Genomic DNA, 144179 nt, shown 5'->3' on the forward strand with positions numbered 1-144179 from the left:
CAACTGATACCTGACAAATGTCAGAGTTTAAACATAGTAATGGAATATGTAGTTTGCCAAGTAATATTACTTTACCTTGGTGAATATTGTTGCTATAAATGACTTCTCTGATAAGACTTAGGAGAAAGCATTTGGCCACCTGCAGTTGTTAAATATCCCCTTGGCACTTTTTCTAAGAGTTGAAGTATTACCCCGAGTTTTGGCTACATTCCAGTTTGAGCTAATGGCATTCGTCCTTTCGAGGTTTCCTTTGCAGTTTTAATTGGGTCTGACCCTTTTCTTCACTCTAAGGAGCCTTTCCCCCTAAACATTCCCATTCTGGCAGAAAGAGAGGAGACAGACATCCCTTCTTTTGCTAAATTTCTGGAGAGTATTACAATGTTCTGTACATTATCGAAGTAGGAAGAGTGAGTTTCAACACTGTGCAGGTATAAATATTAGAGGGCTTTAGCATTTATAAATTCTAAGTATTATTTGGTGCATGCATAGAATCTTTCTTCAAAAGATTTTACTTTTAGGATACTTTAAGGGATAATGTAAAGCAATTATTTTAACTTCAGTGTTTCAACAGCTTATTTTCTGTGTGGTAGAAATCAAGAATGCCTTATGATAATAATTTATACATATTTAAAGATTATTATTACCAAGATAAGAATCACATTTTGGGGGGCTAACTTTCCTTTCTATGTTAAAAGTCGAAGTCCTTTCTCAAAGAGCTCTGTGGGTCAGCTAATATGTGTTTGAAGCTGTTCCAATTTTAATATCTCTAACTATTGCTACATCTACTGAATTAAAAGCAGAATTAAGTTTAGAGGACATATCAGTCAAATGGTTTTTAAGGTTCCGTTAGCTTATACATTTAAATTTGAGAGGCAGTCACTTTTGAGATTATTTCTATTTCTGGTTTCTCACCTTCCCCTATCACTTCTGGTTGGATCTGCTGCCAACGTCAACTTCCTGTCTTGTTAGGATTACCAATATTTTGGTGGATAGCTGTCCAAGGAAAAGAGATGGAATAAAAATAGAGGAGTGGCCTTAAAATCATGGAATTTCAGAGCTCCCATTCAGTCCCCTTATTTTGATCAACTTGAAGTTTTTTTATTTCAAATTACACAAGTAATAAGTGACCTTAAAAATACATGTTATATAAAGTAAAAGAATTCACTGTCCCGCCTCCCATATCCTGCTCCCTCTCAATCCCAGAACCTTCCCAGTGGTGGTAATTACTGATGTTACTGTGGTGTTGGGCCTTCTGGACACAAACGCATTTTTTGTACATAATTCTGTTTTGTGTGATTTATTTCAAACATAAAAGGAATCGTACCATCCCTCTTTTGTAATCTGCTTTACTTTCTCCTTGTAATATTACTTAAAGAGCTTTCCATATTAGTACATATAGATATACCTAATTCTTTTTAGTTGGGGCTTGTAAATCCATACTATTAAGCATCTCCCAAAGGTGGAATGTTTCATTACTATAACTATGTCCTTTGCCCCTCTTTATGCACATGTGGGATTCTTGGTCTAGAACAAATACCTGTGGAGTGTGCTGCAACCATCTTATTTTATAATTGAGGCGCCCAAGGTCCACAGAGATAAAGAGATATGTCTAAGAATGCAGTCTTTGCAAAGCCAGGACCAAACCCCAGATCTCCTGATTTTTAATTTACTGACCTTTCTGTGATACCATATATAGTGGCTACTCTGGTGCTCTGTCTAGATCCTCTCTTCATGGTAAATGCTCTCCTCCTCAGAGGCTGGGTTGTCAGCTTTGACAGCTCACAGCTGCATCCCTCACTGAGAATTGCCCTTGGCTACAGGAAACTGATTTGGCCAAGATTATGCCCCCTCCCAGAGAGTGTCTCGTGGTTAATGATTGGCTGATTCAGGAATACAAAGACCTGACTCCCTTATTTCAATTTAGGACAACTCTGAAGAGCCACCTCAGCTCCAGAGCACCTTGTAGGGTGGGCTGAGGCCTCAGTTTCAACTGCATTCAGGGTCAGCTTCTCACTCCGCCCAATCTGGACTTCATTGCAGGAGTATCTCACTGAAGCACTCACCAATAAATCTTCTGCATGCAATTCTCTGGCTCAGAGTCTGTTTCCAGGGAGCTCAATCCAAGACACCATATGGCGTCCCATTATCTTCCCCAAAGGTGAAGCTGAAGGTTCAGAGGCAGGACAAGAAATGATGTTCACAACTAGGGAATGTCAGCAGGATCAGTAATTCCTGTAGGCTTTAAGACTAAGTCTAAGCACGTAAAGATAAGCGTTGCATATAACCACCACTAGGAGAAAAGGTACAAAAAGGGAAGAAGAAGGAAGAGGGACATATAGAGATGAGGGGAGCTGCTTCAAATCGTTATTGAGAAGGGAGAAGATAAACATCAGGGTAAATAATGAATAGATGTATTAAGATGGAGAAATTTTATTCATCAGAATTCCTTTTAGGTATAGGACCATCTTTTAGGGATAATGCAATGATAAGTGTGATGCTTTCCTATTTCCCAGACTCTCCTCCCTCCCCACACTCAACCCCAACATGCAGACAGATGCTGGCACCAACAGCACAGAGGATAGAGGAAAAGGAATCTAAAGTCCTCAGGAAAATCAAGAAGTAAAAAGAAGCCAGGGTAGCTGGTGCTGCCTTGAAGAAAGAGACAAAAGGGAGAGACCTGGGTAGAAAGAAGGCTGAAACATAACTTTGGAAGGACAAGACAGTCTAAAGGGAGATTTGTCAAGTTGTTCCCCATGGACTATGCGACTTAAGCCATCTTCCCCTCACCCTTTTTCAGATAAGTGTCCTGCCCTAACAAAGACTCAGTCTGTAACCCTGCCCCCCAGCTCCAGTTGGTTAGACCTGGAATGGACCCCTGACCCAAACGGAGCTAGTCAGATTCTCCCAGTCAGTAATTTGGAGTTGGAGTTCAGAGACAGAGAATTCATCTCTGCATGCAACTGGAATTTCAGTCATATAAGCCTTGGAGCTGAGGCATGGCTGTCTTCTAGGATGGGACAAGGAAGTAGAGAATACCAGGCTAAAGAGAAAGAGTGGAGTAAGTTGCATGCTTAGAGAAAAACAAATATGAGAGACAGAGTACTCTCTGGTTTCCTCATGGATTTCTCTTGCATAAAGTCCCTGTGAGGCTTAGCTCCATTCTTGTCCTTTGGTTCTATAGGACACTCCTGTATCCTAGTAACAAATTACTAAGTCTAGTTCAAGTTACACTCTACTACTTTAATCAGGAGTTCTAAGTGAGGATATTGTTACAAGAAGTTGGGTTGAAAGAATAGCCCTTTAGAGAACGTGTAGAGTTGGCTCAGTTGAAGTGATAGAAAATGGGGTGAATAATGAAGATTTCTCTGGAGTGGGACAGGAAAGTAGCTTGATTTTGTTACTTGCAGCCATACAAATTTGACTAATCATGATTGGAGTGGGAAGAAGAAAAATGCCAAGGGAAAACCATTTAACAAAATCCCATAGAAACCAACAGAGAAAAGAGCTGGACATGGAAGGGAATTATTCCAGTGTCTATCAGGTAAAAGTTTCAGGAAACGAGTCAATAACAATACTTATGTCTTCAGATAAAGAAGATTTTAGGAAGAAGTAAAGCAAATTACATTTAAATATGATGAAATATGAGCACATATAAATGAAAAAAGCAAAATGTGGAATGGTGTATACAGCATTTGTGTGAAAAAATGGAGGGATTGTGTATTAGTTTCCCAGGGCTGCTCAAACAAAGTACCACAAACTGAGTGGCTTAAAACAACAGAGATATGAGCCAGCCCTGATGGCCTAGTGGTTAAAGTTTGGTGCTCATTGCTTCAGTGGTCTGGGTTTGCTCCCCAGTCGTGGAACCACACCACCCATCTATCGGTTGCCATGCTGTGACAGTGGCTCACATAGAAGAACTAGAATGACCTACAACTAGGATATTCAACTATGTACTGAGGCTTTGGGGAGAAAAAAAAAAAAGAGGAAGATTGGCAAAATATGTTAACTCAGGGTGAATCTTTCCCTGCAAACAAACAAACCCCCAAACTCCAGAAAACAACAGAGATTTATTCTCTCATGGTTCTGGAGGTGAGAAATCCAAAATCATGGTGTCCCCCTGCACCATGCACCCTCTGAAGGCTCTAGCCGAGAATCTTTCCTTGCCTCTTCCAGATTCTGATGGCTCTAGGCATTCTTTGGCTTATGGCAGCATCACTCTAATCTCTGCCTCCATCTTTACATGGCCTTCTCTTCTCTGTGTCTTCACATGGCATTCCCCTCTCTGTGTTTCTCTCCTCTTCTCATAAGGGCACCAGTTATATTGGATAAAGGCCCACCCCAGTGACCTCACCTTAAGTTGATTATATCTGAGAGACTCTATTTCCAAATAAGGTCACATCCACAGGTGCTGGGGGTTAGAATTTCAACATATCTCTTTTAGGGGTACAATTCAACCCAAAACAGATTGTGTGTATATGTGTGTTTCATTATTCAGTAGACAAATATTTTTCAAACTGTGGATATGGATCATATCTTCCAAAGAGGGTTACAACAGTGTCTCCCATCCCAGCTACTCTACTGCACTGTGTCCCTGCCGCTTTCCCATTGATAGATGGAGTATAACTTTCCTCCCCTGGAATCCAGGCCAACCTTAGTGACTTGCTGTATCCAATAGAATGCAGCAGTAGTGACATCACATAACTTCTGAGGCTCTGTCAGAAGAAGCTTTTCAACTTCTGCCTAGGTCTTCGGGAATGCATTCTTTCTGGTCACACCTCCTCAGGATGCTCCCTCTGAGAACACAGCCATTACGCTGTGAGAAGCCCAAGACACATTGAGAAGCTACTTGTAGATGCTCCCATCGACAGTCCCAGCTGAGCCAGGTCTTCAAGTTATCCTAGCACAGGATCCAGACATTGAATGAAGAAGCCTCCAGATTACTCTAAACCCATGGCATTTGTGTCATTCCCAGTCATTCGTCTCCCCATCTGTAGCCCAGACATTGAAAAACAGAGATAAGCCAGCCCTGCTGTGCTCTGCCTAAATTTCTGACCTACAGAATCCCTGAACGTAATGAAACTGTGGTTGTTTTATGCCATTAGGTTGTGGTGATTCATTACGCAGCAACAGTAATTGGAATAGTGGATCACAACTCAATGGGTCATAAAATGAATTTAGTGGGTCACTAAAAATTAAACTAAAAATTAAAAATTTTGTTTCTGTGTCTTGAGATCTTACATAAAAAGTATAAATAAGATAAATTTGCTATTAAAAGTGATCACCCTCTGTCACTGCAGTTTGGAAGGTTGTGTTTGAAAGATATAATGATTCAAATGAAATAGCCAGTAGGAAAAGGTGTGCAGGGAAATCCGCAAACTCAAGGACAAATGTGTGAAAGAGAACTTTTGACAACGGAAAATAAGAGAAAGGAAAATAAGCATTTGTTATGGGAACAGACTCCAGTTTGCTTGGCCAGCTGGATGATAAGCTGAATGCTTTCTTGATAGACTTCATATGAATACTGGCAAAAGCAGACAGTTTAGCATAGTGATTAAGAAGGATTCTGTAGGTAGACTGGGCTTGGTTTGAATCTTTGCTCCATTATTTACATTTGGGTAACCCTAGAAAAATTATATCATAAATCTAAAATTCAGTGTTTTCATCTATAAACTTGGGATAATAGTACATATTTCATAGAGTTGTTAAGAAATTAAATAAGGTAATGTGCATCACCTAGTAAAGGTTCTAGTTCATAGATAAACAAAAAGTAGAAATCTCAATACTCTAGCTTAATTCTAAACAATTCGAGAAAATTAATTGTTGTGGTAGGCAGAATTCTAAGATGGCCTCCAGGGTGTACGTGCCCTTGATGTGACTATGATGGGATAGTCACTACCATGACTAGCTTAGGTTATGTGGCATAGTTGTGGCACAGTTTGAGAACAGGAGATCATTCTGGATAAGCCCGACCTAATCAGGTGGACATTTAAAAGGCACTGGGCTCTTCCTAATGAAAGAGATTCAAAGCACAGAGAGATTCAATGCAAGGGAGATTCTTGGTCGCTGGCTTTGAATATGGAGGGAGCCACAGGATAAGGAATGCAGATGGCCTCTGGGAGTTAATTGTTTATTGTTCTGATGGATTTTCAATTTACACAATTATATCAATTTCAGAAAATGACAGTTTCGTTTCTTCATTTCTGATCATTATAATTGCTTCTTTTTCTTAAGTTATGGTGCTAGCTAGGAATGTCAGTACATCAATGAATATTATCAGTGATAGTGGGAATCCTCTTCCCAACCTCAAATGGAAAACTTCCAACATTTTAACATTGTGTATAATATTTGCTGCAGGCTTTTCAAAAATTCCTTTATCAGAAAAATCTCTTTTTATTTCTAACTTGTTAAAAGGATATTTTTAATCATGAAAGGATGTTCTATTAAGTTGTATAATCTTTTTCTCCATCTATTGAGATGGTCATAATTTTTTTTATTGCGATAACGTTGGTTTATAACCTTATATAAATTTCATGTGTAAATCATTATATATTTCAATTTCTGTGTAGATTACAACATGTTCACCACTCAAAGACTAATTACAATCCATCACCACACACATGTGCCTAGTAATCCCTTTTGCTCTCCTCCCTCCGAACTTCCCCACCACTAACCCAATCTCTGTTTCTGTGTTTGTTTGTCGTTGTTTCTATCTTCTACCTACGAGTGAGATCATATGGTATTTGATTTTCTCCCTCTGACTTATTTCACTTATCATAATACCCTCAAGGTCCATCCATGTTGTCACAAATGACCAGATTTCATCCTTTCTTATCGCTGAGTAGTATTCTATTGTGCATATGTACCACATCTTCTTTATCCATTCATCCCTTGATAGGCACCTAGGTTGCTTCCAAGTCTTGGCTATTGTGAATAATGCTGCAACGAACATAGGAGTGCATGTATCTTTATGCATTCATGTTTTCATGTTCTTTGTATAAATACCCAGCAGTGGAATAGCTAGATCATATGACAGATCTATTTTTAATTTTTTGAGGAATCTCCATACTCTTTTCCATAGTGGCTGCACCAGATTGAACTCCCACCAGCAGTGTATGAGAGTTCCCTTCTCTCCACATCCTCTCCAACACTTATTGTTTCCTGTCTTAATTGTAGCCATTTTGATGGGAGTGAGGTAATATCTCATTGTAGTTTTGATTTGCATTTCCCTGATAGTTAATGATGTTGAACATCTTTTCATGTGCCGATTGGCCATCTCTACATCTACTTTGGAGAAATGTGTGTTCAGATCTTTTGCTAATTTTTTAATTGGCTTGTTAGTTTTTTTGTTGTTGAGATGTATGAGTTCTTTATATATTTTTGCTATTAACCCCTTATCATTATATATGGTTTGCAAATGTCTTCTCCCAGTTGTTAGATTGTCCTTTTGTTTTGTTGATGGTTTCCTTTGCTGTGCAGAAGACTTTTACTTTGATGTAGTCAATGTGTTTATTTTTTCTATTGTTTCCCTTGCCTGGTCAGACATGGTACTTGAAAATATGTGCTAAGACTGATGTCGAAGAGTTTACTGCCTATGTTTTCTTCTAGAAGTTTCATGGTTTTAGGTGTTACATTGAAGTCTTTAATCCATTTTGAGTTAATTTTTGTGCATGGTAGAAGATAATGGTTTACTTTCATTCCTTGCATGTGGCTGTCCAGTTCTCCCAAGACCATTTATTGAAGAGACTTTCCTTTCTCCGTTGTATGTTCTTGGCTCCCTTGTCAAAAATTAACTGTCCATAGATCTGTGGTTTTATTTTCAGAATCTCAATTCTGTTCCATCGATCCGTGTGTCTGTTTTTGTGCCAGTACCATGCTGTTTTGATTACTATAGCTTTGTACTATATTTTGAAATCAGAGAGTGTGATACCCTTGGCTTTGTTCTTTTTTCTCAAGAATGCTGTGGCTATTTGGGGTCTTTTGTTGTTCCACTAAGTTTTAGGATTCTTTGTTCTATTTCTGTCAAAAATGTTGTTGGAACTTTGACAGCGATTACATTGAATTTGTAGATTGCTTTAGGGAGTATGGACATTATAACTATGTTAATTCTTCCAGTCCAAGAGGATGGAATATCTTTCCATTTCTTTGTATCTTCTTCAATTTCTTTCAGCAATGTCTATAGTTTTCACTGTTCAGATCTTTCACCTCTTTGGTTAAATTTCTTCCTAGATGTTTTATTCTTTTTTGTTGCAATTGTTAGTGGAATTGTGTTCTTAATTTCTCTTTCTGTTACTTCATTTTTAGTGTATAGAAAAGCAACTGATTTTTGTATGTTGATTTTGTATTCTGCTACATGACCTATTCATTTATTATTTCTAAGAGATTTTTAGTAGATTCTTTAGGGTTTTCTATACATAAAATCATGTCATCTACAAAAAGTGACAGTTTCACGTCTTCCTTTCCAGTATGGTCCCTTTTATTTCTTTTTCTTGCCTGATTGCTCTGGCTAGGACTTCCAATACTAGGTTAAATAAGAGTGGTGAAAGTAGGCATCCTTTTCTGTTTTCTATTCATAGAAGGATAGCTTTCAGTTTTTCTCCATTGAGAATAATATTAGCTGTGGGCTTGTCATATATGACCTTTATTATGTTGAAGTACTGTCCTTCTATACCCATTTTATTCAGAGTTTTTATCATAAATGGATGCTATATCTTATCAAATGCTTTCTCTGCATCTATTGAGATGATCATGTGATTTTTATTCTTCATTTTGTTAATGTGGTGTATCAAACTGATTGATTTGGGGATCTTGAAGCATCCCTGGAATAAATCCCACTTGATAATGGTGTATGATCTTTTCAATGTATTGTTGTTTTCAACTTACTAGTATTTCATTGAGGATTTTTGCATTGATGTTCATTGGTGATATTGGCCTGTAATTTTCTTTTTTTCTCTTGTCCTTGTCTGGTTTTGGTTTCAAGGTGGTGTTGGCTTTGTACAATAAGTTAGGAAGCTTCCCCTCTTCTTCAGTTTTTTGACAGAGTTTGAGAAGGATAGGTATTAAGTCTTCTTTGAATGTTTGGTATAATTCACCAGGGAAGCCCTCTGTTCCTGGACTTTTATTTTTGGGGAGGTTTTTGATTACTGTTTCAATCTCCTTACTGGTGATTGGTCTATTCAAATTCTCTATTTCTTCTTGATTCAGTTTGGGAAGGTTGTATGATTCTAAGAATTTATCCATTTCTTCTAGATTATCCAATTTGTTGGCATATAGCTTTTCGTAGTATTCTCTTATAATCATTTGTATTTTTGGAGGTGCCTATTGTAATTACTCTCCTTTCATTTATGATTTTATTTATTTGAGGTTTTCTATTTTTTTCTTGGTGAGTCTAGCTAAAAGTTTGTCAATTTTGTTTGTCTTTTCAAAGAATTAGCTCTTGGTTTCATTGATTTTTTCCTATTGGTTTTTAAGTCTCTATTTCATTTATTTATTTCTGCTATGATTTTTATTATTTACTTCCTTCTACTGATTTTGGGCTTTGTTCTTTTTTCCAGTTCCTTTAAGTATACTGTTAGATTGTTTATTTGGGATTTTTCTTGTTTTTTGACATAAGCCTGTATTGCTATAAACTTCCCTCTTAGAACTGCTTTTGCTGTACCCCATAGATTTTGGCATGTTATATTTTCATTTTCATTTGTCTTCAGGTATTTTTTTATTTCTCCTTTGATTTACTCATTGACCCAGTTGTTCCATAGCATTATGTTTAATCTCTACCTATTTGTGGCTTTTCTGATTTTCTTTCTGTAGTTGATTTCTAGTTTCATATCTTTTTGTTCAGAAAAGATGGTTGGTATTATTTCAATCTTCTTAAATTTATTGAGACTTATTTTTTGGCCTAATATGTGATCAATCCTGGAGAATGTTCCATGTGCATTTGAAAAGAATGTGTATTCTGCGGCTTTTGGATGGAATGTTGTATGAATATATCCACTAAGTCCATCTGGTCTAATGTGTTGTTTAAGGCCAATGTGTCCTTATTGATCTTCTGTTTGGATCTATCCATTGGTGTAAGTGGAGTGTTAAAGTCCCCTACTATTATTGTGTTACTGTCTATTTTTCCATTTACGTCTGTTAATAATTGTCTTATATATTTAGGTGCTCCTGTATTGGGTGCATAGATATTTAAAAATGTTATATCTCCTTGTTGGATTGTTCCCTTTATCATTATGTAGTGCCCTTCTTTGTCTCTTGTTACAGTTTTTGTTTTAAAGCCTGTCCCCCTAGCTGCCTGGCTGTAATGCTCAGTTGCATGTGGCTGCTATGGACACTTCAGTCAGTTTTTCAGGTTTGAGGAGCCCCAGCACTATTGTCTGCAAAGTCTAAAAGCACATTCCTGTTGTGGTGATTCTGTTAAGTGGGTAGGCCCCCAGCATGGCTGGTTGCTAGGCTCAGGGGCTTCCAATTGCTGTAGGCCTTTGGCCTGCAAGGCTGCTGTCAATTCTCTCAGGATTGCAGCTAAGTGGGGCTGGCCCCAGGCACTGGAGTCCCTAATTGTTTCAGGCTTTGTAAAGTGGGGGCCAGTTTCCTATGCAGCTGTTTGAGAAGCACAGGTCTTCTGTCTCTGACAAGTCCCAATGTCCACAGGTCCACATTCACGGCCAACAACATGTCCTGTGCACATGTCCTGACCCTCCAGAGCAGACACAGTCGCCCCACTGCAAAGGCCCCCCCACACTCCACCAATGCCCCACACACTTCACCCATTCTTCACACCTGCCCTACCCTGCAGAAGCAGACCCACTTGCCCAGCTACAGAGGATCCAGGCACCCAGTCTACACAGGCTGAAAAGTTGCCTGAGGCCTTGCTGTTGGGTGGGCAGTCCCTTTGGCAGGCTGCCTGCCCTGGCTGAGCTGGATTTAATCAGTCTCTAGTGAGTAGGGCAGACCCTGGGCTAATAGGCCAGGGAAAGAATTCCAGTGTTGTCTGCCAGCATCTGTGTCAGCACACCTGCACCAGGTCACAAGAATGGCTGCTGCCAATGTCCTAGCCCCTGGAGACATCCCACCTCCCACCAACATGCACCCAGAGCCTATCAGGTGAGTCTCTTTTCACCAAAGGACTTTGTACCTTTCTTTCTGGCGATTTTAGGTTGCTTTCTGAAATTGGTGAGTTTATGCATGGGCCCTTTAAGAGCTGGCTTTTTTCTGCTTATGTCCAATAGCTTTCCTAGGGGTATTCTCTGTTGTAGTTAATAGCCAGCAAAGCCAGGTATTATAACACTCATCTCAGTTGTGCTGAGTCCAAAGGAGGCTCATAGTGGTAATGTTCTCCCGTTCAGGTCCCCTGCTCCTCCAGGGAAGGCTGCGTACCTTAGGGATGTTCCTGACCAGCTGTGAAGCTCTGCAGCTTAGGAAGGTGGATTTTTCTCTCTAGACAGGAATTTCTGCCTCTTCCACCTCAGTCAGGACTGTCCCTTGTTGTGGGGATTCTTTTTATCCAGTTTTCAGTTTTCACTCAGGGGTAATTTTTCCAAAAATATTTGTAACTTGGTTGTGCTTGTGAGAGGAGGTGAGTTCAGAGTCTGCCTATGCTGCCATCGTGACCTCTGCTGAGACGGTAATAATTTTTAAATAAAGTATATTACATTATCTAATTTTGTAAAGTCAAATCAACGTTGCATTTCTGGTGTAAGCCCTATTCATCATGATTTTAAACCATTTTACTCCATTTACATCTTTCTCTGACTTATATGTTATTATTGTCATGCATTTTAATTCTACTCTTTTAAATGTCACAAGATATAATTATTATTATCTTATATATTCAGTGTCATTTGTTTATCCACATATTTATCACTTGCTTTGCTATTCTTACATGTCAGTCCATATGGGATCATTTTTCCTGCCTAAATTGTATTCTTTAAAATTTTCTTTAGCATGACTCTAATGATGCTAAATCATTTTCATTAGCCTAATACCAATCTTTATTTTACCTCCTTTCTTATATAGTATTTTCTCTGTATATGGAAATCTCGCATGGCAGTTATTTTCTCCTAGAACATCAAAGATCCCATTCCTTACTCTTGTGACTACCACTATGGCTGTTGAGAACCCAAGGGTCAATATGCTACTCTTCTGATGATAACCTAACTTTAAGACACTCTCTTTGTCTTTGAAGTTCTGCATTTTCAAGAATGCATCTGGGTGTAAAATTATTTTTATTTAACTTGTTTGAGATTCATTGTGATTCTTGAATCAGTGGATGAATGTTTTTCATCAGTTTTTGGAAAACTCTCACCTCCTGTCATTATAAATATTGCAGCTGCCCTGTTTTCTCTGCCATTCATTTCTCTTTCTCTTTGTGAACTGCCCATTTTCTTAATTGTGAGGATTATTTGTGGCATAGGGTAAAGGTGCCTTCCTCTACAGATTTGTTTTTGTTTCTTTTGTGTGCCTAGGGGTCAAAGATCTTTATCATTCTTATTGCAGGAGATTCCAAGGGGTTTGGGAGTTCTGTGCCAGCAAGACCAAATATATATTTCTTATTATAAATCACAATATTACAACATAGTAGAAGAAATTGCCTCAAATCAAAAGCTTGCAGAACTATTTTAACTAGAAGGTTGATTGATAGGTATAGTGGGTTGAATGGTGGCCCCTAAAAAGATTTGTTCATGTCCTAACCTCTGAAACCTGTGAATGTAACCTTATTTGAAAACGTGTCTTTGCAGATGTAATTAAGGATCTCAAGTTGAGATCCTTGTAGATTATCTGTGTGACCCCTAAATCCAATGACCAGTGGTTATTCTAAGAGACACACAGAGGAGGAAGATACAGGGAGAAGGAGGAGAAAGCCATGTGGAGATGGAGGCAGGGATTGGAATCACGCAGCCACAAGCCAAGGAATGCCTAGAGCCACCGAAAACTGGAAGAGACAGGGAAAGATCGATTGCTAGAGTCTTCAGAGGGAGTGCAGCTGTAGAGACAACTTGATTTTGGACTTCTGGCCTCCAGAACTGTGAAACAATTTTCTGTTGGGGTGATTTGTTATGACAGCCCTAGAAAACTAGTACAGTAGGAATTACGCATTTATTCTGGTTTTAATTCTTTTTCTATTTTATAAGTTGCAAACCTCTTCTATGAGCCTGTCTCTTATCTTGTAAGTGAATATGGGTGATCATTATCTCTCTTCACACAATAAGAGTCCCATTGTCTTCTAAAATGTCTGGGAGTTTTTTTCCAGAAAGATCAACAGCTTTTTTTCCCTGAAATTAAGGTAAAGTTGGAGTCAAAGTAGTCTCATGGAAAGGTATGTTTCTTATTAGAGGCACTTATAGCAGGGAAGTTAACAGTATCTTTTGGCAAAAACACAAATCAAATTCATAATTGACATAGCATTATTGACAGGACCAAATGATGAAGGACTGCACTTTCACAAGGAACATGAAGACAGTGTTTTTATTATCCTAGAAAAATCAGAAATGGAAACTAAATCTAAAAGAATTATGGAAAAGTCACTAAAATTTGTACATTCAATATATGCTTAGGTGAAGAATTCTCTGTGCGTTTGCCTGTGTGTGTTTTAAAGTTCATTGTTTATAGCATTTAAGATGTAGCCTTTTCTAATTTCCTTATATTATTTTTCTTCATTTGAGATATATAACTTTGTATTTATAAATATTTCCCTTTAGGATGACTTTACCTGCAAAATCTCAAACAGATAATATGATGACACTAAGTATTAATAGATGATTATTCAGTAGCTCAGAAATTAAAGTGCATTATCTAAATAGAAAATTATTTTTAAGATTTCTAGGATGGATATTAAATTGCCATTACTCTCTGAAAGCACAGGTCTTCCCTCCCTCGGATCACCAGCAGAGGACCTTCACACACAGTCATATCAATCAGTAAGCATTTTTTCTCATTGATTAACACGAAAATTGATATTTTTGGTGAGGACGTCGGAGGGGGGAAGCAGGAGTCTCTTACTTGAGCATATCATACAATGGAGCTCAGAGACAGGTATTTTCCCCTCAAGTACTTCAGCTGTGACCTGAACTACTGGAGTTCAGCTTCAACATAATTGCAGCACAGCAAGGAGTCCCTTCTGGAAACCAGCTGCTTGATCAGGGATTCATTTATCAGGAGGATTATGACTCCAAACATTTTTCTAGACTGTTGTGGCCATTTAAAGGGGGAAAAAAAAGAGAGGAGTCTGGGGAACTAATTAGGAAGGAGTGGCTCCCCTCCGAGTCTTGACCTCAACCCCACTGAGAAAGTATGGGATTTACTTTACCTAAGTAAGGAAGGAACATAAATAGTTGCAAAAATGCTTTGTGGTGTGAGTTCCAGCAAGTAATGAATTGACCTGATACAGAGAGAGAGAGAAAGAAAGAGAGAGAGAGAGAAACAAAATGCAAGAAAACTCAAAATGCTTTAAAAATAACTGTTAACTATATCACAATGAAATGTTATTGTTTTGCATTTTCCTGATTACAATAAAACAAATTAATTTGAATCTATGATTAGCAAATACAGAAAATAACATGAAGAAACATATTTTTTTGGTCTTTAACAGGTTATGAAGTGTTACCATGGTGAGTCTAGGTGTCATTTTCTATTAATCGACTTAGTGTATTGTGTTTTCTCTGTATTTTAACGCCTTTCGTTAGTTTTGGAAAATCCTCAGGCTTTATCTTTTAGAATGTCGCTTCTTCTGCATCTTCTCTCTCCTCTCTTTCTCCAACTCTATTTGTATGTTACACCTTCTTGTCTTATTCTCCATGTTTCTTAGTCCTTCTCATTTTTAAAAATCTTTTGATTTATTTGTGTTACATTCTGGGTAATTTCATTATATGTATCTTCCAGTTACTGAGCTGTTCCAAAAGTACTTCTTAATCCAGTCACAAAGATTTTAACTTCAATGATTATCATTTTCATTTCTAAAAGTTCTATTTTTTAAAAAAACCCAGAGGGTTAGTTTTTGAAAGTCTTTAATTTTACGTAGGAGGACTTTATAAAATATAGTTTGCAAAATGGCTAGAAGCAGAAATTTAACCTTTTTAAAAGTCTCTCTCTGCTATAATAAGTAAACTGTAGTACAAAAGAAAACATAATCACTAGGAAGCTCAAATTAACAAAAACAAGTACTTGCACATCCTTGTATAATTTATAGAGTTCTTCAAAATACTGATACTTAATTTGATCTTCATAGTATTCTTGTGAGGTTCTTACTCTTATTTCCATTGTATGGGTAACAAAACTGAGGCTATGAGACTTACCAAAGGCCTCCAAGCTAGTAATAAGTAGAGCTGAAATTAAACCCATGTTTTATGACTCTCATCATATTCCATACTTTTCCCCAGTATCTATCATTAAATAATATTTGTGTTTAGGTCATGGTGTAGTGGAGGGTTGAGTAATTAGTGAAAGGTGTGCTTTATTCCACTATATCAAAGTTAAACTTTCTTTGGAAAAAGTTAATTAGGCTCATCTTGAGATAACTCAGAATATTTCCTGAGTAAATGACAATGGATTTTCAGAGTAATTTCTTTTCCCTACTTAAGTTGTTCATTTCCGCATTTTCTTATTTCCAGTTTTGTTTTTTGTATTGTTCTACCCCTCTGATTTAGGATCTTATGGTCTGTAAAACAATTTATAAATTGCAATTTATAATAATTTCAGATCTACTACTTTTTAATTTGTTGGACCATTATGAGAATGAAATTATATAATGTATATACAGTTGCTCATAAAGTGTCTGGTTCATAATGGGCACTCAAAAAAAGAGGAATTGGTAAATTCTTTTATTTGCAAAGGTAGCATAAATACTAATCCAGTGAAGTCATAATTCTTCATATCTCTCACAGCATGTATCAGCCGGGGTTCTCCCAGAAACAAAACCACTAACGTGTGTGTGTGTGTGGAGAGAGAGAGAGACAGAGAGACAGAGATTGATTTTGTAGAACTGGCTCATGTGACTGTGGGAGACTGGCTTGTCTAAAATTTGTAGGGTAGGTCAGCAGGCTGGAAACTTAGGCAGGATTTCTATGTTGCCGTCTTGAGGTAGAATTTATTCTTGTCCAGGAAGCCTTAGTTTTTGAAAATTAACCATCACACAGCATGTAGTATTCATCCACAGCTTTAAATATACAGGGCCTATATCAAATGTTTTTATTGAATTCAGTTATATTTTTTAGGAAAGTTTTTCTCATGTATCATACCAAACTTTAATTTATCCATACGTAGTCAGAAAGCTTGCTCTCCCTCCCTTCACCCACCTTCCAAAAAAGATACCTGAAATATATTAGCATCACTGGCTTAACTGTATAACTTGCCATGGTGACCTCCTCATAGGCAAAATTCACTTGAATATTTATATTCTAGTGTGCTTACTTGATATTAAAATAAGACTTTAATAGTAGGCTCTAACATGGATTTGGTGTTGTACCAAGCACTGTGTATGCATTATTGATAAACTTCAGAACAACCCTATGAAGTATATTACTATAATCTCTATTTTATAGATGAGGAAACCGAAACTCATAGAATTTAAATTACCTGTCCAACAAATGTGACTACATCTATCTGAATCTAGGCCACGGCTCTAACTACTATGCTTGAGTAGCTCTTCATATTCTTATGATAATAATTTATTTTGGTAATAATGACAAAGGTGCTGAGAAAGCTTTAAATACCTTCTGAATCAAAACATTTGTATGTTGTAAGATTTAACTCTCTATATATGTAAGGAGAAACTGAGGCCTTTTGCATATGAATCTTTCTATAATGAAGATTTGAGTATTAGAAATCAGCTTCTTTCCTTTTAAGGCTTCTTTCTGTTCTGGAATGTTTTAGTTTTATAGTGGGGTTTCTGAAATAGTGTTTTATGCAACATTAGTTCTATACGATATCCATAAATATTACTTTGGTCAAATAAGTTTGGGAAATTTTGGGTTAAAAAAATCCAAAGAGATTTTTTTATCGTAGTATTTCTCAGAGTATGATATGCTCAATTGCACTGTCACTTTCCAAAAGTACGGTAACTACAGCTGTTTCCAAACTTTATTTGAACAGTAATTCATGAGTCTAGTGTCCTAAAGAATTCGCTTCTGGGAAATGCTTATCCCAAGGTTAAGATAACATTTTATAATAGCATCTCCCTTGTCTGAATGTCTTAAACCTAATTTTAACAACATACATAAACTAGATATCCAGATGACATATACTCATACAGCAGCTACGCTAGAGAGCAGAGCTGTGCAAAACAAGGTTTCAGAAGGGATCAAAGTAGAGGACATTAGGTCTTAGGGAATATTTGTACCTCTGCCAGTCCATGGAATCTGGAAATGCAGAGTTTCCTTAGAATCACTGAGTTTTTTCTATGCCGGTTCTTGATGGTCAGGGAAATTCATGTCCCAAGTGTTCCCACAATCAAGTTTCAAATAATATTTTGCATTTGTACCATAATTTCTAGTTTTCCGAAACATTTCCACACATATTACCTTATTTAACCATGCCAGATTCACTGGTAAGTTGTGATAGGTTTGGTTTTCACAGCTGTAGAGGGGATTTGAGAACTCTCCTGCTTTACAAATTTTTGGTTTTGTCTGGAGCTATGCTTTGGGAATCAATGAAGCACATCCCCAAGCAATGAGGCAGAACTGTGGACAGCTGGGAAATCGCAGCTCACACACCAGCCTGGGGTTCTGTTACAAGCAAGATTCTTTTTTCTTTTCAAACAAAGGCTCAAAGATGATTATGAGACTAGCAGGTTTTCTATTTTAGTGGAATCTACTTGTCACACCACGAATTTCTCATCTGCCCACTCTGAGAAGGACTTTGGGTAACTATTTAGTCTTTTGCTATTATTGATGTACTTTTTCTTTTTCTGATTACAACACACATTCATGCACACTGTAAAAAATTCCTACAATAGAGAAATATATAACATCGAAAGTGATAGTTCCTGAAATCTTGCTACTGTTAATGGCTATTAATAACTTGATTTGTATTCTTCTAGATTTAGTTTTACTATGAGTTTACTATTGACCATATATGTATATATTCATAATTTTAATTTAAGAGTAACATACTTACAGAAAATTGCACTAATCTTAAGACTTTACCTTAGTGAATTATAAGAAACTGGACTTACCCATACAACAACCACCCAAGAAAGAAAAATACAATACCAGTACTCTGAAAGGTTCTCTTGTAATCTGTCTTCATTACTACATCCGCCTTTTTCCCAGAGTAACCATTATTTCGACTTCTAATACCAGAGTTCTTTTTTTCCCCAAACTTTATATAAATGGAATCACAGAGGATGTACTCATTTGTTTCTGGCTTCTTTCATTCCACATGATGTTGATGAGATTCTTCTGTGTTGTAACATGTAGCAATTTATTCATTTTCATTGCTGCATAATATCCCATGGCGGCAATATACCACAATTCAACTGTTGATGGACATTTGCATTGGTTCCAGTTTTGGGATATTATGAATAATGCTGCTATGAATATTCTTGTGCTCATCTTTGAATGCATCTTGGTTGGATAGATACTGAGAAATGAGGTTGTTGGACTACAGGGCGTGTATCTAGCTCTGGTAGATGATGCCAAACAGTTTGCTGAAGTGGCTGAAGAAATTTATGCTCCTATCAGCAGTTCATGGAATGCTTAATGGCTCCACCTTTGCAACACTTGGCAATGTCAGTCTTTGTAGTTTTAGCCATTCTGGTGGGAGTGCGGTGGTAGCTCATTATAGTTTTCCTCTGCATTTACTTGATTACCAAAGAAATTAAAAACTTTTTGATGTTACTGGCTATTTCATGAAATGTCTACTCAAGCCTCATATCCAATGTTCTTTTGGGTTATTTGTGTCTGTTTCTTATTGGAATAGGTATACTTTCACAAGTCCCTTGTGAGTAATCTGTATTGAAAATATCTTCTTCAATTATGGAGTTTTCACTTTTCCCTTTCTTTTTTTTTTCCGAGGAAGACTGGCCCTGAGCTAACATCTGTGCTCATCTTCCTCTACTTTATATGTGGGATGCCTACCACAGCTTGGCTTCCCACGCAGTGCCATGTCTGCACCTGGGATCCAAACCGGTGAGCCCCAGGCTGCTGAAGCTGAATGTGTGCACTTAACCGCTGTGCCACTGGGCTGTCCCCACTTTTCACTTTCTTAAAGATGGCTTTTGATGAGCAGAATTTTAAAATTTTAATGTAACTCATTTAATCAACTTTTCCATAAAGGTTGGTTTCTTTTGCATCTTCTTGAAGAAATCTTTCCCAACCACAAGATCATGAAAATATTTTCCTATGTTATCTTTCGAAAACTTTCTTACTCTTAGATTTAGCTTTACAAAATGCCTGGAATTGACTTTTGAATATGATGTAAGGTAGGAGACAAAATTCATTTTTGTTCTATATGAATACCAATTGATCTAGGACTATTTATTGAAAAGAGAGTCCTTTTCTCACTGCTCTGGAGTGCCACCTTCATGATGAATCAAGAAAAAAAAGTATATCTCTTGGAACTCCAATTATACATTTTGACAGTATTCCATATGTCTCTTACCATCTTTTCTGTATTTTCTATCCCAGTGTCTTCAGTCTAGATACTGTCTTCTGACTTATCTTCTGCCTTATTATTTCTCTCTCCAACTGTGTCTAACCTGCTATTAAACATACTTATTGGGCTAATTTCAGTTGTTGTATTTTTTATTGCTAATTTACGTTTGTTTCTTTTTTATATTTTCAACTTCCCTGACAAAATTCTCAATCTTGTCATACAAACTCTTACACATATCAGCTATTTTCAGTCCATGTTTTATAGCTCCATTATCTGGATCTCTGTGGTGTACTTCTATTGTTTGCAATTTCTCTTGATTTTTAGTCACAAAGTCTTGCTCATTATACACCAAGTTTTTGATTGAGTGCCAGATATTGATCAAGGAAAATTGTGGAGATAATTTGATGCTCCTTCAGGTAGAATATAACTTGCTTCTGGTTGTTCACTGAGGGGCATAGCAACCCCAGATCATCTTAGTTCAAATAGGGATTGAGATAACACAAAAACTGGCTTCAATTTCTGTGGAGGTGATCTATTTCTGGTTCACCCACCCTTACTCCCAAGATGTAGCTTTTCAGGGTCTTAGTCCAAAGAATTGGGGGCTGGTTTATGAAGGGTCCTCCTCCATGGTGTGCCCTGAATGCCAACGTTTGACCCTTCTCCTTCCAGCTCTGTGAGACTATTAAAAGCCCTACTTTTCCTCTCTGTTTCCCAACTCTACTGTTGAATCAGCAGATACCTTCTGGGGAGAGTGGCTCTGAATGCTGACTTCCAATCTTTGGGCTTTCTTCCTCTTAGCCCCATAATTCCTCATATCATGACTTGGTAACTCTCTGATAACTTCAGACAGATTTAAAAAATGTTATAAATAGCTTTTATAAAAAGGTAAATAGTTTTTCTAGTTTTTCTCAGTGAGAATGTTGGTTCTAATCATCTGTTTTATATTTGGTAGAAGCTTATATGATCCTATTGGTGCCTTTTGCCACATGAATGTTTAAAATTTTATGTACCCAAATTATCAATATTTAATTTTTTGACTGAGATTAATGCCATGCTACATGAGCTATTTCCAGCTTATAAATATTTACCCATTTTTTTCTAGTTTATTACAGCTTCATCAAAAAATATACTTTAATTTCATGTGGAATTCATTTTGAAGTAAGAAATGAGGTAGACATTTAGTTTCAAAAATTAACACCCAAACACCATGTTTTCCCCCCTTATTAGAAATACCACCTTTACTATGCATTTAATTTGTTCATGTATTGGGACCTTTCTTTTTCTTTTGGTGAGGAAGATTGGCCGTGGGCTAACATCTGTTGCCAATCTTCCTCTTTTTTTTTTTTTTCTTCCCAAAGCCCCAGTACATAGTTGTATATCCTAGTGGTAAGTCATTCTAGTTCTTCTATGTGAGATACTGCCACAGCATGGCCCAATGAGTGGTGCTAGGTCCACGCCCAGGATCTGAACTGGCGAACACGGGGCCACTGAAATAGAGCGCATGAACTCAACCACTCAGCTATGGGGCCAGCTCCCTATTGGGACCATTTTTCTTTTATAACTTTTTATTGAGATTATGATAGTTTACAACCTTGTGAAATTTCAGTTGTACATTATTGTTTGCCAGTCGTGTTGTAGGTGCACCACTTCACCCTTTGTGCCCACCCCCCACCCCACCTTTCCCCTGGTAGCCACTGATCTGTTCTCTTTGTCTACACGTTTAACTTCCACATATGAGTGGAGTCATATGGAGATTGTTCTTCTCTGTCTGGCTTATTTCACTTAACATAATACTCTCAAGGTCCATCCATGTTGTTGTGAATGGGACGATTTTATCCTTTTTTATGGCTGAGTAGCTATTGGGACCTCTTTAAACTTTTCTGTTGAAAGAATTCAGCTATCTATTTCAGTGTCTATTTCACATAGCTTTAATTATCATGGTTTAATAATACTTACAAAAACCCTGGAAGTTCTAATCTCTTTTCAATACTTAAAAACATTAGGCAAGTACCACTTATGTTTCATGTAGATATTGCTATGGACTGAATTGTGCCCCAAATCTGTTTAGTCAGTTTGGGCTGCCACAACAAATATTGTAGATTGGGTAGCTTAAACAACAGAAATTTATTTTCTCACAATTTTGGAGGCTAGAAGTCCCAGATGAAGGTTTGGCAGGGTCAGTCTCTGGTGAGGGCTCGCTTCCTGGCTTGCAGCTGGCTGCCTTCTCACCGTGTCCTCTGCATGTGTGGGCGTACAGATCTCTCTCTCTTTCTCTCTTTTCTTCTTATAAGGCCACCAATCCTGTAGGATTACAACTCCACCCTTATGACCTCATTTAACCTTTTTTTTTTTTGAGGAAGATTAGCCCTGAGCTAACATCTGCTGCCAAGCCTCCTCTTTTTGCTGAGGATCATTTAACCTTAATTACCTCCTAAAATCCCTATCCAAATACAGTCATATTGGGGGTTAGGATTTAAACATATGAATTTTGAGGTGTGTGTGTGTCTGTGTGTGTACGGGAGAGACACACACACAATTTGTATGTTGAAGATCTAATCCCCAAGGTGACTGTTGCTCTCCTGTCTCATCCACCTTCTTCTTCCCATGTTAAGGTTATCACTAACTAGAATTTTATGTTTATGATTATCTTTTGGACAATTTTTTATCATATATGTATACACATAGATGTATATACATTTAGTTTTGAGCTCTTGTTTTAGAGTTTTATAAATATGGTATTATACTGTATGTAATCTTTTGGGATTAGCTTTTTTCATTCAATATTATGTTTCTAAGATTAATCCACATAGCTATAGTTCATTCATTTTTCTCTGCTACGTAATATTTCCTTATGTGAATATGCCAAAATCTTTTTGCTGTTGAAGAACCTTTGGATTCTTTCTTTTTTTTTGAGGAAGATTAGCCCTGAGCTAACATCAGCCACCAATCCTCTTTTTTGCCGAGGAAGACTGGCCCTGAGCTAACACCTGTGCCCACCTTCCTCTAGTTCATATGTGGGACGCCTGCCACAGCATGGCTTGCCAAGCGGTGCATATGTCCACACCCACGATCTCAACTGGCAAACCCCAGGCTGCTGAAGCGGAGCATGTGAACTTAACTGCTGAGCCACTGGGCTGGCCCTGGATTATTTCTTGAAGGAAAATGAGCCTATAAAACTGGCACATTTCTCCTGGTGCATTTATGCATAGGATTTTCCAGGATATATGCCTAGGAATGGCATTGCTGGGTCACAGAGTATACAAATCTTTAACTTTACAAAATAATGACAAGTTGTTTTCTAAAGTGGTTCCATGTACTCTCTACAAGAAATGTATGAGTTCTTGGTGACCCACATCCTTCTCAACAACTGGCATTGTACTGGTTGTAAAGGTCTTTAAGCTCCAAGCCTATCTGCTGTACCGACTGAGTGTGATGGGTCTAGTACTCTCCAAACTGTATTGCTCATTTGCTTCCTTTTAGCTTCTGCCAATGTCAAGAGGCACTAGAGGGAGTTCAGAAGGTACAAGAAGGCCGAAGGGGCTTCCTTTCCTGTTAGTGTGGTATTCCTATCAATGTTCTCCCAATAATGGCATTTCACCTCAGCAGCAGCAGCTGGTTATAGATGTGGTTATTTCCAGTCTCTTTCTGCACTCCCAGAATCAGCCTCATTGTGCTCATTGTGAGGAAACAGTGGGACAGTTTTCTTTCCTCAGAGCTGAGTTCCAGCTCTGTGGGGCTCCTCTACTGATCTTTCGATGTGCGGCCAATAGCAGCCAGGGGAACTCCCTCCTTAGAATTCTGACTATCAGCTCCTTGGGTCCTTCCTCTCTGTTCCTGAAGAAGAGCAGCGGTGAGACAAAAGTCTGGATGCCACTTCCTCAGACTTTCTCCTTCAAGCTTCGATGTCATGACTATCCTTGACCACTTCCCTTTGTTTTCCTCATCTTAGGGGTAGTAACTGCTTCCTCTAGTAAATAACTTTGTGTTTCCTCAGTGTTCTCGTTTTGTTTTTTCTCAGCCCTTCAATACTATTTAACCAATTCCCTATGTTAAATTCTTTTTGATAACATAACTATGTGGTTTCTATTTTCTTGACTGATAAAGATATTGTTGGGCTTCTTAATCTTTGTTAATGTACTGGATATGAAATAGTATCTCATTAAGCTCGTTTCTTTGTGTTTCTCTGGTTATATTAAGGAGGTTGAATTTTTTTTTTTTTGAGGAAAATTAGCCCTCAGCTAACATCCGCCACCAATTCTCTTTTCGCTGAGGAACACTGGCCCTGAGCTAACATGCGTGCCCATCTTCCTCTACTTTATATGTGGGATGCCTGCCACAGCATGGCTTGATAAGCAGTGCGTAGGTCCACAGCCGGGGATCCGAACTGGCAAATCCCAGGCCGCTGAAGCGAAGCGTGCAAACTTAACCACTGTGCCACCAGCCAGCCCCAAGGAGGTTGAACATTTTTGAATAAGTTTATTGATAATACATGTTTAATTTTCTCTGAAATACCTTTTCATGTAATTTGTTCATTTTTTTACTGGATTTTTCTTCTTATTGATTTGTAGTTCTTTCTAGATTCTGGATAACAGTTGGTTGTAAGTTTTATGTGTTGAAAATATCTTCTCCCAGTTTGCGACTTAACACTTTCACTTTCTTTATGGTATCTTTTGATGGAGTAATTTTTTTTTCTTTTTAAAGGCTGGCACCCGAGCAAACATCTGTTGCCAATCTTCAATCTTTTTTTTTTTCTTCTTCTTCTTCCCAAAGTCCCCCAGTACATAGGTGTATTTTCCAGTTGTAGGTCCTTCTGGTGGTGTGCTACGTGGGATGCCACCTCAGCATGGCTTGATGAGTGGAGATAGGTCTGACCCTGGGATCCAAACCGGCGAAACCCTGGGCCACCAAAGCAGAGTGCGCAAAATTAACCACTCAGCCATGGGGCTGACCTCAGTAGTTTTCAATTTTAATGCAATTTTCTTTATATTATCCTTTATGATTAACTCTTTGTGTTACCTCAAGAAGTATTTTTCTATCCCAAGATAAGAAAGTCACCCCAGATTATTTAAATTTTGATTTTCATATTTATATTCTTTTAAACAATTATTTTATTGAGGTCATATTGGTTTATAACATTTTGTAAATTTCAGGTGTGTATCATTGTATTTCAGCTTCTATATAGACTGCATCGTGTTTACCAACAATAGTCTAGTTTTTATCTGTCACCAAACATATGCCCCTTTACCCCTTTCACCCTCCCCCACCCTCTTCCCCTCGGGTAACACTAATGCATCCTCCTTATCTATGTGTTTGTTTATCTTCCACATATGAGTGAAATCATGTGGTATTGGTATTTGACTTTCTCTGTCTGACTTATTTCACTTAGCATAATACCCTCAAGCTCCATCCATGTTCCAAATGGCATGATTTTTTTTTTTTTTTTTATGACTGAGTAGTATTTCATTGTACATGTATATCACATCTTCTTTATCCATTCATCTGTTCATGGGCACATGAATTGCTTCCAAGTCTTGGCTATTGTGAGTAATGCTGTGATGAACATATGGTATTTCTATTTTTAATTTTTTGAGAAATCTCCATACTGTTTTCCAAAGTGGCTGCACCAGTGTGCATTTGCACCAGCAGTGGATGAGGGTTCCCTTTTCTCCACATCCTCTCCAACTCTTGTTATTTCTTGACTTTTCTTTGTTGAGGAAGATTGGCCCTGAGCTAACATTTGTTGCCAATCTTCCTCTTTTTGCTTGAGGAAGACTGTCCCTGAGCTAACATCTGTGCCAATCTCCCTCTATTTTGTGTGTGGGTTGCTGCCACAGCATGGCTTGATGAGTGGTGTAGGTCTACACCCAGGATCCAAACCTGTGAACCTTAACCACTACGCCACCAGGCTGCTGAACTGGGCTGCTGAAACAGAGGGCAAGAACTTAACCACTACACCACCGGGCCAGCCCTTTGACTTTTTAATAATAGCCATTCTGACAGTTGTGAGGTGATATCTCATTGTAGTTTTGACTCGAATTTCCCTAATAATTAGTGGTGTTGAACATCTTTTCATGTGCCTGTTGGCCATCTGTGTATCTTCTTTGGAAAAATGTCTGTTCATATCCTTTGCCCATTTTTTGATTGGGTTGTTCATTTTGTTGTTGTTGTTGAGTTGCCTGAGTTGTATATATATTTTGGAAATTAACTCCTTGTTGGATATATGATTTGCAAATATTTTCTCCAGTTGATGGGCTGTCTTCTTATTTTCTTGATGGTTTCCTTTGCTCTGCAGAAGATTTTTAGTCTTATGTAGTTCCAAATGTTTATTTTTTCTTTTGTTTCCCTTGCCTGGTGAGACATGGTATTCAAAAAGATAGTGCTAAGACAAATGAGAAAGAGCATACTGCTTGGGTTTTATTCTAGGACTTTTATGGTTTCAGGTCTTACATTCAAGACTTTAATCCATTTTGGGTTAACTTTTATGTACGGTGTAAGATAATGGTTTACTTTCATTCTTTTGCATGTGGCTGTCCAGTTTTCCCAGCACCATCTATTGAAGAGACTTTCCTTTCTCCATTGTATGTTCTTGGCTCCTTTGTCAAAGATTAGCAGTCCGTAGATGTGTGGTTTTATTTCTGGGCTCTCAATTCTGTTCCATTGATCTGTGTGTCTATCTTCAGGCCAGTACCAGGCTGTTTTGATTACTATAGCTTTGTAGTATATTTCGAGATCAGGGAGTGTGATACCTCTAGCTTTGTTCTTTTTTCTCAGGAATGCTTTCACTATTTGGGGGTCTTTTGTTGTTCTACAAAAATTTTAGGATTCTTTGTTCTATTTCAGTGCAAAATGTCACTGGGATTCTGATTGGGATTGCATTGAATGTGTATATTGCTTTAGGTATTTGGATTCTTAATTCCTCTGGAATTTGTGTGTGTGTGTGTGTGTGTGTGTATGTGTGAACTTATATCAAAGTTCTGCATATTTGGGAGCCTATTTCATGGCTCTCTATTTTGTTATAATGGTCAATTTTTCTATTCCTGAAATGATAAATACATTATATCTTAATTACAACTTTATGTGAAGTCTTGATATCTAGTAAAACAAGTTCTTTGCCCCTCTTTTCCTGGAATAGATTTGCCATTCTTGGATCTTGCCTTCCATATGCATCATTTCAAATTTCATGAAAAATTTTATTAGAATTGCATTGACTCTGTAGGTCATTTGGTAGAATTGATATATTTACAATATTGTGTTTCTATACATGCATGTGGGATATCACTCCATTTATTTAGTTTTATTTAATATCTTGCAATGTTTTGTAATTTTTCCATACATATATTTGTTTTAAGATGCATCCTAAGTATTGCATGATATAATTGCAATTGTAAATAGCGTCTTTTAGAAAAATTATGTTGCCTGTTGATGATCCCTTCATTTCTCTCTCCTTCCCTTAATTTTCCTCATATGTTTATTCTTACAGATGAAGTTTAGCATTGTTCTGTCAATTAAAAAAAGTCAGGGAAGTTTTGACTGAAAGTGAGCTTAATCTGTTTGTGTGTAACAGACATCTTTATAATGCTAAACGAAACACTGTGGAAACTGAAGTTTCAGTGCAGACCACTAGATACAGTAGATGAGACACTCCAAGAGCAAATCAACAAATGTAGATGTTAAAAAGGTATATCCAAGAACCAGTTCCATGATTATTAAAGACTCCAACATTTCAAGATTGTAAAATGTAGATGGAAGAATTTGTGTGTGTGTGTGTGAGGAGAGGGCTATTTGTGGACTGGGATTTCCTTTAGACAAGGGGTGAGGCAGCCTAAAGGGCTAAAGATATTTTTATAACATCCCCTAACTTGAGACAATCTCTATGTCCATCAACAGCAGGGTGGTTAACTAAGTTGTGGCTAATTTACACAACAGAATAGAAGGTAGCAGTGAAACAGAACAACTACTGCTACACATAAGAAGGTGGATGACTCTCACAGATGTAAGATTTAGTGAAAGGAGCCAGATACCGAAGAGTACGTACTCTGTGGAGCCTATTTATAGGAAGCTCAAAAACAGGTAAAACTAATTTATAGTGCTTGAGGTCGGAGAGATGGCACAAGGGAGCCTGCTGAGATTCTGAATTGTTGTATATCTTAATCTAGGTGGTGGTTGCATGCACATACACACACACACACACCACACGTGTGTAAATGGATATAGACATATAACCAAGGGAAAAAAGAATTTCAGGAAGAAAGGCTTATTTATTTATTTTTTGTCCTTTAGAAGCTTTATAAACCAATGAATTCTGGAGATCTTTGTTAATTTTTCTTATGTTTTTAGAGAAATATGGCAATACCAAGTACACAAGCTGGGAGCATGGCTGTTATTTTGCCTTACTCAGCAATATTTTCTCTCTCTTTCCAAATCTATATTCACTTGGACTTTAGTCCTAAGCTCTGCATCTTCAGAATTGTGAAATATTGCAAAAAGAGGAAGGGAAAATGATGGATGACTACAGAATTTCTTAAGATTATGGCAGAGATTGGCGGTTTTTGAAATCACTTTACTCTCTGATTCACTTACTATTTTCTTACCTTCATTAGTGATGACTAAAAATGTTCAGATATTTTTACTCTTTATCCCATCCATCAGCTGTTTTGCTATCTTTTAAAATCTGAATCTGAAATTTTTCTGTTGACTTATAAAATTTCTATTTCTCCTTGTATTAGTTTCCTGTGGTCATTGTAACAAGTTACCACAAACCTGGTGGCTTAAAACAACATAAATTTCATCTCTCACAGTTTTGGAGGCCAGAAGTCCTAAATCAGCATTCATTGCCTGAAGCCAAGGTGTCGACAGGGCTGCACTCTCTTGGAGGCTCCAGGGGTAGAATTTCTTCCTTGCCTCTTCCAGCTTCTGGTGGCTGCCAGAATTTCTTGGCTTGTGGCTGTGTCACTCCAGTCTCTGCCTTTGTGGTCACATTACCTTTTCTTTTTCTGTCTGGGTAAAATTACCCTCTGTCTCTCTCTTATAAGGATACACGTGATTGCATTTCGGGCCCACCCTGATAACCCAGGATAATCTCTCCACCTTAAAAAGTCTTAATTTAATCACACCTGAAAGGTGCTTTTTCCAAATAAAGTGACATTTACAGGTTCCAGAGATTGGGAGTTGATATCTTTGGGGTGGTCATTGTTTAGTCTATTTCAACTCTCCATCAAATTACAAGTTCCCTGGGAACAGAGCCCTGTTATATTTTGGTCACTTGCATGTCCTCATTGTTTAGAGGAGTTGTGAACAAGAATGCCTGGCACACAGTAGGCATTCACTTAATATCTGTCAAATCAATCATTAATTATAATGGATCAATTCGAAGACATTCCTTTAGAATGAGGAAGTTCCGTTTTACTCCAGAAGACATACACAATACCATTAGTTGGAATTTATAGTGAGAGACTTCAGTTCATCTCAGAAAGAATATTCTAATAACTGGGCTTATCTGTCCAGAGTCCAAGTTGCTTCATGAGGGAATAAGTGTTTTGAATCTGGATATATTCCAACAAAGTTTGGATTATCATCTGTTAGGAATTCTAGAAAAGATATTTTGAAGTTAGGTGGAGTGGTGGTTTCACAGAGAGCAGTCAGGGTTATCTTGTGTAACTACTTTTGCTTCTTCCTATCTAAAGAACTCTAATTTCTTGAAATTTCTAGAATTCTTCTCTCAGTATTTTGTTAATTTAATTTATCAGTTTTAAGGCCACTGAAAAAGATTCCCCTAGTTTATAATGCTGTTGTGGGCATTTTACAGAGGCTCCAGAGACTTTTTTCTTTTGTGGATCAGCTCTATTTATCTTTAGAATGAGAGAAGCTTTCAGTGCTAGCTAGCACAGTCCTTCACACAATAAGAATATTTTTTCCTTTTAATTTATGAATATGGCTCCAACTCTTCAAATCTAATTTTCAACCTGGAATATTGCCATAGATGGTAAAATATGGTCACTAAAATAACACAATTGACTTTTTGTTTCATATAGTGACACAATCCTAGGGATGAATCCATATCCAAATAAATTATGTCTCTCCAGCAAAGCAGTTGTCTAGGAAATTGATGATCTGAAAATGCAAAGTTTTCTTCTAGATATCCCTTCATATGAAGATATACATGAAAATCCGTCCTATGCCCTTAGCTAAATCTAGTTTTTGGCCGCAGTAATCATGCCAGTGGGATGTGTTTGTGCAAATAATAGAATACACTTTTGTGCAAGTAATGAAATATATCCCTAAAGTGCCTTAGCATTATCTCCTATAACAAGAAGCCTGGAATGTGGGCTGAAGAAGGCTGTTACAGTTCCAAATATTATGCCTTTATCCAAATAATGACAACAAAGGAAGGGAGGGGGAGATCTTTCCTCCACATCTATCTTTTATTTCTTTCTCTCTTTTCTCTCTCTTTTTTTTTTTTAAATCTGAGAGGAAAATCTTTCCCAGATGTCTCCTAAAGGGCATCCTCTTGTGTCTCATTGGTCGGAACTGGGTCATAGACCATCTCCATTAAGAAAGAGTGTAAAAGCAAATTTCTGCCATATTAGTTCTGCCATTAGTTCCCCTCTTGGACAAGAAGGGGTTAATTCCATCCTCATTAGAAACAGATTCCTCAAAGAAACAGTTACAAAGAATTTTGCAAACCCCTTTCACATATTCTTCTAATTCTCATTAACTCACTGAGTGACGTAGAAAGTCGTCATTGTTGGTAGAGGTGGTGGGGAGTAGAGAAAGAACTGGGAGCTGATACTAGCTACTATTGTGGACCAGCGTTATCTACAGATGAAGAGACTGAGGCTCTACACAACTGGAAAGCAGTGATGCTCCAACATGGACCATATCTAATAATGATGATGAGGGTGATAATTACAGTGGTTAATATTGAGGGCTTACTATATGTTAAGTACTGTGTTACTTTACATTGATTACTTTATTTAATTCTCAAGCCTATGAAGGAGGTATTATCTCTTTTTTATAGACGAGGAAACTGTGGCCCAAGGTCACACAGCTCGTAAGTGCAGGTCTGTGATTAGAACTCCAGCGCTGTCTCCAGGGCCGGGCACTTCTTTTCACTGTGCTGCTTGCCATTTTCCACGGACTACTGCCTCTGAGCTAAGCTTCTTGTGACGTAAGCTTTCTTATCTGTAAACAGGGATAATTCTACCTATTTTACGGAGTTCCCATGAGGAGTGAACCGATAATTTATGTAAAGTAATTCACAATGGGACAAACATAGTAGGCAGGAATTACTATTGTAGAATTTGTTTCCCTATATTGAAATTTTCATTTACATCTTATACCTATCCTACTGGACTGAGATCATCCAGGACAACAGTTCTCAAACTTTTTGGACTCAGGGCCCCTCTACACTCTGAAGAATTATTGTGAACCCTAAAAGGCTTTGTTTATGTGAGTTATAGCTATCATTACTGCATTGAAATTAATAGTGAGAAATGTTTGAAACAGAATAAGAAGCAAATGCTCCTTCAGATGCCAGAGCGATAATGTCATACACATCACGAACGCTCCGGAAAACTTTTCTGTGTACTTTTGAGAGAATGAACGTGGAAAAGGAAAAAAAAAAAAAAGGTGTTTGTATTATGAAAATAGTTTTGACTTCATCAGGATTCCCCCACCCCTACCCTGATGGTTCCCCGGAAGACACTTTGAGCACTACCGCTCTAGGGTGTGCGGTTGATGAATGAATCTACGGATTCTGTGGCTCGTACGAAGAAGCTCCAGACAGGCCAAAACAAGAGGCCGTGACAGAGCTCCACCGCACTCAGGGCGGCCACTGCAGCTTCCCCACCGGCAGCACTGGACTTAGCAACCGCCCCCTCCGCAGCCGCGCGGCCGCTCCTCCCGGGGCGCGACCCCCGGCGCCCAACCCAGCTCCAGGGGCCCCTCCTCTGTGCGCTACGCCCGGCAACCAGCTTGCGGGACGCCCAGAGACAGGCCCCGCCCCGCTGCCTCTCCTCCAACTCCCGGCTTCCATGGCAACCGCGGCGCGCAGCCCAGGCGTCATTCGCCCCAACACACATTGGGCTAAACCATTCGCCTCAGGGATCTTCTCAGGGCGAGAGCGAAGCCAGGGAATTTGACAGAACGTCTGCGAGCCACTCCGCTCCAATTTTTCTAACTAGTGTGAATAATACATTTCCAACTTTCCTCTCGCCACCTGCCCCTCCGAGGATAGCGCCGCGCTTCGCCTGCTCGGCTCGAATGCCTACCCCATCCCAGGCCTGCAAATGGCCTGGCCCGCCGGGGAGACTCGCGGTCAGCGCGGGTTGGCGGAGAGGCGGGGGTGCGCGCCCAGCGTTGCGCGCAGGGGGCGGGGCGTCGCGCAGGGGGAGGGGAGGTGGGCAAGATGGCGCCTGGCAATAGTTTCCCTCTGGATACCTTCAGCGGCCGCTGAGACACTGGGGCTGGGGGTCCTGCCCCCACTGCCGCCCTTCCTCCTCTCCCCCGCCCCCGGAGACCCCTCCTTCCCTTCTTTCCTCTACGTCGGGGGGAGGGGGAGGCGGGCCTGGTTCCCAGGACACCATGTCGGACTCTGAGGAGGAGAGCCAGGACCGGCAACTCAAAATCGTCGTGCTGGGGGACGGCACCTCCGGGAAGGTCAGTCCTCGAGCGGGCCCGCTGTCCCAGGCCTGCAGGAACCCCGGCGCGGCCCTGGCGCCCCCAGCCTCCTCCCCGCCGCCCGGCGTCGCCTCATTACCCCGAGTGCCGGGACCTCTGGGCCCGAGCCCGCCTTGGGCCGGACGCGAAGGAGGCGCTTGGTGAAGGCCGACGAGAGCCGTCCACCTCCTCTTAAATTAAATTAAAAAAAAAAAAGTCACTTCCCAACTCCCTGCCTGGATGGGAACTCCTACTTCTTCTTCAAGACTCGGGTCAGCATCGCCTCCTTGGGAAGCTTTCCAGCTTCTCGTCTCTGAGGACTGGCAAGGATCTGCCAAGGCATCTCACCTCTTTTTACTTTAGTCCGGGTTACACTTTGCCGGCCCCCGGACCCCCCGCTCCCTTTTTACCGTTTGGATGCATTGGGAGCTCCCAAGAGCTTGGCTCTGGAATCAGATTCCCGGGGTGAGAGCTGGGGCTCCATCACTTAACTTGTCGGGTCATTGGAGGGCAAATTGCAAGCCTATTTGTGCTTCATCTGTAAGATGGGTATTGATAGGGGTCGCCTCAAAGGGTTAAGTGTGCAAATACACATTAAATGTGAAAATCCACATAAAGCTTTCAGAACATGGTGTGCACTCAATAAACGTTAGTTGGTGTTTTATGGCATCATACCTGTTCTTGTCTGTTGCCAGCACAGCACCTGTCAGCACAAGCATTCCTTCAACAAATATCTGTTGAGCTCCTGTTAGGGGCTGGTTGCTGAGGGTAGAGCTGCTAGCATGATGGAGAGGATCCTTGCCTTAAGGTCTAGACTCCGGTGATGGTTGGTTGAGTGAATGAGAGTGAGTGCGTGCATGAGAACATCCGGCAGCCCAGTCCCCTTAACTCCTAGGCAGAGGTCTTTAACCCGGGGTTGTGGAGCTCCTGAAATGCAATAAACATTGTCTGGTACTTGCTCTTTGGAGAGGGTCTGTAGGATCTCAAAGGGTCTGTGACACAGACCGCAAATAAAGTGAAGAGCCTCTGCCCGGGGTGCATTCACACCTGTCGATTCTGTCAAAGATGCCAGCACTCTTTCTGGGAATATTGCTAAAGTTTGCCTCCTTTCTTCTTCACTCCTTTTCCCCCAATCAGAGTCTTCAGAAATGTAGCTGATTACAGTTACCAGTTTCCCGATTCCAGCTTCACGTTTCCCTGTTGCTAGTATAGTTTGGACCTTGGTTTCTGTGGTGACGATTGCTCTTTGCCTCTTCCCTGGCCGTTGGCACTGCACAGCTGCTCCTGTGTTTGGTTCTGAGATTGGAGTTCGGAGGGCCTATGGGAAAGATGTCATTCAAATGCAAAATTTGGGGAATTCTAATTTCTTTCTTGCCCTCCCCGATATTCTGTTATTGATTTTTATGGCTGAGGAAAATCAACTTAGTATGTTCTGATTACTTTTAAATATTTTGGAGAAGGAAAGAACTTGGGATCACTTTTCTTTATAAAGTATTAACTGTATGAATTTTTGTACAAGAAAAACAATTTTCTGAATGGATGAATTGTTTTAAATAAATCGCCGTTGTTTCTAACACCCTTATTCAATAAAAATTTTGTTTTATATTTTTATAGTTTTCTCATCATTCATATTTTCTTTTGAATGCCTTCTAATTTTTCATTTCCTAAATCTTTTTATGGTCAACTCATAACTGAATTTATTTCCTGTTTAAAACTATAATAATCTATAGCACTAATACACTTGTAAAAAGACACAAAAATTGCCCATCATTCTGCATTCTATTGCAATTCTTTAAACTTTTGTTTTTTTTCTCCTAGTAGTTGTTACAGTATATGTATTAGTTGAAATTTGTTCATAATTTTGTATCTAGGTTTTTTATTTAGGCTGTCATACATTTTCTTCGTGTTGCTAATTTACTGTGAATAATTATGGCTTTTTATCTTTGTCTAAAATTCTGTCTGGTGTAGGACAAAGCATAATTTTTGCTGTTCACTGTTGTTGAATTAGGATTATTTTTTTACTTCAAAGGATAAGATAACAGTGATACTCTTTATGGTGTTCTGATTTAGTCTTCATCATCTTGACTAATTTAAAACCGTAAAGGCTTTTTTCTGCCATAAATTTCTGCATATAAGCGTCAGAAACCTAACCTTTTTTCGTTGTTCATATGTCAAGCGTTTTCTTCCCCCCTTCATACCCTATTCAGCTCTCAAATTATTGTCAGCTACCAACATTCCCATTCTGTTTCCTTTGCTGTCCTTTTCTTCTATGAATTCAGCCTCTCTTTCCTTCTTATTTGTATCCTGATTTAACTCCTGGCCATTTTTCTTAGCATTAGTTTTTCTTGCTAGTTCTAACTCAGGGCATTTTTATACACACTGACAGAAGCAATAAAGTTTGAGATGACCACTTACAGTTTCTCCAAGAGAAATATAGCTCCTCCTCCTAGTAACACGTGTTTCTATTTCTTTCCTGTGTTGATTCATACTTTTGATTTTGTTAACATATTTCTTAAGATTTTTTTGAGGCAAAATATTCTTTTATGGTGTTTTCTCAGTATTAGTAAATGTAGTATTGTTAAAATTGTTAGCAGAAGTGGGCCAAACCAAGAAAAAAATTTTTTTTTGAATCAGATAAAAACATTTTAGATATGGTAGATGATTGTTCACCTCATAATTGTTTAAGAAGGGCATTTATACAATGACTTGAGAGAAATTATTAAATGTGAAAGATGGCACAAAGTCTAGATAATTGAAGAGGAAACGCCTCCCACTGATTTGGCTCATCTTCTGTTTAATTTTTATAGTAAGATGTCTGGAGAGGATATAAGAACCCATTTTAATTGTTCTGTTTTCTCAATGACCAGTACTTCTAACAGATTGTCAAATAGAGGTCCTATCTTTATGTTTGCCTCAAAAATGTGAGGCTAGGGCTTTCACAATCTAGAAGTCCCATTTCCAAGAAAAGAACCTTAGAGTTTTTCTGAATATTCATTAATATAAAAATATTGAACTTTGAGAATCTTAAAGGAAAGTGAAAAATTACCTTAAATGACATTATGCTGATGTTGTATGTGCCTTGAATTTCTCTTGGACTTATAAAAGTGTTTCAACCATCCATATAAACATTTTTAAATATCTGTAATAGTATAAGTAGTGATAATTCTTTTTATCTAGAACTCTCAGCCTCTTTACAGATGATTTTGTGCTCTAAGTTAAACAAGCTCAATGGCATAAATAAGGCTAAATAAAAACCAAAAGGCTTTAAAAAGGAATGCTTACCTTTTTTATTCTGACCTCTGAATTTCCCATATTGTTATATGCTTCAAGGAAGCCAAATACATTTTCATTTTGTTGTAGTGAATTTATTTCTCAGTGTCTAGCAGAACCTCCTTTTCAGGGTGCTCAGTAAATATTGACCAGATATCTTAGAAATTTATTACAAATCCTGAGTATTAAGAGAACTGGAGTTAGGGTGTGCAAATTGCCATTTGTGTGAAAAATATGATTCTTGTGTCAAGAGAAATTTTAGGTTTTTTTGTTTAAAAGAATTGAAATTTGGCTAGGTTTTCTTTTGTACTGCTGTAATTATGTGATAATTAATTATAATAAGCTATCTTGGAAATTTTATCTTAGTTTTTGTAATTTTAGGAGTTGACATCTAATTTTAACTTTAAAATTAAAAAAGACTGTTTTTCCTTAATTTTGGGAGTCTGTCTTGAAGAGCATAAAAGCTTCATGAAGCTGTGTTTCCCTTCTTTTTGGGAAAGTTTACAAGTAAATAGTGCATTTAAAATGTTTAAGAAGTTTTTGAGTTATTTCTCTTATTAACAGAATGATTAATTATTCGTTTGCTTTGATAAGAAATGGTACCCTAAAAGGCGGCTTGAGAGTTTTGAATAGGACTTTGAGTCGTTGTTACAAACGTGCAGATAGATATCTGATCTGGTTATAATACTCTTGTGACTTTTAAGCTTTATGATTCTTGGATGGAAAATATTTATTTTTGCTTGCTTAATATTAATCTTAAAAATACCAGCTTCTTTATTTGAGAGATAAATATTATCAGAGTCATTCTGTAGAATTATTTTCATTTAACATCTTTAATACAGAGAAAAATTAGACCCTTAAAGATACTTTTCCTGTGGGGAAAAAGAAAAGAAATTCTATAAACAGATTTTTCCCTCCTTAGTTAGTACTTCTTCTTATTGGCTGAGAGCACAAACTACTCAGAATATTTAACCTCAGAAGTGAAACTTTTGAGTTCTCTGAAATTTGTATTGAACTGATACATGTGGATATATAAGATTCAGATCTTCAGTCTGAATCTTTAGTTTTAGTTTTCTAAACTAAATCTTTTAGTTTTCTCTTTTGATAAATCTCAAATTCTAATTTCCCAGCAGGAGAAGGAGCTTGACAATCAGGGGATTGAAAGAGATCTAAGGGATTAGTCTGTTGTCCTCAGAGATAGCTGCTGGCAAGTGAAACTTACCTGGTGGATTGTTTAGTCCCTCCTCCCCTTGTAACTGATCAGAACTGCTTAAAGCTGCTTGTTGGAGTAATAGGAGTATAAATATTAAGATTACTTAATAAGATTTAGTAGTGACTTTATGTTTACATTTCTAAAACAAAGGCAGTAATTTTGATATTCTGTGCATCAATTTTTTAGACCTCCTTGGCTACGTGTTTTGCTCAAGAAACTTTTGGGAAACAGTACAAACAAACTATAGGACTGGATTTCTTTTTGAGAAGGATAACATTGCCAGGTAAGAGACTAAAAAGTCTTAACATAGAAAATTGTGCATATCTTACAATAAGAGACATAAGCAGAAATGTTTAAATAAATTTTGGGGCTGCTTTTGCATGAACATACGTGTAATCAGTAAATCTATCTTAGGGAGGTTAAATTTCATCAGCAGCATCTACCGTGAAGACATATTGTCCCTAGGTGTGAGAAAAAAGTTTATATACTCCCTGACTCTCCCACTGTTTTTGACCACTACATATTTTTCAATGATAAACAATAGTTGCTTATAAAATTCTGAAAAGTTAAAAAAAAATCAAATGCCATGCAATTATCAACAGATATGGTATAAACTAAATGTGAAAAGACAGGAAAGGATTATTTTTTTAAATATTATTTTGATTAGCCTCTGCTTCAGTTTTTTGTTTGAGAGAAAGTTGGAACAGAAGTATAATGTAGCTATGGAACTTCTCTGCTCTAATATGTGAATGCTGTTTTATGCAAGGCAGCATGAAATTGCTGGCATTTAATAGACCACTAAAATTTAGGGTCCCTAGGCACTCATAAAAATACAGTTTGAGCATTCAAGATGTTTCAGTTCACCATGCAAAGAAACTATTTAGATGCCAGTTGCAGCACATTTTGTGGGAAATACAGGGAAATAATAACAAAAAAAGAGTGGTTTCTGTTTTAAGTTAGTTTCTGAACAATTGGGGCTTTAAAATGCTCTGTCCATTCACTTGTGATGGTTAAATTATGTTTAAAGTATTTTATTAAAAGCAGTTTATCTTTGTAACTTTGTAAACCAGTCCATCCCTCTCTCCTCTGAGGAAACGCATTTGAATAAAAACGGTTACCTATGTAGTGTCAGATTCATATACTGAACGTGAGTGATATAGTGGGAAGGGGTTTAATAAATTTCAATATTGCTGAAGTATGTTCACTTCTCAAACACCCCATCTATCAGACAACTCTCCATAAAAGTTTTAGAGCAGTTAATGAAAACTTTTGGTAATGGAAGGTATTCTGCTTATCTCTCTAGTAATATACCCTGTTATATTGTTTGATCATCTGTATTTGGCTACCAATGAAAAATAAATTAGAAGATATAGCATGAGAAAAGAATTCCAATTTTCCAATACTAAGTTATTGTTCAGCAAGAGGTTTAATGAGAAACATATGCGTATTTTGTTTCATTTGTATTTTCTTTTAATGTATTCAAAACTGAAAATCTCATTTTATTTTTATTATTCTCTTATAGGTAGGTTAATGCTACATTCAGAATATTAACAGCAGTCATCAGCAGAATGTGTGCACAGATCATATAATATGCATGCTGAAAACTTATTTTTACAAGAGTTTTTTCAGAAATGCCAGTTATACACAAAGAACCTCAATATGTATTTAGTATTAACTATTTTGTTTTGAAGCTAATTAGCAAAAGCACCAATTTTCTGTATTGTTAATATTGTTTAATTTTTCTGATTTTTTTTTAGTTCAAAGAGTTAAATGAAGGAACAAGCACCTATTCAAACATTAAAAACATTTTAAGACTGGTTTTGGACATTTTATATATGTGATGTGATGATTTCTGATCTGTTGCACATTACTACCAATATTTAGATTTTGATTACTTTGTAACACATATTTGGTATTTTTGAAATCCAAATTTATAGTATAATATTTTAGAGTTAGAAAGTACTTAGGTTAAAAAATGTTATTAGGAAATGTGTCCTCTTAATGAATGTATATTTTAATTTTTCTGATTAAGTTTTTATTTTGATGGGCAGAGTTCCAGAAAAAATTTTTTTTTAAAGGCAGTTGGTTCTATGCTACTTAATGGACTTAAAATTATGGTAGAAATTTCAATAGGAAAAATTTGTTTTAATGTAAGTTGATTTTATATAATTAATAGGTACATTAAGAAATGAAGTGAATAAATTACAAGGTTTATAGTATATCCTTTATGTACTTTAACCTTAATTTTAATTTATTGTAAGTGTCAAATGTAGGATGATTAATAATTGAATCATTTACTAAAATATTACAGGCAGCATTATTGAATTTATAGTAAAGCAACACAGTAGGTGAATCTAATATTTGTTAGTATTCTAGTAAGTCTTCTGTCCATTTAGATTGTTAGAGATGTAATACCTCCTGTCCATCTATTGACATTTTCCTCATGCAAGTTTTCAAGGTCATTACTTTGGAAATACTCATCCATTTTAGTATATTTCATGATTCGGTATGCTGTATAGTCTGGATGCAACCACTGTGCAGATTTTACTGCTTAAAACAGGGTATCTGTTAGTCAGAGATTCTGCTGATAGAGCTTCTTAAGAGCCTTAGTCAAAATACTTTCAGGAAGCTTGTGGGTACAGTCCAGTAAACAGCGTTCTACTGTGAAAAGGATTTCTAAGTCTTTAGTACAAGAAGTGGGCAGACTTGTGTTTTTAGTTCCATCTTGACTATGCAGCACTTTAAGTAAGGTTAACCAAGGCACCAAGTGTACTTTTACAAGGTCACTGTTGAATCCTCTTGGTGGCTTTGGTTCATACCAAAAGCAGCTTACCTGTATTTTGTCACCTCATTTATTTTATTTTTTCCCCTAGTTACATGTCGTTTCTTACAGAGGAGCAGGAATTTTTTTAGCATTTTGCATTTAGGATTAAATTGCTGACAATTTCCTTAATGTTCTTTGATTAGTTAGAAATTTATATTAGATGGATTCTTGATTTTTAAAAATTTTGCAATGTTGATTATTTGAATACTTTTCTATAGCTTTATAGGTATGCCATTTTGAAAATATACTAGGAGACTTAGGTTTATGCTTGCAAAGACCAAAATGAATATTGATTTGAATTCCATCCTTCTGTGATTTGGTTCTCCAAATAGGGAACCCCCATTTATGTTTATTTTTATGTGTTACCAAGCCTAAAATTCATATGTGGAAGTTAAAAATATATTTCTAGATGTTCGATATAACTATGAAGTTAATATCATTTATTGAAGCTATAACGATAGTGATTTTTTTTTGTTGTTGGCTAACATTGTATATTAGTGGGTTATCAGTAATGCATAACTATTTTTATTTCTGAGGCACTAGAATATGTGTATTAAAAACAAGCCAACAGCAACAAACAGTGTTTATTTGGAAAGGTATGGATTTAAAAAAATACTCTCAATGCATGAATATAAACCTATCAGGAGACAAGTGAATAAACAATTTAGAGTCTTGAAATGATGTAGTCAGAATTTGAAAACATGTAATGAAGATCATGTGGCTAAAGGATATATTTGAAGTGTTCACAACACCTAGTTCAGGTAGGATCTGAATATCAGAATTTAAAGGAAAAAAGCTTCATATTTCTTGATATGAAGTTAAGTGACAAGGTTTATTGGCCTTGAATAAAATGGGAGTAAATGTTTTTTATTAAGTATTGCCTGAATTCTTACTCTAAAAAAGATAATATTGTTAGGCACTGTTTTTTGAAGTATACAAATGGCTATAAAGAATTTTGCAAGTAAAATGAATCGAGTACTGCCTGTTTATCTAGGGGCTCCTGAAACTATTTTATGCTATAGTTCTAGTGACAGCTAGTCCTTTCTCACCTGCTTGATTTGAGACAGCATTATAGGAGAATGAGTTCAGCTTGGAATCTTAAAATTTTAGATTTTTAAGAAATTGGGTTTTTACAAGTTGTTGGATAAGTCTTAGTCTGTGACGTTCTGGTTTTCATATTCATAGAGCTTTAAGAACATTTTGGTCATTACTCTGTGAGCATTGAAAGAGGATGTATGTGAGAATGATGACGGGTAGTAGCTCTCATTAATGCTAATGGAAGTACCTCATGTGAATCCTCTGCACACTGACAGATGGAACAGACCTACATCCAAATAACGGAAAGATTGTAATACAAACCTAACAAAACTTGAGTTAAGGGTAAAACTTGGCTGGTTAATCCAGTGTCATATTTTGTTTTCAGTTGCAAAGTTGAAGGGTGTGACTAACATTCTCCAATTTTAGTGTTTTACATTGGTATAAAAATTCACATCTTTATAATCCTTTTTTTTTGAAGTGAGACAATGTTTTTAGTGTCTTTTTATTTTGAGTTTTCCCAATTTGCAAATCATTCATAAATATACATTTTTCATGTGGGAGCTCATTTCTAAGGTACTGTTTGAGAGTTTGTCTACATTTGGAGAAAACTTCATGATGCTATTAGGAGAAATAATTTGAAGTGTTAAATGAAAGGGTATAGTGGACATGGTCTTTAACTTTTGTAGTTTAGTCATTAATTGCATTGTTAAGAGAGAATAGTTTATAAATTTTTCTGTCAACCAAATATTTTGAAAAATGGACAAAAGAATTTTAAAGATTGCCTTTTAGTATTTTAGAATGCTTTTATAATACTTGTATGGGGAAGAAGATTTGTTACAGTGTTTTATGAAGGCTTTGAAGCACATATAGTTTGTTTCAATGGAAATTCTTTCAACAGGTATAAATGCATCACAATATTTAGTGATATCCTGGGTATGTATCCTATGTCAGTTCTGAAGAGGGCTATCAAACGTGTTTATATTTATAGGTTAAATTTGAAAACATTATTTTTAAAGTATGTTAACTATTGTGTATAGAGCTGACATTCAAGTTAAAATTTATTCATTTGATTTGAAAGTATGGGTCCATTTTTGTAGTCTGTTATTAATCTATGAGTTTTAGAACGTATAGAATTTAGAGCTTACAGCAAAATTCATTATGTGCAATAGGGTAGGTTAGTATATAAAGTTCAATTTTTATTTTAAAGTATATTTCTTAACCCCACATATAAGTGCTTTGTTGTTCTATTCTCTGTTTAAGAAAATTTTGCTTTATTTTCTTTTGTTTGTTTTTTGTTTTTTTGAGGAAGATTAGCCCTGATCTTACATCTGTGCCCATCTTCCTCTACTTTATATGTGGGATGCCTGTCACAGTATGGCTTGACAAGCGGTGCGTAGGTCCGCACCTGGGATCCAAACCCATGAACCCCTCGCCGCTGAAGTGGAATGTGCAAAATTAACTGCTGCGCTACCAGGCCGACCCCTTATTTTCTTTTGTTTTGAAGGTGATTATAAATATGGTTACATGGAAATGAGGTAAAAGTATAAACCTAAATTCACCCACTATGATTTCTTTTGACAAGATTATTTCACAGTTCCACATATTGGACCAAATGATCATGCTGAATAAAAGGCAAATTAGGTTCAGAGTTTATCATTGTGACTTAGTGTTCTGTGAAACTGGATTCAGTTGTTATATTGTTACTTAACTTTTTTTGTATTCTTATTTTTCTTTTTTTATTTTAGGAAACTTGAATGTTACTCTTCAAGTTTGGGACATAGGAGGGCAGACAATAGGAGGCAAAATGTTGGATAAATATATCTATGGAGCACAGGTATGACATGAATTCTATGATTATTCCAATACTGAAAATACTCTCCTCACAAACACACAAGCAGGTACACACACACACAGACACACAGACACACAGACACACACACTCACACACTCTCTCTCTCTCTCTCTCTTCCTAACTTGATTTTTATCTGATATGTGTAGACTAATTTTACATTCGTGCTAATCTTTTAGTCTCATCTTTCCCAAATTGTGTTTGGAATGATTTGGGTCAGGGAACTGGTGTGATTCTAATAGCTTTCATATACTACTTGCATTACTAGATATTATTGTCAGCAGTTGAATAAATGCAGTGATAAATGATATTTTGATATTTATTAGCTGATTTGGTTATAGTGACTACTTTCAGAATATGTAAACAGAATGAAAAACATTGGGAAAATTTAATTCCATTTTAAGTTGTAAGGACAAAAAGCATATTTTTATGTCTATTTTTGTGCTGTGAATTAGTCTACTAAATATTTATAGTTCTACAGATTTAATAGATATCTTAATATAACAGAAAACTAAGTATGACTATGTATGAAGCACATAGTATTTTAACATGATAATGATATTTTTTCAGAAGAAAATCTATGTAGAATAAGAAAAACCCCTTGAGTAATTATATAACAAAAATTCTTTGGCAACATGAGTTTATATAGACATAATTTATAAGTTTTTAAATTAAATTATTATACAAATAGAAAATATGCATGATAGTAATATACTTTAAAAAGTTAATTATTGACATGCCATTTACTTTTGCTTTTTCTTCCACTTTTAATTAGTGTGTATCTTTCATATCGTGAGGCATTGGGGGGATGATATTCATAATCCTCATTGTGTGCTTTACTGGAATTTGATGTTTTAAGTGGGAGAATCATAACTTGGTTATGTGGTACTATGTTACACATAAGAAATAAATCTGGAGAATGTTAAGCACTCTTCTCTATGAAGTTTGATGCTTGACAAATACTATTGCTTTAATTTGGGATGGAAAGGAGATTCTAAATTATTTTCTAAAATATTCAGAGAAGGATAAATGACGCTCATATGGTTCTGAATCAGGTATATAGGCCCTAGAGTTTTGTTTTTCGCATTATTAATATATAGATTTGGCTGTTAGAACTCTTTCTTCTTTGCCTTTTCTTCTATCTTATTCTTTGTCTCCTGGAAAATCTTTTTGCTCATTTCATGTTTTCACTTCTCACCATATGATTTGATATTTTATGCATGTTCATTTTTCTTTTAAAAAGTATGTCTCAGATTTTTGTGTCTAGCTTTTTTGTTGTTTAATTTTTTCTGTTTTAAACCGATTATGTTTAAAGTAGATATTAAGCTAAAGGAAAATTGCTAGACAGAGATTTGTGGGAAGCCACAGTCCTTGTTTACTCACTAGTTGGGAAAATGGGATTTGAAAATAAGCTCTTCTTTGCTCCATTAAAGTGTATCTTCAGGGACACATACTGGATTTAAAAAAAAATTACAGTTAGGCTAGTCAACCTTTTAATGATAATGTCAAATAGAATAGCTTCTGATGGTTTGTAGATATATCTAGTATTAGTGGAAAACAGGAAGATTTTATTTGTCTCAGTGTAAATAATATAAAATTCAATTAATAAATTTTTCTTCTCTGAAAAACTAAGGGAATATAGTGCTCATGAATTGGATTCTCTTAATTTTACCTTCAAGTCATTTGAAAAGTTTTATTTGATGTATGTAAATTTATTAGTTAATATTATAAAAATTATCGTGTATAAAAATTAATATTGATGTAAAATTAAACTAATATAAAATTAACTATTTTAAAAGTATATAGGCAGTCGCATTTAGTACATTCACAATATCGTGTGACCATCCGCTCAAGTCAGGTTTTTACAGTGATGTTTTATGCTATTACATAGCTGCTTAATATCAGCAGGCATTAATGGGGAAATATGTAGAAATTTTAAAATTTCCATCTCTTTTGATGGTACTTGAGTTAAGTAAAATGTCTCTCTTCTCTTCTAATGTACCTCATATCTTGGAAGAAAGAGAATATTATATTCCTTCTTAGAACTTGTCACATACGATTTATATTTTGGAGGTACATGTTGACTTTTTTCTCTTTTTGATGGTGTATTATATTGTTTATACTTCATAATTTCTATGAATGTTGTAAGCATATACCCTGTTTTATTAAACAATAATGTAGTACATTATTTCTGAGAAGTTCATAAGCATTTTTCTGCAAATGTACCAGGAAACTAGGAATTCTAAGATGACGAAATGAGTTGTCATAAATTAGTGATAATTTAATAAATTTTCTCTCCTTTCCAGAGATTCTAAATTAAATGCTATGTGAAATCATAAAGTACATTTACCAGTAGTTTCTTTTGTTAAAATATATATAAGTTTTTATCTAGGCCAGAGAAGCTCTCACTATAATTCACTATCATAAATTGGGAGAGATGTTACTTTTCAAAAACAGTGCTTTCAAAAACATTCTAATAGCAGTTTAATATATTTAATAACATATAATCATATAATTATTCTTCAAAATGGATCTATATGGTTCCTGGAGTTGTTGTAGATGCTATATATTGCCCATCTGATGAATACTTTGGATTTTGGTATACATGCTATGGGATAGAAGTCTTTCAGAAATAATGATACGACAAACTATTTTAAGGACATTAGTTTAATGTATTATTTAGGGTTTTGTTTTAGTTTCTCTAGCTTATGAGTTGTGAAAGAATTATCTTATACCTGGCTATTAAGTGTTTTTTTTTTTTAAAGTGTTTTTTAACATCCAGGAAGAAGCTTATTTGTAGGCTAGGAGTTAACTTAGATTCAAATAAAACTGATTATTTTACCCTCTTCACCTTTCCCTCCAATAGCATTAAACTTTAGCAATGGTGTATTGAATAGTGTTGGTTGAAACAAATTGAATTGACACCCAAGAAAGAATTAGTGAGGTATTTTGACAAGAACTAGTAAGTGCGTCTCAGTTATATTCCTAGATTTTTAAATCAACTTAAAATTTTCTGGGAGTCTTCAGAAAGATGTTATAGGCTATTTTTCCTAGTGGTTACAAGCAAACACACAGAACATAGTGTTTAGTGCCTTGTAACCTGTGGCTAACAGAGGCTAATAACAAACCTCAGAGAAGGACTGGATGTTTCATTTTTGTAGCTCTTTCTGTCCTGGAATCTAAGTGGTTTGCAAACACTGCGCTACTGAGCATAAACTCAATGAAGTGTAGTCATTTGTGAGGTGGAACATAACTACTATTGTGTGCCAGTGCCCCACACAGATGAGCTAGCGTGTTAACCACCAACAAAAGAATTTCGTGCCTGTATGACAGTTGGGGAAAGAGCTCATCTCAAAGCTGTACTGCCTGAGACCTTCTGCTGTCTTTTACTATTAATTTTTTAGTTGACTATTTTAATAACTGATTATATTTACAGAACTCTCTTGCATTAGTGTTCCTTCTTACAGGTTGTACTTATACAGCAAAGTATATGTTGTATGACTATTGTATAATCTGTATGATTTAATTCATTTCTATATATAATTAAAAATGAAAGTAGCTGATTTGTTGTACAAATCAGGGTGAAAAAATACCTGCATTTTTGGAATGGGGAAGCTTTCATTTTGGAGAAGGTTAAATTGTGTAGGTACAGTGCATGTTAAACATTAGAGCTAAATCTATGAAATACCTTACTGTTGGCATACTGTTAAGTGTTGCCATCAGTGTTTGTTCCTTCCAGACTGCTATCAGTTTTTCCTTTGAAAATGGTATCCATTTGATTTACTGACTCATCATGCTTATTAGATATGGTGATAAGTGAAATAGATGAAAACAAAGTACGATATAAAGTAACTTTATGTAATATTTACTAAAGGTCTTGAGGTTTAAAAGAGAAAGAGAAAGGTGATAGTATCTTCTGGGAATTGCAGGGGGAAAAAAGTGAAGTTAAGGCATAGAAAATGTAGGAAATTTTTGTTGAAGAATTTGCGGATATAGAAGGATTTATTAAGCTTACAATCTGATTTCCAAAAGTCATGGCAAAAAGATTTGGGAAGAAGAGGAACAGTTGGAGGGTAAATTGGAAAGAGGAAGCAGAGGGCAGTTGGGGATAAGACATAGGAGAGAGATGAATGGCAGAGAGATGGGTGATAAAAGAGGGTATCAGGAACATGAGACGCAGTGATGGGTTTAGACGGTCACAAGATTGCCAAGAAAATTGTTTCCAACAGTTCCAAGTAGATTCTTCTCAGACCTCAGTTGTTGCCATTATGTGTTGCATTTCTGAGGGAGTTGTACTTTCTTGTGCTAAGAAGATTGTGATAGTTTTCTGGAAGGAGTCGGAAGAGGCCTGGATTGATTGATGTGGTGAGAGACTCAGATCTTGAGGGTGCGTGTATTATAGAGGTGAGTACTTAAGAGGTCTGGCTTTGGTGTGCTGAAGCTGGTGGGTAAAGACCTTGGAGTCAGTGCCTGCTTGTATGAGTTTTGGTGGTTTGTGCCTTGCAGAGAATTGGGCCATTTCGTCGATGTTATCACATTTTTGGCCATAGAGTTGTTAATATTATTTCTTTATTATCCTTTTAATGTCTGTGAGATCAGTAGTGATGACCCCTCATTAATTTATGACTTTTCTCTCATTTTTTTTGTTAACCTGGCTAGAGGTTTACCACTTTTTGGTTTTGTTAATTTTCTTTATTGTTTTCCTCTTTTCATTGATCTCTGCTAGAATTTTTATTATTTTTTCTTCTGCTTAAATTAAGCTTAAATTTCTCTTCTTCCTCAATTTTCTAAAGTAGGAGCTAGATTATTGTTTCTTCTTTTCTAATGTATGCATTCAATGCTCTACATTTTCTCCTAAGCACTATTTTTGCTGTATCCCACAGTTTTGATGGGTTGTATTTTTATTGATTTAAGATATTTTTAAGCTTCTCTTGGAATGTCTCTTTTAACCAGTGTGTTATTGAGAAGTATGTTGTTTAATCTCCAAATATTTTGAGTTTTTCCAGCTATCTTTCTATTATTGATTTCTAGTTTAATTCCATTGTAGTCTGAGAACATGCTTGGTATGATTTCTATTATAAATTTGTTAAAGTATGTTTTATGGTCCAGAATGTAGTCTGTTTTGGTGAATGTTTCATATGAGCTTGAGAAGAGTGTAAATTCTAATGTCTTTGGATAGACCACTCTATAAATGTCAATTAGATGAAACTACCGTTATATAATGGTATGATATATGATACCATTAGATAAATTTCATGTGTATGCCATTATATTTCAATTTCTGTTTAGACTACATCATGTTTACCACCTAAAGACTAATCAACATGCGTCATGTACACATGTGCCCTGTTACTTCCTTTGCCCTCCTCCTTCCCATATTCCCCTCTGGTAACCACCAATCTAATCTTTGTATATATGTGTTTGTTTGCTGTTGTTGTTTTTTCTGTCTTCCACTTATGAGTGAAATTCTATGGTATTTGACTTTCTTCATCTGACTTGTTTCACTTAGCATAATACCCTCAAGATCCATCTATGTTGTCGGAAATGGCAAGATTTCATCTTTTTTATGGCTGAGTAGTATTCCATTGTGTGTATATGCCACATCTTCTTTATCCATTCATCCATTGATGGGCACTTATGTTATTTCCATGTCTTTTCCATTGTGAATAATGCTGCAATGAACATAGGAGTGCAAATAGCTTTTCAACTTATTATTTTCGTGTTCTTTGGGTAAATACCCAGAAGTGGAATAGGTAGATTATATGGTGGTTCTAGTCCTAATTTTTTGAGGACTCTTCATACTGTTTTCCATAGTGACTGCACCAGTTTACATTCCCACCAGCATGTATGAGAGTTCCCTTTTCTACATCCTTTCCAACATTTGTTATTTCTTGTCTTGTTTATTATATAGCCATTCTGATGGGCATGAGGTGATATCTCATTGTAGTTTTTATTTGCATTTCCCTAATAATTAGTGATGTTGAATAGCTTTTCATGTGCCTGTTGGCCATCTGTAGACTTCTTTGGAAAAATGTTCAGATCCTGTCCCCTTCTTTTTTTTTTTTTTTTTAAAGATTTTATTTTTTCCTTTTTCTCCCCAAAGCCCCCCAGTACATAGTTGTATATTCTTCATTGTGGGTCCTTCTAGTTGTGGCATGTGGGACGCCGCCTCAGCGTGGTTTGATGAGCAGTGCCATGTCCGCACCCAGGATTCGAACCAACGAAACACTGGGCCGCCTGCAGCGGAGCGCGCGAACTTAACCACTCGGCCACGGGGCCAGCCCCGTCCTTTCCCCTTCTTTTAATTGGGTGGTTTGTTTTTTGTTGTTGAGTTGCATGAGTTCTTTATGTATTTAGAATATTAACCCCTTATCAGATATATGATTTGCAAATATCTTCTCCCAATTGTTAGGTTGTCTTTTCGTTTTGTTGATGGTTTCCTTTGCTGTGCAGAAGCTTTTTAGTCTGATGTAGTCTCATTTGTTTATTTTTTCTTTTGTTTCCCTTGCCAAATAAGACATAGTATTCAAGAAGATACTGCTAAGACCAGTGTTGAAGAACATACTGCCTATATTTTCTTCTAGGATTTTTATGGTTTCAGGTCTTACATTCAAGTCTTCAATCCCTTTTGAGTTAGTTTTCGTGCATGGTGTAAGATAATGGTTTACTTTTCCTTCTTTTGCATGTGGCCATCCGGTTTTCCCAGCACCATTTATGGAAGAGACTTTCCTTCTCCCTTGTATGTTCTTGGCTCTTTTGTTGAAGATTAGCTGTCTATAGATGTGTGGTTTTATTTCTGGCGTCTCCATACTGTTCCATTGATCTGTGTATCTGTTTTTCCACCAGTATCAGGCTGTTTTGATTATTATAGCTTTGTAGTATATTTTGAAATCAAGAAGTGTAATAACTCCAACTTTGTTCTTTTTTCTCAGGATTGCTTTCGCTATTCCGGGTCTTTTGTTGCTCTATATAAATTTTAGGATTCTTTGTTCTATTTCCATGAAAAGTATTGTTGGGATTTTGGTAGGGATTGCATTGACTCTGTAGATTGCTTTAGGAAGTGTGGACATTTTAACCATGTTAATTCTTCCCATCTATGAGCACAGAATATCTTTGCATTTTCTTTGTGTCATCTTTGATTTCTTTATTTTTTGTAATTTTCATTGTCCAGATCTTGCAATTCTTTGGATAAATTTATTCCTAGGTATTTTATTCTTTTGTTGCGGTTGTAAATAGGATTATATTCTTGATTTCTCTTTCCACTAGTTCATTGTCAGTGTCTAGAAATGCAACTGATTTTCATATATTGATTTTGTACCCTGCAACTTTACTGTATTCATTTATTATTTCTAATAGTTTTGTGAATTCTTTAGGGCTTTCTATGTATAAAATCATATCATCTGCCAATACTGGCAGTTTACTTCTTCCTTTCCAATTTGGATCCCTTTTATTTCTTTTTCTTGCCTGATTGCTCTGGCTAGGACTTCCAATAGTATGTTAAGTAAGAGTGGTGAAAGTGGGCATCCTTCTCTTGTTCCTGTTCTTAGAGTGATAGCTTTCAGTTTTTCACTGATGAGCATCATGTTAGTTGTGGGTTTGTCATATTTGGCCTTTATTATGTTGAGGTACTTTCCTTATATACCCATTTTATTCAGAATTTTTGTTGTAAATGGATGCTGTATCTTGTCGAATGCTTTCTCTGCATTTATTGAGATGATCATAAGATTTTTATTCTTCATTTTGTTGATGAAGTGTATCACCTTGATTGATTTGCAGGTGTTGAACCATCCTTGCATCCCTGGACGAAATCCCACTTGATCATAGTGAATGATCTTTTTAATGTATTGTATTTAATTTATTAGTATTTTGTTGAGGACTTTTACATCTATGTTCATCAGTGATATTGGACTGTAATTTTCTTTTTTTATGTTTCCTTGTCTGTTTTTGGTATCAGGGTAACGTTGGCTTCATAGAATGAGTTGGGAAGTGTCACCTCCTCTTCAGTTTTTTGGAAGAGTTTGAGAAGGATACGTATTAAGTCTTCTTTGAATGGTGGAATTCACCAGGGAAGCCATCTGGTCCTGGACTTATATTTTTTTGGAGATTTTTGATTACTGTTTCAATCTTCTTACTGATGTTTGGTCTATTCAAATTCTCTATGTCTTATTGATTCAGTTTTGGAAGGTTGTATAATTCTAAGAATTTATCCATTTCTTCTAGATTATCCACTTTGTTGGTATAGCTTTTCGTAGTATTCTCTTATAATCCTTTGTATTTCAGTGGTGTGTGCATTGTAATTTCTCCTCTTTCATTTCTGATTTTATTTATTTGAGCCTTTTCTCTTTTTTTCTTGGTGAGTCTAGCTAAAAGTTTCTTAACTTTGTTTATCTTTTCAAAGAACCAGCTCTTAGTTTCCTTGATTTTTTTCTATTTTTTTTTTGTTTCTATTTCATGTATTTCCATTCACATTTTTATTATTTCCTTCCTTCTACCGATTTGGGTTTTGTTTGTTCCTCTTTTTCTAATTCTGTTAGGTGTGGTGTTATATTGTTTATTTGAGGTTTTTCTTGTTTGTTGAGGTAGGCCTCTATTGCTGTAAACTTCTCTCTTAGAACCGCTTTTGCTGCTTCATAAATTTTGGTATGTCGTATTTTCATTTGTCTCCAGGTATTTTTTTATTCTTTGATTTCTTTGTTGACCCAAAGTTGTTCAGTAGGTTTATTGATTTTCTGCTTGCTTGACGTCTCAATTAACGAAAAAGCAGTATCGAAGTCTCCAACTATAATAGTGGGTCTGTGGATTTGGAATTCCTTACAGTTCTATTAGTTTTGGCCTAACATATTTTGATACTGTTTTGTTAGATGTATATACATAAAAGATTGTTATGTTTCTTGGAGAATTGACCTCTTTATCATTATGCCAATCTTTACATCCAATAATTTTCCTTATTCTGAAGTTTGCTTTTTCAGAAATTGATGTAGCTACTCCAGCTTTCTTTTCATTAGTTGTTAGCATGGTATTTCTCTATCCCTTTACTTTTAACCTGTCCTTATATTAAAGCAAGTTTCCTGAAAGCAATATATAGTTGAGTCTTGGTTTTTCATCCACTCTAACAATCTGTCTTTTAATTGGTATATTTGGACCATTCACTTTAAAGTGATTATTGATAAAGTTGGGTTAATATCTTTCATGTTTGTTTTGTATTCCTTGTGCTTGTTCTTTGTTTTACCCTCTCTCTTTCTATCTTTTCTGGTTTTATGTGAGCCTTTTATCTCCTCTCTTGGCCTATGAATTATTTAAAAAAAATCTTTTTTAGCAGTTGCCCTAGAGTTTGCAATATATATTTTTGACAAACTCCATTTTCATATGATACTATTTTGGTCCATGTTTAGTTCAGATACTTCATAGAAGAGTATTCTCAATTCATCCCTCCCATACCTTATGATATCACTGTTATTCACTTCGCTTATCCGTATGCTATAATCACTCAATATAATGTTACTGTTATTACTTTAAACAGTTATATTTTAGATCAGTTAAGAATGAGGAAAATAAATGATTTTATTTTACTTTTATTGTTCCTTCTCTGATACTTTTCCCTTTTTTTGGTAGAACTGAGTTTTTGACCCATATCATTTCCTTCTCCCTGAAGAACCTCTTTTAGCATTTCTTCCATGGCAGGTCTGCTGGCTATGAATTCCCTCAGTGATTGTTTCTTCTTTTTTAATGTGTGTGTGTGTGTGTGTGTGTGTGTGTATGCACATATATATATATATTTTATTTTATTGAGGTAAATTGGTTTATAACATTATATAAATTTTAGTTGTATATCATTATATTTTGACTTCTGTATAGACTATATCGTGTTCACCACCAAAAGTCTGGCTGCCGTCTGTCACTGTACAAATATCACGCTTTACCCCTTTCACCCTCCCTCCACCCTGTGTCTCCTCTGGTAACCACCTCAGTTTTTTTTTAATTTGAGAAAGTTCTTATTTCTCCCTCACTTATGAATGATAATTTTACATACAGAAGTCTGTATTGGTCCTTTTCTTTCTTTTAACACTTTACTATTTCACTTCCTTCTTTTCTTACTTACATGGTTTCTGATGAGAAATTCTCTGTAATTTTTATTCTTGTTCCTCTATAGATAAAATATTCTCTCTCTCTCCCCACCTCCACTTGCCCACCAGAAAATCTTCTTTTAAGATTTTCTCTTTGTGTTTTGTTTTATGCAGCTTGAATATATGATGTGCCTAGGTATAGATGTTTTGGTATTTATCCTACTTAGTGTTTTTGGAGATTCCTGGATCTGTGGTTTCGTGTCTTTAATTAACTTTGACTATTTTTTGGCCAGTATTTCTTCAAATATTTCTTAAGCTCCATTCTGTCTTCTCCTTCTGATATTCCAGTTACACGTATGGTATACCATTCTGAATTGTCCTGTAGTTCTTTGATGTTCTGTTTTATTCATTCTTTTTTCTCTTTACATTTTAATTTTGGAAGTTTCTATTACATGATCTTTAATGTCACTAATTCTTTCCTAGGCTGTGTCCAGTTTACTGATGAGCCCATCAATGGCATTCTTTATGTCTGTTACAGTGTTTTTGATATCTAGCCTTTTTTTTTATTGTTCTTTAGAGTTTCCATCTTTTTGCATACATTACTTGCCTGTTCTTGGATCTTGTCTACCTTTTCCATTAGAGCTTTTAAAATATTAATCATAGTTATTTTAAATTCCTGGTCTGGTCGTTCCAAAAGTCTGTGTCATATTTGATTCTGGTTCTGATGCTTGCTTTTTCTCTTCAAACTGCCTTTTACTGTGCCTTCTAATTTTTTTAAAAGCTAGATATGATGTATTGAGTAATATAAATTGAGGTAAATAAGCCTTTAGTGTGAGGTTTTATGCTAATTTGGTCTGTGTTTAACAGTTTGTTGAAGCTCTAAGTGCCAGAGACATCAAATTCCTCTAGTGTCCTTGTTTTTTTCCTCCCCCTTTTGTTGGGGGAATCCCAAAGAGCTCTTCCTTAGCTGAAGTTTGTGTTTTGCAGCTCTTTTGTGTGTAATCAACTACTGTTTTACTGGGACTGGTTGGTGTTGTGGTAAAGTATGGGGGAGGGAAAGCATTCTATACTCTCATGATTAAGTCTTAGACTTTTAGTGGACCTTTGCCCTGGCCTGTGACTTTCACAGATGTTTCTTAGCTCTTCCGACTTAGGTGAGACAGGATGGCTAGAAAGGGCCGGGGTTGGGAATTGCTCTTCCCTCGTGAGGAATAAGACTCTGATTAAGCTTTTTTCTTGGAGAGTATGCCTTTTTTATGGGTAATGTTCAGGGCATATTTTAGAATGATTGCTTTCTCCCTCCCTGTGCCAGAGCCACCGGGGGATTTTTCTTGACTCTTCACCATGAGGATCTGGAGGCAAAACCTGTGAAAGTGTGATGGTACCTCTAAGACTGTGTCCCCAGGAGTTTCTCATTCTCAAGCTAGACCCCATTTACCCTCTAGCAGTTTGTCAAAATTACCATTAAAATGTTCTACCATTTACTGGCTCTAGTGGTTTCTGCTCCTGGTAAGCAGATTTTTACTGTGACTCTGGATTCACCTGTCTCTCCAGATTTTAGGATGGCAATTTGCCCTGCAAACTCAGCTCTCTGCTGTGTCCAAGAAATGTCATTGCTTTTGGTTTGTTCAGCTTTTTTCTTATCATAAGGATAGATGTGATGACTTCCAAGCTCTTTACATGTCAGAGCTGAAACTGAAAGTCCTAGAACTTCTTTTGTATTTTAATGTCTTCGATTTTTCTCATTTTCCCTTCTCAGATTTTCGTGACATTGGTGTAGTTGAAAACTGATACAAAATTTTAATGTTAGGTACGTAATAGGTGCAAAAAAGTAGTCAACATTTATGGTTATAACCTAAGAAGAAGGAGACATAAATGCTATTAGGGTCCAGACTTATACTGTATGCAGAGCTTTGTATTAAATGTTTGACCACAATCTGGATGAGAATCAAGAATGTGGCACTTTTATTTTTGTGTATGTACATACTTATTCTCCTTCCCACACAAAATAATGGGATATATTAAACGGAATATGATATATAAGAGGCAGGAAGCAGTCCCTCTGTTATATTTGGCTTTGTTCAGGCTCTTATTACAGTATCATGTCCAGTTTTACATTGCTCATTTTAAAGAGGATGTCAAAAAACTATATGTAGTGTGTCCTGGGAAGAACCAACAACTATGATTAAAGGGATAGAAAATAGGTCCTTTGAGGCAAGTTTTAGGAATTGAGTTTGTTTATTCTGGAAAGGAGATGGTAAAGAGTTACTTAACTATCTTCAAGTACATGAATGGTTATTATAAGGATGATACTGTCATGTTGTTCTCCAAATGCACAGAGGACCCAAAGAGGAAATAGACTTATTTCATTTAAAGAAAATTGTGTTAAACGCTGAAATTGACTATCAAGGGATGTCATGGAATCTCTGTTTTTGAAAATATTTAAAAAGAGCAGCAGCAGATGGTTATTTATTGAAAGGCTTAAATGTTTGACGTCATGAAAGTGACAGGCAGGATTGTAGACCTTGCAGCTTTTTCCACCTCTGTGATATGATTTTCTTATATTTATTGTAACTTACTAAGCATATCCCAGATATCTTATTGGGAAGCCTCTTACAATTTGGTAAAATTATTCTTGAGCTTGCATTGCATCTTTTGTTGGATTTATCTTGAATGGAAACATTTCAGTGTTATCTGTCTGCTAGTAACTAAATTGAAGTCAGTTTTATAGAAAACAGTCTACATTTGTATTTTTATACTCTACTAGGCATATCTGAAGTATCACCTGAGTGTTCAGTGTTAATATTTTTTTCAAGTACTAAATTACAAATATTCTGTAACTTTTGTGACAGGGAATCCTCTTGGTATATGATATTACAAATTACCAAAGCTTTGAGAATTTAGAAGACTGGTATTCTGTGGTGAAGAAAGTGAATGAGGAGTCAGAAACTCAGCCGCTGATTGCCTTGGTGGGCAATAAAAGTAAGTTATTAATGCTTATTTATGTATAGTAAAGTTTATTTGCCTATCTTGTAGTTTTTATTCCTAAAAAAATTTCATGTTTGGCAACATAAATAGGTATAGCTTTCCTGGAGTGAGCAAATTGCTAAAGGAGAAAATTCCTAAAGATGAGTACACATCTTTTCAATAACAGTTTTGATTCTCAATCTATCATAACTGCTCTCCTGCTTTGGCCAATTCCTGTTAAGGTAAGTTCTGTTTGGACAGTGTGTGTTTTGGCTTCCTGTGGTCTAAGGAAGCAGCGTGGACTATTAAGAACAGCAACACAGCTGCAGATTTTATGATATTTCACTGCAGCTTCAGTTCTGCCCCAGAGATTTTGAGAGATACATTTCATTAAATGATCCTCTGTTCTAGGGAAGAAAGTAGTGTCTGCGTGGAATTTTGTGTGCATTGTTTCTTGCACCCATCTCTCAGAAAGTTCCTTTTATGAATTTTTGAGGTTTGTCCTGAAATATAGATAATTTTTTTTTTGAGAAAGAGTGTATTAATTTAGGGGAGGAGTAGTGCTTGGTAAAAATGATGGATAAGTAATTTTTGATATTTGTCTCTTGGGCTATGATTACAGCATATAAAAATTATGAGACTGAATTCAGTACAGGACTGTTATTTGGTTCATAGTCCTGCAATGCAGTTACCTGGGAAAAGAGACATTAATAAGGATTTTAAAATGTTTAAAATACTATTATATGATCTAATCTTTTACAACTTATTTGAGGTCAGAAAAAGAGAAAATAAATTCAGATTATACCATGGAGGATTTAAGTCAGGAACTGTTTCCTGGCTGTAAGCGTTCTTAAATCAATACCCAAGTATACTACCAAGAGAATTATCTTCTCCAATGGTCTTTAAAAATATAGTGTATTTTTGTTAGTAATTGTTTAGGAAATAGTACTTCCTAAAGGACCAAACCAAGATTTATTCATTATGTGGTTTTGCACACTTAGATGAACATTTAATAATTCTAAGCCTTACTTTAAAACCATTGCAAAACAGGTGTGAATATCATTTCTCTGAAGAGTTCATCATACAAATTTTATAATACATTCTAGAAAACAGTATTACATATAAGAAATGGATGGCTTAGGTAAAAGGCACAGTTTTTTTTAAGCTTTAGTTAAATTTTGCTCATCTGTTTTATAAATAATTCTGATTGAGTGAATCAGCTGCTTTTCAATTCATTGAAATCCCCCTTTACAAATCATAAGTTTTGATGAGCTTAGGTTCTATTTCTGAGTGCAACTTTTCATTTTAGGGGATCATTTCTTAGTCAGTTGTCATGTTAGCAAAGCATTGGCTTATATTATGGTTAAATTTGTGCTTGAAATTGGAGATTTCCCATTACCTTTTGGGAAATTATAGAGTAGGGAAGAGATAGGGGGTTGGAATTTGATTTCATTTCTTTGAGGTTATAATCTAACTACCATCTGGAGTAATGGTGTACTGGTGCATAATTATATACATTATGTTATGTATTTATGCTGTCCTGTGAGGCAACCACCATTGGTCACTGTCAAAGACAGGATATCAGACTAGATGGGCTATTGGACTGTGCTGGTGATGCTATTCCTAGGTTTTAAAAACAAACATTTATGTAAGTTGTATGAATTTATGCAAAAAATTATTGCAATGTTGTGTTTGAGATTTAATAGCATAAAAGTCTGGAATATTTTTGCTTATTGCTTAGCTCTAACCCTTTTCTTGTATATATAATACTGTATTTTAGAATATGTAGTAGAGTATATAGTCATACAGAATGTTATAAATGTAAAATGAAGAGATTATAGATGAACATTTTCGTGGTTATTATTTACTGCATAATCTGTCACTGACTTGATTTCATATGATCATGTAATGGAAGATCTTATAATTTCTGTTTCCAAGTTGATGTTACATTAGCATAGTAGTATGTATTCATTTCCTTTTTTGGGGATATAATTGTAATAAAAAGCAACGACTTTACATACTGGTTAAAGGCAAAGAAAAAGAAACGTGATGGGAAGACATTTGAAACTTAATTATTATTTTCATTATCTACAGAGTCATCTTCTGCCTAAATGTGCTTTTGAAAATTCATCGTTGTATCCTATTCTTTGCAGCTTGAATAGAAAGTATATGTTGAAAAGAAATATGTATAGGCTGTGAAAACATTGGCAGCAGTAGCCAACTTTTAGCCAAAGATTAGCATAAGGATAGGATAGAGAGATAATTTCCATACAAAGAGAGAGAGAGTGTATGTGTGAATTTGTTCTATAGTAAGTGCTTGTAATTAGTAAGTTATAAACTCATTTGCTTTTTATTAAAATATAGCAAACTCTCAGAAATTTGGACTAATGATTGAGGATAGTCTTTGGTGAGGATGAATTATGGCTTTAGTTTTGTAAAAAATTGAGTTTTATTATGTTTAAATATAAAGAGTAATTAGAATAGGTTAATGAAATAGCCAGTAGAGGAAGGGACTTGCTTTAATGAAATAAACAGAATTGGTAATTAGTAAATTAATTATTTCAGTATATAATACTTAAAACAAATTATTTTATTCTATATTCTATTCTGAAAAGCTCTAAGACACTAGTTAGTGTTCTTTCTTTGTACCATTTAAGATTTTAAATGAAGTATTAAGCCATAGTTAAGATCGTATGGCTTTGAATTTACAAAGATGTTGCTTTCAAGCCCACTTTCTTCACTTAACGGCAGTGTGACTTTAGACAATTTACTTTATGTCATTAAGCCTCAATTTCCTCATCTGGAAATAGGGATAATAGTTTCTGTTTAATAAAGTTGGTTTAAAGATTAAATGAGATATTTCATAAAAAGCTCTTTGCATGTGGTCTTATACACTGTAAATGCTCAATAACTATTAATTATTGTTATTATTAATCATAATAGCCTTTTAAAAGCACTGACTATAGCTTCAATTCAAATGATCACAAATTACAGATTAGAAGAGCTGAGATAGTTATTTTACAAAAGTGGCCTGGAGGAAATGGTTCCTAGAGAATTCCTTTGTCACCATCTTATTCCTTGTTTCGTGTTTTTGTTTTTTTCCATATTGTTAGTTCTCATACCATGTGTTGGGTAGGACAGTTCATTCAGCAGACATTCTTGAGTGCTAGTTGTCTGTGTTTTCAGCTAGCCATTGTTAGTTTGCACAAAGGTTGAGCCGAAGAGAGTGCTTAAGGAGTGACTGGGAGCTGCTAACCTAGGTCTTAATTTTATTCTTTTTCTCTGTCTTCACGTTTTCTGAAAATTTGACTGCCATTCTTTTGCTCTGTCTGGTTGTTGGGATTAATAAATACAAGTATATCCAAATCTTCATGGAAGGCCCTACTTTTCCCTAGTGAGGTAAAAATAAATTCTTGGTAGGTAACTTTCAAAATGGGAAAGAGGGTAAGCCATATACTTATTCTGTGTATTTTACGGAAGTTCTGTTGAAGTTTGATCATGTCTGCAGCCCCATGTGGAATGAAATGTCTGGCAGGCTAGAGATCCAGCCACACAAACACTAAGAAATAATTATATTACCATCTAAGGCAACTTCTGCAATTCAGGGAGCCAAATCCACCAGGCCGAATACCTGATTTCCTACCCTTGAAGGTCTTGCTCTCCTGGCATAGGGGCATTCTCACTTGATCATAGCCTGTGCTGCAGAGCCTTGGGATTTTCAATTTATGTCCATTTATGGACTTATTACAGGTGGACCTGGCTGTGACCTAAAACACCATCATCACCTCTCATGTAAACTACTGCAGTAGCCTCCTAACTGTTCTTCCTGCTCCTAACTTTGCTTTCTTACAATCTGGTTCCCAAACGGCAAATCATATGACTTCTGCTTAAAACCCCCTAGTGCTTTCTCATCACACTTAGAATGAAATCCTAACTCCTTAATCCGAGTTTGCCAAGCACTAGTTCTCAGACCTCATCTGCTACTGCATGCTCCCTTGCCCCACTATATGCATAAGGTACATTTGTCTTTTTTTCTGTTCCTAGAACATTCCAAGTTTGTACCTTAGGGTTTCTTCTGCTTGAATGCTTTTCCTTCTGGTCTTCGCTTGGCTGGCTCCATTATGTCATTTGGATCTCATCTTAAATGTCATCTGCTCAGAGTTGCATTCCTCGATCACTGTCTAAACAAGCCATCTAGTCCCTTTCTGTCAGGACATCCTGTTTCAGTTATCTGCGTAGTCTTGTTGCTATCTGGTATTGTTTTTTGTTTGTTTCTTGTCTGTCTTTCCCCACTAAAATCCAAGCTCTATGAAAGCTAAAGACCTCATCACTTAGAACAGTGCCTGAATGAATGAATACTGAATGAATGAATAAAAGCCTTTTCATGAAGACTGTTGAAATTAGAAGTGTTTATGACCTGGGATGTGTTATTCAGGGAAAATGGTTTTCTTAATGAGGAAAAATACATATGTAGATAGAGGGAATCTATTAGATGGCCTTCAGGCCCTACTGGCCTGCTGAATTCCAACCTGGTGAAGAACATCAGAGAGAGTTTCTTAGGAAATACATAGAAGTTATCTTATGCTGGATCATGTTTGAGATAAAATGTCATAGATTTTATGTCATGATTTTAGGTTAAATAAACATTATAAAAGAATTAAGAATTTTGCTTGTCTTTCTTAACTTGTGACTTTACATAAGGGTAGAAACCTATACTTTTTACTTTATTTACAAATTTTTTGTTTTAGTGTTTAATTTCAAAAATAATAATCTGCACTAAAGTACGGCTTTAATTTTTCTTTAGTGTTTCAGGGAAGGTTCAAATTGAAGTGAATAGACATTCAGGAATATTAATTTTTTTAAAAATTAATTTTAAATTCAATCCGTTTTATAATCACATGGCATTTTAATTTGTCATTTTGTTATTTTCTATCTTTAAGCTGTTATGTTTTCCTACTATCTGATCCATCAGCTTGTTTCTCCCCTGACTAGCTAACATTCTCAGTTGGATAGATTGTAAACAGAAATTAACAGGGGTTGCATAGGAGCTGCCCTCTTCTTGATTTATAGCTTCTTAGTTAGTGGAGGGGTGGTGGTTATCAGTAACTTGTATTGGGGGTAGGAATTATCACGCTCCAGGATAGAGTGGATGGATGAATGATTTCTACTCTTAAAGATATTAACCAGATCCTTTCCCAAATAAAGACTAATAACTCAGATTTTTAAACAATCTTCATGACAGATGAGGGCATAGAGAAGAGTGCATCAACACTAATTAACAATGTTGAATGTATATTCTTCTTAACAGTGATTGATTGTTCTTGGAGTACTATCTCTGCCCAGGAAGTGATGTTTTACACTGTGAGGTTCAAAGGTTACATTTTAATGTACCTTGTAAGTTGTGTTCCCTGAACTCAGTGGAAATGTATTATTAAAACAAGTAAATTTCAAGTTGAAAATTTTACTGATGCTCTCAGTAAAATTATCACAAGTCTTTTTAAAAGACTATTCTTTATTCTCAGTAATAAAGGAGAGTAAGAAATGGTTATAGGTCCAGCTTGAAAAACTTCACGGGAATTTACATGAAAGTACTTGCCTATACAGTGACTCTTTTGAGTCTTCAAAAATTCTTATTTATCTAGAGAGTAGAAATGTGAAACTATGAAGTAGGTAACATTTACTCTGATTCCTATTTTGAAGAATTCATATTCATATCAACTTCTATAAAATTTGTCATCTACAATATTACAACAAAGTGAATGAGTGAGTCATTATTATCAGTTTGCTTGAGAGAGTTTCTAATTTAAAAGCATAAACAAAAACTCTTTTGAGGATTTGAAAAGTTCATTGTGTTTATACATTCTAAATTTAAACATCCCGCGCCCTCATCCATTTCTTTTAATACTTTAGTTCTTTTTTGTTCCAGGAATAGTAATCCCGAAGTATCAGAACCAAGTGTCTTTTTCAGATGAGTGCAATATTTCTGTTTCTATTGCTTCATTCTTTTGCTTTTTCCTCTCTTTACGTGTAAATTTGTCAGACAGAGCTATGATTACTTAGTGGAAGATGCTGATCGCATCTTATTTTGATACTGATCGCATCTTATTTTGATACTGATGATATCAGTATCCTGTATACTGAGTAAGAGAGTATTTTAATATACAGGCATGCACTCCATAACACTGTTTCAGTCAACAACAGACCACATATCTAATGGCGTTCCCGTAAGATTGGTACCATATAGCCTAGGTGTGTAGTAGGCTATACCATCTAGGTTTGTGTAAGTACACTCTGTGATGTTTGTACAATGACAGAATCTCAGAGTCACAGAATTGTGACTGTATATACTTAAATCTGTTCTCTTACGTGATACTTCACACCCTTACTGTACTTTCAGAACATTTTGATAGCATTTCAAGTTTAATTGGTTGAATAGTTTCCTCAAGTTAAATACATAAATTTGCATTCAGACTGATGTTATGACTGATAATTATTGGGTAAGAAAAATGTCAGATGAGTGCCTTTTCATAGTACTGATCAAAAACCATTTTCACCTGACGGTTGTTGCGGTGATGTGATGTCATTTCATAGTTACTTTTTTGAGATAACCTCCTTCAAACCATTTTGGCAGTATTACAGTTTACCTAGCCTGAGAAGTAGTAAGGTTTTTGTGGTTTTGTTCTGAGGGAATTATGTAAGTGTTTCAGTCACAACAATCTGTTTATAGGATTTCTGTCCATTTTCTCATTGTCATAATGGAGAGAGCTTATTAAATGCTTAAGGAAGCGTAATCCACCTTACTTTTGTTTCTTTTATGATGAATCTCTGATTTTAAATTTGAGGAAATTAATTATTAGATATTAAATAAAAGAACACAGCTTTCTTTTATTTAATAAAAAGAAGATTTCTTCGTGAAAAGGAGATCTGAAATTTTCATTAATGTAATTAAGCCCCTTTAATAATTTATTTTAATTTATATTTGCGATAATTGTGGTACAAATCCAATATAGATTAAAGGAACACTAGAGTGGAGATCGGAAAACTTCAGCTTTTGTCCTGGTGCTGTCATTTTATCTAGCTTCATGACACTGGGCAATTTAGTTAATCACTTAGGATCATCTTCATGCATAAAGTGAGGGGATTGTACTAGGTAATCATAAGTATCTTCTATTCCTAAAATATGATGATCCAAACTATGTTTAGTTGTAAGTCTGCTTAACTGAACATGTTTATTGACATACAATTTTAAGAGAGTATACTTTTAACTTTTTTTTAAAGTGTTTATTTAAGGTATACTTTTTTTTGGTGAGGAAGATTGGCCCTGAGTTAACCTCTGCTGCCAGTCTTCCTCTTTTTTCTTTTTTTGTTTTCTCCCCAAGGTCCCAGCACATAGTTGTATATCCTAGTTGTAAGTCACTGTAATTCTTCTTCTATGTGGGATGCTGCCACAGCATGGCTTTGTGAGCAGCGTGTAGGTCCACACTCAGGATCTGAACCCGTGAACCCTGGGCTGCCAAAGTAGAGCATGCGAACTTAAACCACTTGGCTTATGGGGCTGGCCCCATAATTTTAACTTTATGTGCAGTGTAAACCCTGTTTTCTTATCTTTGCAGAGATGATTTCTTAGGCTCATTTTATCATTCCATTGATAGATTATTAAGAATCTGTTTTCTATATACATAGGTGCATATACCTGGTAACAATAATAATAATGAATCTAGCTAAGATTTATTGAATTCTTACTATTTTCCAGGCACACCCTGGAAATTTGCCGAACTAGGAGTGTTTTGGGGGCTCTAAAAGTAGCATTTCTTTTTAACTTAAAATTGTTCTTGAGCTTAGAATTTAATTATTTTTCATTTTTTGTTATATTTTCTAAAATTTCACACGAATGTCTAGTTTTTGCAGTATAAATAAAGCAATTCAGCAGGTATTTTCTTTGTTTGCTTTCCTATGTCTTCTCTCATTCATTCATTTAACAAATAGTCATTGAGCATAGTCCTGTCTAGGTGTTAGGGATACAGAAATAAACAGACAAACAAAAATCCCTGCCCTCATCTAGCTGTATTTCAGTAGAGGAAGATAGGTGATAAATAAATGAGTAACATATATGATATGTTAAATGGTGATAAGTGTTGTATAGATAGATAAAACAAGGAAGGGAGAAAAGGGAAGTCTTTGGGGAGGGTGTTAAGATTTTAAATATGGTAGTCAAGGAAAGTCTGAGGAGATGATACCTGAGCAAAGACATAAAGGAGGGGAGAGAGAGAGCGCCACATAGATATCTGGAAGAAGAGTTATCCGTATAGAGGGGAAGATTAAGTGCAAAGGCCTTGAGGTAGTAGTCCGTCCTCCGCCCCCCCTCCTCCCACACCCCCCCCCCCCCCGCCGTAACTCAGAGCAGGTATGTATATGTTTGTGTGTGTGTGTGTAGCTATGTGATGTTACGGGAACAGTGAGTGAAAGGAGTAGTGTAGGAGATGAAGTTAGATATAAAGAGGGAAGGGTCTAGGAAGAGGACAGATCAGGAAACACTTTGTAGGCCATTTTAAGGGCTTTGACTTCTACTCAGTGTGAGATGGAAAGCCACTTAAGGATTTGAGCAGAGTGAAGTGATTTAACTTGAAAAGATCACTACAGTTCTTGTTTTGAGGATATATTATAGCAGGTAAGGGTGGAACCAAGGTAAACAGATAGGAGGCTTTTGACATAATCCATGTTAGAAATAATGGTGGCATGGATCATGGTGATAGCAGTGGATAGTGGAAGTGGTTGACTTCTGGATATATTTTGAAGGTGGGGATGATGAATTTTCTTATAAATTAGTTGTGGAGTAGAGGAAAGAAGAGGCAAGATAATACCAAGATTTTTGGCCTAAGCATCTGGAAGGCTGAAATTCAACTTACTGAGATGAGGAAAAGTGCGGGAGGAATAGATTTTGGGTGAGAATCAAAAATTTGCTTTGGACATGTTAAATTTGAGATACTTATTAAGCATCAATATGGAGATGTTTAGTAGGAAGATGGAAATATGAATATAGAGTTCAAGGGCAAGATGAGGTCTAGAGATAAAAACCTGGGAGTCAGTAGCATGTTGGTGATATTTAAATCCTTGAGACTGGGTGAACTTTACATAGAAGTGGCTATAAAAAGAGAAGTGGTCTAAAGATTAATCCTTGGGTTAGAGCCATGTTTTAAAGTTTGGGTAAGTGAAGAGAGATTAGCAAAGGAATTGAAATGTGGCCAGTGGAAGTAAGAGGAAAATCACAAGAGTGAAGTGCCCTGGAAGCCAACTGTAAAGATGTTTTAAGGAGAAGGGAGTAATCAACAGATGAGGACTGAGAATGGTTATCAGATTAAGCAGTGTATCGGTGGTTGGTGTGACCTTGGCAAGCAGGTTCATTGGAGTGGTAGGGATGAAAGCTGAGTAGAGTGAGTTCAAGAGACAAGGGAAAGAAATGAAATGTGGACAATGAAGAGAGGCAACATGTATATGTAATGCCACTGTACAAGAGAGTCAATAAATGGGTTAGCAGCTGGAGGGATTGTGGGTCAGAACTCTTTTAGTGTTATTTTTAAAGGATGGGAGATATGTTTTATATTCACAGGAAGAGAGAGACAGACATAAAAGGGGAGTTTGCTAATAACTGGTGATATAGACTGCGTGTCTTTTTAAATTTTTTGAACTTGTTCTGTTTTAAGATATGGTTTTGAATGAGTCATCTCCATTCCTTACTCTTTAGTTTATTGCATTGATTCTGATTAAGTGAAAAGGTACAACATGAAGAGTCTGTGAGAACTTTGCCAATTCCTAACTCCTTATAGGGGGTTGAGGGAAATGAACAAATAGAAAAGGACTAGGACAGAATACTAGAGGGTTTCTAATTTGATTTTAATAATTATTAACTATTTTTTGCTTTTTAAACTGTGTAATTCTTCTGAAAAAGTCACCTTTTTTGGAGCAAAGTTTTTTTGTTGTCTTTGGAGTTACACGGGGGTTCTGTAATTAAAGCTCCACAAAGGCAGAGATTGTCTGCCTTGTTCACTGCTGTCCCTCTAGTATCTAGCTCGTCCGCGGCACACAAAGAGTGCTCAATAAATGCTTGTTATGAATGACTAGAAAATCGTTAGTTTTCTGCTTCAGTAAAAGATAGAACTATGGATCTTTTGAGGTGTAAAGTGAAAATTATACTGGTTTTTTTTTTTGAGGTTTTGTAAAACTCTGAGCCTAGGTTTTTCATCTGGAAGAGGTGTTTAATAATAACAGCCTCACTTGGTGCTTATAAGTTACTACCACATAAGATCAAGTAAAAAGCCTTTAACATTACACACATAGTTCTTTTGAAAACTGAACTCTTAGCTCTAATTAATCTGTTAATTTTCATTCAAAATTTTAATTTTAAAAAGATGACAAATTGTATTTTCCCCTATGGATATTTATTTTATAGTGTGTTCTAGCACTTTAATATAGAGAAAAAGTATAGAGTAGTGGTTAAAGGCACAGACTTCTAAGACCACTTAGGTTCAGATATGGTCTCACTTATTAATTGTGTGACCATGATAAGGTACTTACCATCTTTGTACCTCAGTTTTCTCATCTGTTATGAGGGGAATAATAATAGCATCTACCTTATAGGGAGGTTGTTAATAACAATTATATATAAAGCTAGAACCATGCCTAGTATATAATAAGTTCTCTGTGCATTAGTTGTTACCATTGTGTTTTCCACCATCTCTTCAAATCCTGGGTAAGGGAGGAGGTATTGCTAAGTGTATATATATATTTTTTAATTTAAGGATTTAAAAATAAAAACCAGTAAAAATTGTGTGAAATGTCTCTGAAATAATGATGAATAAAATTTTGGTTATAATTAATGTTTGGAAGCCAACTTTCACTTCACTTGTAGTTTAGAAGTGTATTTTTCTGAAAAATAATTTCAGTTGGTGGAGGTGATATAATTTTGATATCCAATCTAAATGGTGAAAGCTGGTGTACAGTTGCCATGAATTTTTATCTCAAGTTTATTTTGCTATGTAGACATGTGTCTAATAAAAAAAAAGATGCTGCATAAACCATTGTTTGAGTTTGAATGTGCTTCTGTTTTTGGTTGAGGTATAAATGTTATTTCTGGCTGTGTCCTTCATACTTAGCTCTTCTTACAACAAATGGAAAGGCCTTAATTGTACCTAAGGGAATAGTTAATCCACAGTGGACACATGGTGGACAAAAGCTGAGTCTAGTAAACGAAATAAAATTATAAATGGTAAACATGTGAATGCTTACAAAGTTTGGCAGCTAGGAAAGATAGAGTATTGTTTGAGATTAGCAGATTTTGTGTGTAGCATAATAATAATTCTTTTCTTGGCATGTTTATGTTATATATTTATATATAAATTCGATTAAAAGACCTGTTCTCAGTTTATGTATAAAGCATATTTGTCTTTTTTTCTTATTGTTCATTAAACTTTGTGATGTGACTTTGATGTCAACAATAGAGGCTGATGATCTCACATTTTTCTAAAGTTACTGCTCTTTTGATTGGGGGCAGTTAATTAGCATTAACCCAGAACAGCTCTTGGGCTTTATGGATTTGAGCATTATATGTGGTTGCACTGCTCCAGTAAAAGGTTAAGTATTAATGGAAAATGGTCACAGCCCTTTTACTTAAAGAAAACATGTTACTTGTAAGTTTTCTTTTGATTTTACTTTTACAGTTACATTGAATGTCTTCATTCATTTAGCCATCCATAAAGCAAATATTGTTGCACATGCAGTGGATAATAAGTCTTTTTAGGACTACTTGTGTGGTATGTCACAGATCATTAACTGCAAGTAACCACCTGACTTGAGGGAAGCCTGGAAGCATCATTATAGTGAAATAACCTTTTATTTAGGTATCACTGTAGCACATTGATTTATTGAAGTGTCACCAGTTGCTACTGTGAAAATATATTCTCATTATCATTCAGGGAATGGTAGGGATTAACCGCTGTAGACTGTAAAAGAGATATATTGCCAACAATGGAAAAAAATAAGAAAAAAATGAAAAAATGTTATTGTCTGTATTTTATCTAATAATTACTTTAAAAGAATTAATTGGGTCATTAATTAGGCTAAATTAGGTCATTGTTTAGGACACTTTTAAATCTGTGTGTGATTCTGTATATCTGTTATATTAAAGGCATTCTGAGTTCTCTCTAATTTGAAATGCCTTTAAATTAATCAGCATAGAAAGGCAATAGCCAATTTATAACTATTTAACACAGTCAATCCAAAAAGTAATAAATTGTTTCTGAGAGCACATGGCTGCTTCCTAGGCACATATATCATGACTCCTGCCTTCAGGAAACTTAAAATCTTATTGTGGAAGTAAGATTAACATAAGGGACGAAAGATATAAAAGAAAGAAACGTAATTTAGTATTATTGTATGAAAGGGGGGGAAATTGTCAGCTAAGGATTAAGTGGAATGTGGAACTCAGAGTCTTTGCAAAATTAGTAGTGTTTGGATGTATAAATGGTAGGACTGAATTTCAGGCAAAATGTAACTTTTAAGATAAAATGTGTTTAGTGAGAAGTTGACAGAAATCTTGAATCCTTCTTAAGTATTTGATTCATTAAATAGAGTCTCTGCAGGTATTTACTATTTTTTAAAAGTGGCATAAGCTATTGTGCTAATTTTTATTTTATTTGGGCTTTATTATTTATAGTAAACATTAGATTGCACTTGGGCACATTGGTGCTATTTTTTTTTTTTCCTAGTAGTGGTTAGGTAGGTAGCTTGCTAGTCCTTTTGGGCCAGTGCTGAGTTGTTTAAATATGATGATGAACTGATGTCCCCTTTTGTAAAGCATCTGTTATGTGCCAGGCATTGTGCTAAGTGATCTCTCCTATAAGACTGAGCCTCAGAGATTAACTTGCCTCACATGAAATAGCTAGTAGGAGATGGAGCTAAGATTTGAACCCAGCTATTTTCCTCCAAAGTACTTCCACTTCTTTCCATCTTGTTACCAGTAAGTCTTGAGCCAATTCAAGGATAGCTCTCCATTTGGAATTTAATGTTGGCCCTTTTGCAGTTAAAAAAAACCCCAGCAAACATATGTATACATATACCATAACACCAAAAGCTAGTAGGAAGTTAACTCTTGCTTTAGGAGTGTGGAATTTAATATTCCTAAAGTCCCACTGCACCCAAAGTGATTCAACTTATTGGAAAGGAAGCCCAGAGCCCTTTTATACATTTATGTCTCCAAAGAACTCATTTTAGAGTTTCTTGAAATCTGAGTTTCATTTCTGTATTTTGATGGTTGTTTCCATTGCTCCTTACAGGTTAGAGAATCAAAATAACTGAAAAATATTAGAGCCTGTATTAGTTTGTCAGGGCTGCCATAACAAAGCACCTCAGACTGGGTGGTTTAGACAGCAAATTTATTTCCTCACGGTTCTAGAGACTAGAAGTCCAAGATCAAGGTGCTGGCAGAGTTGGTTTCATTTTGAGATCTCTCTCTGGCTTGTAGATGGCTGTCTTCTCTCTTTGTCTTCAAATGGGCTTTCCTCCATTCATGTCTTTGTCCTAATCTCCTTTTATAAAGACACCAGTCATATTGGATTAGAGCTCATCTATATGACCTCAATTTTACCTAAATTATTTCTTTTAAAGACCGTATCTCTAAACATAGTCACATTCTGAGGGACTAGTGGATTAGAACTTCAGCATATGAATATGAGGGGGCAGGGTGACAATTCAGCCCATAACAGAGCCATTATGGTTTAGTATGTTAGAAGTATGTAAATCTCAGATTCACGGAAGTGGAAACTAGGGAAAAAATAAAAATCTTTTAATTTTATTGTTTTGTTTACTAATGAGGAAACCAAAATTAGAACTCTTTAGAAAACATAAAAATCAGTGGGAATTATATTTGTAGACTACTTTTAAAAATTTAGTATATAAGGAGGATTATTGTGTGTGATTAGTCAGATTATTTAAATAATGTATTTTTTTGGTATTAGGAGACTCAAATGCACATACTATACAAATTAAGGAAGAATGCTTAAAAGTAAATGGTGCCCTCACTCTTTTTTTTCTGTTCCAATGCTTCTAAAATTACAATGGAAGCCAAAGGAGGGGTGAAAGTGAGTTGATTTACAGAAATACAGTATTACATAGGAATTTTAGAAGCATATCTAGCATTCAAGTGAACTCTCTTTTTTTACTGAATATGGTAGGTTTAATTCCAAAAGCTTGATTATTTTACCTCTTTTTGAACTAATGCTTTTTCATGGACTTTTCTCAAATTTAATAAATATCATGGCATATAGAACTATCAACTTTAAATCATTTTTGGAAGATGATGAGGTAGAACTGAACTATCCAAGAATCTGTTGGACACATAAATAATAGCTATGTTTTTAGCAAAAAGCTCTCCTGACAGCTTATTCTGACATTTTATGTAAATGGAATCATGAAATACGTGGCCTTTTGTGTCTGACTTCTTTGACTTATATAATGTTTTCAGTGTTCACCCACATTATAATGTGTATCAGTACTTCATTTCTTTTTTTTATGGCTGAATAATATTCCATTGAATGGATATACCTTACCACATTTTGTTTATCCATTCATTAGTTGATGGACAGTGGGCTGTCTCCCAATTTATGACTATTATAAGTAATGCTGTTATGAACATTTGTGTACAAGTTTTTGTGTGGACACAGGTTTTTATTTCTCTTAGGAAGATACCTAGGAATGGAGTTGCTGGATCATATGGTAACTCTGACTTTTTGAAGAACTGCCAAGCAGTTTTTCATAACAGCTGCACCATTTTACGTTTCTAGCAGCAGTGTATGAGGGCTGCAATTTTTCCACGTCTTCACCAGCACTTGTTATTTTACTTAAAAAAAAATTATTATAGCCATCCTAGTGTGTGTGGAATGATATCTTATTGTAGTTTTGATTTGCATGTCCCTAACAATGATGTTGAGTATGTTTCATGTACTTAATGTATATTTCTATATCTTCTTGTTGGAGGAATGTGTGTTGCCCATTTTTAAATTGGGTTTATTGTTGAGTTGTAAGTTTTCTTTATAGCATATTATATGTTTACCAGATATGATTTGTAAATATTTTCTTTGATTCTGCAGGTTACCTTTTCATTTACTTGGTAGTGTCATGTGATACACAAAAGTTTTTATTTTGATGAAATCCAATTTATCTGTTTTTTCTTTGGTTGCTTATCCTTTAGGTATTATAGCTAAGAAACTGTTACCTTATCCAAAGTTATCAAGATTTATACCTTTGTTTTCTTTTAAAGAGTTTTATGGTTTTAGCTCTTAAGTTTAGGTCTTCCATCCATTTCGAGTAAATTTTTTATATGGTGTGACTAGAAGTCCAAATTCATTCTTTTCCATGTGGATATCTTGACCCAGCACAATTTATTGAAAACATTCTTCTTTTCCCATTGAATGGTTCTTGGCATTCTTGTCAAAAATCAATTGACAGGAGATGTATGGGTTTATTTCTGGATTCTCACTTTTATTTCATTGATCCGTATGTCTATCCTTATGTATGTACCCCCCTGTGTTATTAACATAGTTTTGTAGTAAGTTTTGAAATCAGGAAGTGTGATTTCTCTACTTTGTTCTTTTTTCAAGATCATTTTGACTATTCTGTGTACCTGCATTTTCATATGAATTTTAGGATCAGCCTGTCATTTTCTGCAAAGAAGTCAGCTGGGAATTTGGTAGGTATTGTGTTGAACATGTACATCAATTTGGGGAGTATTGCTATCTTAACAATATTGTCTTCAATCCATGAACATGGAAAATCTTCCCATTTATGTAGTTTTTCCTTGATTTCTTTCAACAATGGTTTGTGGCTTTCAGAGAATGAAATTCACAGTTCTTTTGTTAAACTTATTCCTAAATATTTTATTCTTTTTAATGCTATTGTACTATTATAGATGAAAGTGTTTTTTAATTTCATTTTCTGATTGTTTATTGCTAGTATATAAAAATGCAAATGATTTTTGTATATTGATATTATATTCTACAACCTTGCTGAACTAATTTATTAGCTCTAGTTTTTCTTGTGTGAATTCTTTATGATTTTCAATATGTGAGATCATGTCATCTGTAAGTAGAGATAATTTTACTTCTTCCTTTCCAATTTTATTTATTTTTCATTTTATTTTAACTCATTTTCTTGCCTAGTTGCCCCAGGGAGAACTTCCATTGAACAGAAATGATGAGAGCAGGTACTCTTGTCATGTTTTTATCATGACAAGACAAAATCAAGAGTGTTGGATTTTGTCAAATGCTTTTTCTGTATCTATTGAGACAATCTTTTGGTTTTTCCTGCTGTTCCAGTTTGGTTATGGGTAATCTCAGTTGACCTATCTTCAAGTTCCTTGCTTATTTCTTCTGCCTGCTTGAATCTGCTGTTGAGTCTCCTCTAGTGAGTTTTTCATTTAAAAAGTGCTTGTTGATTAATTCCATGACTTTTGTCATTTCTGGCTCTCTTTCTCTGATTTTCATCCTGGTTGTTGCTCATATTTTGTTGTTTCTTCGTATGTCTAATACTATTTTATTGGGCTTTGGACATTTTACATTCTTGAATGCTGTACTTTGTTATCATCTTTTGTACTTTGGTAGGCACTTAAATTATTTGTAGCTTGATAGTTTTTAAGCTTTGTGAGAGTGCCTATACTCTATGGCTAGTTTAGCCCCATTCCTAAGGTAGTTACTTCCTTTTTTTATTTTTAATTTTTGCTGAGGAAGATTCACCCTGAGCTAACGTCTGTGCCAATTTTCTATTTTTTAGTATGTGGGCCACCAGCACAGCGTGGCTGCTAATAGAGCTATGTAGGTTCATGCCCGGGAACCAAACCCAGGCCGCCGAAGCAGAGAGTGCTGAACCTAACCACTAGGTAACCAGGAGCTGGTCCAGGTAGTTACCCTTTTGTGTTCTCCGTTGAATGCCCTGGGTATTCAGCAAGTTCCTTCCTCTTTAGTTGCTTGGAAGTTGAATTATCTTCCAGGTCTGCTTGCATTCTGGGAATTTTTCTGGTTGTAGCTTTCTGGTTCTTCTTTGCCCAGCTACAAGGACTTTTGCCCTGTACACATGTAGCTTAGCAGTCAAGAACAGGCTCAAAGAGGCTCTTATAAAAATTTCTGAACCTTTTTCTTTGTAGATATCTTCTTTCCAGTATGGTGCTTTACAGAATCCCAGATGCTTCAGCTTATTTGAACTGAGATCTCAGTTTTCTCTAGTCAACAAGCTGATCATGCTCTCCTTGTGTTCTCTCTCTCCTTAGTATGATTTGGAAAATACCTCCAGGGGCTGGACCTGTGGCTGAGTGGTTAAGTTCATGCTCTCTGCTTCGGCTGCCCAGGGTTTCGCAAGTTAGAATCCTGGGTGCAGACATGGCACTGCTCTTCAATACATGCTGAGACAGTGTCCCACGTAGCACAACCAGAAGGACTTACGGCTAGAATATACAACTATGTACTGGGGGGCTTTGGGGAGAAGAAGAAGAAAATAAAAAAAGAAGATTGGCATCAGATGTTAGCTCAGGTGCCAATCTTTGGGGAGAAAAAAAAGAAAATACCCCTGTTAGAAAGTCAGAGTGATTATAAAGCTCCCCTTATTTGTTTCTCATGTCTCAGGGATTACCCTGACTGATGTTCAGTGTTGGCTTTATATGTTTTATCCAGTTCTCTAGTTTTTTATGGCAGGAGGAAAATCTTGTCCCGGTTATTCTGTCATAGCTGGAACAGTAGTCTTTTAAGAAGGTTTTTATGTCTTTAAATATTTTATATCTTCAAAGTGTTTTGTATCTTCAAATTTGCATGTCAAATAAAATATAGATTATACTTTCCAGTGTTTTGGGTTAGCTGTTATGAAGAGAGTTTCAAAAATTAGAAATAGTTAGAAAAATTCAATAATAGATCAGTTCGTTTCGGAATCAGATCTATGGGGAATTCTGATCATTTGGATCAGGGGACTGAGCCGTTTTCTTACACCACATATATCTTGATTTCATGCAAAGCAAGGAGGAGAAGGATGATGTTAATGATGATTAAAAAAACACACAAACTGACATTTTTCTTTTAGAGACTGGTCTTGAAAATACAAACCTCTAAAGTGTGTATTGTACCCATAGGGTGAAAATATTCTCATTAGCTATAATCTAGAAAGTAAAGGTTACCAAGACTAAAACTAATACTAAAGTATTTTAAAGGCCAACCAAATGTTTTGATTAATACTGTTGAGTAATATGTGTATACAGTCATGCACTGCATAACGACATTTCACTCAACAGTGGACTGCATATAACGGTGATGCCATAAGATTAGTATTATATGGCCTAAGCGTGTAGTAGGCTGTACCATCTAGGTATGTGTAAGTACACTCTATGACGTTCGCACAATGATGATATTGCTTAACAATGCATTTCTCAGAATATACCCCAGTAGTTAAACAACACTTGGCTGTAATCTCATCAGTGCAAGTAAGGTATTATGTTTATTTAGCAAACATCCATTGAGGGCCTGTTTTGTCTAGGAATCATGCTAAATATTGGGAATACAAAAAGAGTAAGACATGGTCCCTACCCTTAAAGACCTGATAGTTTTCTAGATGTAGCCATAAAATTATGAGGAAGGTTAGGTTTACAGGATTAAAAATGGACAGCAGCCAGTTTATGGACGGAAGGGGAAGTTGGGGTATTAAATGGGGATCATGGTAACGGATCAGTACCATGTGAAGATTATGGAATAAAAGTCAAAGTCATAGATATGGATGAAGCATCATTTGGGGCTTATGAAAGCATTTAATCTCTTTCCTCATGGTTCTCATTGTAGCATGGTCTCCATTCATGTTCCTTCTCAGAGATCCTTTTCCAAGGTTGCATCCTCATTTGTGCAGGAATCCTATCAGATAGGATGAGACTAGGTGATAACCTGAGGCTAAGAAAAGGATGAATTCTCTGCTCCCTCTTCCCCAGTAAGGCTTTTGCATTGAATCTTTATGAAAATCTCACAGGAATTTTTTTAAAAGATGGGAATGTCAAAGAGAGGTTCTCCAGATTGAAATTAAGCAATCAGGTAAATTTTTGCCCTCTTTATTTTGAACATTATTTCAAGTTTAAAACTTCAGAGATAATAAATTTAATAGTAATATGATAGTCATAAAACATAAGTTAAAGTTATCAATGTGACATTTTAAATCAAATATTTCCTTTAACTTAAGCTGTAATTTTTTTCTTTTATATTTCACTGCTATAATTAACAAGCAGATACTGAGAGCAAATAGAAGGGAAGAGTAGTACCTCAAAGTGGTAATCCTGTGAGGATAATCACTGTGTATTGTTTAGAATTGATGCAGCTCCAGAGTGTGACTACTGTACTGTCTGATTTTTCTTTCCACAGAACTCTGTATACATGTGTTAAATTAGAAAAACCAAACCCCAAAAAACTGCCATGACCTGTTAAAATCAAGATCTTTGCCAGAGGTTAAACATTTCTGTTAATTCTCCTATAATGCAAAGTTCATCAAGATCTTGAAAAAATGTATTTGGACCAAACTTGGCTTTCTCTAAGAATTCCTACTGCTCTGTAGTGTGGGTACACACACACACAGCTTTAATGTAGGATCTTGAGTGCTTTTCATGATGCTAGAGATGGAATTTGCTAATATTGGAGTTTTTGAAATAGAATTATCTGTATTAAATTACTGTGACGGATTTCAGGGAAACAACATTTGTTGACATAATTTTATATCGGATTCAGTGTTAATTTTATTAACATCCAAGGGTGCTTAATTCCAGAATCAATTGATATTCTTTAAGACTTTATTAATTAAGACTGGTTTTTTTAGAGAAGTTTAAGGTTCACAGCAAAATTGAGGGGAAGGTACAGAGATTTTCCATGTACCCCCTAATCCCACACATGCATAGCCTCCTCCCTCCGTTATTAACACCCCACCAGAGTGGTACATTTTTTACAATTGATGAACCTACGGTGATACATCATAAACACCCAGAGTTCATAGTTTACATTATGATTCACTCTGGGTGTTATGCATCCTGTAGGTTTGAACAAACATATAATGACATGTATCCATCATTATGATATCATACAGAGTATTTCCATTGCCCTGCAAATGCTCTGTGCTCTGCCTATTCATCCCTTCCTCCTCAACCCCAGCCAACCACTGATCTTTTTACTGTCTCCACAGTTTTGCCTGTTCCAGAATATCGTATTGTTTGAATCATATAGTATGTGGTTTTCTCAGATCGTCTTCTTTCACTTAGTAATATGCATTTAAAACTCATCCATGTCTTTTTATGACTTGATAGTTCATTTCTTTTTAGCACAATTTATCCATTTACCTACTGAAGGACATCTTGGTTACCTCTAAATTTTGGCAGTTATAATTAAAGCTGCTGTAAACATCAACGTGCGGGTTTTTGTGTGGACATAAGTTTTCAGTTCATTTACGTAATTACCACGGGGCATAATTGCTGGATCACATGGTAACTATGTTTTTAGTTTTTTAAGAAACTGCCAAACTGTCTTCCAAAGTGACGGTACCATTTTGCAGTCCTGCCAGCAGTGTATGAGAGTTCTTGGTACTCTACATCCTTGCTAGCATTTGGTGTTGTCAGTGTTCTGGATTTTGACCATTCTAGTAGGTTATGGTGGTATATCATTGTTGTTTTAATTTCCATTCCCCTGATGACATATGATGTGGAACATCTTTTCATATGCTATTTGCCATCTGTATATCTTCTTTGATGAGGTGTCTGCTAAGGCCTTTGGCCCAGTTTTTAATTGAGCTGTTTGTTTTTTCATTGTTGATTTTTAAGAGTTCTTTGTATATTTTGGATGATAACGGTACTTTATCAGATGTGTCTTTTGCAAATATTTTCTGTTAGTCTGGGGCTTATGTTATTCTCTTGATACTGCCTTTCCCAGAGCAGAAGTTTTTAATTTTAATGAAGTCCAGCTTATCAATTTTTTCTTTCATGGATTGTGCCTTTGTGTTGTATCTAAAAAGGTATTACCATACCCAGGGTCATCTAGGTTTTCTCCTGTGTTATCTTCTAGGAGTTTTATAGTTTTGTATTTACATGTAGGTCTATGATCTATTTTGAGTTAATTTTTGTAAACGGTGTAAGGTCTGTGTCTAGATTCATTTTTTGCATGTAGATGTCCAGTTATTCTAGCACCATTTGTTGAAAAGACTGTCTTTGCTCCATTGTATTGTCTTTGCTTCTTTGTCAAAGATCACTTGACTATATTTATATGGCTCTATTTCTGATCTGTCTATTCTGTTCCATTGATCTTTTTTTTTTTTTTAATTGGCATCTGAGCTAACAACTGTTGCCAATCTTTTCTTCTTCTTCTTCTTCTTCTCCCCAAAGCCCCCAAGTACATAGTTGTATATTCTAGTTGTGAGTGCCTCTGGTTGTGCTCGGTGGGATGCTGCCTCAGCATGGCCTGACGAGTGGTGTCCGTGCCCAGGATCCAAACCAGGACACCCCGGGCTGCCAAGGCAGAGTGTGCGAACTTAACCACTCAGCCACAGGGCCAGCTCCCCATTGATCTATTTGTTTATTCTTTTGCATACCATTTTGCTTCCTGGAGCTTTTTAGTAAGTCTTGAAGTTGAGTAGTGTCAGTTCTCTGACTTTCTTCTCCTTCAGTATTGTTTTGGCTATTCTGGATCTTTTGCCTCTCCATGTAAACTTTAGAATGAATTTGTCACTACCTGAAAAATAACTGGTTGGGATTTTGATTGGGATTATATTGAATCTGTAGAGCAAGTTGGATAGAACTGACATCTTGAGCCTTCCTACCCACGAACATGGAATCTCTCTCATTTATTTAGTTCTTCTGTGATTTTGTTTCCAGAGTTTTGTATTTTTCCTTTACATGTATATTTCCTCTACAAGATATAGATCTTGTACATATTTTGTTAGATTTATACCTAAATATTTCACTTTTGAGGGTTACTAATGTAAATAGTATTATGTTTTTAATTTCAAATTTCACTTGTTTGTCGCTGGTAGATAGGAAAGTCATTGACTTTTGTATAGTAACTTGTGTCCTGTAACCTTGCTGATATTCTTGATGAAATTGATGTAATTTCAAAGAATGCCTTAAAAGTACTATCTCTCACTGTACCTCTAGAACATTTCAAAGAATTTTACTTGTCTGGTTTGGTGTTGAGTATGATATTCTGGAAGCTAGGTGAAGAGAATGTTTCAAGGAGGGAGGAATCAATTGTCAAGTGCTGCTGATAGGTAAGTAAGAAGAGGATCAATAATTGACTAATGGATTTAGCAACAATTCATTGTTTATCTTTATAAGATCAATTTTGGTGAAATGATGAAGACAAAAGCCAGGTTAGAATTAATAAGTATAGATGATTCTTCTGAGGAACTTGCTGTAAAAAAAGCAGAGAAATGGAACAGGGAGGGAGTGGGGTCAAGAGTTTTAAAATTGTTTTTTTAAGATGGGAGAAATATGCCAATAGAAATGAAATAGTAAACAGAGTAAAATTGATGATGTAGGAGAGAGATGTTAGAATTGCTGGAATGATGTCATTAAGTAGTTGAGAGAGGATAGGATTTAGTGTACAAGTAAATGGTTTGGCTTTAGGTAGGAGCGTGGAGCATTTATTGATTCATGGTATCAGGAGTATAGGTCACTGCCTATACTATGTTTGATGTATAGCTCTGGTGACATGCACAAGGTCTCTTGACTGTTTCCAGTTTCTCAGTGAAATAGGAAGCACAGTCTGCTCTTTGTTGAATTGTTTCCCCCTAAAAGATATGTTGAAATCCCAAACTTCAGTACCTGTGAGTGTGACCTTATTTGGAAATAGGGTCTTTGCAGATGAGTCATGCTTGATTAGGGTTGACTGTAAATCCAGTGACTGGTATCCTTATAAGGAGAGAGAAATTTAGGGCCGGCCCAGTGGGGCAGTGGTTAAGTTGGCACATTCCGCTTCTCGGCGGCCTGGGGTTCACCGGTTCGGATCCTGGGTGTGGACATGGCACCGCTTGGCACGCCATGCTGTGGTAGGCGTCCCACATATAAAGGAGAGGAAGATGGGCACAGATGTTAGCTCAGGGCCAGGCTTCCTCAGTGAAAAAGAGGAGGACTGGCAGGAAGAAAACCATCTGAAGATGGAAGCAGAGACTGGAGTGCTACGAGTCAAGGAATATCAAGGTTTGCCAGTAACCACAAGAAGCTAGGAAGAGTCAGGAAGGATTCTTCCCAAGAGGCTTCAGAAGGAACATGGCCCTGCCGAAACTTTGATTTCTGACTTCCGGCCTCCAGAACTGTGAGAGAACAAATGTCTGCTGTTTTAAGCCACCCAGTTTGTGGTACTTTGTTATGGAGCCCTGGGAAACATACCAGTCTTCATCTGAGAGTGAGAATAGGGGAAGGCTTGATGTGATTTCTCATGGCTGTTTTTTTACTTTTCTTTCTTTGACCTAAAGCTTCATATGATGTCAAGCTTCCTTGACACTTTCATTTGCCGATAGGTAGAATGTTTCTAGGCCTGTTTTTAATACATAGAGCATTTCTTTCAGACCAAGTCTTGGTTCTAGTTTTCTCACCTTTTGCAACTCCAAGCACATAACTCTTCCAGGTAGGTTTTAGAAAAGCTGCCTGCAGCACTAAGAACTGATAGACTCCCCTCTCCTCCCAATGGGACACTGTAGAATCAGTTTTTGATTATTGCTCTGATTTTTTTTAACATTCTGTTAGATAAAATTTTAAACATAGAGAACAGTTGAAAGAATTTTACAGTAAACATCTGTATAGTCACTGTCTAGAGCAGGGGTCAGCAAAGTTTTTCTGAAAAGAGCCAGATAGTAAATATTTTACACTTTGCTGTCCATACAGTATGTGTTCTAACTACAGGTATATCTTGTGTTATCATGCTTTGCAGATACTGTGTTTTTTACAAATTAATTGGTGGCAACCCTGGTTGGGCAAGTCTAGTGGTGCCATTTTTCTAACAGCATTTGCATTTTTTAGCTATAAATGTGTTTTTTGTTTTTTGTGGTTTTCTTTGTGAGGAAGATTGGCCCTGAGCTAACATCCATTGTCAATCTTCCTCTTTTTGCTTGAGGAAGATTGTTGCTGAGCTAACATCTTGTACCAATCTTCCTCTATTTTGTATGTGGGACACTGCCATAGCACAGCTTGATGACCCGTGTATAGGTCCACACCTGGGATCTGAACCCGCAAATCCCAGGCCACCAAAGCGGAGCGTAGGAACTTAACCACTATGCCACCGGGCTGGCCTCAATAAAGTATTTCTTTATGAAGGTATGTGCATTGTTTTTTTAGACGTAATGCTATTGCACACTTGATAGACTACAATATAGTGTAAACATAACTTTTATATGCACTGGGAAACCAAAAAATTTGTGTGACTCATCTTTATTGTGAATCTTGATTTATTGTGTTGGTGTGGAACTGAACTTGGCATATCTCCAAAGTATGCTTGTATTCGACTGTTCCACTGTAGTGCAAATACAGCCACGGACAATATGTAAATGAATGAGTGTGGATGTGTCCAATAAAACCTTATTTGTGGACACTGAAATTTGGATGTCATATTTCATCTCATGAATGATTCTTCTTTTCATCTATCTTTAACCTTCTGAAAATGGAAAATTGGTTCTTAGCTCATGAGCTGCAACAAAAACAGGCAGCAGACCAGCTTTGGCCCACAGACTATAGTTTGCTGATTCCTGGTCTAGAGTTTACCATGAACATTCTGCTATGTTTGCTTTCTCACATACATATCTATCTGTCTATCCATTCCTTTATCAGTGTAGTAGTTTGTCTACTTTTTGATGCATTTCAAAATAAGTTGCAGACAGCACGGTTTACACCTAAACGCTTCATCATACATATTATTACTTAGAGCTCAGTTTTTTTGTGTGTGTGGTAAAATTTACTTAATGGTGAAATGAAAAGAACTTGTGTGCTATTTGTTGATTTTGACAAATCATATACCTATATAACGTAAATCCTTATCAAGGTATAGAATTTTGTTATCCCAGATGAGCCCCAGCCTTCCTCACTGCCCTCCAAGTCCTACTGCAGCCATGGCCTCAACCATGATGTCAAAATGAAAGGCAAAATGAGCAACATCCGCCACTGCAGCAGCCTCCACTGCCAAAGTAGGGAAGAGACTGGAGATGAGAAGGATGGAATGCTTGCATTTTTTTCTTTTTGCATTGTCTTTCATTTTCTTTATTGACTAATTTCTTGAGGGCCAACAGCTCTGTGGCCTCAAGTTCATGTTTTTGGTTCTTCAAGATCTGTAGACTCTTGCTTATTCCTATTTAAATATGAGATAGAATTGAATAGTGTTAGTAGCTGATCTGGGTTTTAAAATTTATGATGAAGGTCATTGTTGCATTTTCTAGCTGTTTTTACCTTGAATGTGGGGACAAACTTTAGGGCTTACAATATATTTCACCCTGGCCATAGAATATTGGTGTCATTTTGACAATCAGGCTCTACTATGTGTATATAGACAGTCAGTAACTGAGACCTCCTGTCCATTGTAGAAGTTAGGAAGGAATTTCCTTGGACTGATTTAGAGGATTTCACCACTCTGTACAGCTGTCCTTCCTTTTTCTCTTTATACTTCTGTAGCAGCTTGAGGTTACGTGGGGACCACTGACCTGTTTCTCTCTGTGGTGGCATCGTACTAGGTCAACTTGACTAAACTGGAAATATGTTCCTCAAATTTCCTTCCCTGTATTGTTCTGGCTAGCATTAGTTACAAGAGACATTTGTGCAAGATTTGTAAGGAGAAAGTGAAGTGGCAGGCATGCTTTTTGACTCTCTGAGGGTCAGAGCTGAGTACCAGGTACTGTGGCAGCTCTCATACCATGTCACTGATTTGCTAGTTCACCTTGTAGGTGTGGAATAGCACCTGGACCAGGAGTTCCTTCAGCTTCTGCCAGATTTCACCCTTCAGCTTCTCTGAGTACTTGCCTCGCATGTACAGCTCCTTAGTGAAGGGTGCAAGCTTCTTCCATAGGTTGCCCTTGGCATCAGGTTTGGAGCTGGTGAGAAACAGATGTGAGTTCCAGTTTGTCATTGCCAATTCCTGTTGTCCTCACAGATTCCAGTTTGTTCTTGTGGATTTCAATTGTCCTTATTAGTTTTAGGTCATCTTCACAGGTACCAATTTGTCCTTGCTCTTTTCCTTATCCAGTTCCTTTCCTGACAGTCTGGCAGTCAGGATATAGTGACTTCAGAAGGATCAAGACTAGATACAGAGGCAATAGCTTACACCTACTGCTCTGACAGCTCCCACAGCTATGTAAGGTCTAAGCCCTTTAATAAATCCTTCTTCTTTATCACCCACATTGGTTCTGCTGCTTTGATGTTCCCTAATTGATACACTTTACCTATTCCAGGGTTTATACTAGAAACCTTTTATATTAGGTCTCATACTTAAAGAGTTATTTCTGCCAGCTCATTTTATCTTCCAGAAATTTTTCTGTTTCTCTTCTACTCTTGGTACCTTCTCTTTATTTTTGTTTACTGTTGCTATGTATTCTCATTTTTTAATATTTCATCTGGCATATCAATGGTAGTTTGGACTAAAAAATCCTTATTGTGCTTAAATATTAGTTTTAAAGAATTTAAACAGATGTAACAATCTTTTAAAGCCAGTTGAAGTCTTATTTTATCATAAAGATCCATTTAACAAAATAGTGAGCTGGAGAGTGTACAAAGAAAACAAAAGAAGTTTTTATATTTAAATGGCCCAGTGAGAGAGAACTGTCATTTTAAATCAGCACTATGGCACAGGCATAGTGAGAGGTGTTTGACAACCAACATTCAGACATATTTTCACGTTATGCTGTAGATGCGTAATGTAATGTGATGTGATCAATTATAAAGTAAGGTCTAAAACTTTTCTTTTGGCAAACTTTAAAGGTTGAACACCTGTTTCAGTGACATGTGATTCTTCATTGGTTTCAGTATCTCTTTTTATCATGATTATTTAATATCAGAGGTAGTATATTTTGATTTTTCAGGTTGACTTTTTTGCTGGCAATAGACAGAATTCTGTAGCCATTTAGGTTAATTGACGCCACTTTTGGCCCCAAGTGAGATTTTGTTATAGTGCTTTATTTTCTTCTGAGGCTGTTATATGTAAAAGACAATGTAGTAAATAATTGTTGAATGAATTAATGTCAGATGGGAAGGTCCAAATATATTAGTAAATTTTAATAAAATGTAGTATCAAATATTAGTGAAGTAACCGTAGCTTCTTGGAGTGTAGATACTGTTGATATGCATGTTTAAAAATTACTTATTTCCATATATTTATAACTCATATTGAAGTATTAGCATAGTGAATTATTTAAAATATATAACTTGTGTAATGTATTCTAAGATATTGCTATAGTGGGAGTTATTCTTGACTTATTCTCTAATAGATTTTTTTAGGATTTTAAAGTAAAGTGTGATTATTACATATTCAATTCAGAAGGTTTGGAAATTCAGAAACCTATGAAGAAAAATAAAATCACTCATAGTTCTACCTCACAGAACCAACTACTTGTTAATATGTGTATATATTCTTTCAATATTTTTCCATACAGTTTTTTTCACTTAAGGTTTTTAGCCCACATATTTTTTCTTGTTATACATACTTTTTAAAATTTATTTTTATTTTTTTTCTGCTGAGGAGGATTAGCCCTGAGCTAGCATCTGTTGCCACTCTTCCTCTTCTTTTTGCTTGAGAAAGATTAGCTCTGAGCTAACATCTGTACCAATCTTCCTCCACTTTATATGTGGGTTGCTGCCACAGTGTGGCTGTTGAGTGGTGTTGGTCCAGGCCTGGGATCTGAATTCGTGAACCCAGGCTGCTGAGAAGGATTGTGCCAAACTTAACCACTACACCATGGGGCTGGCCCCAGACTTTTTTTTAAAGCTTTGTTTTGAAGAGTTACCTAAAATTTGTACCCCATAGTTTATTCATTTTTTAATTCCTGATTATTTCTTTGTGATTATTTATGAATTTAAAAAACATGACTTTTACAATGTTTTATAAAGGGGGAAAAATTAACAAGGAGTCAAACTTAAATGAATAGTGATCCCAGTAAACTCAGAAAATGATAGATTTGGCTGTGTAGGGGAGGAGGACATTTCCTCTCCCCAAATGGGGGTTCGTCTGGCCGGAGAACGAGTTAAATTCACATGAGACAGAATAGCAAGAGAAAATTAAACAAAGCTTTATGAGGAGCCATGGCCCGGGGCCTTTCTTCCCGAAGGAAGAAAGGGCACCGAAGAAGTGGGGTGCACAGAGTGGTTATATACCCCCAAAGAGGGTGTTTCACATGTGATTGAAATGTCCCTCCCACAATAGTCACAAGATTGCCCTGTCGCACAGTGCTTGATGGACACAGCAGGTAGTGGTCTGCTATCTCGGTGGGCGTAGCAGGAGGCAAGTCTATGTCTGGAGCTGGGCGGTCACAGGTGAGCGCAGCAATCAGTTCCTAGCCTAAGGAAAGATGCTTAATCCTTAAAGAAATGCCAAAGTTGGGAGGGGGAGGGAAGTCAGTTATAGGAGGTTACCAGAGAAGCACAATAAAATGCAGATTTTAAGTCCTTGCCTTTGGTATTGATTAAGAGTTTTTAGAGAGAAGGTCATCTCCTTTCTTCTTCCTGGTACAGAGAGGGAGGCACCTTTTACAGATAGAGATTTACCTTACAAATGTAAACGTGTCCTAACAAGGGCAAGTTCCATTCCTCAGAGCCTCCTTCCCTGTCCCAGTTTATCAAAAGCAATCAGCCTCAAATAATCCTGATGCCAAAGAGACATATCTTGGGGTGGCCAATTCCAGGTCCCCACAGCTGTTAAAAGGAGGAATGCAAAATTTTTGTTAGTACTCCAAAAGCTGTAATGCTTATTTTTTCTAAATTCTTAGAGTGCTCTTTGTTTATTCTTCAAATAGTGAGTATTCTGAAAAGTGGGAATCAGAGTTCGGTAATTCCCCTTTCATTGCTCCCCCATGATTACAGTATTCATTAAGAAATCTCAGAATTTTATCCATAAATACTGATTGTATTTTTGACATATAATAGGGAAGATTGTCAGTTTTTCTGATTAAAAGCTTTTTCTCAGGGTGTCAATAAAAGAAGTCTATTTTTTGACAATCTCAAAATCAGATTCATTAACATAAGAACAGTTACCTAGCCAAAGAACTGTAATTTTCAAGTGGATTTTCAGTAGTCTCTTTAACTTACAATATATTTCATATAGGCTAACAGTTTTCTTTTGCCTCTTTTGGGTTCAAACTCATAAGTTTATTGTTTTACCTTCATAGAATGTTTTATACCCATGAGATATAGTTCTTGGATTTAATTTCAAATAAGAAGCATTTTTTAATACTTGTGCTGTATTTGAATGTATTTTAAAGTTAGAGTGTATCATTTAGTAACACATTTCAGTAAAAGAAAGACTGCTAGTTCTAAATCATATATTCATAGATTTGGGATTTTGTTTATGTGGATTTGTTTCTTCCGTAGCCAGAAAATTTTCAGTCTTCCAGCACTAGCCATTTACTTCTCAAATATGGGTTTAAATTTTCATTAGAAGACAGAGATATCCTACACAAAAGCGATGAATCTTTTGAAAATGCGTACCTGAATGTGGGGTTTCAAAGATCTTTGGGTGGTTATTAAATTCTATTTTAGAATTTTCTGTAATTTGGGATTAGTCAAAAAGTAGAGTGGTCAGTTCAGTCTTAACAAAAACACAGCCAAATGGCAGGTGTATGAAAACAAACAAAAAACAAATTAGTGTTGTGAAAACTTTTCAACTGAATTTGTCTATTTTAGTTTCTGTACAAAAGGATTTTTTGGTTTAAAACTGAATACCAGAGATGGTTGTAAAATTTTGTTTCCTCCTTTATGCCTACTTCCTTCCTCACCATTGCCATTTATATGCATAGAGATATCATTTGATATGCTAATATATTGAGACCGTGAACTGAATCTTTGTCAGTGGAGATGAATGTTTTCTAGGTTTGCAATTAAGCTCCCCCTTTCTTCAGGATCTCGTATTTTTTAAGCATTAAAGATTATTGATCGCTATTCTATATTTTAATAAGAGTTGGTGAAAAATGATTAAATTTTACGTTTATTCTTAGATTCAGGAATGAAGTTTTCCTCTTTCAAAAGAAGTTTTCTATTAGGAATTATCTGTGCTTGTGGTTTTTCCTTAAGTAGATCCATTATTTTGTTTTTAGAGGAAGCATTTTTTTTAACTTTTTATTGAGATTGTGAATGGTTGTCTTATTATTTATTTATTTCTAGACTTACTGACATATTGGGCTAGCACCATCTTCTGAGAGTTTGTTACATTACAGTTTAATGTTAAAGTCTAAGGAACATCTTATACTTAATAAAATGCTTTCAGTTTTTATCACATTTTTTTTATTTTTCTAAAATCAGTTTGGTTAAAATGCATTTTGATGACCATAGAAACATAACTACATGTTAGAATTTCAGTTTGTTCTTTTTTTTTTTAAAGATTTTTATTTTTTCCTTTTTCTCCCCAAAGCCCCCCGGTACATAGTTGTGTATTTTTCGTTGTGGGTTCTTCTAGTTGTGGCATGTGGGACACTGCCTCAGCGTGGTCTGATGAGCAGTGCCATGTCCGCGCCCAGGATTCGAACTAACGAAACACTGGGCCGCCTGCAGTGGAGCGCGCGAACTTAACCACTCGGCCACGGGGCCAGCCCCCTCAGTTTGTTCTTATTTATTGTAAATATTTGCACACATTTCAGTTTCCTCTTGTATTTTAAAATATTCATTCATTCAGGAGTACCTTTGATGTACCAAGCACAATGGTAGGAGAGACAGTATGATAATGTCATAGAGTAATGTACTTGGTATACAGAGGAACTTTACAGAAGAAGTAAATACTTAGATGGAATCTTAAGAGATATGCAGGAATGTGTCATACAGAGTAAGGGAAAAAAGGATGGTCCAGGAAGAAGTAAAAGAATGAATAAACCTGAAGAAGCTAGGAAATAGTCTGAAATATGAGAAAAATTTACAACGTTTTGTCACAACTGGAGCATAGGTGTAAGGCAAGAAGAGTTGAGAAACAGAGACAGTGTTTTAAGAAGTTCAGATTTTCTCCTAAGAGCTATAAAAGTCATTAAAGGTTTTTAAGCAGAGGAGAGATTTAAGCAGTAGTGTAGAGCAAAGGTCAGCAAATTATGGTTCATGGCCTCTGTTTGTATGGCCTAAGAATGGTTTTTATATTTTTTAATGGTTGGAAAAAAATTAAAAGGATAATAATTCATGATACCTGAAAACTACATGAAAATCAAATTTTAGTGTCCATAAATAGTTTTCTTGTAGCAGAACTGTACTTATCTGTTTAGATCTTGTCTGTGGTTGCTTTTTCACTACAACAGTGAGTTGAGTAGTTGCTATGAAGAACGTATGACCAGCAAAACCTAAAATATTTGCTATCTGGCCCTTTACAGAAAAGTTTTCCAACACCTGGTCTAAATACACCAATTAAAATATAGAGATAGAATGGATAGAAAAGTAAGATCCAACTATAAGCTGTCTAAAAGAAGCCCACTTTAAATATGAAGATATAGATAGGTTAAAAGTAAAGGGATGGAAAAAGATAGATTCTGCAAACACTAATCAGACCAAAGTTGGAGTAGCTGTGTTAATGCCAGAAATGAGGAATTTAGCAGGGATATAGAAAGACGTTACATAATGACCAAAGGGTCAATTAACAAAATAGGCATTACAATTCCAAATGTACATAAACCCACCAACAGAACTTCAAAATCCAGGCATACCTCGGAGATATTGCTGTTTGGTTCCAGACCACCACAATAAAGCAAATGTCACAGTAAAGTGAGTCATGTGAATTTTTTGATTTCTTGTGCATATAGAAGTTATGTTAATACTATACTGTGGTCTATTAAGCGTGCAATAGCATTATGTCTAAAAAAAGAAGGTACATACTTTAATTAAAAAATACTCTTATTCCGAAAAAATGCTAGCCATCATCTGAGCCTTCAGCGAGTTGTAATCTTTTTGCTGGTGAATGATCTTGCCTTGATATTGATGGCTGCTGACTGATCAGGGTGGTGGTTGCTGAAGGTGGGTGGCTGTGGCAATTTCTTAAAATAAGACAGCGATGAAGTTTGACACATTTATTGATGCTTCCTTTCACGAATGATTTCTCTGTAGCATGTGATGCTGTTTGATACCATTTTACCCACAGTAGAACTTCTTTCACAATTGGAGTCAGTCCTCTCAAACCCTGCTGCTGCTTTGTCAACTAAGTTTATATAATATTCTAAATCCTATGTTGTCATTTCAACCATTTTCACAGCATCTTCACCAGGAGTGGATTCCGTCTCAAAAAACCACTTTCTTTGGTCATCCATAGGAAGCACCTCGTCATCCATTAAAGTTTTATCATGAGATTGCAGCAGTTCAGTCACATCTTCTGACTCCCCTTCTAATTCTAGTTCTTTTGCTATTTCTACCACATCTGCAGTTACTTCCTCCACTGAAGTCTTGAACTCCTGAAAGTTATCCGTGAGGGTTGGAATCAACTTCCAAACTCCTGTTAATGTTGATATTTTGACTTCTTCCCGTGAATCATGAACATTCTTAATAGCATCTATAGTGGTGAATTCTTCCCAGAAGGTTTTCAGTTTACTTTGCCCAGGTCCCAGAGGAATCACTGTCTATGGCAACCAAAGCCTTATGAAATGTATTTCTTAAATATTAAGACAAAGAATAATTTGAAAGTTGAAATTGCTCCTTGATCCATGGGCTACAGAATGGATGTTGTATTAGCAGGCATGAAAACAACATTAATCTCATTATACATCTCTATCAGAGCTCTTGGGTGATCAGATGCATTGTCAATGAGCAGTAATGTTTTATTTATTTTTTATTATTTTTTTATTGCAGTAGTACTAGTTTATAACATTATATAAATTTCAGGTGTACATCATTGTATATTTAGATTTCTCTGTGGATTAACAGTAATATTTTAAAAGGAATCTTTTTTTCTGAGTAGTTGGTCTCAACAGTGGTCTTGAAATATTCAGGAAACCATGTTGTCAACAGATGTGCTGTCATTCAGGCTTTGTTGTTCCATTTTTAGAGCATAGGCAGAGTGGATTTAGCATAATTCTTATGGGCCTAGGATTTTCAGAATAGTAAGTGAACATTGGCTTCAACTTAAAGTCATCAGCTTCATTAGCCCCTAACAAAAGAGTCAGCTTGTCCTTTGAAGCTTTGAAGCCAGGCATTGACGTCTCTCTAGGTATGAAAGTTCCAGATGGCATCTTCTTCCAATATAAGGCTGTTTCCTCTGCATTGAAAATATCCCTCATGAACATAGACACACAAAAAATGCTTAACAAAATATTAACAGATTGAATTCAGCAATATATAAAAAGGATACTGTCTTATGACCAAGTAGGGTTTATCCTGGAAATGCAAGCCTGATTCAGTAGTCAAAATCAATTAGTATAATTTACTGTATTAATAGGTTAAAGAAGAAGAGTCATATGATGATCTCAATACATGCATAGAAAGCATTTGATAAAATTCAGCATCCATTCCTGATTTTAAAACTCTCAGCAAACTAGGAATGAGAAGGAACTTCTTCAACTTGATAAATGGCATCTATGAAAAACCTACTCTTAATATCATTATAGTGAAAGAGTGAATACTTTCCTCCTAAAATCAGTACAAGGCAAGGATGTCCACTCTCACCACTCCTATATTCAACATCATTCTTTAGGTTCCAGCTATTTTAAACAGTAAGAAAAAGATATATATACAGATTAAAAAGGAAGACGTAAACTACCAAGTTCTCAGATGATATGATTAGCTATAGTGAAAATCCCTGTGTTGAGAAAATTATACAATTTTAATATAAGGCATGAAAACAAGACCCAAGTGAAAGAAGACAAATACTACATTCAAGGATACAAATACTTAGTATAATAAAGATGCCAGTTCTCCTCAAATTGATTTGTTGATTTAACATAATTTCAGTCAATGCCCACAGGTATTTATGTGTATGGAGTTTAAGTAAACTGAATCTAAAATGTATATGGAAGGATAAAGGGCCAAGAATAGTCAGTACACTCCTGAATTACAAGCTGAGAAGCATTTGCCATGCCAGTGATCAAGGCTTTTTATAAGTAGCTTGTATTAAAGACGTTGTGAAATTCACTCAAGGAAACAGAATAGACATGCTGGGAACAAACCCTCACAAAAATGGAACTATGATGTTAAATGGAAGTGGTATTGAAGTTCTCTGAGAAAGAAGAAAATGTGTAATAAGTGTAAAAAAGTTGTTTTTATGGAGAAAAAGAAAATGGATCCCTGTATTATCCCCATACACAAAAATCAGTTCCAAGTGGATTAAAGCCTGAAATGTTAATAGCACAACTTTTTAGAAGAAAAAAAAATAAAAATATTTTTCCTACCTTGGGGTATGGAAGGATTTCTTAAACAAGATGCAGTTGCTAAATTTAAATGTTGAATATATCAACCACCTAAGATAAACATGTTTGTTTCTATCAAGTGACACATAAAAGAATTAAAGATAAGCCACAAACTGGGAAAAGGTACATGTAACACAAATAACGGATAGAAGATTAGTATACTTTTGCAAATCTACAAGAAAAAGGCAACTCACTAGAAAAATGGATGTAAAACAGAAATAGGAATTACACAGAAGAAGAAAGACAAATGACCCAAAGACATATGAAAATAAGTGCACTCTCATCACTAATCTGGGAAGTGGAAAAATAAGACCACACGTAAGTGATAAGGTACAAATCGAGAAGCCTAAGAATAACAAGTAATAGAGACACAATATGAACCTACAGGAATTTGTATTCACTGCTGGATGGATTATAAATTGGTATAACCACTTTGAAAATAATTCAGCATTATTCTGTAATGTTGAACATTTATAGACTATGATTCAGCAGTTTTACTCTGCTCTGCATCAAACAGACTGCTACACGTATGTATCAGGTGATATGTATTAAGAATAGTTATGGTGCTTCATTGTTGATAATAGCTAACAAATCGAAACAACTCAAGTGTCCATCAGTTGGAAAAAAGATGTACAAATTGTAGTATGTTCATTCAAAGGTATGTTATATGACAATGAAAATGAATGAGGTATTTTACTTGGGATGACATGGATGAAACAATGTTGTGTGAAAAGACAGTCCCCAGAAATCTACATGTTAGTAGATTTTTGTAAGATCTATCCTAGATCATTGTAAGATCCTAGGATATGCTGATGTCTAGACAAGACAAACACACTTCATTTTTTCCTACAAGTCTGTGTATGAAAGACATAAGTGAACTTGGACCTTATTATATCTATCATGCAGAACTTTGCAAATAAACCTATATAGTACTGTACCAGTATGAAATTCTCTCATGAGTTATAATAAAGAAAGGCAGTTTATTAATTTTCCAGTTTCTTTAGGCTTTTGGCATGTGGGCAAATGCTAATCTTAATGATTTATGCACAAATATTGTAGAAAGCAATATAAGTTGCAGACAGCCGCAAATGTAGAACAACTTACTTACTCTATGGTTCTATGTCCTCATTTAGACATATTGTTTTATTTTAGCCTGAATTTAGTAGTAGTTGCCCATTATCCCTCACCAGAAAGAATTTAAGTAATCTAATTAATGGTACTAAATAAGTTGAGAAGTTGAGGAAATAATATAATTATTATTATATGTAAATAATATGAATTAATAATATGAATTAATACATACTCCCTCCATGTCCTCTTGATACTGGCTGCTGTTAGTGTTGTTCTGGTGACTTCACAGAGTTAACAGTATTCATCATTATCCTCTCAGAATCCACATAGGTCCATTGGAGGATATGTGTGTGACTATACAATAGAAATACAAGGAGCAAAGTGATTAGGCAAATTTTGTAGCAATACGGAGAATCTATAAAAGTGTGGAGAATTGCTAGAGGCAAGATAATTAATAAAGGAGGATCTGAGAGTGTAAGGTAATAAATAATTTTAGAGAAAATCTGCAAGATTCATGACATATATAGGTAAGTCAAAAGAGTATGATTTGCTAATTAAAGGATTAATAGAAGTCCTTGGGAAAAATTATGAAAACTATGAATATTTTCGCAACAGTGACCTTTCTTTATGTTCATATGAAAAATTAGGTTTGAAGAGAAGACGGTTATATTATTATTGTAATTTTAATAGGAATTTTTAATATAGTGAGATGCACAGCAGAAAAGTAGGTAAAATATATGTGTAGGTTAAAGAATAGTTATTCCAAAGTGAGGAAATAGAACATTGCCAAGCATGCCAGAGGCCTACCAGGTACCTTATCAGTCCTTTCTCTACCTTCAGAGATAACTGTTATCCTTTGTCCTTATCTTTTCCTTGCTGTTCTTTTTATTTTATTTTATTTTATTTTTGAGGAAAATTAGCCCTGAGCTAATGTCTGCTGCCAATCCTCCTCTTTTTTGCCAAGGAAGACTGGCCCTGAGCTTAACGTCCGTGCCCATCTTCCTCTGCTTTATATGTGAGACGCCTGCCACAGCATGGCTTGACCAGTGGTGCGTAGGTCTGCACCCAAGATCTGAACCAACGAAACCCGGGCTGCTGAAGCAGAACATGCGAACTTAACTGCTGCACCTCCGGGCCAGCCCCTTTGCTGTTCTTTTCAGTTTCATCATCTGTATATGCTTCACTAAATAATATTTAGTTTTGTCATTTAAAATTTAATATGAATGCTATCATTTATATGTATTTCTTTGTGTCTTGCTTCTTTAGCTCAGCATTTTTGTGCTACTCATTCTTATTGTGGTATGAGACTTGAGTTCATAGAATTTTCAGTCCTGTATTATATTCCTATAAAATGAAGGAATATATATTATTTTAGACAGTTGATATTTCGTATTTCTTTTAAGGGCCTAAAAATATATATATACTTTTTACTTTTTTTCACTTTTATTTAATTAATTTATTTTTGTTGAGGAAGATTAGCCCAGAGCTACCATCTGTGCCAGTCTTCCTCCACTTTATATGTGGGTTGTAGCTACAACATGGCTGATGAGTGGTGTCAGTCCACGCCCAGGATCTTAACCTGTGAACCCCAGTCTGCTCAAGCAGAGCGTGCCAAACTTAACCACTACACCATGGGGCTAGCCTCCTAAAAATATTTTTTCTTTATTCAACAAATACTTTATGAGTGGCTGTTGTATTAGGTGCTTTTTTGTTTATCTGTTTTTGTTCTTAGCTGCACGTAACAAAAGAACCAAGTAAGTGTAACTTAAAAGCTCAGAAATGAGCTTATTCTCACTGTATTTGATTTCATAACATCTTAATTTCTGTGTCTCTAAAGCATCATGAAACATTTGAAAGGAAAATCCTAACCTGAGGGAAATGTTTGGAACAAATATGGCAGAGGTCCTTATTATAGAAAGCGCTTATACACACTGATAAGATAAACGCTTAAAACAGTAGAAAATGGGAAAAGGAAGGAAGAGACATTTCACAAAGAAATTTAAAAACTAGTATACAGGAAAAATGTTAAACTGCACTGAGGTTTTCAAATTTATACTAGAAATTAGCTTTTTGATGACACCTTTTTTCTTTATCTGTTTGTGGATCTCTGATTTCCAGGCAGTTATATTTTTTTAAAAAGGTCAGTTTAAGAATCTACTAAATCAAAGTCAAGTTCTGGTAATTTTTTATTTTCTTGCATTAGCAATTCTTCTAATACAGTATGATTTACTATGTCATCATAGAAAGACAGCATAAGAGAGTGTACATGGCGGGGTAAAATTAAACACATGCTCACAATCAAATTAATGTATTTCATCTGTCTTCAACTAATAACAATCTGTCATGTTATCTATCTGAGTAGGGGCATAAACAGTTTATTTTGTGTTTGGAGTAACTTCCTGGAGGTAGTTAATGTGACAAGTAGTTTGTCTGAATTGAGTATAACCAGATCAACACTCTAGATGTTTCCTTGATAACCTAAAAATTACTGTGAAAGTCTGTACAAGTGCTATATTTGTATTTTTGCTTTTACTTCTTTAAGTTAGACTGTGACATATTTTATAATCATTTCACTGAGAATATTCTTTTTCTGCCATCATATATGGACTGAGCAGCAAAAATAGTGTATACTTTTAATGCTTTCTTTCCATTGACAGGGACTAGACATTAATAATATAATTAAGTAGCATCATATAATACTCTCCCTTTTTTTAAAAATATGAAGTAATACATTGTAGTTTGAATGAAAAAAGTCATATTCATTGTAGAATATGTCCTTATAGCTTGTGAAAAATGAATATTTAGGAAAATAGGAATATTGTAAAGTCTCAGGCCTATATAAATATAATGTAGATTTTATTGTAATGTTTTTCAAAATTTTAAAATTTTACATTGTTTAGTCAGATCTGTACCTTTGATTATTATACATTTGATATATCTAGTTCTTCAGCTATTTATTACGTTTAGTACTGTATCTTTGAAGACTATTCTGTTCATTATATCAGTAATCCAATAGATAGATACAATGGACATCCTGAATAAGGATGCCTGAATCCCAGTAAACAAATAGGACTTAAAAAGAGAAGTTGTCATATCCTTGCCTTCTTAGCATTAGTGTGTGTGTTTTAGACGTCAAAACATATACATAATTTTAAGCACATGTAAATCAAATTTAATAAATTATTAAGGGTGTTTTAGTTGTCATGTTTGGGCTAATCATGATGGATCATTTTTAAACATTATGTAATTTCTCGATTTGTATGTACAGCTGCAAGTACTTTGTAAAGGACTTTATGTAATCAAGTACTAAGGCAAAGAGTATCTTTTTATTATTTTATAATGCTGATGGGCTCAGTTTTGTGATTTATTCTTATTAATGAGTGTTTTTAAAGTACTAATAATTAATGACCAAGTATATGAACATTTAAAGTTTGTATGTCTTTATTCTTTTAATTAAAATTCTAAATAAAAGTTAGACTAAGTGATCTTGCCCAAAGCTGATATTCTTTCTTCTTTCTTAGACACTAACTGGATTTGGAATCAGATGGTTTGCTTCTAATGCTGGTGCTACTAATGACTAGCATTGGGACTTTGGTTACGTTACTCTGAACCTCAGTTTTTTTGTGTGTGAAATTAGATTAATGCTTTCCTATCTGCCAGGATTGTTATGAGGCCCTGAAGTGTTCTGTACGTTTTGAAACGGAGTTTAGGTTGCTTTAGAAATCTCCTAAAGTGGTTTCTCTGCATCTGCTTTTGCCCCCTTCCTTCCTCTTCATCGTAGCCAAAGTAATGTTTTGAAACTGCAAAGCTCACATGGTCCCACTGGTACAACCCTCCAATGGCTTTGCATTGCTGTATTTGAGTAATATCCTCATAGTAGACTACAGGTCCCCACTCTTGTTCGTTATTCTTCGTTTCCCTCAGTTGTGCTTATTTTTCTCTTTGAGCTTTTGTTCTAGTTGTTCCAGTGACTGAAACGTTTTTCTCTTCCAACCTCCTCTTAATTTGGTTGGCTTATTCTTATTCTTTAAATTTCAGATTAACGAGGTCTTCCATGGCTATCATAGATAAAATTGTCGTAATTGCTCTCCTGGTTCTTATCACTCTGTTACTGTCTATCTGCTCATCTTCCCCTAATCCTACCCTCATTTTAGATTATGATAATTGTTACATTGCCCTGTTTATTTATGTGTTTACTTGTTTACCAGTCTTTCTCATTAATGTGAGAGTAAGGATAGTATCTATTTTGTTCTTTAATGTATTGCTTGTACTTAGTGCAGTACTTGACTCATAATAGGTGCTTATATTTATTTAATAAATGACTTTTAGGGTATTATTTTGTCTCTTTTAAGGAAGTACATGAGCTATCCTTTCCTTTTTCTTTTCTTTTTCTTTCTTTTTTGTTTTTTTGGTGAGGAAAAGTGTCCCTGAGCCAACATCTGTTGCAATCTTCCTCTTTTTGCTTGAGAAAGATTGTCTCTGAGCTAACATCTGTGTCAACGTTCCTTTGTTTTGTACGTGGGATGCCACCATATTGTGGCTTGGTGAGAGATATATAGGTCCATGCCCGGGATCTGAACCTGCAAACCCAGGGATGCCTGAAGTGGAGTGCGTGAACTTAACCACTATGCCACTGGACCAGCCCATATCTTTTTCTTTTTTTAACCTGCGATTTTTGCAACTACACAGTTAATGTGAACCATCTTTAGGTTGATTAATGTGTAGGACTGTAATGACTTTCAGGAGGAAGAATAATCAACTGTATGTGTATAAGTATAAAACTTGCCATCTTCTTCAAGGGCCGGCCCCGTGGCCGAGTGGTTGGGTTCACCCGCTCCACTTCAGTGGCCCGGGGTTTTACCGGTTGAAATCCTGGGCTCAGACATGGCACTGCTCATCAGGCCATGCCGAGGTGGCGTCCCACATGCCACAACTAGAAGGACCCACAACTAAAAATACGCAACTATGTACTGGGGGGATTTGGGGAGAAAAAGCAGGAAGAAAAAAAAGAAGATTGGCAGTAGGTGTTAGCTCAGGTGCCAATTTTTGAAAAAACAAAAAACAAAACTTGCCATCTTCTATTTTTAAAGTTATGATTTAGATAATGGTAACTATTTATGTATATGAGATGGCTGAACTGAAAAGAACGTCATATTCATGAAATCTATAGGAATGCAACATTTTTTATCATTTATAATTTTGTTTTGAAAAGCCTCTGAATTTAGAAACAGAATTATCACTGTATAGGGAATGGAAGTGTTTTGAAGCCAACAGGGGAAAGTTGAAGATTTTCTAACATGTGTCACCCACAGGATTTCCTTTTTGTGCTTATATTTTTGTGTGTGAGGTAAGATGGGTGAAAAGAGTAGCTGTGTGGATGTTATCTATGTGCATATAAACTTCTTAGCATCCCATGCAAGACCCTCATGCTGATTTCACCAGCTCTTAGAAGCTACGTTCTTTCAGATGCTTTTGCACACATTCTTTTGGAAAGGAATGTACATCCTCTCTACTCCCAAGGTTGTCTGGCTAATTTTTCCTCATTCTTCAGGAGTTAGCTGAAGTGTCACCTTTTTTGTGAGATCTTTCCTGTTCCCCTAAGCAGTTTTAGAAATTTCCTTTCTCTGTTCTCCTGTCGTACTTTGTCTTATACAGACCACTGTTGTTCTCTTGGTTTCAGAATTTTATTGTATATTATCTTTGTACATATATTCCTCTTAGCCTTCCCAGCAGTTAGCACTTAGAAGGTGCTGGGTAAATATTTCATAAATAAATGAATGGATAGATAAACCACAGTAACACTAGCTAATACTTATTATTATGTGCCAGTCATGCTCTGTGTGCTTTATATGTATTTACTTATTTTATTTATTATGATAACATTGTGAGGTATGTATTGTTGTTGTCCCCATTTTATAAGTGAGAAAACTGAGACAAAAAGAGATTAAGTGATTTGCTCAAGGTCTTACAAATAGTAACAGAACAGGGAATCAAACCCAGGCAGTTTGGCTCTGGAGACTGCATTCTTTACTACCACATTCTATTTCCTCTCCAAATGAATCAGTGAGTAATTGAAAAACTGTACATTTGCCTAATGTAAAGAGTTGAGAAGTTCAGAAAAGTTATTTCTTGTATGAGACTAGTTCATGTATATAATCCATCACTCTAGATCAATAAAATAGTAACAAAGATCATCTATTGTGGTATGAAAAATTTTGCTATATTTATATTTTCTTTATGATAACGTTTGCCATATTGTGATTTTTATCAGAATTGTTTATTGTTTATTATACACCATTTACTTCCTGTTACTCGTCAAAATCTTCTCTATATCCTAATGTATGAGCCACTTTATCCTGGAGGTTATCCAAGTAAATAAATTTTGAATCATCACATAAATTTAGGAAGTCACTGTTCCATTGGAATCAGCAGGGCCAACTGAAGGATAAAAGTGACAGCTTTAGAATCAAAATTCAGATTTGTTCCTTCTAAATCAATGCTTTGAACCTCAATAAAATCAAAACAAAATATTTTAAGAAAACGATACTTATTTATGGATGAAGTCATATGTTATGTGTTTGATTTGTTTTAAAATAATCTGAGAGTAGGGATATGGATGAAACAAGATTAGTCGTGACTTGATAATTTTTGAGACATCTTTCTTTTTATCTTCCAACAAAACGTATTGGTAAAGGAGAATGCATTTTTGGTTTCATGCTATTTTCCATGTATTACTTGAGCCATTTAATGGCAGAAGAAAGAACATTTCTCCAATGGTACATGTTTATTTTTCCCTAGTAAGTATAAAAATGCAAAAGATGCGTCTCAATTTATAATTTAATTTGATGTAATTTTGTGACCATTTAATTGGGTATGACCTCACCAAAATCACAGAGACATTTATAATGCTTATATTTTTGTCTTGCTAATTATAACTTTGAGTTACTAGCTCAAGACACAGTATATTCTCAGGAAGAAGTTCATTGTTAACAAGAGTGGATGTAAATCTATACTTTAAATTGTTTTTCTGTTAGTTAAGGTAATGCTAGATCCTATGAACACACAATCCCTAAAGTTTCAATGTCTTAGGACAATAGAAATTTATTTCTTATTTAGGAGTAAGACCAAAACCAGGTAATGCTTATCAGTAATGGTTCATCGCCTTTTCAGGCACCCAGACTTCTGGCTTCACAGTTTACCATGAAAAAGGAAGAGTAAGGACTACCACACATGGAAGTTTTTTGTGGGTCAAGCCTAGTAGGTATTGCTGTCACTTTTTCTTCGTTCAGAAGTTAGTCTTATGGCCACACCTAACTGCAAGCCAAGCTGGGAAATGTGGTATAGGTGAATGAACAGCTATCCAGTCTGCTCAGCTTATCATTATATATTTATTTTTCTCTTCTTTTTTTCAAGAACAGTAGAGGATCTTAGATTTTACCCTACTCGGAAGCTAATGAATTAGTCTGCTAACACCTTGGTTACTGGCAGAAGGTGTGAGGCTCCTGGGTGAGAGACAAAGGACTTTATTACTTGTTGCATAGGCAGCAGGACGAGCTCCATATTTGCATTGGTTCTCCTTACCCACAAAGTTCCGCTAGGGCAATCTAAGGGAACCTGCACAGATGATGTACATGCAGTGGTTTGTATCACAGCTGAGGAACCCTGAGCTTAGGAAACTTAAATCTTTTGTAATGGGCTATAAGTAAACCTCTGACCTTTGCTCTGGAGGGAAATATTATCTTTATTATACCAGACAGTGAACAAACTTATACTTTATCCCTGAGGGATAACTATCTCTAGGCTGCTTGCCATGTAAACATCCTTGAAAGGATGGTCCAAAACAAAAGCTGTCGTTTTTAAATTTTAGTCTTCCCAATTTTAATTTTTAAAAATTTATTTAAAAAGTTCTAGTGTATTTTTATTTGTTTATGCATATATACATATAATATGTTTATAAAGTAGTTTTATTGTATGAGTATTTTGTACTCTACTTTTTAATTTAACATCCTGTACTATTATTGTATATTTCACTTAATTTTTTTTCTCCAGCTTGATTGAAATATAACTGACAAAATTTAAGGTGTACAATGTGTTGATTTGATACACTTATATGTTACAAAAGATTACCATCATGGCGTGGTAACACCTTCATCACCTCAGGTAATTACCATTTCTTTTTTGTGGTGAGAACATTTAAGATTTACTCTCTCAGCAACTTTCAAGTTTATAATATATTCGTGTTAACTATAATCACTATGCTGTATATTAAAATCCCAGAACTTATTCATATTATAATGGGAAGGTCGTACCAACATCTTCCCATTTCCCCACCCCTCAGTCCCTGGTAACCACCATTCTGCTCTCTGTTTCTATGTGTTCGACTTTTTTAGATTCCACACATAACTGATATCATACAGTATTTGTCTTTCTCTGTCTGACTTATTTCACTTAGCATAATGCTCTCAAGTTTCATCCATGTTGTCTCAAATGACAGATTTCCTTCTTTCTCATGGCTGAATAATATTCCATTGTATATGTATGTACCTCATCTTCTTTATCCATTCCTCTGTTGACAGACACTGAGGTTGTTTCCATATCTTCGCTATTGTGAATAATAATGTAGTGGTCATGGGAGTGCAGGTAGCTCTTCGAGATCCTTTTTCATTTCCTTTGGTTAAATATTCAGAAGTGAAATTGCTAAGTCATGTGGTAGTTCTATTTTTAATTTTTTGAGGAACCTCCTTACTGTTTTCTGTAGTGGCTGCAACAATTTACATTCCCACCAACAGTGCAGAAGGATTCCCTTTTTTCCACATCCTTGCCAATGCTTATCTCTTATCTGTTAGGATGGTAGCCATTCTAACAGATATGAAGTAATATCTCATTGTGGTTTTTTTTTTTTTTTGAGGAAGATTAGCCCTGAGCTAACTACTGCCAGTCCTCCTCTTTTTGCTGAGGAAGCCTGGCCCTGAGCTAACATTGTGCCCATCTTCCTCTACTTTATATGTGGGACACCTACCACAGCATGGCATGCCAAGCAGTGCCATGTCCGCACCTGGGATCTGAACCGGCAAACTCTGGGCCGCCGAGAAGCGGAACGTGCAAACTTAACCGCTGCGCCACCGGGCCAGCCCCTTATTGTGGTTTTGATATGCATTTCCTAGATGATTAGTGATGTTGAGTATCTTTTCATGTACCTGTATGTCTTCTTTGGAAAATGTCTATTCAATTCTTCTGCCCATTTTTTAATCAGATTATTTGTTCTTTCACTAGTGAGTTGTATGAGTTCTTTATATATTTTGGATATTAATCTCTTATCAGATAGATGATTTGCAAATATTTTCTGCCATTCTATAGGTTACCTTTTCATTTTGTTGATAGTTTCCTTTGCTGTGCAGAAGTGTTTTAATTTTATGTAGTCCCACTTGTTTTTTTTTGCTCTGTTGCCTTTGCTTTTGGTATCAAATCCAAGAAAGTCATTGCCAATACCTCACCTAATAGTCTTTAAGTCCAGAGATTTTTTTATGGCCAGAGAGTATTATGTTATGTGGTTGTATCATTTAACTGTATCTCTATTTTGGGACATTTATATTGCTTCCAATATTTTTTATATTAAAAGTAACTCTGTGGTGGAGATATAATTTATAATTCTTATTATAAATCCCTGATAACTTATCATTCTTATTATACACCCCTGATGTTTTCCTCATGATAAGCTCTTCCAAGTTGTGTTACTTGGTCACAGAGTATAAATGTTTGTAAGGCTCAATACACATTTCTAAATTGCTTGTCAGAAAGCCAGTACTACCAGCTCTCATCAACACTGGTTGTTCTCATTTTTTTTTTCAGTTTCACCAATTTGAAAGGTAAACGTCAGTACTTAATTTTTTTAAGTTGCATTTCTTTGCATACTGAGATTGAACAATGATTTCACAGGTTTATGTGAAATATTTTAAAAGGCCTTTCAGGTAGTCTAACATTCTGTAACATATGATTATTAGTTACATTTCTGAGAAAATGTCACTTCTTACTGAATTGTTAATATTTTGTGAAGCCCTGAAATGTACTTTTGTTGGTATCTTTTTCTTGTTGTAAACCTAAAGGATAAAATATGAAATACTGTAACTTTCTTTTTAAAATTTATTAAACTAAAAATTGTACATATTATTCTTTCAAACAACTTTCCAGGTTGTATTAAAATTACTCTTATTAACCAAAATTAATTGCATTCTCTTAAGACTTCTATTTCCTGTACCATGTGATTTTAAGAACATGACAAACTTAGTATCTTACCTTTTTTTTTCTTTTCATTTTAATATCCAGGTCAGGGTTAGTGAACCAAGTGATTTTTTTTGCACAGTTGGTTTTGACGGTAAAAAAGTTTGGATTTTCTTGTTCTGTTTAATGCAGTCTTAGAGTTTTTTCGTCTTCATTTTTTTTTTAATCCCCATTTATGTTAGCTACACAAGAAAGCCCAAGACAATGATACCATTGGTGTAGCTCCTGCATTCTTACCCTACGCTACTCTGTCCTCTGCTTTTCAGACACCAGTTTTATCCTTTCTTAACTTTTGAGACTCTTCCCTTGAGTCTTCAGGAGCTTACAAATAAGACATCAATAAAACTCCTTTATTCTCAACATCTTCCTCAAACAAAAGTTTATAAAATTCTTCTTATGTCACTTGCTCACCCAAAAGGACAGTACTGCCTTCTCCTGAAGCTCTTTGAGGTGTTGATTTTTCCCTACTATCTCTATGTTATCATTAGGACTGGATGTGGGGAAGGTGACCTTCTTGTTCCATATTGCTCTTTCCAGATCATTTTCCTTCCTCTTCCCTTAGAGCCCTTAGATTTGAATATCCAGCTATATGATTATACTTCCTGTTACTTAAATTTGTTGGAGTTATCAGCCAAACCCTGAATCACTGTCTTGAATTTCTTGAAGATTTTGGCTCCCGGTCACAGTTATTCCATTACTGTTGCTGTCATGATTCTTGGTAATTTCTGCAGATTATCCTTCTAAAACCTTGGTCTCTTAGTTCCTTGAATTCTTCACCTCCAGTCATCTTGCCCCCCACTTACACTAACATAGTTATTCTGTAGACCTAGTCAATGTCAGTTTCTGCACCCTCTCCATAATTTCAGTATTAATTTCATGCATCCCAGTCTGTCTATTATCTCCTGTCTTTCCAGTTCACTTTCTTTACTAACCAACTCCAGTAATTTTTAAACCCACACAGGACCTTAAAATCAGTTCATCTTATCAGTTTTTCATTTTCCTGAGCCCCTACCTTACCCAACTTAGATTCCATGCTCCATCAATATATAACTCTATTACGTTTACTATCTTCAACTTTCTTGCCCTTCTTTTCAGTTATTGTACATGGTTGGGAAAACCCCAGCTCTACTTAAATGCAAATCTTTATCTGCTCAGCACCTCCACCCATGCAGCTGAATGTGTCTGGAACAAAACCTACCCATACACTGTCTCATTTTAAATTCAGGTTAACTATCTTCAAATGACTTCTCTGTATCTTTCACATCCCACGTGAAATCCATTAGCATATCCTATTCATTTCTTATTCCAAAAATATATTGAGAATCTGCCCCACTTTTTACTATCTCTACAGCTACCACTCTTATCTGAGATACCATCTTCTCTTTCTTCGATTTTTACAGTAGCCTCCTCAGTGGCTTCTCTGCTTTGCATTTGACCGTCTATAGTTTATTCTCAACAAAATAGCCCAAAAGAACTTTTTACAATCTAAGTCAGATTACCTGTTTTTTTTTTTCCCTCACAACCCCCCAGTAACTTCCCATCTCTTTTACACTGGCCTATACGCCCTGCATGATCTGGTCCCTGGCTTTTTAAACCTCATTTCCCACTATGTCCCCTCTCTTGCTAACTCATTTCAGCCCCTCTGGCCTTCTGGCTTTTCTTTGAATCTGCAAAGCATGATCTTGCTTTACTTTAGGGCCTTTGCACTTTTTAATTCCCTCTGCTGGGAAGGCTTTTACCCAGATTTTCTTGCTCCTTAGCCTTCTTAAGGTCTTTGACCTACCTGTTTAAAATAGTCCTTCCACTTATGTACTATTTATTTTTCTCCATAAAATCTGTCAGCATTTGCCATGCTATATATTTTACTTATTGGTCTCTTTCCTTTTGTTAAAATGCAAGCTCATTGTTATATCTGCAGCACCCAGGACAGTGCCTGGCCGTAGTAGGCACTCAAATATTTGTTGAATGAATGAATGAATGATCAATAAAGTGGTTACCATTGAAATTGTTAAGCACTTGTTTAAGCAGGGTGTAGTATGGTTGAAGTAAAAGAAATTGCACGTATACAGTATTAATGCCTTTGTCCTTCAGTTGCTTAGACACACCAAAATGTTAACAGTTGTTATCTCTGGTTAAGGGCATTTTTTATATCATTTTATGAATATTTGGGAAATGAGCATGTATTACTGTTATAAGGAAATTTTAATTCCATTTTGAAAAATAAATTTGAAGAACTAGAAAAATGATATGGTTTACTGAAGGACATAAAGGAAATTAAATCATTACAGCAGTGAGAGTGTTATCACATGTATGAGAGATGAATACTGGATATTAATTTAAGGATGCTGTTAAAAATGTAAGAAAAGAAAGATTTTGCCTGTGTCTCACTATGACTTTACATTTCTGGGTTATTTAGAATGAAATACTCTAGTAACTAAGTCCTCTTAAATGTTGCTCACCAAATTCTAACACAACAGAGGAAAACTTTGAAGTGAAGTTCTGTGAGGGCCTTTTCTGTATCTACTGTCTCATTTGTCAGAATCTCAGTTATTTAAAATAACTTCTATGACTCATAACAGTTCATAATACTGGTGGTGACATTTTAAGGACCTGGATTATGTCTTTTTCATCTTTGGGTTCTCAATGTCTACTACAGTGCTTGGTATATAATAGGTGCTCAGTAAATGTTTGTTGAATAAATGTTTGTTTTCTTCATTTGATCAGTTATGGTTATCTTTATTAGGAAAGGACTTTTGCTTGGATAGTCACTCCCCCAATGCTATAGATAAACTGATGTGGTATTAGGGAGTTGAAGAAGGGGGAGGAAGAAAGGAAAAAAAGAGAAAGAAAAAAACAGAACAATGATAGACTATTTTATTAGAAAGACAAATGCACACACACATTAAATGACAAATTTCACGGTCTTTTTTTAATTGGGTAGTGATTTCATTGGGGAATTTTCCTAGTGACATGATTTGTTCTTAGTCTTGTTGAATTAGGAAAGTATTTTAGCTTCAATATTATGATAAACCAGATATATAAATGTCAATGCTAATAGCTTAGTATTTTAGTCTTCTACAACTTGATGCCTGTGGTATCTGGATATTTTTTGGCCTGTTCTTGTAAATAAGGTCTTAATGATGTTTAAGGAACAGCAACTTGTGGCCAGAAAAGAAAAAAACTCCATATTATCCAAGCTAAGCAATATAAATGGGGCTTAGGAATCTCCCGCTAGATCAGAAATCTCCTAGAGAAAGATCTCTTGAGCCTACAAACTAAAAACCTTCAATATAATTTTAAATAAAGCCTTTTATGTAGTATGAGAGCATTTTTTTAGTTGATAATCAATTGCCACTATTATGTAGGCTTACTAGATTTGCAAATTTACAAGTTTTTACAAGTCTGTTGGGTCCCTTCCTCAGGAAATCAGTTTAAGTTTTTTTTTCCTATATTGACTCAAAGAGCCTAGTTGTCCTTAAATCCTGTGAATATATTTGCCTTATAATTTGACGGCATTGAGTCAACACCCTTATAGGGTCTGTAGTGTTGTAAAAAGAGAAACTGTTCAATAAAGGATCACATTTGAAAAAATGAACTGTGCCGGATGAAACCAGCATTGGATATGAGTACTGAGCTTTGCTTTAAAGCACTCACAACTATTCAAGGAAATATACCCTTGCCCATTACTTTCAAAATGGATCCTTTAGGTTTGGAAAGCAACTGAGTGGTATCTTTGTGCAATTAAACCATAGGTGTAAAAAAATTAAAATAAATATGTAATGAAATATTGATTATCTTTTAGCAGAAAATTAATTATATATTTGTGTTAACATTAAAATTTGTATAGATTCCAGAAATATTCTATCAAAGTAATTAGACTGTTTCAAATCAGATATGTTTGGGTAAGTGCTTCTTACTTTCAATTAATCACTGGGTTTAAACACATCGTTATACTAAGTAGATCTTTTCTGAGTATCATCAGTGTCCCTGAAGCTAAATAGATAACAAGAATGAGCTTTCATTTTTTGAGCACTTTCCATGTGCTGGTCATTGTGTGCTATACATGGAGTAATTCTCAAAGAACTAGATATAACATAGGTATATTTGTTTTCCAAGTTTTTAGATTTAGAGACTGAAGCATAAAGAGGTTAAAGAAGTTGCCCCAGATTACACAGCTAGTGTCTAAGCTGGGATATAATATTGGAAGATAAGTCAAATTTAAAAATGTTAAAAATTTATTGATTGACCCTAATATTGAATTTTGTTCTCTGTTTGTTTTTGTTTACCTTTCTAGTTGATTTGGAGCATATGCGAACAGTAAAGCCTGAAAAACACTTACGGTTTTGCCAGGAAAATGGTTTTAGTAGCCACTTTGTCTCAGCAAAGACAGGAGACTCTGTAAGTAAAATAATGAATACTGAATATCTTAAGTGATGTTTCACTTTTATTTACTAATATTCATAGGAAGTATACTTTCTTTACTTAACTTTTGGAAGAAATTAATTCCTGTTGAAGATTTGAAATAGATTAGCTATAGCATATTTATTCTGTTTATATTTTTAATTCATTTACATAATTTTGTGGCTGTTTTAGGGAATTTAAAAATATGAGAGTTAAAAAGAATATAAATCACCCTTAATTTCAGCATCCAGAGATGCCCATTCATAACCTTATATGATTCCTTCTAGTCATCTTTTTCAGATACTCACAAGTACTAGTGCTACCGTGCTACTGCTGCAGATTTCATTTACTGAGTGCTTACTTTGTGTTAGGCACTGTACTACTCTATGTCTGATTTATAGATAAGTCTTAGAGAGGTTATGTAATGAGGGCCCAGGTTACAGAGCTAGTTAAGTGGGTAGAGATAGGATTTGTAGTGACACTCAGGGTTCACCATATTAACCACACTAAATATTTACTTTAAAAAATTAAGATGACAATATAGAAATAATTTTGTATTTTACATTTTTTTTTTAAAGATTGGAACCTGAGCTAACATCTGTTGCCAATCTTCTTTTTTTTCTTCTTCTCCCCAAAGCCCCCCAGTACATAGTTGTATATTCTAGTTGTAGGTCCTTCTGGCTCTGCTCTGTAGGGCACCGCCTAGCATGGCCTGATGAATGGTGCTAGGTCTGCGCCCAGGATCTGAACCAGTAAAACCCTGGGCCACCTACGTGGAGTGCCCGAACTTGACCACTTGGCCACGGGGCCTGCCCCTACTTTTTAATTTAATATATTTATGTGTAGAAAATTTTGCCATGTCATTCAGTATTATAAAATAGATTTAATAATTCATTAGATTTAATGATCCATTAAATGTTCAAAAATTTATTCAACCAGGTCCCTGTTGTTGGACATATAGGTTGTTTCCAAGTTTTGGACATAATACTCTAAAATTTTGTCCATAAGCTTTGATGTTTTGATTATTTCCTTCAGGTAGATTCCTTGAAAGGAAGGGAATTGAAACATATTGCCAAATTACCACTAGAAAGGCTAATTTATACTACCACCAGCGTTGTATGAGTGCCATATCACTCTATTCCTTTTTTTTTTTTTTTTAAAGATTTTATTTTTTTCCTTTTTCTCCCCAAAGCCCCCCGGTACATAGTTGTGTATTCTTCGTTGTGGGTTCCTCTAGTTGTGGCATGTGGGACGCTGCCTCAGCGTGGTCAGATGAGCAGTGCCATGTCCGCGCCCAGGATTCGAACCGACGAAACACTGGGCCGCCTGCAGCGGAGCGCGCGAACTTAACCACTCGGCCACGGGGCCAGCCCCTCACTGTATTCTTTTTTAACAGTCAAGATTTATTTATTTTGTAATCTTTGTCAATTTGGTAGGCAAGAAAAAATGAAAGGTATTTCGCTATTTAAATTTGAATTTTTTTGATTGCTGTTGAGGTTGAAATTTTAAAAATTTCATTACCTATTTATTTTTTGCTTATAATCTGTTTATAATTTTCTATTGCTTTTTACAATTTTGTATGACGATTTTTTTTAGGGATACCAACATTTGTCGTAATTTTTGCAAATATTCTCCACTGCCCAATTTTTGTGTGACTCTTAATTTTTTTGACATTTGTAACCAAAGGAAGTTCTTCTGTGGTTTAATCTTTTTGATGTTTTTTCTGTATGATTTCCTTCATGGTTTTTGTGTTTAGGATAAATAATAAATAATATAAAGGGTGTTTAATCTTTTTTGGGATCAGATTCATTTAAAAATTTGACCTTTTGGAAGCCTTTCCCCTGGGATAATACAAACAAAGGCACATACCCACACATGCTATTTGAAAAAATACAATATCAATACTCTTTGATAAGTCCATCCATGGATTGGGCTTCTACCCTCACTTATCTTCCTAGGATTTTTTTGCCATTTTAGAATAATTTTAACTTGCAGTATTTTATCTTGTGTTTAACCACTTAGTACTTTTTGTATACTTATGTTGAACCACCCTTAAAAATCCTCATTGTTTTCTTTTTAAATGCAACTTTGAAATGATTTGTTCTTGTGGAATCACTTTAAGACTTATAGTCATCTCCAACTGCAGGTTACTTCTCTTCATTGCTTGAGGAGTTGAGCTCCTGGCTTACTGTACTTTCTCTAATACTACCTTAGACATAATTATTAGTGATTTCAGTATCTTTGTCCTTTACCTTATCTCAGCCACTCACTCCCATGCATTGTCATTACAAATCACTGCAGCTCTTCTGTTATCTCATATTTCAACATCAGACATCCTGATCATTGACTACCATCTCATCTTTCCAGCTCACACCCTTGAATGCCCTAATCCAATCAGTCTGCAACCCCAGCAGGACCTACAAGACATTGATGCTAACACCTTTTCTATGTCCCTAACCTCCTTTCATGTCCTCATTTTCCTCTTCCTAACTTAAATCTCATGGCCAATCAAAATCATTTCCATGCACATACCTTCAATTCTCTTTCCCCTCTTTCACTTTATCAGACTTACTTGGCTAAACCTTAACTCTGATTTGAACTGGGCCCCCACCTTTCTATGGCTGCACCCGTGTATTTGAACATGATCAGAGAAAAACACAGAGGCATGCTGGAAGTTTCACTTAAAATTTGGAATTTCTAACCTTAACTAGGCCCATAATGATCCTCAATAATTATAGCACATATCCTTAGTCCTTTGTCTCCTCCTCACCCAGAAGACTGTTTCATAGCTTCTCTTTTCTCCTCAGATCTTCAAAACTTCCTTGTCCATTCTTTCAGCTGATGACTTTGTTTCTTATTTTACAAGAAATTTGAAACAAACAAGGCAACTTCCACGTATTCCTGCCACCACATCTGCCCCCACTCTCCTTCCCACCCTTCATGTGTTCCCATATCTTCTGTCTCCTTTGTGGTTACTGTGGGATGAATTATCTCTGCTCTAGCTAGGGTCAACTCCTCCATTGTGCATCAGTCCCTCTTCTCTTTGCCTAGTAATGAACGTTGCTTAGCAGTTCTCTCTTCCCTACATCATCATTTTTTTCAGTCTACTGGATTATTCTATCAGCATACAAAATATTGTGACTTTTCTTAATCTTAAAAACAAGAAAACTCTTGATCCCACTTCTCTCTCTAGCTATTGCTTGCTTTCCTCCACTTTCCAGTAGAATGTTTTAAAAGAGTTGTCTCCAGTTCTCTTCTCCCAGTTTCTCTTGAACGGTTCTAGACAGACTTTTTCCCCCAACATTTCGCCCAGACTGGTGTCATCAATGTCATCAGTGACTTCCTTTTTGCTGAATTCAGTGGCCAGTTTTTAGTCCTCATCTTACTTAGTTGCAGCATATAAAATAATTGATCACTCTCCCCTCTTTGAAATACTTTTTTCACTTAGCTTCCAGGATACTATACCTCCTGGTTTTCCTCTTACCTTGCTAACTGCTCTCTCTTAGTCCTCTTTGCTGATTCCTTCTTATCTTTCCAACTTCTAAATATGGAAGTTTCCTAGGACTCAGTCCTTGAATATCGCTTTTTCCTAACTTATTGCCTTTGTGACCTCATCTGGTCTCATAGCTTTGACCAGACCTCTCCTGTGAACTCCAGATCATATATCCAACTGCCCCCAGCTCCTCTGCTTAGAAGTCTAATAGGCAGCCCCAATTTAATTCAGGTCCGGAGCTGAGCTCTTGATATTCCCTCTTCAGATCTCTCATAGTCTCCCCCACTTCAGTAAATGGCAGATCTTCTACAAGTTGCTAAGGCCAAGAAAATTTTGGAGTCATCCTTGACTCTTTTCTTTCTTTGACATCCCACATCTGTCTATCACCAAGTCTTTTTGGTTCTACTTTGAAAATATATCCAGAATCTGGTAACTATTTCTTACTGTCTCCATTGCTACCACTTTGTTTCAGGCTTCCATCATGTTTTACATAAGTGTCCTTCCTGATTTCTCTTTTTGTACCCTTGATCTTCTATAGTGAATACTCAATACAATAACCAAATTGACCCTGTTAAGACAAAAGTCAAACTAAGTCACCCTCCCATGGCTTCCATTTCGCTTACAGTAAAAGCCAAAGCCCTGCCAAGGTCTTACATGATTTATACCCCCTTAATCTCTTTGCTCATTTTGTTTTACAATCCCCCTCTTTCTCTCCATTCCACCACATTAGCTTTTCTACTTTTTCTTGAACACTGACCACCAGTGAACTATAATATTAATGCCTTTTTGGCTACAGATGACCTAAGTCTTTTGGGGATACTATATTTTTTTGTTTAGAAATCAAAATTAAATTAGTAAAGTTGCAGTAAATATTTAGTAAGTAATCATGAGATAAGTAGGGATAAGAATATGATAGGACACTTATGAAACAAAGACAAGTTATACATGACAGTGAATGTCTGGATTGGAGCTCTAGGAATCATAGTGGACTCAGCAAAAGGTAACTATGTATGAAAGGCTGTTTATCGAGAAGTATTTGTAGATTTTTGTTTAACGGTAATGGAGCATACTGCTCCTTTACTCTGAACTGATAAAATACAGTAAAGATTACTCAGTTGTTTTGCTCAAGAGATATGGAGAATTTATTGAAATTGATGAGAGCCACAAAGATTATTAAAGGGTTGAAAAGTAGGACCTTTTAAGAGAGGCTAAAACCAGTTCAAAAGACCAATATAGAATTTGGCAGTGAAAAACCTGGATAGTAAAGTAGAGACTAATTTATTCTCATTTTCTTCAGGACTTATAGGAGTTTGTTATGCCAGTAGTTTTTTTTGGTTTTTTGTTCGTTTTTTTTAACATGGTAGCTGTTATTAATTGTTTTATTTTAAATTTTTAAAAATGTAAATTTTGGGGCTGGCCCGGTGGCACAGCAGTTAAGTGCGCATGTTCCGCTTTGGTGGCCCGGGGTTCACTGGTTCGGATTCTGGGTGCGGACCTACACACCGCTTGTCAAGCCATGCTGGGGCAGACGTCCCACATATAAAGTGGAGGAAGATGGGCATGGATGTTAGCTCAGGGCCAGTCTTCCTTGGCAAAAAAGAGGAAGATTGGCAGCAGTTAGCTCAGGGCTAATCTTCCTCAAAAAAAATAAAAAAATAAAATAAATAAAAATGTAAGTTTTTAGGGATAAATGTGTCTGTTTAGACCAACTCAGTGAATTACATGGATTTTCAAATTATGGTTTAATCATTTAAAGAAATTATTACACTTAAAATGTTGCTGTATTTGACAAATAAAACTATTTTTGGAATAACCTGGTACATCATATTTTTGTAATTCTTTCTGTTTATCATTTTTTAGAAAGTTCAGTTTATTTGAAGGTAACTTAAGCATGCCTGTTTTAAATCATTTAAATCTGTTTTTGTTATGTAGGTCTTCCTGTGTTTTCAGAAAGTTGCTGCTGAAATCCTTGGAATCAAGTTAAACAAAGCAGAAATAGAACAGTCACAGGTGATTATATTGAATTTTATATTTTAAAAAATAATTTATTTCTGGAAAGACATTAATTTTCACCCCAAATCCTTTCACATTTATACATTCTATATACATATCCCTAAAAGCCTTAGAAATAGATTGTGTGTATAAATCAGTGTTTATTGCAGAAGATGGAGGATATTAACTTTTTGCCAAATTATGATACCTTTGAAACTTCATTTTGTCATTTTTGTTGGAAAAATGAGATTATATAATAAAAGTTTCATCAATGTTTAAATAATGGGTTAAGGTGCTGACCATATTGTTTTGTACTTTAAGTTCTTCCAGGACTACTGTATAGTATTCTTTTTATGTTTCATACAAAATCCCAGCTGTTTATCAGCGTTTAGTCTTATTTAGTGAGAGTTTACTCCATTTGGCATCTTCCATGTTTGCTTTAGTCAAACATTAGTTTTTCAGTTTTTTTTAAGTCTGTGCTCTCTCTTGTCTAAAACGTCACCCACTGTAATGATACTAATTTTTGATGTTATTTCATTGTTGATTTAATAATAGTATTAATTATTGAGGATTTCTGAATTCTTTCACTATTCCTGGACAATTCTCTTAGACTAAGAAATAAACATGATACTAACAGTCAAGCATTTAAAAATACCATATAATAGCACACCAGTTCACATGTTTGAATGAACAAAGAGCCAGAGCAAGAGCCTTTAGTTTAAAGTTAAGCTTCAGAAGTGGTTTGGTTAGAAGCAACAAAAAATTATATTTTTCCTTAATTACTTCCACTCCATCCTCATCTCATGCAGCTAAAAAGGTATAATTATCTTTTCTTAAATTTTTCTTTAATTCTTTTAGAGTTAGTTCTGTGTCTTATTTTCATGCTCATTCCGTGTATGTGTGTGTTTTAAAACGATTAGAGCAAATATCAATTAAAAATTGCTATGCTGATGTGGCTATTTCTAGAACTTGATTAAAATATTTGGAATTCTGGATATCTGCTACTTTTACTTCTCATTATTCAAAAGACATTTATTTCAGCATTTACTATGGCCAGGCACAATGTTAAGACATTTTGTGCTCTATAAATTGCTCCCAGACACACAAAAATAGTTACATGGTTTTGGCTAAGGAGGATGGATACTAAAAGAGAAATTGCCATGATTTGCTTGATTGCGCACAAGTTGGCAGACTCCAGAGGTCAAGTGATTCCCTTGCTTTTGAGCTTCTCTTTCTAAATGATGTTTGTCTCTGATTAGAGTCCATGAATGATTATCAAACAATCATGAATGATTTATTGATCATATATTATATATATGGTATGGTAGTGGGTCTAAAGAAGATTTAAAGGAGTTTAAAAAGTAGTCCCTGCTTTCAGTAAAGAAAATTAATATATGATTTGCCAGGCACTGTGTTATCTCATTTAATCCTCCTGCTAACTCTGTGGGGCAGGTGCTATTTCATCATTTTATGGGCAGGAAGCTGAGACTGTGGGGAGGTTAAGAAGGTTGATCCACTAAACCTAAGGTTAGGAGGTGGTGAAACCAGGTTTTGAACTCAGGCCTGTCTGACTGCAGTCCCCCTAGTGTTTCTACTCTACCATATTGGGGGAAGATTTACTGGGCAGTTTGGAGTGGGTGGTAAGAAAATGGCTGAAAGAGAAGCTGGCATTAACAATTTGAAAAGCTTGGGTTGTATTTTAGAAACAGAAGACAAGTTTGGTTAAAATAAATGACCATGTGTGTTGGAGTGTGAAGGGAATTTGAGGAAAGATTATGGAGATTTATGAATGCCAAATTGATAAATTTTATCTAACGTATTGACAGTGAGAAATAATTTTTTAAGCAGGGAAATAAATGAAAGCAGTTTTTAGATAGAATTAATCTAATGGGATTGGCGTATGTGTGGTTGGATGGGAAAGAGATTGAAGCAAGGAGACTGTGTTTTGGCTCTCATGTGATAAGGACCAGAATCAGGGTGAAAGGGAAAGAATGGATGTAAGAGACATTTCAAAGAAGAATCAATAAGGCTTGTGGAATGACTGGATGAAAGAGAGAAGAAGTCCAAGATCACTTTGAAGTTTCTTGCCTGGGGGAATGGAGAAAAGGGAGACCCAGTGATTGGTGGGCCCTCCCTAGAGGAGAAGGTGTGCTGATACAACACAGGCAGCCTCTCTGAGAATGAACTCTGTATACTGCCTGAGCTCTGTGGCAGTACTCAGGTTCAAGCATAACACTCCAGAGAGATGGAGTAACTCAGATACTTTTGAAAGGCAAAATTTTAGGGAAGCTTTATTCATATTCTTAGCTCACTGTTATCCGCCAAGAGTCAGAAAGTTACTATTTTGACTTTAGAGAGAGATTTAACATCTAGGCATATTTTAACGAAAGAGATATCAGATGTGTTAACTACATAGCTCTCTACCCTTCCTGTACACTGCACCTTGTTTATTAGTGTACTCTATCTTGTTTATTGTGCAATGAGATTTAATTCGATCGTTTGTTGGTGGCATTTACTTTGAATTCATTCATTTGAAGGTGAATTCAGGTTACTAGAGCCCTGTTCTATTATGTTTGTCAGAATCCTTTGAATAGGGAAGAATGAATTTGGTGCCTTTGCCAATTAAATTATTCATTTTACAATTAACATTTCTCAGTGTTAACATCTCTCAAGGAACAGTTTTGAAAGGTCATTTTTTTAAAGGATGTTTTTAAGAACATACTTATAAGCTGTGTTGAGCAGCTTGTATTTCTTTTTTTATGGAAGTTTATTTGACTTATAACATTTAAATTTATAGATGTATAATATGTTAATTTGATGCATTTATGTATTGTAATATAATTGCCATTGTAGCAATAATTAGCATCTCTGTCAAGTTACGTAATTACCCTTTCTTTTTAGTAGTTGGAATAATTAAATTTTACTCTCTTAGCAAGTTTGATGATCATAATACAATATTTTTGTCTATATTCACTGTACTGTGCATTATATTGCTAGGGCTTATTTATTACTCTGCGTGAGTTTATACCCTTAAACTAACATCTGTCCTGTACCTCCACCCCCCTCCCCAGGTAACCACCATTTTATTCTGTTTTTACAAGTTTTTTTTTAAATTCCACATATAAGTGATATTATACAGTACCTATCTTTTCTCTGTTTGACTTATCTCACTTAACATAATGTGCTCAAGGTCCATCCATGTTGTTGCAAATGGCAGGATGTTCTCCTTTCTCATGGCTGAATAATATTCCATTGTATATGTGTGTACCACATTTTCTTTATCCATTAATCTATCAATGGACACTTAGGTTGTTTCCATATCTTGGCTATTGTAAATAACACTGCAATGAACACTGGGATGCATGTGTCTTTCAAGTTAGTGATTTCATTTTCTTTGAATGACTACCAAGAAGTGGAATTGCTGGAAGTTCTGTTTTTAATAGGGTCTTTTCTTGTACCTCTTGGCCACTTGGATGTCTTCTAAAGTTCATTTAAAAGACAAAGAAGTTTAGATCTTATATATAAGGGAGGGGGCAGAGAGAGAGGGAGAGGAGGGTGCGGGAGAGCATGCAAGCACCTGTTTTCTGTGGCTTTTATGCCATTGGAAAGATCCCTGAGGGAATTCGGTGTAATGTTTGAAAGTGTTATGTATTATTTTACAGACAACGAGCTAGATGGTAGATTCACCACTCACATGGAAATTGATGCTATAGTAATTTAGTTTGTGACATAAATACTTGTAATGAGGTTTTAGTCTTACTTCCATTCACTGATTATTTAAAGAGATTCTGCTATTTTAGTTCTAACCTAGATTGTTTCTGTTTGGAAGTCATACAAAGTGAGTTATCAGCACATTTTGCAAGCTTTGCAAGGAGGGGAAAGGGGAAGAGGGAGAAAAGAAAGGGAATGCAGTTAATTAATAGAGCATTTATTTTTTTGCTGTTTAACACAGCAAACATTTTTTGAAGGTCTCCTTTGTGCCAGGGACCACATCAGGATCTAAGGATACTGCGATGAATGAGTTAAAGTCCTTGTCCTCAAGGAGCTCCCAGAATAAACGGGGGCAGACATATATTTAGACAATTAAGTATACTCTACATGCGTTTTTCACAATTCCCAGTGTAGTTAATAGTTTCATCTACATTACTTATCTGTTCTCCTCTTTGCTTCCCCTAACTATTCTCCTCTAAGATAGTGTAGTAGTTGGGCATAGTTGTTAACAAATGTACTAGCTTCCCAGATTGTTCAGAATTTTGTTTACAAAGTAGTCAAACCTTTAGGAGAAAAAATAAATTTTCAACTGCTATTCTCCAGGAAGTCCAGCATTCAGCTCTTTAAGAATGTGTTAGATAATCTAAGAAGAAAATGCATAATCCTGTATCTTATTTCTTTCAGTCTTAATTGCAAGAAGGTTTTGCGTATATACTTGGTGTTAAGCGTTCTTAATACATTTTTATGCCTTGACATTTTCACTTGCCAGTTAATAAATTGTGAATTTCTGTATTGTTCGAACTAGGTCTGCATTAGTTTCTTCAAAACAAAATTTCTCTCATGTCTGAGATACTCATGAAACTTGCTAAAAATTCCTTATGTCCCCTCTGAATATTTTCATACTTTGTATGAAAGTATCTAGCATAGGGCCTGGCATGTACTAGTCATGCTCAAGATTTTAGTTAAGTTTTACTTAGCACACAACTGTACAGCGCAAGCACGCATTTAAACCCTGATCCTAGGGGCCCTCTCTTTTTGGCTTTGTCTGAATATTGACCTTCCTTAAGGACCCATAAGGAACTTAGATTCTTCTAACCTAGGTGTTAATCTTTTCAGCATTTTCTCCAGTGTATTACAAAGACTGCACTGGAATTCCTTTCTTATCCTAAACATTACCTGTTTTCCTTGTAGAACATATTTATTCCCTTTGTACATATTATTCTAACTCAAAGATATTGAACATTGCTTAATAGATTTCCATATCATATCCCATTTTTTCATTTTTCTACTCATGTTTTTAATTTATTTTTTCATATAGTTTCAGAACCAGATGGGTCCTTAGAGACCATGTAGATAAATTTTGTTTTACAGATTAAGAGATTGTGAAGACCAAAGAAGTGAAGTAACTTGCCCAAAATTATGAATGTTGCTGGTAGCATGTAATGGTACATTATATAGAAGAAAAAGAATAGTAGCTTTCTTTAAGCTCCTGCTGTGTGCAGAGTATTGTGCTTTTAAAAATCCTGTATCCATGCTTTAAGTGCAAATCTATAATCCTGTTGCACTTTTTATGTGTATCAATCAGAATATTCTTTAATAGTTTACACATCTGTTTTCCATGCTAGACTCTTATGCATCTCAAAAACAGAGATCATGACTTATTTATCTGAATGTCTTCAATACCTAGAATAGTGATTGGCTAAAACAAGTGTTTTAGCCTTCGATGTACGTTTACTCCATACCCTGAGCATGAAAAATTGACTTTTGCAATGGTAAATATGTTACTGCTATCTGGATTAAGGCATAGTTGCAAAATTAAGACTAAATTTATCTTTAGTGTCTTCCCAAGAATCCATCTCTACTCCTTATACCTTACTATTCCAACTCCTAGGTTGCTTTCTTGCTTTCCCTCTGAATAGCTACCACTTTCATTCCCAGTATCTATTCACAAATATTCTTAGACAAAATAAGGGTTAAGCTTGTGTTCAGCCACACAGCTTCTTTCCTTTTAGGGATACTTCATTATTTTTACTCCGTTGACTAATAGCAGAGAATAATTGAATATACTCTGTGGCTCCAAAAATAAAAGTTGGTGTTTTGTAAGTAAGATTTCCTCTGAAAGCCTCAATGAATGGCTTGTAAAGAAGCCAACTACTGTAAAATCACCTATCATGAAGTTTATGTCATGGAAATTATGTTTTTTCTACTCAGAAAGCAAAGTTTTTAATCTACAGAGCCTTGGTTCTGGCTTTCAGTTGAGAAACTATACAAAGCTTTATGTCAAACAGCCAAGGACCTCAAGAAGGATGTTGGCTTGTTAGTTCAATTTGATGAAAATTAATGGTGAAAATCTAAGTCATTTATGTTAGTCAATACTTTGACCAAAATGTCTTGACTGTAGGTCAGAACCTGGTTGTGTTTATAGGATAGGGTTTAAACCACCATTTTGGAGGATTAATGAGTTGCTTACTGATTATGAAAATCCCTTCTCTTTATTGTAACCCATAGTTTGGCCTGAAACAATTAGGTTTGGGGAGGTCAGATAGTGGTGTTCAACATTTCACTCACGTACCCCCTCATACCCTCATATCTCATGTGGCAGTTGGTAATGCCTCTGTTGATAGCATCAGGCTGAGTGCCTAGTAAATCAAGAGTCTTGTCCAGAAGTTAATACTCCTTGATAGAGAACTGGAGCAGAGCCCATCCAAGGCTAATATACCATAGCATCCTGTTCATTTACTTGGGGTTGTTTATCCAGTCTTTATAAATGTTATCACAAACAACAGCCCATATTAACATGTTTTTCTATATGTGTTAATTAATAGATGCTATTATGAAGGAAGAGTTTTTTGAAATAAGGTATCTGAATCATTAAAAAAAAGGATAATTTCATGTCTGAAAAATTTGGGGAGCATGTTATCTCTATCTTACATAGTTTTCATAAATGGTCTTTTCGTCCTAAGGGTTATAGCAATCAAAAACCTAACAAAGTAGTTTTGAGTCTTTATTTAGCAAAACTCTTAGATATTTGAAAACAACAGGTGTTGTATTTTAAGTATTGTATGTTAGGATTTGTTTTTAAATGACAGAAAAGTGCATTTTGAACTTGTTTATTTCTATATGAAATTCGAAGCATGGAGGTTAGAGTGGTGAAGGATTGGGGAGTGAGCATCAAAAGGAAGTCTTTGACAAGTAATAAATATTATCAAATGTAAAACTTGTAAGTGGCATATGGCTTCCTCTGATTTATGCATTCTCTCCCCACCTTCAAAGAAAATTAATTACTCTTTCCTCTATGTTCCCACAACGTAAGTCCACTAGTAAAGCACTTATCTTGTATGACAATTAGCTGTGTACGTGTTTCTCTTCCAGTTAGATCCACAGCAATCTGTGAACAAATCCTGTGTAATTCACCCATACTTTCCCAGTATGGAGTGACTGGCACATAATAGATCCTCAGTAAAATTTATTGAAGGAAATGGAATTAATACTTTTACTATACTTTAGCATAGAAAAGCCCCATAATTCTTCTTTGTCCTCTGAAATACTGGGTATTATATATATTATGTATAATTGTGATATCAAAAATAGAACTGACAACTTGCCTGGGAGGTTCAGTAGACTTGTCTATTTCAAGAATTAAATAGAATTGTAAAGGATAATGTTTCTTGGATCTTTGTTCATTTTCTTTCCTTTTATATGTATATGTTCTGCTGTTTCTTTTGTGACATATTTAAATTTATGTGTGTATTTCTTTTTCTACTTTAGTGGTCCCTTCTATTTTCAGTCATTGAGCATACTTTCTATTTTTTCTTCTTTTTTTTTTCTTTCTTCTTCATCTTGTTTATGTTGTGTGGAATTGACAGCATATTGTCAGGGCAGAAATAATGAAGTACCCGGAAGAAGATATTCAACATATCAACTCTGCTCAAAGTAGAATCTGTTCAGTACAGTAGTGCAGGTATTAATGAATAAATTATTGCAATTTTGGGGAGGTGGGGGGGAGAACTAGTGAATGCTATCTTATTCCTTATTCCTTATCAATAGAGAATTTCCAATGATTATTGTACATCATTAGGAATTACTATTGCATAAGTCCTGTTTTAGAACTTTGAAAAGTTGATCCTTTGCCAGGAGGCTTACGAATTAAACAAGGAATTGGGAACAAATTAAAATAACATTTCAATTACTTTCCAAGTATTTGTCTTTATGGGTTTGTTTATTACATATGCAGTGAAGTAGAAAATTGAGGCAGTTATTTCATTATTCATTCCTTACCATTTTTCCTGAAATAGCCTGGTAATTGAAAGAGTATTTTTAAAATTTGCCTTGAAATTACCTTTTGTCTGCTTATGTGCTCAGCCTCAGTAACAGTCAAAAACACTCAAGAATTTGTTTTAATTTAAATTGTTACTTAGAGATGAGTATTAGGGCATATTGGTAAATTCATTGTTTAAGATATTCTTGAGGTGTAGGTTAGAAGGAAGGAAGGCAGTGTTAAAAGTATCTTTGGTTTAAATTATTTTAAAACCATGAATGTGAGGTAATTTTCTAAATTTCTCATTATTCTATATTTTGTTAGAATCATTATTCATAATCTAATAGTGAGCTACTTGGAAGTAAGTTGGAGATTTAGGAGGAAAGTTTTAAAAATTGGAGAAGTTTTAAAAATTGGCTTGCTCAAAACATTTCTGCTTTATATATGACTCTTTTTAACATTTATACCTTTTCTCACTAACTCACAAATTGTTGTAAACATTCTAAAAACAGTTATGGCTGGGTATAATAATGGTGTATGAAATATTAATAAATGATGACTTTTTAACTTTGAAATGATAAGGTCTTGTCTATGAATTAAAATATGTAAATAATTAATTTTAATTCCTTTGCATTAAATTATAACCAGGGTTTAACTTTTCATATTGATGTGTTAGTTTTTTGTTAGACTTGTGATAACCTCAAGGTGATGTCATAAAACCAGGCAAGACTCAGTAAAGAAATTGTTGTTACATTGTTAAACCACCCCCTCCCCGCCCCTAATCCCAGCTCTGCATTAGTTTGTTCTGGTTGATGCTTTTAATATCAACTCCTGCTTCATTTATGATGTCTGTCATCAGGAGTTCACCAAAGTTCAAAAAATAAAAATATACTTTAAGGAGTTCTTTCTAAATGTTCTGATGTCCTGATAATAACTCTGTTTTCTTTTATGACAGCGGGTGGTGAAGGCAGATATTGTAAACTACAACCAGGAACCTATGTCAAGAACTGTTAACCCTCCTAGAAGCTCTATGTGTGCAGTTCAGTGAGCGTATTTTTCTTTTGTACTGATAGTTTTGGCTGCCCTCCGCCTCTGTGTGGGCCCTAGGACCTCTAGGAACTTGTTTTATCAGTGACCATCTCTGTAGTTCAGTTAACACTTTCCTCCCAACTTGCTTCATCATTAAGTGTTGCCTCACAGCCGCAGGCAGCTCCTTGGACTGGAAAGAATTCAACTTTGGGACCACACACTTTGAATTCAAAATGGAAAGCCCATTCTATGGAATTAGACTGCTTCATTGAAAAAGAGTAATGTTGGTTCTCTTTGTGTCCTCACTTCTTTTTTCCCTGATGTAAATTTTTTTAAACAAATATGAAAACTATCCAAGGCTTGATTATCAGCCAGGATTTTGCCACAGCACAGTTTCATTCTCTTAGCTAAACTCATACATGGCAAAGTATGCTTCAGAGTGCAAACATTTAAACAAGTAATATATTTTATCTACAGATACTTAAGAAGGCATTCTTTTGCTATCTATTGTGAGTGAAAATATATAAAGCTGTATCTAAATGAAAATGCTTGAAATAAAGCTGTAATAGAAATATTTTTTTCATTTTTTAAGAAAAGGCCTAAATTGTTTATACTGTAGCTGTAGCTTACAAAGTAGTATTTGATATTGTATTTTTATTACTGTATCATGGTCATTATGCATTGTATAATATTCAGGGTAGACGGCTTTATGAATTTTGATAAATGTTCAGCTGATGCTCCACATGGACTTTCTCCTGCAAACTGCTTAAGGGTACTCCCAGAATGAGTTACGACTATTGTTGGATCATTGTGGATCAGACTGTACCTGATGTTCAGATGTTTTTCTCCTGCAAATAAATTTATTTAAATTACTTCTTTTGGGGATTTTCTTTCAGCCATTTTCCTTTTGTTTACAGGAAAACAAAGTGTATTTGGATACAAAATCAGTGATCCTGTGAAGTTTAATAAGCATTCAGTTACTTAGAGTTGTTAGGTTATTTTGTTGGACTGGTTAAAATCTAGACTCCACAGCCTGGCATTTCAGGGGCTCCATATCAGCTGCCTCCTACCTCTCTGCCTTGTCTCATGCCCATCTTCTGTGCACTGCCTACCTCTGTGCAAGTAGAGCTATGGACATGCTCCTGTGTGCTTTATGATGCTCTGCCTTCCTGTCTTTGCTATGCAGGTCCCTCCACCTGGAATTCCTCCCCCTCTCTAAATGTCTACCTTCTGTCAGCCAGCCTTTAGGCACCATGAGGGCAGGGATCTGTCTTGGTCACAGTTGTGTTGTGCTTTTTGTGCTAAGGCACAGTCCCTGGCATGGTTGCTGCTGCATATTTACCACATCGAAACAGGAATGAGTGCTGCCCCTCCATGAAGCCAGTCCTGGACTCCACAGCTGAAAGTTCCATGTGAGTACCTCTTGGGTGGTGATAACCCCTTCTTGCCTTGAATCACAGTTATTTGTGTCCTTGTGTTTTATTAATAGGCCATGAGCTTAGTGAAGGACAGTCCCAAGTCTGTTCTTTCTCACTTCCTTCAGGAGTCCCTAGCAGGGTACTTTTCTTGCAGGAGACTTACCGTAAGCGTGTGCAGAAATTTTGGACACCTAATTTTACAGCTGTAAGGAATTTTAGAAAACTTGTTATTTCACATTCTGTGTGGCTAAGGAAACTGAAGTTTGGAGAGAAAAAGGAACTTGTCAGAGGTCATGGAATCACAGAGCTAGACCTGAAGGGAAATCTTCTGTCTCTAAGCCATGGTGACACTTTATCAAGAATGATTTGAAATCTAAGAAATTTTAAAAATTGTGACTGCTCTACTCATTAGGCAGGGGGTCCAATCTTTCTCTATTTTTATTTCTATATTTTTTAATGTTCTAGCAATGCAGCAGCCTTGACTTTCAAGGTGATGAGCCCTTCAAGGTAGTTCAGTTTATGCCTCCTTTTCACATCTTCATAATATAGGTTGGTCAGTCTGCTAGGGAAAATATATTCTCCTTATTTTCTTTAGGAGAATATAAAGTTGAATTAAAGAGATCTCAACCCTCAAGGACCTTACAGTCTGGTAGGAGACATGTTTGTTGTTGCTGCTTTTTTAAAAGCTGTGATTGATTGAAGTCTACTATTAAACTAAACTTGCCCAAGGTTTTACATTCAGTAAGGGATGAGGCCATGTTCTTTTGGTCATTTTGTGTTGTTTTTACGTCTGTTGAAAACTTGAGGATTTTCAAAAGTTTTTTTTTTTTAATCCAATTGTAGTACTAAAAGCTATGACTTGACACGTATATATGATTTTACAAGCTAAGTGCTACAAGCATTCTTAGAGGAGGCAGAGAGAAATTACACAAGGTCGATGATCAGATCAAATACTTTGGTTGTGTGCTTATAAAGTTAGAACACTGAATGGGACTGAGCAGGGGACAGAGGAGAGAATGACCTTTTGTAGGTTTGCTCTGTCCTGGACATTCCAGGCACTCGTCACATGAGCTGTTTTTTTTCTCACACCAATCTATGACAGGGGTATATTGTCCTCATTTTACACATAAGGACCCTGAAGCTGAGAGTGAGTGATTACATCAAGTCCCTCCTTGAGTAAGTGGTAGAGCGAGGATCCACAAAAACCGTTTCTGAGATCAGATGGGCAAGGCTGGGTACCGATTCAGGCTCCTTTCCGTTGGTGGATAACTCACAACTGACCTCCCTTCCGGGAGTTGATCACGCCTGGACGTTAAGTTGTTCTTTTGAGAAGTGTTGATGGCCAGTGCTCATCCATGCAGCTCCTCACACTGACCACCGGGACCAGCAGTGTGTGTCCAGAAGTGGCTGGGGATGGTAAATTTGCCCTCTGATCACTGAAGTGATGACGGAAAATTGTTCCCCCTGCCTTTGGTCTCATTGGTTTATGTTTATGTCTCCCAGCTAAGCCTGACCAGCCATTGAGAGCCTTTGGCTCAAGGAAAGCAGAAACAGTGAACATTCAGTATAGCATATGGCCAAAGCAGATTTCTGAATTCCATATTACAATTTTCCCCATACCTCAGGTTTTATTTTTGAAGCAAAAACCTAGGATTCATGCTTATTTTACTTTGACTGTTACCTCTCCTGTCTACAGTTTTTAATTTAAAAAATTACAAGTCTTTCCGTCTAGTTTTAGGCACTTTGTCTCCTGAAGACGCATGCTATAAAGTTTCAAACACATTGTGGTCACTTCTGCTGCTTATTGAACTTTTGAAAAACACAAAAGTTTTCAGCCAGAACTGGTCATCGGACGCTGCCTTTCAAGTGCACCCTCTATTATGTGTGGCAAACCGCTCTGGAGTGGTTTTTGGAGTGGCCCAAAGAACTCCTCCTGTGACTGCTTTATTATTCCAGGAGGAGGTAAGCCAGGGCCCTTTAAAGTTGATCACTGAAACAATGTGATGGAGCATAATAATTTATGTGTCGTTTAAAAATAGAAAAGTTTTCTGGCCGTAACCCATGCTAGTGATTGCTGTAATGTTGGACATCCTGAAAAACAGTTGCAGGATTCAAAAGAAATGGAAATGCAGACCTACTGAGCATTGTGGTAGACATCTGTCAGCTGCCTCCCCAGTATCCATGTCACCACGTCTCCCAGCATCAGTTTCCTGATTTCCCAATGGACCCCTCCTTCATTTACAGTCACTCACAGCTTTAGGAATGAATCCTCACTGGCTTAATAAACACATTGAGATAGTAAATCCTCCTGGCCTCATTGATTGGCTCAGAAATGGGAGGATAATTCCATCAGAGTTAATGAAACTGGGGGTGATATTTGCTGAGGCTTCTGAAAAAGAAAAAGAAAAGAAAAAATACTTCCATCACTGAAGTTTTCAGGTGACTCTCTGCCCACTAGACTTGAATGAGAAAGGCTGTAGCTCTGAGCAGCATTGGCAGCCATCTTGAGGATGCAAAGGGAAGCCTGCCCCAGTACCAGGCTGGCTCCAGTGGAGCAGAGGTGAGAAGGGGAGAGAATCCCAGTCCCCAACACTGAGCCCCAGATCAAGTCTGCCATGAATTAACAGTGTATCTCTGTTTCCTTTATCATTTTGGCTAGTGTTAATTTATTATATTTTTTGTTAATTCTTATATAAGCAGCTATTACATACCAGGGCCTTTGCTTGGCACCAAAGGCAGAGATGAAAATGATCTGTATTTTGTCCTCAAAATCTTAGTCTAGGATGAGTATAACTCATCAAAATGTAATCAGACTGTTAAATGCTTCAATAAAACTGTAATATACTATGGGAAGATGTGGCTTAGCAGTGAGTGTGGAAAAACAGGGATTTCAGATAACAGGAATCAGGGTCAACAGTGTAACATAATTGCCTTCAAAAGCTAATGTAGTCTTAGGCTACATTAATGCAAAAAGAGTCTTTGTTCTCTGAGCTGGTTTTTGCGCATACAAAATCACCTGGAGACTCTTGATTCAGTAGATCTGGGGTGGGGTTTGAGGTTCTGCATTTATTACAAGCTCCCATTGATGCTAATGTTGCTCACTTTTGGATTACACTTTGAATTGCAAGGGATTAGACCATGCCTACAGTATTTTTCCACTTATGGGTGCCCCTCTTTAAAAGGATAGCAGGGTGCATTCTGATTATGGTGAGAGGATCCAGTGTCATATGAAACAGTTGAAGGAAGAAAAGTATGCTTAATATGGAAAGGAGAGGGCCTCAGAGAGACTCTGATGGTGGTTTCCACATAAGTGAAAGACCGTGCTTTAGAAAAAAATTAAACTGCTACTAAAGAAGCTATAGCACCCCAGAAATAGGACAGGTAGGTAGAAGCTATAGAAAGAAGATTTAGATCTAGCCCAAGAAAGATGCAAACATCTGCTTCCCAAAGAGAGAAGAAAAGAGATTGCTTTATGAAGTGTGTCATGTTGCAGGGTTGCAAACTCATATGACATCAGGGGTGAGATAGGTAAAAAAAATTCAAAAAAAAGCAGTTAAGAGTACAAAACAAGAGGAAGTAGGGGGTAAGCTGGAGAGCATATGCCTATCTAAAGCTTTTACAATCAGGTTTTTACAGTTATATTGGCCATATAAAACCTATGTATGGATAGGACCACTGCTAGCCTATATAGAACTGTTGTGCCATTTAGAAAAAATTTTCCTTTCTCCATCACTTTACTTTCCTCTTTTTGAAAATTGTTACAGTATTTTGTTACAAGAAGACACTTTACTGTCCTGAAAATGAGTGATAAATCTATAATACTTGTGTTGGGAATGGCAGCCCTATTGATGGGCTGAATTCAGCCCTTTGGTGGCCAGATTGCAACCCTTATGACTGTAAACCTTAGTGTCTGGAAGTAAAGCTGATGAAATTAAGAGAGAAAATTATTTGTCAGATTTTTTCGGAGGGGAAAATCATAGTGTTCGGGCTGGGCGCTAGGGACACACGATGCCTAGGGACATAGTTTCTGTCCTCAAGTTAGCAGGGTATTGTGACATCCTAGGTATCAGTAGAGAATCCATCCTGCTAACTGGTGTGCAGGGCGCTGAGAGCAGGTCAGTTCTGCGTGGATGAGGGTGAGGGAGTGGTCAGAACAGATTTGACAGGGGAAGTGAGACTTGGACTGACAGCCTTGGGTGAGACAACCCTCTCTTCCAACACCTTCAGCCCCGGAAAGAGAGCCTTTCAGTAAGGCAGGGCCTTTGGGCTACACTCAGAACCGCATACATTCCATTCTGTCTGGCCCTTCATCGCATCAGTTTTCCCCACTGGAGAGCTGGAAGTGAGACGAAAGTCAGACTATTTGTTTTAAAGTCCTGCTTCCAAGTCATATTGAATGTTCTTAGGCCTCCCACACTGCAGACTGAAGTAGACTCAGGGCTAGAGGTTGGGCTGAGGGAGGCAAATATCCTTGGCACTGCCCACATACCAGCTCAGTTAGCCACTCTCACCTTAGCCTTGTGACTTGGCCTCCTTGATCCTTAACTAACCTGAATCCACAGGTTGCGCGTGGATAGGGTTCCTAGCCACTGTGTCTCTTGGGCCCCTTCTCTTCTTCCACTCCTGCTGCCCTCATCCCCTGGTGCCTGGATAGCTCCAACAGCCTACTTCCTTCAGAGACCTCCACAGTCTGCTGTACACACAGCTATGATAATGAACTTGATTTGAATTAAGTCACTCTTACTCCAAACTCCTCAATGGCTCCTCATGGCCTTTTCCATCAAAGGAAAATGACTTCCTCAGCCTGACTTTCAGAATCTTCTAATGGCTTCCCCATCCTTCCTTCTGAGACATCTGTTCATCTTCAACTCTGGTGACTACTTTGTTCTAGCAAATGGTCCTTCACCTCTGTGTCTCTACTGGGATTACTGGGATTTCTGCTAGGGAAAGAGGGACCCTGAAGAGGCAAGCTAGAAAACCTGCTTTTTCTCCTGGCTCAAAAACCAAATGACTATATGCCTAGTCAAACTGTGTTAACATCTCTGGGCTCAGTTTCCTGGGACCAGTTCCTGGAGTGCAGTTGTCTGTGATCTTTTTCATCACTATGGCTATGGCTGCAGTGCAGGTATACTGAGCTCTTTGTAAACATCTTCTCATTTGATGTATGTGATAGTCAGCCTTCAAGATGGCCCCTGTGATTCTTGCCTCCTGGTATTCACACCCTGTGTTATCCCCTCTCACATTGAATCAGGGCTAACCCATGTGACCCATAGAATACTGCAGACCTGATGGTGTGTGATTTCCAAGGTGAGGTCATAAGAGGCTTTGCAGCTTCCACCTTGGTCCCTCGAATTGCTCCTTCTGAGGGAAGCCAGAGGAACCTCATGTGATGAGGACACTCAAGAAGCAATGTGGAGAGGGCCATCTAAAGAAGATGTCTCACCAACAGGGAACATCGACTTGCCAGCCCTTTGATGTAGCCAGCTTGGAACTGGATCCCAGGGCTTTTTATCTGATTGCAACCTCACCAGAGACCCCGAGCTAGAAGCATTCAGCCGAAGTGCTCCCCAAATTCCTGATCCAAGAAACTATGAGAGTTAATAAATCATTATTTTAAGGCACTAAATCTTGGGATAATTTGCTTCACGGTAATAGGTGACTAGTACAATGGGTATTTGTATATCTCTGACAGATGGGGAAACTGAGGCTGGGGGTAGTTTAATAACCTGTCTGAGGTTCTACACTTGGGGAGTGATGGGACAGGGATCCAAACCCAGGTCAACCTGGCCCTGAAGCCTGACTTCTTAACTATCGTGTTATACTCCTCATTTATTAGTATCCCTGTGCCTGATTCATTGTAGGTGCTTATTAAACAGTTTCAAATGAATGTACAAACTGTTTTCATGACTGTATATGTAAATGAATTACATGAGTGTATATTTACAAGGGAAGACTGTAAAAATAAAGAATGAATAAATATTTGCAGTCTTCATTAAATCAGGTTGGAGTGTCTTATCACCTAGGACCAACTTCTTCAAGAATTTTAATCTCCAAATGAAAATAACCCTGTCTTTTGTTTGGATTATATAATATTGTAAAATACTTAATACAGAGAAAAATAAAGAAATTAAAATCACCCCTCCACTGTTCATTATTGTTGACATTTTGGTGAAAAGTCATCTTTCAAATGTCTCTCTATGCATAAGTCCATGCATCCAGAAGTTATAGTAAGTTGCATTATATTAAATAACTCATTTTGAAATTTGATTTTTTCTCTAAGTCGTATTATAGACATTTTCCTACATCCAGAAGTATAAATACACATCATCATTTTTAGTGGCTTCACGGTTTTCAAGTATATAATATGGTAATTTATTTAATCATTCCCCTATCTATGGACATTTGTTTTTTCCCAAGTTTTCACTGTTATTATACACTGTGCTTTATTGAACATCCTATGTATATGTTTCTATATTTGCCTTTATATACTTATCCTTGGGATAAATTCCTAGAAGTAGAATTGCTGGTTCAAGGGCTATTTTGGAAATATTTTATATTTTCATAAATTTTGCCAAACTGCGCTATAGAAATATAATATGGCTTACCCTGCTAATGGCAAATGAAAGTGTCTACTTCCTCATGATCTGGCGACATTAGAGACAGTAAATTCCTCATGTAAATTTCGCAGTTTGCTGGGCTGCCTGGTCCTCTACACAGAACTGATATGGACTGACTTTCATCAACAACCGCGAACACAGGCGGCATGCTCTCCTTATGGTAGTGAAGACTTGTGCCTACAGGGATGTTTTCCTGGTGCTTCTGTTTTGGTCTTAACATATTTTAGTAATGTCAAATTGTTTCTTATACACCCACTAAATATCCTTAGAAACCTTTCATTCGAAATTGTTTATTCTAACTTGAGTTGTATAAAGTCACAGCACACAAGTGGCTTATTAAAACAAAAGTAACCAAGCTTCTATATAAGGAGCCTTTGTTTTCTTTATTTTTCTCTCCCTTCTTCTGCAGCCTTAGTCCCTCCCGCCCCCTGCCCCCTTGCACTGCACCCCGCCTCCTTCGCTCCCTCCAGCAGAAGTTACTAAGCCCTCTTGTGCTCTTTGCTTGTACATGGCAATGAGTCCTCGAGCTTTTCATCTGACCACAGCTTCACCAGAGACCCCAAGCTAGAAGCACTCAGCCAAGCTCATAGCACCACTACACCACCTTGCAGCCACAAGGTTGCTTGTCCCACTCCCCTTCAGACCTTGAATTCTCTAAGGCTGAGAACCCTGTTGATTTTATCTGTCTCCCTGGCACCTGGCATCAAAGAAGCACCCAATAAAGGTTTATTGGATGACTGAAACCTGGGAAGAGCTCTGCCCTGGAGACTGTTGACCAAGTGACTAAACTTGTCTTAGCCACTAACCAGCTGTGTGACCTTGGGCAAATGGTTCTGTCAGGCTCCACCTATGTCAAGCTCCATTTCGTTATCTGCAGTGAGTTTGTTAGATGCTGTCTGTGGTTCCCAAACCTAGTTGGTCATCAGAATCACCTGGGAAGCTTAACAAAATTGCAATTCTGGGTTCCACTTCAGATGCAGGGCCTTGGCTTCTCTTTGAGACCCACAGGACAGACTCATCTCTCTTTGTATCTACCTCTCCCTTATGTGAGCAAGAACATATTGTCAGCTTTGAAGGCTCAGTTTGCACATCTGTGAAGTGGGGATGATAACCATGGTGACTTCCCTGAGACTACATAGGGCTGAGGTGAGACTAATCATGAAGGGGAAGGATCTCAAAAACTTACAACAATTTCAAACAAGTACATGAACTATTGGTCTTTTCTGTCTGCTTTTCTTAGTGTGACGTGGAGTCTAATTTTGGCTAACCAACACTAACAGAGCAGTAATGGAGCTTACCCTTGTTATCATAGGTTATCCCCTACTGAGGCCTCATCTTTTGCCTCTCCATTAGCAGTCCAGATTGACTTGAAATCCTCTCATTTGTTTCTAACTTAGGGGTGGGGGATTGTCTCTTTCCAGCTTCCCAAAGTCCCTTGGAGCCAACTTAACCACTTCCTCTCACCCCATCTCTACCCCCTATTCTGTCCCTTATCCCAATCCTCTGACACCCTCTCAAATTTTCTTCCAAATTGGCAGCTGGCCTACTAACAGGTTGGCTAGCTGCCCTGTGTTTGGGTCATGGTGTAGGGATGATGCTGTAAAAAGCTGACAGCGAGCTGAGTGAGCCAAGATGTGGGTGCTGTCTCATTACTCCTACAACCAAGTACAGAGGGGACCTAGTCTAGTTTGTTTTTGGTGCACTCTTTGGAGGCCCACTCCTGAAAATTGTTGATGATGAGGAACAGGAGAGGGAAGATAGAGGGAAGGCATCAAAAACTTACTGAGTACCATGCTGGGCACTTTGTACATATTTTTCATAACAGCCAAGGTTTATAGCATATGTACTTTGCCATGCAGTTTACATAGGCCATTTAATCTTTATCCCAGTCTTGCAGTGGGAGTTGTGATTCTCATCTTTTAGATGAGGAAGCTGAGACTCGGAGGAGTGAAACATCTTGTCCAATGTCACATGGTCAGCAAGAGGCAGGATCAGGATTTGAACCCTGCTCTTACTGACTCCAGAGTCTGCCCTGCCCGATGGGAATGGTATTTAGTCACGCTCCATATTTAGCATTTAAATTTCCAGGGAAATGCTTGAACTTAGAATGGGATTTCTTTTAAGTTTTTTGGAGCCAAAATTATTTTAATTTTATGGCTAGGAAAAATGTAAACTTACATTTTCAGCAGACCAGAGATGATAAAGTATGCATTTGTCAAATAAAATTCTTTGCTATGATAAAGTAAATCATTCCTTGGCCTTGTAAAAAATTAGGCCTCACTTGAACTGTTTTCACTTCAGCCTTTGCTAATATTTCTGTTATCTCCATTAGGGATTACTATGATGAATGCCTTTTATTCGCATCGTTAAGCACTTCAGTGAATGTGTGAACACACAGAACATCATAAGTCACAGGGAAATGAAACAGCATGGTCTCCTAGAAAGAAGAAAAATCTTGAGAGTCTGACAGATTGGGGTTAGCATCCTGTCTCTGCCACTCTCTAGCTGTGCAAACTTGGTCAAATTCCTTAGCTTCTCTGGGTCTCAGTTTCCTGAAGTGTAAAACATAGATAATAATACTTATCTCACTGGGTAATTGAAGGATGGAATGAGAAGACTTAGCACTTTGCACAGTTCCTGGCGTAAAGTAAGTACATAGTAAATGCCATGGTTATTATTGGAATAGCTCTTGTGGTAACTAGTTATTTAATGACACATCCAGGGCTCACTTTATTTGTTAAGAAGTCCTTTGGGCAGCAAGACTGAGTTTAGGTCTTACTGTCTGGTGGGCCCCAGCTGCTATGTACTTCTGCCCCTGTTTGAAATAGCACAGGCAGTAGGCAGGTAAAGCTCATTAATGGGTGTAGCTGTTGAGATCCTTTTGGCTGCAAGTAAAAAAATATCCAACTTAAAGTGTCTTAAACGTTTAAGAATATTGATCACCTCTCACAACAAGTATTCTCAGGGTAAGGTGATTCCAGGGTTGTTTAAGTTGCTCAAAGATGCCAGAAAGTTCCCAGGTTCTTTCCTTTCTCTGTTGCCATCCTTAGTCTGTTGGCTATTTGACTGAGTCCCTCATGGTCTCAAGGTGGCTCTAATAACTCCAGGCATCACATTTTTACATCACAAAATCCAAAGGTCAGAATGAGAAAAGAGGGCCTATCCCACCATGTTTCCTTGAAGAAAAATTTTCCCCAAAGCCTCACCTACCGGAAGACTTATCACCCTTGTTTTTTGGCCAGAATTTTATCCAATGCTCATTCCAGACCAGTGGTAAGGGAAATGGTTAGGGCCAATGATTCTCAGCTCTGGCTGCAAATGAATTGGGGAGTCTTTAAAGTACATACAGCTGTCTAGTTTCCACCCTTAGAGATTGATTTAATTATGCTTCCTTGGGGGCCTGGGGGGTGTGTGTGTGTGTGGGTGGGTGTGTGTGTGTGTGCGCGTGCATGCGTGCGTGTGTGTGTGTATATTCCAAGGGCCTCTGACGAGCATCTAGGGTTGAGAATTATTGGTTTAGACTCTCGAAACTTCACCCTCTGGGATGGGGAGTATCTTTGTCTTCACTGAATCACATGGCCATAGGATATCTGAGCCAATTAAAGTTCTGGAAAGGGGAGTGTGGCTATTGGGTAGATATCCAAAAGAATCTGCCAACGCAGGTACAGTTGGGGTATCTGGATTTGGCCACATGGTTTTGTGCAAAGAACATATATTAAAATCCGACAGACCCGAGTTAGAACTTGAGAGTTGTACCGCCTGTAAATTGCATCAGTTTGGTTAACTTAATCTCTCTCAGCCTCAGTTTTCTTATCCAGACAATAAAGAGAATACTATTTACCTCCCGGAGTAGTTTTGAGGTTAAATGAAATCAAGGAGGAGAACAGCTGACACAGATTAGGGCTCAGTGCATTTAAGTTAATGTCCCCAGAGGTCAGATTTTCCTATTGCAGATCAGAAAATATAATTGGACTTGCCCTGGAGTCCTTTTGGCCTGTCTGATGTGGTTTTGACCTGAATACTTGACCAAAGCAACAACAGCAAAGTTCCTTTGTGTTGTTTGGACGGGAGCCTCGGCACAGAGTTGGTCAGAAAGAGGCCCTAGGCAGGGTTGGGTGGAAGGTTTTCGATGACCATGTAGGAAAGAGTGAGGTGTGAGTTCTGGCTAGAGTTTAGGGTGTATCAGAGCCCACAGAGTCCATGCTTAACTGCCTAATGGAAGCTCTGGGCATGGCCAGCCTCCTCCCCATCAACCCAGTGGCCTCTGTATTTGCCTACCGTCCAGGAAAAGAGTGAAGTGTAAACTAACAGTTCATGGATGTGGGTTGTCAGGTCACTGACCCAGTATGTTACAATTAATGTATTAAAAACAGCAAGTCTCCCCATTTGTAAACATCTCCTTGATAAGCTCTTCATAGCACATAAAACCTAGGAAAATGAATGGTATCCCACCAGCTTCCCTGGAATCACTGTCCTCCTGTGCTTGTCCAGATGACCTCCCAATTCAGCTCGGCCCAGCCCAGCCCAACCCAACCCAACCCTACACACATGAACCCACCTGAGCAGAACTCTGTACTGCTTCTGGGCTGCGGGCCTGGGATTTCCAGGGAGGAGAAGGTGGGGACCGCCATCTTTAAAAGACTCAGAGAATGGGGGATGAAGTAACTCCAGGACACTTCGTGGTATAGAGGCATGATCATGGACTGAAAAGTCAGGCAACCCTGGGCTTGGATTCTGCTGCTCAAGTCAATGATATGTGGCTTTGGTAAATTAATGAGTCATCCTATATGTGTTTAACTTCTGTAGATTTAACTCCACAAACTTGGTAAAGAAAGCATGAGAAGAAGAGAGATTACTATAAATAGATAGTATTTCAAGATAGTGTGAGTGATTTTTGCCTGCCAGTCTATTCAGTGAGCACGTACCCTAGAGGGAGATGTGAACCTGTGTTGTCTGTTAGTTTGGGTTCTGCTTCTCTCTTATGCCATGAGCATTTTGTGTTGGGTATGATTCAAGTATTTAGGACAATCATATTTGGCTATAGACCTTTTTTTCCTTGCTTGCTAACTTTGGAATCCAAATCCTGTGTAAGATGAGATTCCATTCTATCTGCTCAACATGGTGGTGGCACTGGCTAGGCCGTATCATGTCATTTTCTCTTCCAGAGTGGGAGATTCTTTGAGGGAGGAATCTGGTTATTTTCCAACTTTTTCTTTCCTTTGCTGCCCTACCCTAGAACCTAATACAGAGCCCTACACTTATAAACATGAAAATTAACACTTGGTCCCTGTCTGCTTCTACCTCATCCTAAAATGGAACCAGAGGCAGGAACATTCCATTGTGACTCACCCTCTCTAGCTAAGGTGGTCAACTCAGTGGTGAGTTCCTTCTCTAGGAGTACTCAATTCAGTAATGGAACAGTGGCTTAGAAATGAAAGATGGAGAGAGAGTTTTTGATGGCATTCAAACCCCTAGTTCTGATATGTCCTGGAGTCCAATACCTATATATCCTTTAGTGAGACCCGGTGTCCTAATAAGAAACTCACCGGCTCACCTAAGCTAGCTCATGGTAGATTTCAGTCACTTGCAGCCAAAGTAGTCTTAAGCAACACAACAATTTAGGTTAGGAAATCACCGCATGTCACTTGGCTCAAAGGTTCTTGTTCTCAAAGTTTCAAGATAGACTTATTGGCAATTCCGCCTTAGGAATGAACCCTGTTGAGAGATATTGGAGTGGCCACAGAGCTGAAGCAAGTAGTTGATTGTCATAGGCCTGGACCATCAAGGCTTGAGCCAAACCTGATATAAGTGTACCCTATAGATGAAAATCTCTCAGGCCATACAGTTAGGATACACTGGTTATGTATCTTCAGACATAACTACAGAATCAGATGAAATGTGGAGACTGTTGGCTTTGCCTTTCCCATGATGACTCTCCCCTCAAGCAATTGTACTTTGTGGAAATGCCTCAGCTTCAATGCTTTGGTTCATTCTAACCTAGGGATAGTGCTCCCATTCTACTGCTTTTGGTAAAACCATAACAAACTATTTTGGGAGGCAGTGTGGGAAATCAGAAGATCTGAATTCTAGTTTGCTGTGTGATTATGAACAATTTGCTTCATCTCTCTGGTCCTCCATTCAATGGTTTGTAAAATGAGAGTATTAGAACAGGAATGGAACAGAGGTTTGTCTGGCCGTGTGCTCCCACACTTGGCTGCTGACTCTACTTCTATCTTTCTACCCAAATTACCATGGAATGTTCAGTGTGCAAACTCGAGACTGCAAGAAATACACCTTTGTTTTTCTACAGTGAACTTAATTTTTGTCTCAAGCCTCTTTTTACACCTGAGTGGTCTGTCCTACCTTTCCCCACAGTCATTCACAAGTTCTGGAAGATTTTTAAAAGGTCATCCATTTGGCCTTTACTACCATCTACCTCTATTAGCATCCAGAGACATCCCCCGTTATCCTGTCTTGTCCTCCATCATTGGTAGTTCAGTGACTTGCTCAAGGTCTCACACAGTTGGTAAATGCCCACATTGAAATGCAAACCCCAGGCTGCAAAATTCTAAAGTTGATTTGGATATTGTTAGATATAGATACAATAAGATATACGTATATATGCACATATATGTGATGCTTCTTTTTTGAGAATTTGGTGAAGTAGGTGTCATTACCTCCATTTTACAAATGTAGCGATTGATGCTCCTTTTTCATAATTGTCTTGCCCTAATAAGAAGAAGGCCTGGAGATTCTAAGCCAGTTCTGTCTCATTGCAATCCCTGGGTTTTCCCCTACAATCCCTAACTCGATTACCTTTTCAGAATTAGGCAAAACCTTAGGCAAAGTGTCAAATGGAACATATACTAACTTCAGGCTTGGCTTACACCTCAGCCACCTGCCTTATGGTGAGGACAGAAGCTTTCCTGTGGGTTGGACACAGTTCTTTGGATATTCCCACTGAAAGCCTGTATTTATGCCAGTGGCGGACTTCAAATTCTCCAGGGGAAGGGCTGTGAAGGAAAAGGTGAGGAGTAAATTATAAGGCAGGTGGGATGGTCCCATCATGTGTAAACTGAAGGATGGAAGAAAGATTTCTAGTAGACGGAAATGCTATCTGGGCCTCTGATTCCCAGATACTTTAGTGTAGAACAATGAGAATTACTGCCTATGGAAAAACTTGGCTATCATCAAGTATGTCCTATTTTAACTTAATTTTTTAAAAAATTTTCAAAATAAATTCAATGAACTTGTAGAAAATCAAAGACAAAGTACTAAGAAACACTCACAAAATCTCCATACCTTAACACAATCACTGTTGGTGTTAATATTCTAGAACTTTTTCTGAAGTTTCTTTTAAAAATAATTGTAACTCTTATATTAGTAATTGTCCATCCTTTTCATTTAGCTTCGTTTTATAACTCCTTTTCTTATGGCCACATAGGTTCATAACTGTTTTTTTTACAAGTGTAAAATATTTCATTGGATAGATATATCATAATTATACAACCATTTCTCTATTTTTGGACATAGAGGGTTCTTGTAACTTTTTAGCTATAGTAAGCGATTCACCATCCATCCTCTGCACTTACAAAGCAATCTCCGTGCCTAGCCTGCATCTTCTCACTGTCTCAGATGAAGCCACATCATGCATTCTCTCTACTTTGTTGCCAGTCTCCTGTGTGGGCACCTCCTGTGGGATCTTATAGAGTAGATGATCCCATTTCTCTCCTATATTCTCGACTCTCTAACACTTCCAGCCATATGTAAGGTTCTCTTGTCCTAAAACATCACCCCATTTGCCTTGAGTCCCCCTATTACCCTACCAATATCCCTCTTCTCACTCCCATGTTACATCTCAGGGTATTCTGGCTTCTGTCTCCTCCATTCCACTGGAATCACTCTTGCAAAGACCCCAAATGGGTCCCATGGATCCTTCTCAGGGTGTATCTTTAGGACCTTGCTTCTCCATATGACTTCCTTGGCCTCTGTGATGTTGCTGTCTTAGTCCTCTTCCAACTTCTGTGCCTTTGGTCTCCATCTCCTTCCACTGGTCTGTCTTGACCATTCCTTGCATGTTGGTGCTCCCCAGCATCTCGTTCTTGGTCCTCTTCTCACTCTAGAGACTCTCTTTCTCTGGAGTTTCATTCATTCTCAGCTTTAACCACTCTCAATAGGTTGCTAACCTTCCCCTTAAAACCTCTATTTCTACCTCATAGCCTTCTCCTAAGCTTTATGCAGCCTCCCATCCTTCCAATTTACAAAAACTTGTCAAGAGCTTTTTGTGTGCCAGGATTTGCTCTATTTTGGATCCAAAGATGAATAAAGCATGGTCTTCTCTGCAAACTTGTATGTCCATTTGCTGTTGGACTTCTCCACTTGGATGACACATGCACACAACTTATGTTGTACTCATTTTGTGACTCCTCTCCCACTCAGACCTGCTGCTATGCCTGTGCTTAGTTAATGGTATCACTATCCAGCTAGTTACCCAAGACAGAAACTCAGTGGTTATCCTAGGCTGGCTCTAACATCTATCTCTATGTCCTTTGATTCTCTCAATGAGTATTTCTGAATCTGTATGCTGACCCTCTCCCATTCTCCCACCTCTCCATCCTTGGCCCTCGTCTCCTACCTATACTTTTGCAATTACTTTTAATGGACTTTGGGACCTTCAGGATGGTTCCTAAACACCAACAAAGCTATGCCACCCCCTGGTTAAAACTTCTGATGGCTTCCCATTGCATATGGGATAAACTCCAGATACTCTACTGTGATATCCAAGGTCCTTATGCAGCCTGGTCCTTGCTTACCTCTAGCTGTTTTTCTTCCATTCTGTGTCTTACATGCTATGCTTTTAGCACTGAACTGCTTGTAGTTTAACCATCCTAGTTGGTTAGTAGCCACATTATTCCCTTTGTTGGTAATGCTCTAATCTAATTTCTCACTTATACAGTTCCATTTTTTTTCTTTAAATCTAACTTCAGTTATCATCATCTCAGAACACCTTACTTGATCTCTCCCTCCCACCTCACTGGGCTTAGTCACCCCAGGTTCTGTGCAATCCTAACAGCCTGTACATGTCTTTTCCACTACACACATCACGTTGTGTATCTGTTCACATGTCTGTCTTCCTTAGGAATTCAAATAAATGTTGAGTAAATTAATTTAAAAATTCCACATATGTGCCTAGCAATTCTATGTTAGTAACTGATCACTCTAGTTCAGAATAATTTGTGGGATTTCCTGTCATAAAACCAGGGGAGAAATGTACCTACAAGATTGTCCAAAAGTTCCCCAAATGGGCCAAGAGTTGGGATTTCACCTTTGACTTCCTGACTTCCCCTCCCAGGCACTGATTTTGAGACCACAGCAAAGCTCCCAGAATTTCAAGGCGCTGGACAAACTCTCTGCCCCATAGATTAATTTTAGAGTCATTGAAATTCTGCCAACTCTGGGGGGAATGATTGGGAGCCAGGCTGACAATCAGCAAAGGAGGAAATTACTCTGTGTCTATTTCAAGATGAGAGAGTTGTAACCACGGTGCCTCCCCCAGTGATGCTGTTCAAAAAAACATAAATTTAATACTTTCATGAAACTCAATCTTCTAACCATAAGTGTTTCAGGGCTCTCTTTGATGTTTAGGAAAAGTAGCCTGGTGCCAATGTTTTTTGCACATACGGTGTGAAAAGCCACCTTCCATATTAGCCCAGCCACCTTCCATATTAGCCCAGCGTCTTGGGCCCACAAGTATCTGGAAGGAAGAGTTAACATTTATTTCAATAATTCAACAAATATTTATTTAGTGCCTGCTATGTTCAAAACACATTGTGTTGCTGAAGAATGAGCACAGATTTTTGGGTCAGATGAAAGGATGTTCAAATCCTATCTTGGCCCCTAACTGGCCACAGATCATTAGCAAACCCTTTCTTCCCCTGAGCTTTGTTTTCTTCATGTGTGAAATAGGGTTATAATATTTACCTTTCCGGGGTATACTAAGGATTATGTCAAGTAGAATAAGAAAGAGTGTGCCTAGCACAGTGCCTGGTACCTAAATGGTCATTTAAAAGAGAAACTAGGAGAATCCAGTTCCCTACAAATATAATTTCAGTTGGCAATTGTGGCTCTTATCTTACAAGTAGCATTAAAAACCATTAGGGATGCATCAGTTAGAAATGTCTTTGGCTGCAGAAACATAAAACCAGTGGCAGATGAGTAAATGATTAACAGTTGACTCTGAGGAAAAATAAAACCCTGATTTGTAGTGTTTGCTGATTTCTGTGGTGGAAATACTCCCATCATGGCTGATTTCAAGCTACCAGTCTGATGGAACTGAATGTGGAGTTGGGAAGATATACAGTATCTAGTATAGTATAGACTGTAGTATATGGCATAGATTTGGGAGATAGATGGTATCTCGACCATGTAGATACAATAGATGTATATAGCCTCAAGAGCATAGAGAATAGTAAAATTTGTGAAATATTTAGGAATTGATGAGTTTTGAGTAGTTATTACCTTTATTTTTAACGTAATTTATTTTATTATAAGATTATATAACTTATTTTTAAATAAGTTTTAACAGCTAGCCCACAAAATTCCTGTAATTTTAACAATTCCCTCTCAGGAGCTAGTTGGGTCAGCCGCAGCATACCACTGCGCAAAGTCGTACTATAGTGACTTAAACATACCACGTTTTGTCTTATGTGTAAAGAAGTTCAGGGATGGGCAGCCCAGGGCTGGTGGCTCAGTGAAGCCATCAAGGACCTGAGGCTGTCCCAAGCTTGAATCCTTCATCCTCATGGGTATTGCTGCAAGATTGCAAGATGGCTGCTATTCCTCTAGACTCCGTATCCACATTCCATGCAACAAGAAGGGGGAAGGAGAAAAAGAGTGACATGTTTATTTGAGAAGAGATACTGTATTAGTTTCCAGTTGCTGCTGTTAACAAATTACCACAAACAACACAAAAGCAACAGTGACTGGAAACAATATAAATACAAATTCTTTCTGGACTAAGGTCAAAGTGTCAGCAGGGCTGTGTTCCTTCTGGAGATTCTAGGGGTGAATCCTTTTCCTTGCCTTTTCCAGCTTCCAGAGGCCACCCATATTCCTTGGCTTGTGAACCCCTTCTAGCTTCAAAGCCAGTTGAGTGTTTCTCTTATCACATCACTCTGACTCTGCTCTTGTCACATCTCCTTCTCTGACTCTCTTGCCCCACTCTTTCACTTATAAGGACCCTTGTGCTAACATTGGGCCTACCTAGATAATCCAGAATGATCTCCTCACCTCAAGATCCTTACCTTAATTCCATCTGCAAAGTCCCTTTTGCCAGGGAAGGTGACATATTCGCAAGTTCCAGTGATTAGGACATGAACAACTTTGGGGATCCTTATTCTGCCTACTACAGACACCTTCCCCAGGGACTATTTCCTTCCTCCCACTGGCCAGAGTGGACCATCACAAGGCCATCTGTAGTACAAGGCAGGCCGGGAGATCAAGTTTTAGCTTTTAGAGCAATATAGAAAATGTGGATAAGATAGTAGAGACTGGAAATAACAGTTGGGTCAGCTAACCAACAGTGTCTGCCACATGGGGAAATAATTCATAAGTAACCAAGCAGGTCCATCCAGAGGGTAATACACCTCAAGGTCTGCTACTTGACTCAATGAAATTATTTTTTTAAAGTGTACTACTATCTTAAACTAGTGATTGGTGGGTTTACTATATTGAAGGTTATTGTTCAAGCGTGCTTTCTTGCTTGCCCTCCCCTCTCCTCTTTCTTCCTGTGGGCTTATCTCAGTGTCCCAGCCTGTCTTCTGGCATGCAGTAGACAAAGGAGATGAGTTTCTGTGCTCACTTTTATGTCTTACCCAGGGCGAATGAGAGGTTAACATCTCTTCCCTTCTAAGCAGGGAGGAGGGAATAGGATGCAGCATTGCAGCCAGTGGCTTTTACCAATCCACCATTAATCATGTTGGAAAATTTATCCCACATGACTCTTCCATCCATTTTCAGTTGTAATGGGAGGGGGCTATGGGTGAGGGATTAAGTAGCCACAGGCATCTGACGGTCAGGTATGCTGACTTAGAGAGTAGAGTTACCTTTAGAAGAGGAAGGACTTAAGGTGTGGGCTGACAAAATAGCTCCTTCTTAGCTTTGCCATGGGAGCTGAATTTTTCCACATGGCAGGAAATATGGCATTGAAAACTTTGTAACTGGAAGACCTCTTGATCCCCAACTTGGCCACTGTGAAGAGAATAGAGCCCAAGAGAAAATGGTCTTACCAAGAGGTAAGCAGTAAAAATTGGAACATGACAAAGCCACATGAAATTTTTCATATCCCATAAAAGTGTTGTTAATATCCTATTATGTCACTCAATGTCCCTTTTATAGGGTAAGAAACTTCAGAATTTACTACCCTCAAAAGCTTTGTTTCCCTTAGAAATTTCTAGGCTTTTTCTTTTTGACAAGGAGAGCTGGTATGATGATGCATCTCTCTCTCTGGAGCTCAGCTACAGCAGCCATGATAACTTTTACAGTTTAAATGTTTTCCTTCTCCCTTTCTTTTTCAGTCCTGATTATGTCTATTCTGCTTATGTTTATGTATATATGTGCTTCACCAATCTTTTGGGCAAATAAGTGAAGTAAAAATAAATGTGAAAACTAAAAGAATGCGCAAGCGAGAGGAAAGCTAGAAGATCAGCTATGGCAGTCCAAGAGAAGCCAGGACATTCAGAGCCAGGGAACTGAGAAGCCACATTCAGAAAGAGGCTGAGCCACAGTCAGCAGGAGGCGATTTGGGTAAACACTTGACATCTCTATATAGTGCTGAGGTCGGATGAGGCCCGGAAGGAATTTTCAGGGAAGAGATATTATAGACTAAGAACTTCCCTTTTGAGCCTCTCTAAACAAGGGCTTCATATGCATATGGAGTGGTGTGGTTTTTGCTGCTGCTTCTCCTTTTTGTAAACCACATCTGCTGTATAAATGAAACCAGCATCTCTGAGATGGAGCTGAGCAAGCTGAGAAGTCGGTTGATGATACACGAGCCCCCCTGGAGTAGGCTCCATGCCTCTAATGGCTCGTTCAGCCACTTGAGACAGTAGGGGCTTAACATTTTGACACTGATGTCCAATTTTTCTTTGTTCCTTCCTGTTCTCTGCCACATGGTGGTAGCCTGGGTTACACAGGATCTTGTGAATCCACTTAGTCATGTCTGCAAATGGGAGCCTTTGGAGTGTAAACTTTTTTCATCAGGGTGATTTAAGCCACGTCGTGGTGAAAGGGCATCCATCTTAACAAATGGTGTGGGGCCAGCAGGAGCCAAAGACTCTCAGCCTGGGTACATGACCATTGTTCAGACATGTGAGAAGTATGGAAAGTACAGAGTCTTTTTAAAAAATTGTGGTAAAATATACATAGTATACAATTTACCATTTTAATACTTTTTAAGCGTACAGTTCTGTGGCATTAAATATATTCATATTGTTTTCAACCGTCACCATCATCTATCTCCAGAACTTCTTTGCGTCTCAGATGAGAACTCTGTATCCATTAAACAATGGTTCTGTTTCTCCTCCCTCTAGCCTCTTGCCTCACCATTCTGCACTGTTCTACTTTCTGTCTCTCTGATTTAACTAGTCTAGATACCTCCTATAAGTGGAATCACCCAATATTTGTCCTTTTGTATTTGGTTTATTTCACTTAATGTAATATCTTCAAGGTTTATCCGTGTTGTAATATGTGTCAGAATTTCATTCTTTTTTATGGCTAAATGATATTCCATTGTATGTATATATATGTATATATATACCCTATTTTGTTTATGCATGCATCTCCTTGAAGTCCTGTCTTATTGTGGTTTTGATTTGCAGTTCCCTAGTGATTAGTGAAGTCGAGCATCTTTTCCTGTGCTTGCTGGCCATTTGTATGTCTTCTTTGAAGAAATGTCAATTCAGGTCCTTTGCCCCTTTTTTAACCAGGTTTTTTGTTTGTTTGTTTGTTTTAGCTATATACAGTACAGATTCTTGGGCAACAGACCAGGTAACAGTGATAACTGTGACTTTTAGAGTATTCAATCACCAGTAAACAGGTCTGCCCACACTTCTCTCATTTTAGGCTCAAGGTTTTTAAGTATCATTTACATTAACTTGTGTCTAGAATATTCCAATCTCATTTCATCACCTTGACAATCACTGGGTATATCAGTTAAAAGGTATTCATGCAAATGATGCAGCATTGTTTTAGAAATAGAGAATTCACAATGGGGAGAGTTGGAAATCTGGCAGCTGGTCTCAGTTTGAATCTATAATGTCGACTTGGGCAGAGGGCCTGAAATGGTAGAACCCAACCCGAGATTTCCATGTTCTAATTATCTTCTGACCACTGTTGGGAAAAGCTCCATTTGGCCTACCTTATTGGCACTTCTGCTGCCCAGGCCATACCATCTTGAGGGAAAATAGAGTGGCTCTCTGCATAAAATGCCAAGGAATATAAAAATAAAGCCACTCTGCCTTACTGCAGGAGGAGAGAGGGTGGGAGTGGAGTGGGGAGAAACTCCAGCCTCCAAGTGCCTCTTAAAATCTTTCAAATGATTCTGGGAATCTCAAGAAGTGAGTACATCTTGTGTCTTCTAGGAACTTGTCCTTTGGAGTTGTGTGGCTTTAGCTTTTCCCTCTACCACTCTTGATTTCTGGACCATGTATCTTCTGGTATTGCCTGTCAAAGCTATCACCAGGTCTGCTGATACCCACTAGCATCTGCCTCAAGGCTGCTGAAACTGGCCTCAAACACGCCATGTCCAATTGGTACTTCAGCTGTTGGCTTAAAGGTTGTGAGCATCTTACACTTAACTTGTCCCATTCTTCCAACTTGTATTTGCTCTTTTATGGCATACCCCTTACCACAAACCAGGCCCAAGCCCTCTGTACAGGACTTAAGGGCTGTCTGACTGGTAGCAAGAGCTGTATCCAGACTCATCCCACTGATCCAAACACTTGCTCTCTGGTCAGACTGGTGTGAAGGAAACCACTCTCTTTAGGGCAAGCTTTTTCCTACCAGGATACTCTTATCTCTCTCTCTTATTAAAATATATCCCATTGGGCCCCACTGTACCTTCATCATTACCAACTGAGAATAAATCTCAAGATAGGTACAGATGAGGCTCTAACTAGGATCCCATTACATTATTTTGAAGAGAAAAACACTATATTTCAGCTACAGTTTTTCATTCACTCATTTTTCTCTGGAGATGATTCTAGCACAAAGGTACTTCCATATTTCAAATTGGAAGATCTAAATTTTATGCTTCCAATGAGAATATTCTCACATATTTTGGCATTTGATCTTAAAATGTCTATGTATGTATGTATATTTTAACACCTTCATTTACCAACCTTCCCAGAGAGAATGCTGAACCTAGAGAATTTAATTGAGTTTGGAGTCTTCCTGGAATAACTAAAGGAACAGCCGTTAAAGGGTAATGGGATGTATTTAATACCCTGCAAACCTCCTCTGCATACTATCCTAATAAACAACTCTGGTGGAGAAGAAACCAAAGCTAATCTGTGTTACATGGAGACTCACAGATGGGCAAGGCAAAGTGCTATGCTCATTGAAGAGATATTCCCTTTTTTGACTTGGCTTTAAGTGGTATTATAACTGAAAATGGAAGAAGCACTTGTGGTTAATTTAACAGATCTGTTAGTGTAAGGACCTTTGGAAACATGTCCAAATTTTTCATTGTATAAATATGTAAACTGCTCAGATGAGGAAAATGAGTTGCTTGAACTCAAATACTAAGAGCCAAATGTCACTTGTCCATCATTTATGGCCACATAAGTCTATGCAGGTAGTTCTGAATCAGTT

The 144179-nt window shown here is 36.6% G+C and overlaps 1 protein-coding gene across 4 annotated transcripts; it reads left to right on the forward strand.

Annotated features, from left to right (window-relative positions):
* Window positions 1–31881: 31881 nt before the first annotated feature.
* RAB28 (RAB28, member RAS oncogene family) lies at window positions 31882–121146 on the forward strand. Of its 4 annotated transcripts, none has more exons than XM_008522525.2 (8): window positions 31882–32235; window positions 36905–37001; window positions 42326–42414; window positions 55346–55475; window positions 105685–105788; window positions 111217–111294; window positions 118854–118948; window positions 120201–121146. In XM_008522525.2, exons 1-7 carry the CDS (start codon window positions 32161–32163, stop codon window positions 118941–118943), a joined length of 663 nt encoding a protein of 220 aa, XP_008520747.2. In that variant the 5' UTR covers window positions 31882–32160; the 3' UTR covers window positions 118944–118948; window positions 120201–121146. The 4 variants fall into 4 exon arrangements, with proteins under 4 accessions (XP_008520747.2, XP_008520740.1, XP_070469326.1 ...); XM_070613226.1 differs by having other exon boundaries at window positions 31959–32700; XM_008522518.2 differs by lacking the exon at window positions 118854–118948 and having other exon boundaries at window positions 31911–32235.
* Window positions 121147–144179: the final 23033 nt, after the last annotated feature.

The sequence above is a fragment of the Equus przewalskii genome, chromosome 3, assembly GCF_037783145.1.
Source record: "Equus przewalskii isolate Varuska chromosome 3, EquPr2, whole genome shotgun sequence".
Classification (NCBI taxonomy): domain Eukaryota; kingdom Metazoa; phylum Chordata; class Mammalia; order Perissodactyla; family Equidae; genus Equus; species Equus przewalskii.

Excerpts from the sequence above, each read along its gene's own strand:
- RAB28 (XM_008522518.2), top strand. The coding sequence starts at position 32,161 with ATGTCGGACTCTGAGGAGGAGAGCCAGGACCGGCAACTCAAAATCGTC. Across the intron at positions 105,789-111,216 it reads CAGCAAAGACAGGAGACTCT|GTCTTCCTGTGTTTTCAGAA; the intron begins GTAAGTAAAATA and ends TTTGTTATGTAG. Across the intron at positions 111,295-120,200 it reads CAGAAATAGAACAGTCACAG|CGGGTGGTGAAGGCAGATAT; the intron begins GTGATTATATTG and ends CTTTTATGACAG.